This window comes from Tachysurus vachellii, chromosome 4 (assembly GCF_030014155.1).
Source record: "Tachysurus vachellii isolate PV-2020 chromosome 4, HZAU_Pvac_v1, whole genome shotgun sequence".
Lineage (NCBI taxonomy): Eukaryota > Metazoa > Chordata > Actinopteri > Siluriformes > Bagridae > Tachysurus > Tachysurus vachellii.
In genome coordinates, this window is record NC_083463.1 from 10813975 (window position 1) to 10944241 (window position 130267).

Here is a 130267-nt window from a genome sequence, read left to right on the forward strand (position 1 = left end):
GCGCGCGCGCGCATAAAACGGCTGGAGGAGTTGGATTTCTGAAAGTAATCGGTAATATCTTCATTGCAAAACTTCGAGATCAGTAAATCACGACTCGACTCAAAGTTCGCATTTAGATGAACTCAGATGTCTGTGCTTCAAACATGCGCTTCAAGAAATTTAGAAATACAGAATGTATTGAAGAAGCTGGAGCAACTACTTAGGAGTGACTATTATAATAATAATAATAATAATAATAATAATAATAATAATAATAATAATAATAATAATAATTATTATTATTATTATTATTATTATTTATTATTGTTGTTGTTATTATAATTATTATAAGTAGTAGTAAAAATGCGTGTCTATGTGTGTTCTTACACGGTGCACATAAAAAGGGGTCTCTGTATTTACTCCTAACTCTTAATTATTTAGTTTATGCAACTTGAAGCAGTTATTTGGGGTTATCTTCAAAAAATGTTCAATGATTTTTCATGTGATTCTAGTCTCACAGGTAATATAACAACTACTACAAGAAGTCCAAAAATAAACAATAAATTAAACTCAAACTAAACATGTTTGTTTTTGTTGCATAAATAAAATGTCTGAATTAGTGAACTGTGCGCGTTATCGTACCCGGATGCCCTGCGGTTACCAGCGCGCGCTTGAGTCTAATCAACGTAGAGCACATTGCGCTTTGATTTCCTGCACCCGACATTTCCAAATCCACAATCTAAAACCTATCTTCAAGGCCCACGATTAGAGCTTGAGATTAAATGTCTCAGATTTGGACTTCAGTTTACTGTTGTCCGTGAAGCGCTGATAAAGCTGTGAGCTGCGCAAAGATATCGTTAGTTAATTGTCGGCGCAATGTTTTGCGACAAGCAAATGAGGCCTGTAACCATCAGGGTGTTTTAATCTCAATAAACTCTGGGTCTCTTTGCGTGTTCCTGTGGGGGTTTGTATAACTTAAATGCCTAATGCAGTCTAAATTTATTATTATTATTATTATTATTATTATTATTATTATTATTATTATTTATTTATTTATTTATTTATTTTTCTGTTTTAGCATTTTACATAAATGTCACTGTGCAAAATACAATGCTACCGCGTGCACAACTTCCTAAGCATAGTGTGAACTTGTGCTTTGTTTAGATGAACAGTACTGTGATCAGTCACGTTACCAATGATGTGCTTTTTCCTTTTTATGCTAATCTACCAAAATAAATAAATTGTGGGATCAATAAATCAGAGTTTGTGCGTATAACAAACCTAATGGCATGAGACACAATATATGAAAGACTATGCTACAATGATAAATTGTGTGAGTCTTCAGAGAAAGCAAAGACCACAGAGGTTGATGGGGAAGGGGGTCTTCACCCTTTCAATGGCACGAGCCGGCGTGCTGCAGGTGAGAGAGCGCGTGCGCATCAGCTGGCTACCTGAGGTCTGCTTTGCGGGCTCAATGCGGGGTTCTGTTCCTCCAGACAGGAAGATGTAGGGGGATGAAGGGGGGATTCACGACAGCAGATCACCGGCGTCCTGAGTCTGGACTAAAGGAGAACAAGGAGTCTCTGTTCCACCTGCACGTGCTCGCAGAAAAAGCAGGCGTGCAACTCGAGAGGGCGGTGCAGTGCAAGTGTAGCCGTGTGGTGTGCACCAGCAACACAAAGCTTTTGCTGATTTTATTTTTTTTTTTATATAAAAAATCAGATCAAACCAGGGAGTAAAATACCAGACTATATCTACGCTTGGAATTTTATTGCACGTGTCGACGTTTTGTTTTGGTTTCTATACCGTTATAGAAAGACAGTACGTGAAAGCTAGGATACTTGATCATAATAATCATATTTGGTCTATATAATGAACTGACGTGGCAAAATATATAAAACATGCCGAAAAAACACGAAACTAAATCATTACATCTCCAGATGCATTCTCAGATTGATAAAAAAAAAACTCTTTACTCAGCTGTTAATAATATTAAAGTGGAGATAGTAATTAAGTAATTAATTGATTTATTTAAATAAAGTAATTCAATCATTTAAAATCTATAGGTTGTCCCAAAAATCTCCATATATATATATTAAAACACTATATATGTTTTATGTTTTATTATTTTTTTCCACCTTATGTCCAAATATACTTTATTTCCATGTATGTATGTGGAGTCTTTTCTCCCAACTTTCTCCCAGCCATGTGGATGATTTCAATCCGTTTTTCTTATGCCAAATGCATTATTAAAGACAATCTGATCTAAGCATGACACGTGTGGAAAACATTTAGCTAAAAAGGTCATTTCAATCATTTCTCTTTAAATAGTGTTCATTTCCCTAAAAATAATTTAGGGGACACCCTTTAATTATACGTATTAAATCTATTTCTGCATGCAATATTTTTCGACTTAAGCTTCCGAGGTTCACAATACACACCTCTTTAGGTGAAAGATACTTTCACCTAAAAGTGATACTTTCACTTAAAGGTATCTTAAGTATGTAACTTAGTGAGCCAGCATTAATGTATTCAATGTTAGAGATTTAAGCACTTATGTACGTCGCTCTGGATAAGGGCGTCTGCCAAATGCTGTAAATGTAAATGTAAATGTAAGATACTAAATGTACAAAAGGTACACATTCGTGTTTGTCTGTTTGTCTGTCTGTCTGTCTGTCCTTTTACACAAACACAAGACTGATAGCACTGGACATCAGATCGACGTCTGTGCACAGATTAATCCACTTTTCTATAGAATTTTGATTTGAATAGACATAAGTGAACAAAGTGTGATGATGTATGAAACAGTATTGTATGTATTCAGTCTCTCAGCATTTCCTCTCCTCTCCTGCGGCTGCTTTAAGATCGAGTATCCCATTGATAAAGCTAGTGTAACATTTAATCCTGATTGCTCTGCTCCTAATTCCCTATGGGACCGAGTGCTCGTGTTCATTTATACAGCGGCGGATCGTTCCTTCCCCTCCTCCACATCGAAAAAAAACCCCCACAAAACCCCTCATGGTTGGCTTTCATTTAAAGCACCTGTCTGCTTGCAACACCTGGCAGACGAGGAAACGGGTTGCGCATGCGCAGGTCACTCTCAGGCTGTCTTATAGCAGCGAGCTGATTATCTACCTTCATGACTTCACAGTCTGCCTTTCAAACGGACTCATCACCGCTTGCGGATTTAATTTTTTTTTTTGCTAACTTTGTAGAAAACGCAGAGAGTGAAAAAGAGAAGAAAAAATGCCTCGATCTTTCTTGGTGAAGAGTAAAAAAGCTCATAGTTACCACCAGCCCAGGGGTTTAGAGGACAACTACAGCAGACTCGACACAACTTTAACTCCTATCTGTGCAGGTATTTTACTTCTAAATAGAATTGTTTTTAATAAAGAAATAAACTTGTATTATTATTATTATTATTATTATTATTATTATTATTTATGTATTTATGTATTTATTTATTTATTTATTTACTAATCAGTGATTAATGTGTATGATTTGGGTTATTATAAGCTGTTATGCGATGTATATTCATGAGAATAATAACAAGAATCAGTTGTAGTTTGAACAAAATCAGTATTTTTGTTGTTTATTTTTTATTTGATGTTTAAATTCTTTTGAGTTTTAAATGTTGTTTTCTAAAGCTTATAAAGACATATATGACCCTTGTGGTGTGGAGCAGATGTGATGCGGTTTCAGGGTTTTTTCCTCTCTAACTGAACCTGGATTATAATTTTCTCAGTAAGATCTTATCGAGATGCTTTGTTTAAAGGACAAATCTTTTAAAAAGAATAAATAAATAAATGTTCACCAACCATAGTGTGTGATATTGCAGACGGTAAGAGTGCAGAAGGAGAGGATGTGTGTGTGGATGGTGAAAGTGCAGAAGCGGCGGAAGTGTTAGCGCACGCAGACTGCGCCACTGGGCCCTCGCGCTCTCCGCTTAGCTGCAGCAGCAGTGTGTGTGATCGCGCTTCAGACTATGAGGACAGTTGGAGGCCTCCATCACCTTCTGCATCACCAGGTACAAACCTATGTGTGTTGTATTGTTATACTACTTTTAATTTATACTAATGTTATATTTATAATTTACTTTTAGGCTCTCTAGTAACACAGTAATAACACAGTATATATATATATATATATATATATATATATATATATATATATATATATATATATATATATATATATATATATATATATATATATATATATAAAATTGAACAATGTTTTAGACTCCTGGTATCTTAAGTATGTAACCTAGTGAACCAGAGTTAATGTAGAGATGATAGAGACTTAAGCACTTCTGTACATCGCTCTGGATAAGGCTGTCTGCCAAATAAATGTAAATGTACTAAAAAGACAATAAAATATAAGAAGTTTACTTCCAGATAAAAAGGATGCTGAACACTACCTTTCTAAGTTACCTTGTAATGTAAACCTCCACTTAAATCTATTTCTAATATGCATGGGAAATTAAATGTAACTGTCACAATGTAACAAAAGGGTAACCTTTGTAACAGACTCCAGAAGTGAGAAAAATACTGACTCATTTTTTTTCCTCGATAGACTCTGAAAAGTCATTTTCACCCAGTGTTGATGAAACCCAGCCTTTTGCGGTGCCCTTCGAGCCATGGAGCAGCAGTTATTCAGGCTCTGAGATGAGACAGCTGGTCCGACAGAACTTTAATCACCATCATCCTTCCTTAAGTTATTACGGAGAAAGAGTGATTGGACCTGCTCATTTTAGTGAAAGGGGATCCAGCACGAGCATTTATGGCAGTTATGAGTCGACTACAAACCTGTTTGAGCGCCCTGCTGCTGCCACTGGACTGTATGTAGACAGGGATATCCATAGACCTGAGATGAAAACGGACACAGCAGAGTTATGCACTCGCCTTATTTTGAATGGAGCCTTCAAGTGTATCAAATGCAGCAAGGTAAAAGCACACAACTTTACTGTTTACTTTGTAGTAACTTGTAGCAGTGTTTCCAAATTATTTGCTACATTCAAGCTTGTAGCCTGTATGAAGATCCCTAAAATCTTAACAAAAAGCTTAACAAAAAGCTGTGCATATGTATACTGTGTGTGCTGAGGGACCTCTCTGTTTCTGCACTTTAGGTGTTCTCCACTCCACATGGTTTAGAAGTACATGTCAGGAGGTCCCATAGTGGAACAAGACCCTTTGCTTGTGACATTTGTGGGAAAACCTTTGGACATGCAGTCAGCCTGGAACAGCACAGATCAGTTCATTCTCAGGTAACAGCTGATCAGTTCACCAAAATCTACTATGTTCAAAGATTTAACTAATAATGTTTTTTCCCTAATTATCTGTCATCTTGTTCTCTCATCTCAACAGGAGAGGAGTTTTGATTGTAAAATTTGTGGAAAAACTTTCAAAAGGTCCTCTACTCTGTCAACACACCTTCTCATCCACTCCGATACGAGGCCTTACCCGTGCCAGTACTGTGGCAAGAGGTTTCATCAGAAATCAGACATGAAGAAACACACGTTTATTCACACAGGTAGGTTTCTTATCAAAGAATGTTCATATAAAATAAAATATATTCAAATTAAATAGTTAATTGAGTTCACACACTGTTTTTGTAAACATAGTATAGCATAGAAAAATACACATGATCTTGCATTAAACAAAACTTGTACTGTAGTCTGATTGGAGCAGTGTAGTGGGCTGTAGATGCTTATTCATTATATCACTTCAGTTTTGTAATTAGACCATGAACTATATCGATATATTCTACTGGGATTGTTTTCCTGCTTGGCCATGAAGGCAACTTTTATAACTGATCCCACTGATCCCACTTATCTCACTGATTTTCTTGAAAGCCATGAATAAATTATTTACAAATGTAAGGTCCCTGCCATGACCCTGCTCCTAACTTTAATTTTAATACAAGTTATGTAAATTATTATGGCTTATAGGTCTTATTTCCAGACTATAATATAATCTGATATAATTAACTCTGATGTTTCAAATCAAGAGCTGATTTTGTTTTTTCTATTTTACAGGAGAGAAACCTCACAAATGTCAAGTATGCGGCAAAGCTTTCAGTCAGAGTTCAAATTTGATTACACACAGTCGAAAGCACACGGGTTTCAAACCTTTTGGCTGTGACTTGTGTGGAAAAGGTTTCCAGCGCAAAGTGGACTTGAGGAGGCACAAGGAGACGCAACATGGACTGAAATAAGGAGTGAATCAGATTTGAGATGTTCACTCAACATCTCTGGAGAGTCGGTTGCCTTTCTCGGTCCTGGAACAATGCTGCAACACGGCAAATTATCAGGGCTGAAGTAAAGTAGGTCTAATTTTCCATTAAAGGAATCTAGTGTAGCCTGCAATAGACATGACCACATTAGCAGGAGGTTATGTATCGCTTTTACAAGAACTCACCGATTTACAACAGTGTTGACTAAGCTACTATTAACCATATACAGAGCCTTGTGGCCATGCAGCCTATGTACACTCTCAGAAATAAAAGTACCAAATTGTAGTTTTACCTTGTGTCTGATGGCATTGTCAAGGATAAATCTTTCCTAACTTTAGTATTTTTTTGGTTTGTTTACCTGGGAAGATTTATGTGCCGTACGTTTTTAAAGTACATCAGTGATAGTTCCAAGTGTGCTCCATGAATAGTTATTATTATTATTATTATTATTATTATTATTATTATTTAACCAATTCACATTTCTAGGAGAATGTTGTATAATAAAGGTACAAGATGACATTGGATGACCATGTTGATGAGAAAGAAAAGTATAGTTGGTACCTGCATTTCTGAGAATGTAGGTGTTAATTTTTGTACAAGGCCATGGCCATAAGCTGACAGGGGATTCCCAAGCAAATGTTTATAGTGTGGGCTAAAGAGATTTCCATGATTTTAATGTTTCCAAAATGCTATTTGTGCTTTGTGTAGCCTAAATTGTGAGTCAGAAGTTGACCGGCAGGTCTGTCTGGATTCTGTAAAATGTACAGCAAAATCTCCAAAGTGGGAATTCAAATAACAATAACAATTTGAATGAATTCTGTGTAACACTATACAGAATTATTTCTTAACATGTTTGTGTCACGATTAGAAACCTGGTTTAACTGTTCAATACTGGACTTTTTGCTTTGGTATGAAAGCCCAGGTGCATGTCAGGAGCGCATTACCCAAAAAAGAACAAAATAAAAACCAATACTACAAAATGGCGGTGTTTCCGAAACACAAAATATTATCACCAAAACAATCCGGGAGGCAGTAAAGTGAGTAACGGCCGCGGGAAAGGACGCAGCTATCACAAGCAACATCAGCTGATCTGCAGGAAATCAGCGCCGCTCACAGTGACGCCATGCTGCTCCTCTGCTGGCAAAACACGCACTACAATAACCACGAGATTTAATCAAAACCCAGACTGTTTGTGTATTATATAAACCTTGACTGATTTGTTGACTTTACAAATATTTTCCACTCTTTCAACTCACCTACCCAGACGTGTTTGTGCTCTCCGTTTTTAATTATTATTATTATAAGTATAATTATTATTATTATTATTATTATTATTATTATTATTATTATTATTATTATTATTATTAATATTATTATTGTTATTATTATTATTAGCAGGTTGGACCCCACAAATCACCTGCATCATGTTAAGTACAACCTGTTAAACTTATTTAAATGTATGGCATTCTGATATATTTTGGTTTTTAACTAAAAACATTATTTATTTATAAAATACAATAATTGTTTGGCTGTATGAAAATGATTAAAATCAATACCTCCGATGAAAAGTGCTGTGATTTGTGATCATTATTCTCCCAAATATTTTTATACCGCTAACAACAGAAATGAAATGTTTAGACACGTGTTTTTTATCGTTCGTCGTATTTGAATCGTCAGATATGAATGCTGCTAATATTGATGTACTTTTTCTACGTAAATGAATAAGTTATCTGTTTAAAATTCAATCTGAACGATCAGATCAGCTAAACCTCGCATCACTGGTAATTAACTCGTCCAACACATACTGTACTAACATACGGTAAACACTTCATCAGCGTGGATCTGGGACTATTCCAGGCACACATAATACTACTACTATTACTATTATTATTATTATTATTATTATTATTATTATTATTAGTAGTAGTAGTAGTAGTAGTAGTAGTAGTATTAATAAGTATGCAGTCAGCAAAATAAAAATAGGCATATGGGGCACATATATTTAATAATGAAGAGTTTTCTTTTATAATAAAGAGGTTTTAGCACAACAAATTTACCAAATGTTTTAATTTATCCATAATGAGAGCATAAGGAATTAAAGATATTGGCTACACAGAAAGCAACACATTAAATTCAATTTGGTCTCCAAATCACATATGTGGGGGAAAAAATAGAGTTATTTCGGTTCTAAGTGTGAAAGAAACAAAAACCCTAAACGAAAAAGTAGGCAGTTGAGTGTCGGATTAAAACACGCTGCGTTTCTGCACGTCTCTGAGTTTCGATCCTATGCGTGTTAAAGTTTATGTGCTGTTCTAAAGCTACGTCCTGAACTGCGTCTCACTGTAGGCTACTAAATAGGCTTCCTACTGTTTCCACCTTATTTATTTATTCGGATTAGGATGGGTTAGGGTCATACCTCAGCTAGGAGAAAACACGTAGGTCATATATAATAAAACATGTTATGTATTTAACTGGTTTCTCCCTTAACTAGTTAAATTAAATATGGCTTTATGTTTTAAGTAACCCGGGTGTCAGAAATGGGGCTATGAAGTCTAAACGTTCCTTTATTGTTAAAAAAAAAAAACCCTACACAATTAGATCGTGTATTAAGACTTTTCATATCTACCCAATGTGCACTCGATGCGCTGGATCATCTCCTGCAGCAGACTAATGAATGCTCTGAAGGCAAGCAACAGATGTCTAGTGTAGGCTCTTTACTACATTGTTATGGGATGACAGTAATTAGGCCTCTTTGTTTACACCTAAAACACTCAAGAGTCCCACCGTGTCATCGAAAGCAAAGGCTCCATTTATTCAGGTTAAACACAGCAAAGGATCAATCAAAACGACACATTTCTAACTGGGTATTTTACATTTGGTTTTAAGGCAGTGGCAGTAAATTATTACAAGAATGTCATTGTTCCTTTTATTATTATTATTATTATTATTATTATTATTATTATTATTATTATTATTATTATTATGTTTACCTGCAGGGGCATTTAATGGCTCTATTTAAAAGCTAAGAAATGTTGATTATTAAGGAATTCACTCTATTTTTATAGAAATATTTTTTACCAGAAATGTGTAAACTAAAACCCGACCCTTGTTCTTTATGGCAAATAGCAGTGTTTACTGAAATAAGTGGGTTTCTGGAGACCATGATGCATAGAAATGTTTACCTTTAATATTTACTATTGAGTTCTTATAGTTTAATACTGGATTGTTCCTTCAATTGAATTTCAAAATTCAGGAATTAAAAAATCTATGGTTTAATTGAGTTTAATATGATTGAATCATGATGCTAACATTTGACTATTTTGAATAGGTTATGTATGGATAATTGTGTGCTTCCAGATTTGTGGTTACAGTTTATGGAAGGCACATACTGTATGTGTGTGTGATGGTCAGATGATCACATAATTTTGGCCATATATATATACAGTATATATATATAGCATGTTCTTTATATAATCTCTGTTGCATTCGGGAAGTCTAAAAAGACTACAAGATATTAAGAAGACGAAATCTTAAGAAGATTTCGTCTACATGATTTTAAATGGCAGTATTAATGACTTCAATATGAAAGAGGAACATCACTTCTATTACAGTAGCGGTGTTGAGAAGTAAGTCTAGTCCTAAATGTATGGTCTTGACATGGTTCATTAAGCACACTAACAGCTCCAATCCCGTTTCACTCAAAGGGCCCTTTTAGTCTGGTCAGATTGGTGATGGTTTTAAGACAGAGCCTCGAGGCATATCAAATATGAATAGAAAAAGGCCCTAATCAATAGGGTGACAAAGTAATCAAAACACTGCATTCACACACACACACACACACACACACACACACACACACACACACACACACGGCATGGGTGAAAGAGAGAGAGAGAGCACTTAGTTTATTAAGAGTTAACTCCATAAATAATGCCTTGTAATTCTATCACCTTTACGAAGCATAAACTTCCTGTTTTCTATGCTTCACATTTATTTATAATTAATATCACCAGCACAGCTCATTTTAAGCCTTTAAGAAAGCTGCACACCTTTTATATAGAGCAGACAATACAGTGCTCAATCAACAGACAACAAACAAATGCCAAAAACATATATTACCTGTGTGTCTAAACAATAGAGCAGTGTGTTATGCCAGCTTCATGCCTGAAGGGATGAACATTTGGTTGATGATGTGCGTGAGTGTCAAATCTGTGAAAGGGTAAAGATAACAGGGTTTGTGTTATGTGGGTGAGGGTTACAGGTAGAATATACTGCTGAACAAAAAAACCTTAATAATATGAGATTGATATATACTGTAGGTGTGACACTTCATAGGAATAATTTTTTTCTAGCTTGATTAATACGAGAGACAATGATTAATTGTTGCCAGCAGGGAGACACCAAACAGAGTCCTAGGACCTTCACTGGTTGTCCAGCAAAAGTTCCAGATAAACCCTAAATTAAGTCTACAAATAATTGTATTGGATGTTCTATTTTCCTGACCCAATCATGTAAACTAGTAGAGAATTACTGCATTTTGAATCCTGATAGCCTTGTTCATCATCCTCTGCCATTCATCAGCAGGCAAGTAGCGGTGAGATTCATGCTTTTGTTGTAGAGCTTTATTCATTATTTACCTGATCTGAAAAACAGCCTGCAAGACTACTGCACAGCTGTCATCATGCAGCGCAGCTCAGCCACAAATTATTCATGATATTTGGAAAGAAAAGAAGCACAAGTGGGAGAAAGAAAACAGGTGATGTGGTTAGTAAGGATAGGTTTGTGGGAATGACTCTCTGCACTGGATAACTCGCATGAACTTATAAGCATCATTTGGAACATATGGAGTGCTGGGACTTAGACACCCTATTTTTTATTATTATTTTATATTTAAAAATTAAAACCAAATATTGGCTGTTTGCAACTCTTTAATGTAAAAAAAAAAAAACTTGATTCATTTTGTTATTTTTAAATAATTTTAATTAACATGAATGATGAATCCAGATATAGACACACACTATATGACCAAAGGTTTTTGGACACCTGACCATCACTATCCATATATGTCATATGAGTCCCAGTTCATACTAAAGGAGTTTAGGTATTGAAGGTGGGATTGAGCTGTAGCAATGAGATCAGGGCTCTGCACAGGACACTAGAGTTCTTCTACTCCAGACTTGGTGCACTGTGTCTTCATGGAACTCACAGATTTGTGCTTCTTTGTTACAGGAAAGGAACTAAGATATATATTACTACTATTACTGCTAATAATAGTAATTCAGTAATCCCAGTTTGATATGCCACCTCAGCTCAGGCTCCATGGACTTTGAAAGATTATGCTAGCATGCTGCAGGACTGAGAGTAAGCATCACACACACACACACACTCACACACACACACACACACACACACACACACACACACACACACACACACACACACATTCTATGCAGTTTTGTTGTGCTCAAGACTTCCAAAGTCAAGTCCCTCTGCTCCCATCACATTCCCTGAAGTGAAGAGGCAGTTATATGTGAAAGGGTGGAGTGGAGGGATGATGAGGGGAGTGTGTGTTTGTGTGTGTGTGTATGCTTGTATGTGTAGGAAGTGGATACCGAATGATCCAGACCAGCGGAAGTGACCACAACAATAGGACGCTAGAACAGGCAGAACTGTCAAATGTGATCTGACATTTTCCTTCGTTTTCCATGGCTAATGGAAAGCTTTTCCATTAGCCACCTCAGCATGGTGCCAGCACAGAGTCCCACCTGCTGCTCAAACAGAGTCCAACAAGATCTAAAGAGATGTTTACCTGCTCCATTTAACATTACATATCACTGACTGATCAACTGTCACTGAGAAAAGATTGGACAAATTCTACTAAACTAATCAGCTCTGTATAGGTGAAGATTTATATATCACACAGCAACATGAACAGATCATTGGCTAACTGATCAAAAACATTTTGTATTTTTGTGACACTGCATTCTGTTAATTTTTGTTTTTTGCACTGCTCAGCTATTTTAAAGTTGGCAGGTGTAACTCCAGGATATGAAACAGTAACAAGAAATGTATTTCAGATAAATCACCCTTATTACGGAGAAAGCTATTGAAAATACTATATAAAGATAATATTTGGAGTTCATTTATTTGAGTCTGTGAGTAAATAAATGAGCTCCAAATTAGATCAGGTGATTTGAGTGAATAAACCAAACTGTAAAACCTACTGTTAAAGCAGATGTTAGTGAGTCAGTGAATAAAATCATGCAAAATACATCAATCTCTTGTCAGTACTTTTGTCTATATAATGTGTATATTTAGTTTGTAGTTATACTCACAAACTAAGAATAACTGCTAACTAGATAATTAAAATAACCAAATTATTCTTTCTGAATAAATAAAATTCTTTATTTATTATTTTTTTTAATAAAAACAATAAATGATTACATTATTATTTTAAATACGCCTCTTTCAATATCACACATACATCACTTTAGTTAGCATGTTGCTTAAGAGCACAAAAGATAAAGATTAAGATAAGATTAATTTAAGATAAAGACTCTGATAAATAAAACTCTTGCCATAGAGCCTTGGAAGGACAGGAGGCTCAGGAGCTATTACTAAAAGCTATAAACTCTAAAACACATTTATTCTGTAATACCAACCCTCACGCCTTCTCAAACCTGTCATATAAATCTACAGAATAGTGTGATGGAAACTCTGAAGTCTGGTGTAGTCAAGAGTTCCATGTGCATTAGCTGTTATAATCCTTGCTGTTAACACAAAAACACCTTTAGCAGCTCAGCATTGAAGCAGTGTTCCTCTCTTTTAGTCAGCTTAAATCTTGTCTCTTTAAAGATGATGTGATTTTCAAGTAGCAAAAAAAAAAAAAAAAAAAAAAATAGAGCTGCTCTGTGATAGTCATCGACTTAACCAGGGATGATGGAAGCTATGAATCTCTCTAAAAAATTCATAAGATCCATTACAGGCCATGCAAAGCCAAGCCAAGCATATGGTGGTAAAGAAAAATGACAAAAGATTTTTTCTTAGATATAATAAAAAATTTATGCTAAGACATTCAAGTAAAGTTGCTTTTGATGTTCTGATTTAATGAATGATTTGATGCTTGGATGTAGACTTGGTCAAGCCTGTAGTAATGTCTGTTCAGGGAACTGGAGAAGGTCATGTGTCTTTCTACTGATGAATCAAGCTGATTGTATGCTACTGTACCAGAACTGCTAAATATCACTTCTGACATTTCTGTGAGCCTCATAACCAAACACCTGCTATGCAGCAAAAAAAAGAAAAGAAAAAAAAAATCAATTTCACAAACACACTTCCACATTTTCTCTCCCACTCAGTCAGACATGCCTTGTTTATCTAACCTGAAACATAAGCTTGGTTTTGAGCGAGTCAGCTACATGAACAGCTGTGATGCTGTTATAGTGTTGTCGTTGTTCAATCTTATGATGGGCAGCGAGCTATGAACAGAACAACAGTGTTCATTAAGCACAGCCTATTGTATCTGAGAGCATGCTTTCACTGAATAACAGCCTATATATATATTCGCTTGTTTCCACATGTGATTATGTGAGTAAAATGTGATCACACATGAAGGAGCATTTCAGCACGTTGTCACTGAATTGCACATAAACACTGGTTCAAAACTATATAATTATATAATATATTATATAAATAAAACAAGGAATATTCATTCTGTGTAAAAATTTAACATTTAAAAATAAAAGAAATAATTCTGAGGATGTGAAATAATATGGAGAAATAAAAATGGGAAAATAACCACGTGTCGAAATCGTATTTTTATTTTCTAAGCTATAATAAACACCAGAAATATAAAGAAATGTCCAATCTCTTTAATCAGAACATGGCACAATAATACTCTTAGACTTAGAGCAGTGAAGCATAAGGAGAGGACACAGATATGGTCTGTAGGGGTTCTCTGATGGAGCTGAGACTCCACTCCTGTTTGAACTGAAACATTTATGATGCCAAGTAGAACCTGATCTGCTTGTGTCGTATCAAAGTTCTTCTAAGTGGCACACTACTCTGGTCAGTCAGAGACTCAACACAGATGTAAATACACAGATGTGACGGTAGAGAGATTTACAAACGAGCGCCATTAGGGTCAGTAGTAACATGTATTCTCATAGAAGCACTTTTCTTCTTATCTTTAAACCTGAAGCAATGGCCAGAGGTAAGACATATTATTAGACGTAGCTCTTGAGCAGGCACTCAAATGGAAAACGAGGGACCAGAGGGGAAGGAGGGAAGGGAGCCGGGGGGGCTAAAAGCCTCCATCACCTCAAGAAAAAGACACAGGAACCCCTCAATGTAGCATGTCTGGTTATCCAAATACCAGAGAATGAGTGGAGTGACAAAATCATTGTGACAGCCTGTTCACATGTAACATCCTAGCCTCTGTGGCCTTTGGGAGTTGCCTATAGAGATGGGGCTTCATTGCTGGGGGTAGCCCAGGCGCCGTTGTATTGATCACTAAAACACATACGGTGTCTCAATTCAAAATACAGGCTGTACTTGAAGCTTCCCACTCTGTATGTATTGATTGGGAACAAGTCAACACTAGTATTTACCATCAAAATACTGGTTGACTAAAGGTGATGCAGGCTTCAGCTGTAGTTGTGCTGGTGTGGAAGTATGGATCTGTTGTTTTTTCCTCCCTCTGGTCCCAACGTGTAACTAAAATGTAACATGCACAGGACAAAAGCCTACCTGGAAAACTGGCATTTAAAGTGCAAGTTCTTTTCAGTTCAGGTACAAAATATGTTCAAGGGAAAACATGCCTGTTGTCATTATTGACACAAAGCGACATCAGTGTGTAAACAGGGAAAGTTAGCATCATCAGAGAAGCCTATGCTTAAGTTGATTTTTCAGCTATGATTTTTAGATGAACAATATCACCAGCTTCATCCATGTAATAGGGTCAGAGAGAAACTGTACAAACAGCAATAAAAACACATCTCACATTTCACCTTATCCGTGCCTCTGAGCTGGCCAGAAATTTCTTGGTTTTTCCACAGCACCTCTTAGATTTCCATTAAGCTTGGAAAACTCAGAGATCAAAAAGACTGTTAACAATTTAATGTTATATAATGCAACAAAAATAATCTGACATTTGAAACTGACAATTTCAAAATAACAAATAAAAAAAAAAGACAATTACGGTGATATATGAATTAGATGACACCAAAAAGAAGTCTAATACACTGCTGCCTGAACAGTCCTAGTTGTCACACAAATTTGGTTTTATTTAACATTATGGCCTCGTCTTAACATTTAACACCTTATAAACTAGCACTTGATGCAGTACATTCTATTATTCTGTATTTTCTATATTGTGCTTCAACACTTAATTGTGTGCACAATTTATTGAGGTCACAAGATATTAATTCAAGGTCAAGTAGTAGGACTTCAGTTTGATTATGTGATAACTGGAGATCACATGTGATTTCAGACTGTAACACTGAACCTTTACCTGATTATTTTTCACATGATCACATATTAGTCACATTATCGTGTGAAATTTTTTCAGTTTTTCAAACTGACTCTTGTAACTTCAAACCTCTCTCATAAATTCTGTTGGGGTTGCAGAATAATTTATACTAGCTAGTGACTAACGTGTAGGAACATTCAGCTTCAACCATGTAATAGGATCAGATAAAAACTGTATAGTCATCACCAGAAACAAATCCAGCTCACATTTCTCCTTATCCTGTGATGCAGAAAAAAAAATGATAATGATGGACCCCTATTAAAGACGCTATTACAGAAACTCGTTTCACATAACATTAAGGATTTAAATGTTATCTACAAAGGGCCAGCGTGGCTTCAGGTTTTCATTTTAGGTAAACAGGAACCAAAACAAATTGTTGTTTGCAGACCAAAATCAATTAATTAAGCAACTGGAATTGAGTGTGGCTTCTGATTGGCCGCAGACTTTCCCTTTGCGGATAACATTAACACAACAGTACGGTATTTACAGTACTGTACAGTATTTTACTGTTCATGTCATAGCAAAACATTTTCATTTAACATTGGTTAGGATGATTTAGATGTTTATATTGAATTTCAAAAGGCTAAGAGCATCAGTCTAACAATGGGTAGGGTATGTGATGCTAACACAGATTCACAGGAGAGAGAGCATTAAAGAGACCACTGTTTTTTTTGACATGTTAACTGGGCACGGGGGTCAATTTTTGGTAAACAATTTCAATCCCTGACAAATTCTCTGAAGACCACGGTGCTCAGAAGGTAATAATCAGAAGGTATTAAAGGAAACTACGGTTCTGGCTTACTACATCTTTTTAAAATCTAATAGGATAAGATATACTTCATGATCATGAGTGACGAAATCAGGACAACCCCCGTGTTAATGAATATGTGCTGAATATCATACAGATGCCACAGTGTTCTGAGATCTAAGCCTGAAAGGTCAATGTGTGTGTCAGGTAATCAGGTTACGGAGGTGTTGTCTTGTTGCTGGTGCCTTTTAAAAAATACATGGTTATGTGATAGCAGTGACCTGATGCAGGTCTGCTACTTAACACATGCCTTTAGCAAAGCCCATACTGAACAATGAGCAGTTGGATTACTTGAAGAGTGTTTCATAATACACATGCATGGAAAAGGTATTTAATCTGTGTACTCACAAAACCACCCACGTTTAATAAGCACAGGTTCAGTGAATCTGCCCTGTAAAGTCTGTATATCCATTTTAAATGCATTTCCGCTGTGTCTCAAATAAACAATGAGGAAACAACAAGAGAAATGTCAAACATCTGACATCACCAGCCCTATAGATCTGTCAGCGTCGTCTAGCAGAGAGACACTTCTTTCCTAACTCCCAATAAACATCACTGTCTGCTGTCAAAACACTGAATCAGCAGTCTCCAATTAAGCAGGAGCAAATCTGAAGCAGACACGCGACAGGCGTGCTCTTCCATACACTCTATTTGCACTATGCCTTTTGTGTTTGGCCTTTCATCACACAGCAATAGACAGAGCAAACCATCGAACCAGCTGCAGGTTAAATCCTAGTGCTCAAACCTTGTCCTCATCCATTGAACTAAAATCAGGGTCTTCTATCCATACACTGAGCAGGAAGTCAAACACACGACCAATATCAGCTTTCATACATTGGAGAAATGTTGGATTAAGGCTTTGTGTAAAAAAGAACCCACAACCCATGCAATCACGGTTGCCTTTTTAATATTTTCATGGCATGACATGTTTAAATAACCACCGTCTGAGAGAACTATTGTGAGTCAGTGTGTTCTGTATGATCTATCATGCTAACATGTATTGAATACTGAATGTCAAAAAAGCAGACATAATCCAATCATTAATAATATATACACCCGTTGACCCCAGAGAGTTCAGTGAAATGATTAACATGATTTTTTGGGTTTTTGTGATTCCTCTCTAGAGCTTTCGAGAAACGTGTCCTGCTCGAGTGCATGTCAAATTGCTAATCTTGTATATTGTAATCCTATTAGCACACGCTCAGGCACTGTGCTTAATACAAGCTTTACAAAGAGATCTCTCCATGCTGCTGTCCTTTCATACACTTCAGTCTCAATATCATGGCTTGCTAGACTCTTTTGTGTATGTATCATTCCAAAAGAATCTCTGTGATCAAAGAGCAGAGAGGGATAGTGACTAATCCAGAGCTGATTGAGGCCATTTGTAGACGGCAGACTGTGGCAGGACGCTCAACCATGACAGCGAATCAAATGGAAGACGTCATTCAGAGATGGGTGAGTGAACAGCAAGTCATGTGACTGAAAGAGTATTTGTATTCCTTAGATGGATAAAAAACTGTTCAATTTAAAATTACATGGGGTTAGAATTACACTGGTCACACTTTACACTATGACAAGAAACTGGTAATTATTAGTAAATTAATAAGGGAGTAGTTAGTATGTAATACTGAATTTGACAGTAACCAGTATTTTTTGTAACATACCAAATTCAGATTTCAGTAGTAGTTGAATCCATAAGGCAACAATTACTCAGATGTTAATATTTAATGATATGTTCAAGTAATAGTTGGTGCATACTTTGTTTTACAAGTTGTAAATGTAAGACAGAAACATCTATTGTTTCAGTATTTACACAATCATCATTAGCATACAAAAATAGCAAAAATAGGTATGTAACTAGAAAGCCCTCTGTAATAATGTGGTGAAATAAATTCTTCTAGAAAAACTATTCTTATCTTTTTGATATTCAGACCACAAAGAGATATAATCAAAATTACCAGGTACTGTACATATACAAGAAAACCCTTTTTGATACAATGGAAGGAATTGTAGGACTGTCAAAAAATAAACATAACCGAGAAATGCAACTACATCGGCTAGTAAGTCTTATTTAATATAATGGAAATGGTGGTTGTAAAATTTTGTGTATATTGTACATGGTGTCTTTTCCGGGAAATTATTGCCCTATGGCACCAAGCACTATAAAGACCATCCAATGACTGCTACAATTATCACATAGAGGTTCAACTCAACCACTGAACACAAAACAAGTTCAGAAAACATTGTGATCTCATGTTGAATTATTTATTAAGTTGAATTAATTATTTGTTCAGTGTTGGCCCCCTTCCTGATTTTTTATTTTTTTTTTGCACGTTTGTCACACTTTAATGTTTTAGATCAAACAATTTTAAATATTAGTCAAAGATAACATAAGTAAACACAACACGCAGTTTTTAAATGAAGGCTTTTATTATTAAGGGAGAACAAAATCCAAACCTACATGGCCCTGTGTGAATAAGTGTTTGATTGCAGTTCTTGCTGCTAATTGTGGCCCAGCCAGTTATTAGGTTTAGGGGGCAAACACTTTTTCACACCACTGTATGTGAATCCTTGAGTAGAAACCTGCTCATTTACACGTAAGTTGATATGTACAAGAATATCCAGTACTATATATGGTATTTACATGAAAATTATTGTAATTACCCCATGCTTACATATTACTTAAAACAAATGTCCCTATGACATACTAGCTACTCGCTACATCATTTTATGTTATTACTAGCTAATCGCTATGCTTTTTATTATTAATTATCCCTTTACTTTCTGTACTGTAAAATAAAGTGCTATCACTAGATTTATTATTCCATCTCATAAACGGTATTAGGATTATAATGCACACATTCACTTTAGAGTTATAATGTACATTAATACAGTGTTAGGGTATACTATGACTACAAATTCAGAAAATACCGAGAAATGTGCATCGCTTTACGCAAAACGTTGTGCAAATTAAATTGTTTGAATAATAAGAATATTATTATTAATTGTGTTTCAGCGAAATACCCAGGGAAAAGATGTGAAAGCAGAAGATCATGAACTCTTTGTGAACGTTGGACAAATGTGCATTGCTCAGGGTGACAGTGCACAACTGCTGGATTTTATCAGCGAGGAAAAAAATCAGGTGAATGTGGAAGTATTTCTGCTCATTGCAATGCTGACATGCTTCTGCAAAAGTGTTGCTTAAAAAGATTTGTGATTATGTTCCACGTAGTGTTTCACTTGCAAATCATACATTTCATTTTCTATGCTTACAAACAACAGATTTTATAAATGCTCACCTTAACTGCCCCACATCTAATTGAGAAGAATGAAAAAGGAAACAATAAGGAAGCTTTCAATTTCAAATCCCATAGACATAAGCAGTTACTGCAACAGTCACAACTCTGCCATCATTCTGTCCCACAGAGGACCGTGAACCCCAGGAAGTAGCTGTTCCTACAAAACCATCACTTTTCCCTAATTCCTAACTGACTTGCCTGCTCACCCCTTGGGTGTAAAAATGTAGTTTGGAGGAAAAATCAGTCAGATTTCTCGCTCCACTAGTAGCCCTTAGAAGCAGTGCTCCATTAAGTGCTTCTGCTTCTCCTGTCCCTTTCACTATTTCCTTTCCTGCAGAGCCTCAGGAGCATGTGTGTTTTAAACCAGATCTTAAAAGTCCATTCAATAGATCAGGGTCTGTGTAGATTAGAAAATAAAATCAGTGTCAGATATTAAGGTATAATAATAACAACAGGAAACATGCTTTTTTCATGCATGTACAGTACAAAGGGAAGTGAAATGTAACATTTCTTCTTCAGAAAGCGAAAATCTCTGCACAAGGTGCATCAAACCGTTTCAACTTAGGTTCAGTAAGAAATAAAACACTTAACTCATGTGCTGTTAGAACTGCAAATGTTGTTGTGGTGCAGCATGACATTAAATGGAGTTTACTGTTACCAACCAAAGTGAAGTGTTTTATTTCTCTTTTACCTCAACATGTTTTAAAATGTTTTGTTTCTAGTTAGCATATTGTACGTTTAATTTCTTGGAACATCACTGAGAATGTCAAGTTGCTATTACTTATGTTGTAGCAATTATAAACATTTATTAGTCCTCACATGTTTCTTTCTTTTCTCTGTCTCTCTTCTAAGTTAAGAAGGCAAAAAAAATCTTGTCTTGTACATAAGAAACCAGAAGGCGTTAACTGCTTTGAAGACTTTCCTGTGGTGGAAAATTTGGTGACTGTTAAAACTGACAATGAAGACCCCTTCCATTAATGTTAACCATCTCCATACAGAAAGTTTCACCTTATGATGAGACATTTGTCTTTGTTAAATAACAAACTGACTATACTATACTATATATACTAATACTATAAAAACAATCATGTATTAGAACAAACATTACTCTTAATAATTAACTTATTTGAATCACAGCAGGCACTAGAGTGTAAGTTACAGATAAATTGACCGAATAGAAATAGAAAATCTGACCGAAAAGAGAGATCTGTGAGAGTTGTGAGAGCTGTGTTATAAAATGTCAAAAATATTTAGTTACATATCAGTTAAGTGGTTTATTTTTATTCAGGACATAGTGAAATCTATGGGTAGTGGTCTCATAGGGCCACTGATTAAGGATATGGTGAAGAAAGAGAGGGATTCTGTACACTGTCAGGCTGTGATCACACACATCATACAGGTAAGTATATAATCCATAAAATATATAATCAAACATGACTGAGTTAAAGAGAGTTTGAAAACAATGTTTGCCCTCTGTAGATTTGCAATGCAGACGAACTCCTGGATGTCTTGCTCAAGCAAGTGGAAGAAACTGATCCTGTTGTGATTGCAGACACCATCACTCTGCTCATGCAACAGATTCAACCAGGTAATCAAGCACCTGCTGTAGCTTGTTGTCAGCACTTACAGCTCAAATGAGACAATTGGAGCTGATAACTTTAGCAATAATTAAAAACATAACTGCATGCAGGTTTCCCAACACCACAGATTAATATAGTTGAACTATTAACACTTTGAACTATAAACACCTGTTATTCATAACTGTCTTACAATGACTAGCCAAAAGAGCATGAACTTGACCACTTCAAAACACGTACACAGGAAATTGTAGAATGTGTCTCCCCCTGCAGTCTCCAGAAGTAATTACAGTACTGATTTGTCTACTACCCCCCCATCCCACCCCCCCAATACACACAGTGCTGATGAGGCTTGGTGATTCAAAGCCTGCCTTGTTGAGCCTGGCCCTGGATGCTCTGCACAAACAGATCTCAAAGCTACCGGTACCATACACGCACAAACAGGAAGTGGAAGACGTGCACGGTCTCTGTCGCTGCTGCACTGCTCTGCTGACCTTTGTGCAGCCATTTGTGCAGGAAGTCAAAAGTCAAGAGGCAAAGAGTCCGATGGCAAGCACGTATCATTCGAGAATGAGGACTGTGCTTCACAAATTGTATGTTTATTCTATAACTTTGCAATTATTCAGAGTAGTATTAAAAACATCCATTATTACAGAGATTATAGAGAATGTGTTTGGCTACCTTGACCTTGCTTCTTTCTCTTATTTTGTTCACTTTGAATGACACGAGTTACTAGTATTCGTATTCAAAGTCTTAATTGTGTCCTTGTATGCATTTTGCTTGAAGCTGCATGGAAAGTCTAAGGGAACCACTCCTTGGAGCTCAACTTGATCGGGAGACTCACAAGTCTCACAATTCTCCCCTCTGGAACTTTGCCACAGAGATCATGGTGAGCTACACAAGCTTCCTTCCACATTAAAATAACGTAAATGTGCTTTCAACATTCTCATTTATGCTTCATTTTAGAGCACTCTATCAGCTATCCAGGAGCCTCTGCCCAATCTCCTGCTCTACTATCCCTTGAGAGGGAAGGAAGACAAGAGAGTTGTGCAAGATGACAGTCAGTTGCCTGAATCAAGGGCTTGCCTGGCCTACTTGCTCTTTGTCCAGCTTATTGCCATTGAGCTGTTTCCTGCTGTCTTCAGGTAGGATGCAATTATAAAGGTTTGCTTTTTGTCTTTTTTATTTTTGCCAAAAACTGTACCAAGTCTTTATCAAACTTGTTAACATAGGATGCAAATTGGCCTTCTGAGTTTTTAAAATAATTTAAAGCAATTTCATATAAAACAAAACAAAAGAGAAATACAAGTATATCCTGTGCTAGCTATTAGACAGTCATTTTCAAACCCCAGCAAAATTCTACCAAAATCAATGAACATATTTTCAGGCAGAATGGATAGGTATGACATATTGTCTAAAACTTTTTGAAACTCATATAACATATAATTTTCTCATATAACATTTCATTTCACAATTTTAGCCCAGTGTTTATCCTGCAGTGTAACATGGAGTACATCAACATTTTACTGCGCAGGTAATTTAACAACATTTTTTTTCTCTCTCTATAAGTAACAGTAGCCTGTCTTATATTACAATAAAATAACACCACTTTTTTTCACAGAAAAGATGAACCATGGATCTTGAAAGGTTTGGTAAGATGAGGTTATGCTCCAGCATGTCATGTGATAATGCCTGTAATCAGTGATCAGTGAGTTTATTATGCCTCTTACTGGGACTCTGTCTCTTTAGGACTTGTATGTTAAAAGCTTGGACAGAGTTCTGGACCACAGTCTTCCAGTAGGGTTGCTGGAGCAGAAGATGTTTCACACAGTTACACAAGTAAGACAATCACTAGACAGCCAGTCAATACACAAATGTTCTGAAGTGTTACACTGGGTTGTCAGGTACAAATACCATCTAGGAGCATTTTCCAAGTATACAATTACTGCTTCGGAAAACTGCTGATTTGATCATTCAGGTGGTGGACTATTCTTGGTATAGTTGTGTGAGCATATCAGGCAGAGCAGTACTGCTGGGGTTTTAAATGAAAAGTGTTAACTTGTAGATTTTTTTTTTCGATGCTCAATTAGAATAAATCAGACTCAGTTCTCATTTTCAGTGTAAATGCTTTATCTGGATACTTTTGCTTGATGAAAATGTTCCAACTTTGCACTACTGCTTAATAATGAACACAAAGCAGAGAACTATTCACTTTGAATTTCTCATCAGGAATAAATAAATGTGTATCTGATCTCATTTCTTCTCGTTACCACCAAAAAGTTGAATATTTTCTGATAACAGGAAATGCCAAAATGTGTATTCCTCTTATTCCACAGCAACTTGTCAACAAATACAATTCTGAACTTATTAATGAATTACATGTCTTTCATTTAATGTTATTAAACATACAAAATACACAATAGTTCATTCCGTATAACTTGCCAACTATAAACAGTTGTTCCTTCATCAGCTTCTCTTATTAAAAAGACATTAAAAAACCCAACAAGGACAACTACAATAACAACAATACAATTTCTCATGTTAACGAGAAACCTGAAGGTGTAAAGATCTGGTCTGAAAACTTTCCCATGGTGGAAAACTTACTGACGGTTACAAAGTGCTGACAGCCAAGATTCCTTCATTCTATAAATATTAGATTAAACCTCCCCTTACAGAAGCCTTCACTCTATCAACGATTAGACGTCTTTAAAAAAGGTCCTAACACACTAAATGTTGTGTTGCTGTATATTTTTGCTTGGTGGACTGTTTATAAACCCAACTCACTTTAAATAAGTAATTGTAATTATTAATATTTTTGCTTTTCATGATACAGAACCTAATTCACATCATGACCGACTGTCCTATCCAGCATTTGGTAAGTGTGGTGTAATCAATAGTTATTATATATTTCAATAAATGTATAATTGAAAACAATGAAATACAATTTTATGATAATTCCTCACCTTTTTCAGAGAGTAAAAGCTCTAGTGGTGTTTCAGCTTTTTATAGAGAAACTCAGTTGGGAAGCGAAGCATAAATTCTTCAGGTATCTCAGTGATACTTTCTCAATATATTGTATATTGTCATAGAGTAAGATAATATATAACAGATTTTATACGGCTGGTTAATAATGCACTTCATACACTAACAGGTGCATAATGAAAACCAGTCAGCACGCAGGAGTGGAAAGTGTCATTCTCACAAACATCAAAAATCAAGTGGAGAACTCAAGCAAGGTCAGATGCAGGTCATGTTCAATGATTCACATTACAAGCCACAATTGTAACTACAATTATCAAAGTGAAACTTGAAAAGTGAAACACTTTTTTGTACCTCTTTTGCACTGACACTTTAAATCTGGACTGTCACTTTAATTCTGGACTTGCACAGCACAGTGCCACTTTATACACTCTATACACACCATACTACACATAGACACTTTAAGGACAATCATTAAAAACCATACGCATTTATGTATATGTTTTTTTGTATATGCATATTTTTTTTCCACATGTATTTTTCATATTTTCATAATTTATAGTTTTTATATAGTTTATCATTTTTATTTATCTATCTCCTTTTGGTTTATTTATTTATTTTTAAATCCCTAATTGCATTCCTTTTATGCTTAAATACCAGACAGATGCAAAAAGCATTTCACTGCATGTCGTACCCGGTATGTATGTGTATGTGACTGAAATGTGAAAATTTGATTTGATTTGACTTTAATGCTTATTATTGTGGCTGCAAAAATATTTTAAATCTCAGATTTTATAATGGTCTGTGTTATCTGGTTAAAAATAATCATCATTTGAAACTCACGTCCACATGTTAGTGCATACACCAGAAAGTTAGTGCTGCTACTAAAGACATTAATACAGATTACAGATCACTGTTTTGTTTTAAAACAAAAACCAAATAATGCTAGATACATTGCATGACTTGGGTTCCTCTTACTCATATTATTTTTAACAGGAGAAAATGATATTGTTTCTGCTCTTTCTCTACCGAGATCTAACTTGTGTTTGTAGTCAGATGGACAGATGGGCAGCTGGTTTAAGGGGACATTACTGCTAGCGCTCCTGAGGAACACGCTGAGCTTACCTCAAGGCCCAGAGACGGACTTATTGCATGGGATGGACAGGTGGGCAGGTTACTGCTTGTGCCCTAAATACTTGTTTCATTCATTCCAAAAAATCAACTCTCACTACAATACATGTTTATTTTATGTGCATATAATCTGATGTGTGGAGACCTTTACGTTTTAAACCTCAGATTTGATATTTCACAAGATACACGAGATAATTGAATTCAGCCTCTGATTGATATGTGACAGACTTTGATCTGATTCAGTGGTAGACACCTGTAAAGTCGCCACTGATAATGATGTAGATAAGAATTATTTTAAGCATTAGAGCCTATGATAATAGATGCTAGCCTATTGAATTATTCAGAATTATTTTAAAATTCTGATTCCTCCCCCTTTTCAGTTATCTGTGCTGACCCTGGCCCCAACCATAAACTTTTTGCTCTATACTTACAAGTAAATCCGTGTGAACTGTTACAAAGTCATGAAATGAGTCATGTTCATGTCTAAAGAGGGCTGTGCAGGCAATAAAATGTCTGACATGTCCTAGTGGCTGTGTTATATCTTGTAATTAATCACTTTCACTGTTCCCTAACATGTGGGGTTTACAAAGAAGTTAGGTTATAATTAGGTTATAATTACTGAATAGATCTAATGTAAAATATCTGAGCTGATATGCTAATCTGTAAAAACGTAAGCCTAAATTGGAACACACAATCCATATATGCCACCTGCCTCTGCCTTGAGAAATGTTTTATTCAAATGATATCATTCAGCCTTGACAATTATTTATTGATGATTCTAGGAAAATACCCATGATCCTACAGCACACAGCATATGGCAGGCAGGTGGATGCTGTAGGGCAGATACTGTGTCCTTCATAAAAAAAAGACCAGAATGAGTGATTGACATAAACTGCTCTGGATGAGCAACATGTGAACTGAAACATGTGATTTAAAAATAATTTTTACTGAGCACTACAGGTTTGATATGTCATGCATTCTGAGGTTCTTTTCTGCTCACCATTGTCACACCATTCAATGAATAATCTAGAAACTGTTGTACATGATTTTCCCATGAAATCATCAAGTCACAGAGACTGTACTTTTCCACATTCTGATGTTTGATGTGAACATTAACTGAAGCTCTTTACGTGTATTTGCATTATAAGATGAGCAGATATGCAGGTGCTCCTATTAAAGTGACTGATGAGTATATATGTATATTTCCATCTTTTTATATTGTAGGGTCATGGTGTCTCTAAATCTTCTGAGATATCTTCTCATCAGAGAGAGAAGCAAATCTGTAAGTCTGTAAGTCTGTCTTTTAATGGAACAGATGAAGCTCTATGAATGGGATGCCCAATGTATTTGTTTTTTTTTTTTTCAGACAGGTATTTGGACAGAGCTTTGTGACATTGCTGAGAGCTACATAAAAATACTGCGTGTGTGTCTCACCATGTCAAAATCATACTATGGGTCAGAACTAAAGAGACTGCATGAGGACAAAAAGGTCATAGTAAGGGGTAAGTGGTTTTCATTTTTAACTGATGATAAATCATTTTAACTGTTGGCAAAAGAGCTTTGCATCTATTATTGTTGGCAATGTCATTTAAAAAAGCATATCCAGGTATTATTATTCTACTTTATTACTTTATATAAGAACATCTTAACATTTTTTATCTCTAGAACTGAAAGAGGCCTCAGGAAACAAATCAATTCAACGTATGATTGTGAAAAACAAAGCTCTAGCTGGAATGCCCTGTGAGGCACAGGAGAAGGTAAATCCTCTCTCTCCTCATATCCTTACTACAGTGAGTCAGTGAGTGTCAACATAAAAATGGACCTGTTTTGTCATTTCAGGTACTACAGTGTGCACTTGTTACATATGATCTGATGGAGAGTCTTGTCATCCGAATAGAGGAGATCCTAGACGAGAGAGTGTGATGTTGTCCAAGCCGTGTTTGCTTTTTCCTTTGCTGAGTTGACTTGTAATATTAAAAGCAGTATTAGGTGTGAGCAATAGGTACTGCATGTTAAATATGCATTAAACCTTCTAGAAAAAAAAATCTCTATTCAAGAATACGTTGTTTACTTAGACCGAGGAAAACACATATACATTGCAGAATACTGTCAGTGTGCTGTTCATAGAAAATCTTCGTAGATGCTGTAATAGAAAACATTCTGGAGGCAGCAGTTATTCTTAACTTTTAGGTAAGCTATTCAAAAAGCAGACTAGAACATAAAGGTGATTACTAACTGTTGTGTGTGTTGATGTAGAAGTGTGGCTGCATGACTAGTGTTTGTGTACTTTGTGCTTTTATATTTAAATATGACTCTGAACTCTGACTGTAAGACTGTAAAATGGAAATTAAAAGTGGAAATTAAATGACCTTAAAAACGTCCAATTTCTTTAAAGTTTCATGGCTGTGTTTGATGATCTGAGCTCGAGCTAAATGCATCCGCTCCTGCACTCTGTCCTTGTGTGGTCTACTGGTGGCCTGCAATATATAACTGCACTGTGACATTTAATAACCTTATAATAAAACTAGGTGATTGCATGAAAAATACATGTATAGTTGCAAAAAAAATTTTTTTAATCGCTCATAAAATGTGATAATAAAAACAAGCAATCTGCTTAAACTAATAATACAAAAAATAGATGTTTTGTAGTGTTACTGAACACAAGAGCATCAAATATCTCCACCAAATATTTGCTACAACTGCTGATCAAACCTGCACAACTCTAAATAGGAATGTTTATGCTGTTTCTCCCTAAGATGTTTCATCACTATTCATCACTGTATCTCTAGTCTTTGTATAAAACAGCCATATTCACCATACAAGTTGGTTTTATGCTCTGGCCATTTAAAAACACAAAATGTCTTCTTTTTCAACCAATCTGATGTTGATTTGTATAAATATGCATGTCGGCTTTATGACTTCATGTCACAGATGAACAGATTTGTGACCACCCTGACATTTTATGAGCAATCAATTCATTAATCCAGATAATTTTCTAAGGTTTGCAAACTTTTTTATGCAACTATATGTCTGTTTCACAAATCAAATAGAACACTGTACAAACATAATACTAAATTATCATAATTCTTAATTATATCAAACATCACACGGTATAATTAAAAGTATAATAAAGTGATAAAGGATGCAAGTAAATACGATTATATGTTCTGCTACTTACTTTAGCGATGGTCATCATTCCCTTGACAGTGTCCACATTACTATGGACAGGTAAGATTTTGAGGTTACTGCCAAAGAACCTGGTAGAGAAATCAAAATACAGCTTATGAGATGTAAGTTCAATATTTTTAACAACTCATTTATTCATGTTTAAAAAAAACTCAGCAGTGCATCAACCAAGTGGAGCACCAGATTTTTAAAGCACAGTTTTTTCTTTTTGTACCTGTTCTGCACTGCAGACACAATTTTCAATTCTCTTGCACCATACGCTGGCGCCTGGAGCAAAAGAAAGCTGTTTCTGTGGACCTGGAGGAATTTTTCAATCCTTTTAAAGAATTCTTCACACTCAGTTTCAGGAAACTCCTCACTTGTGATCAACAAGAATGCCACACCTGGACATGAGATTCAAATCACACTAATCTGAAGTAAAGGTACAGAAAAGCAGATATACCGGTTGTGATTTTAACCATTCCAAAAAAACAAAACAACAACAAATTAATAAAATACTCTTTACACATCCCTAGGGGTCTCAGACCCTCAAATTATTTTACCCTAAACAAATAATCTTTATGTCTGTTTACCAATTATAAGAAATTAGATATTTTACTGAACTGAGAAAAGAGTATAAAATTGTTGGGGAATTTCTCTGTGATGATTGCACACACATACACATTTACGGCATTTGGCATACGGCCTTAACCAGAGCAATGTACAAAAGTGCTGTCAAGTCTCTATCAAAGAATACATTAACACTCGTTCGCTAGGTTACAGACTTAGGATACCATCAACTTAAAACTGTTCAGTTTTTTTTAATATACACATAACAAAAAGGAAAAAAGAGCTAGTTCAAGTGTTTCAGGAAGAGGTAGGTCTTCAACTGTCATTTAAAGATGTGACCAGTGACTCAGCTTTTTGGACATCTAAGATGTTCATTCCACCGCTGCGATGCCAAAATAGGTGGTGGGACTGAGTGGTAGATGGTGGGACTGAGTGGTAGATGGTGGGACTGAGTGGTAGATTGTGGGACTGAGTGGTAGATGGTGGGACCGAGGGGTAGATGGTGGGACTGAGGGGTAGATGGTGGGACTGAGCTGTAAATGGTGGGACTGAGTGGTAGATGGTGGGACTGAGTGGTAGATGGTGGGACTGAGCTGTAGATGGTGGGACTGAGTGGTAGATGGTGGGACTGAGCTGTAGATGGTGGGACTGAGGGATAGATGGTGGGACTGAGCTGTAGATGGTGGGATTGAGTGGTAGATGGTGGGACTGAGTGGTAGATGGTGGGACTGAGTGGTAGATGGTGGGACTGAGCTGTAGATGGTGGGACTGAGGGATAGATGGTGGGACTGAGTGGTAGATGGTGGGACTGAGCTGTAGATGGTGGGACTGAGGGATAGATGGTGGGACTGAGTGGTAGATGGTGGGACTGAGTGGTAGATGGTGGGACTGAGGGGTAGATGGTGGGACTGAGGGGTAGATCTGACTGAGCGAGGTGCAGTGTAAGGAGTGATAAGTTCTCTAAGAGAGAGCTGGTCCATTTTTGTAGGCTTTGTAGGCAAGTATCAGTGTTTTGAATATGACATATGCAACTTCCGGAAGTCAGTGATGGAGCACAGCAGTGAGGTGTGTGTGAGAACTTAGGCAGGTTGAAAACAATTCATGCAGCTACATTTTGGATCATTTGCAAAGGACGAATTCTGTTCAAAGGTATAGTTGCAGTAGTCAGTCTTGAGATGACAAGAGACTGAACAAGTACATGTGCAGCCTGTGTGGACAATAATGGCCAAATCCTTCTGATATTGTAGATAAAACGCGACATGAGCGTTTCACATTTGCAACATGCGAGGACACACATTACAGAAGGGTAGGATAGACATCCGGCTGGAAAAACATTTAGTAGAGATGATTCGGTATGGGGGGGCACGGTGGCTTAGTGGTTAGCACGTTCGCCTCACACCTCCAGGGTTGGGGGTTCGATTCCCGCCTCCGCCTTGTGTGTGTGGAGTTTGCATGTTCTCCCTGTGCCTCGGGGGTTTCCTCCGGGTACTCCCCTGGTCTAAAGACATGCATGGTAGGTTGATTGGCATCTCTGGAAAATTGTCCGTAGTGTGTGATTGCGTGAGTGAATGAGAGTGTGTGCCCTGCGATGGGTTGGCACTCCGTCCAGGGTGTATCCTGCCTTGATGCCTGATGACGCCTGAGATAGGCACAGGCTCCCCGTGACCCGAGGTAGTTCGGATAAGCGGTAGAAAATGAGTGAGTGAGAGATTCGGTATGGTGATTGTACAGTAAGTGTAAAACACTGCCACTCGTCTAACTTACAGGTCAGTACTGTAGGTCTCAAGTCTGGTTTATTTAGTCAAATTATATCCCTGTTTCAAGCCTAAGCTCGGGGCTGTATTGTGTATTACACAGTCACCCTGTATCTAAATGGGATCCCTTCATTATTCTCAAAAAACATGAGTGACTTTAGGTGCAATGACTCTTTAAAAGGTGTGAATGTGCCTGGTGTATTGGGGTGAGTTGGAGTGTATTGGGGTGAGTAAGGTGTATTAGGGTGTATTAGGGTGTATTGGGGTGAGTATTAGGGTGTATTGGGGTGTATTTGGGTGAGTTGGGGTGAGTTTAATTTTACCTGAGAGAGGAAAGACAAGTGTACCGGGTTCAATACTGTCTGAATAACGAAGTAGATGTTCTTGTGCTAAAAGCAGCACTGTAATTTCCTTATTCTGTCAAGACAACAAAAATAATTAAGGTTAAGTGTAACGTTAATCTTAAATAGAGGCTAAACTCTAGAAGACTAGCTAACTAGTTAGCTAAAAGCTAAAGAAAAAGGTTCAAGCTATTCACCTGAAGGGACGTGCTGACAATAACAGTTGTTTTCCACGAAGTATTCGTGTTGTTATTTGCCATTTAAACCGATAAAAGCACCTGGAGATAAGACGATATTTCACAAACTAATCCCTGCTAATATTCAGGATACAGTGGCATCTAAAGTTGATGAAAAATCAGTAATATTTTCGTCGCAGATAAAACATTACAATGCAAACAGGTTTAACAGTGGAGAAAACTCCTGAGTAATAAATCCACCAAGGGTTAAATCACATTTAATAAACCATTTGACATCTAACATCCAGAAGGAGAGTAAATCTGAGACGATATGAACGCTTTCGATGATCAGGCTGTGTTTCTTGTAAACACGGCACAATGGCGCCATCTGTCGGTGAACGAAAAACTCACTCAACATTTCGCACTCTGATCGTGTGATTTCTTTATTATTTAATTATTTCCCAAACACGCTATATATGCCCTAACATCGTGTTAACAACATTACATTTTATAATTTCACTACAATAAATCAATACGAAGTGTAGTGTTTCCTACTTCACAAAAACAGTTTTTCAGCATTCAGCGTGAGACTCACGCAATTGACCCGATTCTCACGCTCTCACGCCACACCCCCATATTCTCACGCAGACTCGTGCAGCAGTGAGGGAAAAAAATCGCGCCGCATGATCTCGCAAAGCAACGCGCAGAGAGACCAGACAGACAGTGTAGTGAGTTTTTTGTGACAATTGTGAGGGAAATACACAATTTATTCCCATAAACTGTGTAGTCAGCCGTTCTCCCTCCCATCTGCACCGTGTGAATTGTGAACGCAGGCAGGTCAGTGAGTTACAGAGCGCTCCGTGTCTCCATCCAGTTTAGACTAGTAACTAATAGGCCTATGCTGTTATATAGTTTATATAGAGTTAAATTAGCATTAGCATAGTTGTTTTGTTTTGCAGCACTGAGCAGTTATTTTACGTAACTTTATCATAAAAAACAGTACAAAAGCATTTCCAGATGACAAATATCTGGACATGCCTAGTAGTTAATGTTAATTATTGTTTTCTAAGAACAGAATGTCAAGTCAACGACATCCCATATTAAAATGATTTTATTTATATCAATAACAACTCATCCATCATGTCCAGATATTTGACTGGTGGTGGTGTCAGTATGGATAAATCTGATTTTTCTGATATAGGATGTTATCTAAAGTGTCAGGCTTCAAGCGGGAGCTGCATCCCAATTAATGATTAAGGCTGCAAAATCAGCCACCAGCACTTACAATAGCGCACATGTTAATCTGTGAACATGTTAATCACATGTTAATCCTCACTCTCACTCATTTTCTACCGCTTATCCGAACTACCTCGGGTCACGGGGAGCCTGTGCCTATCTCAGGCGTCATCGGGCATCAAGGCAGGATACACACTGGACGGAGTGCCAACCCATCGCAGGGCACACACACACACACACACTCTCATTCACTCGCACAATCGGGACAATTTTCCAGAGATGCCAATCAACCTACCATGCATGTCTTTGGACCGGGGGAGGAAACCGGAGTACACGGAGGAAACCCCCGAGGCACGGGGAGAACATGCAAACTCCACACACACAAGGTGGGAATCGAACCCCGACCCTGGAGGTGTGAGGCGAACGTGCTAACCACTAAGCCACCGTGCCCCCCCACATGTTAATCCTATTTCTGTAAAATGTTTGTGAAAATTAAATGTAATGTAAATCTCCCAAGAAATTCTGTACATATACCAAATACTTTGACAATCAATATATACTTAATACACTTCTGCTAATGTAAGGATTTTATGTTTGTATTGTTTTTCCACACCAAGCCACGCCCATTCACAAGCCCCTCCCCGTAACCAAAGCCCCGCCCCCAAAACATCACTCTAAAAGCTGAACTCAAAAGTTGGCAGCCCTACTATAAGTATAGTATTGTGTTGTATAAAATGTTTTGAGTAAATCAGATTTATGAAATAAATATAACTCGTTGTTTTACGACGTAAAAAAAACAACAACAGAGGGAAACGACCTTAAATGTATATTACTACTAATCCTATTACTACTAATGTTGTTACCGGAAGTGACGTTTCTCCCTAGTTACTGCGAGTCCTCCGGTATCCCACAATGCCTTGCTTCCTTCTCTGACCTTTCAGCGATTTCCGCTGCCTGCTAAAGTCGGTTGTGTGTTGTATGGTGGGACCGATGGCCGCGTCAAAGCCCATCGAACCTGTGAGCGGGTCCGGGCTGCCCCGGTGGCAGCTGGCGCTGCTGGTCGGGACTCCTGTCGTGCTCGGGGTCGGAGCCGCTTATCTGTGGAGCCGCAGCCGGAGCCGCGGTCAGAAACAGCCGCCTAGTGAACGCAATGAGGAGAGGAAAACTCCCGAAGGCAGCGAACAGGACAACATGGTAACCACTTCCTAGCTCATACATACATACATACATACATACAAACGTGTACTGTGAACTCTGTGCCTGCTTGTATCCTTATATTTGACTTATATAGCTGTGACAAACCCATCGTGTCTTAGCTCACCTAAACTATTAAAGGTCGCGTCCCAAATCGTCGCCTTACTTATATGTAGTGCACTACGTAGGCTGTAGAAGTTCTATTCAGGCAGTTCAGTGCACGTGTACAGGGAGCTGTCCAGGTATTTGAGACCCGCCCAGAGGCACTAGGCCAGACACCCCCCTCAGGCGTCGCTGCTGTGTGCTGCTAAATGCTTTATTATTTCTTTCAACACTCGCTCACTTTGGTGTCGTTTTGGTACTCATTTTGTTTTATAACGTCTATATATTTCACCACAGAAGCCTTCAGGACGTTATGTCTGTAGCTTTAGAATGACAAATGGGACTTTAAGTAGGTTAGCTTGCTAGCTAGCTAGCTAATGAATACAAAGTGAAAGTGACACTCCGGAAAAGACATTCTGTGACATTTGGACATTCTGTGACATTTGGACATTCTGTGACATTTGGACATTCTGTGACATTTTCCCCCACTTCAACTCTTTTTATAGTTTGAAAGTTAGTGTAATGCAGGTGATTTTATTCATGTCCGAGAAGCGGATAAGACACCATGGTGGGTCCTGGATATATTCTATATGTACTGATTTCAAATACATTTCCACACAAGTGCATTACACAGGTTTTAAACTAACTAGATTTGTAAAGTTTGTCACGACAAACTTTGATGTTGGCTTTGACAAAGCAAGTATTCGCAAAGGCCGGTGTTTTTTGGAGGCGGGTGGACTTAAGGATCAGTGTTACGTTTGGAGGCAAGTGGACAGAAAGCTAGGGTGCCAAAACATTTGGAGTGGAGACGAGCATGTGACGTCATCCGACTCCCATGTGACGTCATCCGAATACTCATATTTTCACGTGAAGTCATCAGAATACCCGTGAGGAAGTTCCCCTCATTGTTCTGAGTGTTTTGATATGTCACATGTCCATGTTGTAAAAAATTTTTTGATTTTGCATATTTTGGGGGACAGGGCTGCAAGACAACCGAAAGGACAGTCGGTACACCAATTTAAACACAGAGTTTGGTGTAGATAGTTTGAAAGCTTGCCGAGTTATAAACCTCCAAAGTTTATAATGGGAGTCTATGGGAAAAAAGGCCAATTTGAGACCCGGTACTGGAAGTACCAGTACTCGGATCGCTTAGAAAAGTAATAGCAACAAACTTCAGATCAGGATCTACAACATATCCGAATAATGTGGTCTGAAAGCCCTAGGAGGAGTTACTCTTGATAAATTTTTGTCTAAGCTTAAATAGGAAAACAGAATTTTGGCTTCTACAAAGCCAACATAATTACTGAGGTATACAGTGGACTGTTTATCCAAAAGTCAGGCTTTGGCATCGAGTGATTAATAAAAAAAAACATAAAAGTGAAATGAGCTGCATGTCATGAGCCTTTGTGCCCCAGATATTAGAAGCTGCTCGTCCTTCTCCAATAAAGCCATGTCTGCATTCAAAATATCAAGCCATAAACTTTCTTTGTCTAATCAGGGAATGAAGCCTGGCGTGTAACTTGGAGCAAAATGAAACATCCACACAATAAATAAAATACAGCTATATGTGGGGTAGCTATTGAGTAGACAATAGTATGGATAGTAAATTAGACTGTTATAATAGAAACATTTATAGGTGTTAAAAAGTATGAAGCTTATATTTATGACTAATATTTGCATATAAGAGAGATGTACGTTTAGACAACAGTACCCAGATTCTCCATGGATTATTCTACAGATATACAAACATAACCTAGGATATGTGCTCTGAGTCTGCATTTATATAGAGATAATACAGAATATACGGTGCAGGCAAAAAACAAAAAACCTCCATGACCTAATAGTGTAATGCAGAGTTGAGCAGGGTCATGGTTTTGGAGAAGAAGCTGGTCCTGGTGGGAATACTCCTATATGTGTTTGGGATAGGAGGAGTCTCTGATGATGACAGTGATGTGTGTTCCAGGGCTCTCAAGTGTCACGCATTGATCGTGACAGTCACTCATTTGGGTCTTTTGTCATGCTCTCCCACCACACATTGTATTTGTCACGCAGAAAAATTGACTATTTATCATATATTTAATATGCCGCAGCGCATAGAACCAAGCAGGAACCGGGCAGGAACCAAGCGCGTCTCCCCTGGAGTTCATAGTCGAGCCTGCCACTTATCAGCCAATCATAAAAAGAGGCTACAAAATAGCCAATCAGAAAATAACACTATTGTATCTGGGTAAGATTTAACGCAGCAACCAATGAAAAAAAGCAAATCCTGGAATTGTTCAGCATCATCCTCGTTCACCCACAGAGAAAACCACTGGAGCTGCAAGCATCACTTTGAGCACAGAGTAAGTCATGATCTGGTTTTAATGTTACAACAAATTCAAAACTTGTTTGACACAAACAATGACATTTTGACTGCTGAATGTTTCCCAGATAATCAGCATCAGTTTTTCATGAGTGTCTGTAACTTAGTGAACAGTTTTACAGCCTGTTCACTGACAGCACCTGCTCAGAACAAGTAGTCAAGGCCAGTGCTTCTCAAACTGGGGGCCCTGACATGGTGCCAGGGGGCCCCGGTTTACTAACAACACCTGCTCAGAACAAGCGGCCTTGGTTTTAGTGCTTCCACATTGTAATGCTGATGCCGAGAGGGTAATTTCAATGGTCGGTTTGAACAAAACCTCAACACGAAACAGCTTGTCTCTGGACGGAACATTTTCCTCAATCATGACCCTAAAAATGGCTGGACTTGAGCTGAACTGTTGGGAGCCAATGGGAGTGGAGATGTCACTCTTGCCTGTCTTCAAAACTTGGTGAAGATGTTCAATCTTCTTTGGTGATTAGTAGCTGATATGTTGCACTGTTTTCACCACATTTTATACTGCTTTCCTTTCAGACGCTGTGGAGCTGCTGTATCGCACCGTCACAGAATCAATCATGATAGTCATTTTCGATAGTTGTCCGATACACATTTTTACAAAATGAATTATTTTCCAGGCTTGGAGCTAAGACATGGCTATACATCAAAAACATTACATCTAACATTTTAATTATATAGAACATATCAATATAACATAACATCATTTACAATGTGAATGATTTGGTACATTCTTTAAGAGCTAATCGGCTGCTTCTCACATTACTGATGTTTGCTAACAATAACACATTTCACGCATATTATTATATAGCAGAGAAAGGTACAAAAAAGTTCCACATTTGAGCAGTTGGGACAAAATAAGCAGTTTTTGTCCTTGTACCATGGAAAGGTTCAAGGTTATCCTCTATATAGTATTGCCTCTCTCTGTCTGTTTATTACCAAGACATGTAATCGTTCTAGAAATATGTTATAGTTGTTTTAAATATTCAGTTACACAGACATTTTACTGAGGTGATACGGAAATCCTATCAGGAATCAGTGTGTTACATTGTACGTTGTAGCACGAGAGCGGACAAGCTCCAGCACAAGTGTTTCTTGCTCTCTAAAGGTAAATGTTTAATCTCATGTTACTCAGTGGTCCAAGGTGTAGTAGCACTTTAGTCTCTAATCATTGATCATAATGTAAATAAGTAGTGAACTATTCTGCATAATTTGATTTTCTTAGTTTTTTTTTTTTTTTGGCATTTTTGAGCATTTAAAGAAGTTACTAGATGTTACAGTCCAGAACTTGCTAGAAAGATCCTGCTGTATAATCTCAGGGTGTGAGATCTCTCAGTTGGAGCTGAAGGTCAGTTTGTGTAATTCTGCTTTGTCTCTCTCAGAATATCCAAATATACACACGAGTGAAGTTGTTTTCAAACGACACAATATACGATGCACTATATACTGTACCATCTATTGTATGGATTTTAGAAGGCTAGTATTGTCTCAGATGGAACATTTAAGGTGTTTTTTTTGTTTATTTTTTTTGCTGCAATGCCACTAGCTGTAGCAGAATATGCTGAATTTCCAAATGACTAAGATTTCTTGTTTATTGGAGTGTTCATGGCAGCCTTGGGATTTTTTTCTCCTTCAGCGTCAGCACCCGGTAGCTCAACCCTTCTTCCACTACATGGATATAAACATAAATAGCTTTGAGTGCATGAAGTGTAAATCGTCCAACATACCACACTTTTTCCACATGATTAAGTGCATTATCTGGGTACTTTAAGTGTATTTTTTGTTGCAGTTTTCAATGTGAACACAAAAATTATTGCACCAATAGTTGAGGAACTTTAAAAATGCTAGCTAACATAACAGCTCCTTAAATTCATTAATTTTAGTGTAAGACAAACAAACAGTATATGTCGGGTAGTACTTCCTTAGTGTGCAAAAATAAAAAGATGATGGTTGTTTAATAAACTATGATGGTCCATTTTTGCATCACATCCACAGATGATATTTGAGTCTAGTTAACATCTGTTCTCTCTTGATATGTTTAATTGAACGTGTTGTGCTAGAAGAGAGGCATGCAACAGTATCACACTGAATTTGCTCTACTTTGTCAATATTTCTACATCCTAGCGGATCGTGTCTCGGATGAAATGTACCTTGCAGCAGGTGGTGGTGTTCAGATCGAGTAGCTCGCTCTATAGTGTTGTTAGTGTTGTGCTGCATCACATGTTTATGAAGCATATTGAGTTTAATCAAACTGTATGGCTGCCTTGTATAAGAATTTGGTTCTCCTGCTAATCTCCCACACCAGCTCCAGCTCTGCTATCTTTGTGAACCACTCTGAGCTTGGAAATGTTTTGATGTGATATCACTGCATGTTCAGCTTCATATTGTAATGTTACCTCATGTTCATGCAGAAGAGTTTGTCTGAATGGGATTTTACTGAGACAGCCTGTCTGTTCCAGAGGAAGAAAGCTTAAGTGGTGATGGAGTGGATTTAACTCCTCTCCCCTTACTATTATAACTGGTACCTAATAATTGCACTGGCAAAGTTTATCCGATGATTTTCTCAAGATTTATTTAAATCACACAATCACATCACTCACTGTTAAGACCCTGTGTTAAGTCTAGGGGGTTCTTAGGATCAGCAACGGGCGATTACCAAGCTGGCTGTGGAAAGGATGGAAAAGGCTAATCGGTTCTGTACAACAATTAACCATAAATAACCAACAACAGTAATAACATAGGCGACCACAATACTTGTGTTGATTTTTGTTTACTTTGCTGTACAAGGTAAATGTGAAGCCAAAATCCTAACTAAGCTTCCCTAATGTATCTAGACAGAGAAGTATTCTAATTGCTCACTTCCCTCACACCACCAGTTTAACGACACACCAACCAACGAGTTGACACGACATTCACTCTTTTATTGTTGTGGACCTCTTCCGGGTGCTCTTCCGTACGTTCTTTTTAGTCAAATATTTAATAAGATTCAATAAACACTGACGTCTAAGGTTCTACAGCTAAATATCTGTAGTGACATGCACTGATATCACATCTGAATTTAATTTATTGAGGAAAGCAGAAATTGTGATGAGACATTGTTGTTAAGAATATATTGTTAAGAGGAAGCTTATATTTTTATCACATTATTGCACAGTGAAATGCTTTTCTTTGCATTCAACAGCTTTGGAAGCTGAGGTCAGAGTTCAGGGTCAACCGTGATGAAGCGATCCTGGAGCAGACAGGTTTAAGGGTCTTTCTCAGGGGCACAGCAGTGGCAGTTTGGTTTGAACTCTGACCTGCCAATCAAAAACCCAGAGCCTGGACCACTAGAGCTATCTTTGTGCTCATTGATTACAGTGTTGATGACACGGTGGTGGTCAGAGAACTATAGAGTGTTCAATGTCAAATTGGTAGAGCGTTTTATTTTTTGACCAATTTGATTTGGAGGTTTTTATTTTCTAAGCACTAAGATTATAATATTCAGTATCTGTATTGAATTGTAGGGATGCATCAATCTCACGCTTTCTCTATTATATCTGTTATGTAACGTGATGGTGTAAATATCATGATTTGAAATACAAATGAATGGTAATGGTATTATTACAGTCTAATTATGCACTTATCACAATTATTAATTATCATTTTCTTCTTGTTCTTGTTGTTCTTCTTTTTATTATTATTATTATTATTATTATTATTATTAAACGTGGAATGCATGTTTTGACTTGTGTAGAGCCCTCTGGATAAGGCACAGGTTGCTAAGAACAGGGGCAACAAGTATTTCAAGGCTGGTAAGTACGATCAGGCCATCAAGTGCTACACTGACGCAATCAGCCTGTGCCCCAAAGAACAGAAGACTGACCTGTCCACCTTCTACCAGAATAGAGCTGCAGCATACGAGCAGCAGGTTTGTTGAAGTTGCCCAAGCCTGTACACTACAGCTGTTGAAATAACAAATGGCTCCTAAGTATTTTTCAGCACTGACTAAATGTTTGTGATTGCAGGTGAAATGGACTGAAGTGGTGGAAGACTGTTCTCAGGCTGTCGAAATGAATCCACGCTACGTAAAAGCTCTCTTTAGGCGCGCCAGAGCCCTGGAAAAACTAGACAACAAAAAGGAGTGTCTGGAAGGTGGGAGTAAATAATTGTCGGGTGAATAATTGTTGTAAATTGTAACAGGTGTAACACAAATCAGGACACAATTCAGTCAGCTTTACCCGCTAAGATCTGCCACCCTGTTCTTCCAGATGTGACAGCCGTATGTATACTCGAGGCCTTCCAGAACCAGCAAAGCATGCTACTGGCAGACAGAGTGCTGAAACAGCTGGGAAAAGAGAAAGCCAAAGAAAAATACAAGGTGAGAGGATTCACAAGAGTGCAGCTTTGAGTTTACCTTAGTGTCAACGTCTGTAGTTTAGCTTTCATGATTTATTCTGGTGCTAACTTTCGAAAGACACCTGAAAAGTACGCGATATCAGTTAAAACAGCTGTCTGGGCGATTAGAATAGATATTACATTTGCCCGGGCTTCAGGGAGTTTTCTTGTTAGCAATGTCAGTTCCTCCACACTTTGTTTTCTAAACCCTTATTGATCATTCACTCTTTGACTGAATATCTAGAACCGGGAGCCTCTAATGCCATCACCCCAGTTTATCAAGTCCTACTTCAGCTCCTTCACTGATGACATCATATCGCAACCCCTTCAGAAAGGGGAGAAGAAAGACGAGGACAAGGATAAGGAGGGTGAAGCTTCTGAGGTCACGGAGAGGTCAGAATTCATGTACTACAGAGTGTTTGTCAAATCAATAGAGCGTTTTATTTCTTGTTCCTACCGGTTTGATTTGCAGGTTCTGTTCAGGTTCATGATGTAAACATCATGAATTTAAGGGGGTGTGAAAAATGAGACTGATTATATTTATTACTACAAAAAATCATAGCTTTTAGTTATTTAAATCTGAGTCATCTTGGCAATATTTAAAGATGATGGTGCACTGTAGCAGAAAATATCTTTTATTATTGCATATTAAAGTACAATATGGTGGAATTATTGATTTTGCTTGTCGTAGCTTGCTAGGAAGCTGGGCAAAACAATTGTTTGTGTTTAGTCAGTCAGACTAGTTAACTACTTGTCCTTCAAAGGGCCAAACTGTTATGGTAGTCATTAGAAATGCCATTTCTCCTTTTTCAGTACCATTCCTAATTTTTGACTGGTATCTCATTGACCTGCTCCTCACAGTAGTCATGATGTTTTGGACAGCTTCTGTTGCCAAGTTATCCTAAACATCAAAGGTATGATGGAGGTATGATGGATTTATCGTGTTCGATGTTCCTGTGTAAGCATGATCTTTGTCAAGATAATCAACACCACATGCTTGTTCAAAATGTAAAGGTGGGAAAATCCAACTGGATACCAGTCCAACTTTTTCAGACCCAACTTGACCTGTTTAGCATCACTAAACATTATGTAATGTAAAATTGTAGCAGTGTTGAATCCAAACACCACTAATAATTCAGAATCAAAATCAGAGAGGTTTCTTGCACATACAAGGACTTTGTTTGTGTCGTACGCTTCAAGTACACAGAGAGAAGAAGATGAGAATCCAAAAAAATACACATGTAAAACAGCTGTGCTATAGATGATAGAATGAGATCCAGGGAGGTACTAGGATGGGGTGGTAAATAAATGTAAGGTTATTGTACATTGTTATTGCATAATGGGGAACATTTAACTGTTCTTGAGGTAGAATGCCTGGGGGGAAAAGCTGTTCTTGTGTCTGGTTGTGCTGGTATTTGGGGCTCTGTAGCGCCGGCCAGATGGTAAAAGTTCAAAAAACGGAGGACTTGGATGTGAAGGATCCAGAGTGATTTTTTCTGAGCGTTTGTCCTCACACTGGATATATACAGTTCTTAAAGCGTGGGCAGAGGAGCACTAATAAACCTTTTGACAGAGGGGTCATTAGAGGTGTAGTCATTGGGGTACAAACTGGAGAGTGAAGCACTGTGGCTGCCATGTGCGCCGCCATTAGAAGAAAGTAATTCAGTGTTCTTTGCCAGGATTTTTGCAATTGGTACTAAAAACAGTATTGAATATTTTCTGTTCATGCAGTTCAAACTATCTGAAGGCCAAGCAGTACATGGAAGAGGAGAACTATGATAAAATCATCAGTGAGTGCACTAAGGAGATTGAATCAAAGGGCCGACACACTGCTGAAGCTCTGCTGCTAAGGGCCACATTCTACCTGCTCATCGGCAATGCCACAGCCGCCCAGCCCGACCTGGACCAAGTCATCAACATGCAGGATGCCAATGTCAAGGTACTGCAAGCATGTTCTGCTTTTGTACTCACATGTGTCTGTATTAAATGTTTACTGAAGGTGGTGATCTGAGATTTTTTTCTTTTTTTTTCTTTTCAGTTGCGAGCAAACGCTCTGATAAAACGTGGCAGCATGTACATGCAGCAGCAGCAGCCACAGCTGTCCACAGAAGACTTCAACATGGCAGCTGAAATAGATAGTCGGAATGCTGACGTCTATCACCATAGGGGACAGGTATAGTTTTTTTTATATATCTGACATCATTTCCTGTACTTACCTGGCTGTGGGTTTTTTTTGTTTGTTTGTTTTGAGAACCTTGTATTTTGCATTATAACATTGCACTTTCTTGTACCGTTTAAAAAAAAAATAACTTTGTCCCTTCATCTTATAAACATTTTTTGAATTTCATATTGTTTATGTTCAGTTTAATGGTTTGTTTAACTTGTTCTTTTTTTGACAGAATTTAGCAGGATTAGGCCAATTATAATATTTAAGAAGAGACTGACAGAAAAGACTTTTCTGGCTCATTTGAGCTGTGATTTAGTTAACAGTGCTTCCACAGATTGAATGTAATGTATGAAATTTTCCTCACCTGTCATCTCTCAGCTGAAGATCCTGCTGGACCAGGTTGAGGAAGCAGTGGCAGATTTTGATGAGTGTATTCTGCTCAGACCTGACTCTGCCCTGGCTCAGGCACAGAAGTGCTTTGCTCTGGTGAGTAGCAGTAGGGGGCGCTCATGGGCATTCACATCTTTTGACTGCTGACTATAGTACCAAGGTAGAATTTAACTGATACTGAAGTCATGGTTTATAAGCTGCAATCAGGTAGATTTGTTGTTAATGAGAGGTATTTATAGTAAAATTTTCATGGTATGATAATTACCATTTAAAAATACATGTGTGTGAGAGATATGAAAGATGTTTGTCTAGTTATTATTTTTGAAAAGTAAACTCAAATGTTATCCAAATTATTTAATGACCTTGTTCTTATAAGCTGAAAGAGCACGAGTGCACAGCAGTGTGCAATGCTACTTAAGTCAAAACTAGATGGTTGTTTTGAACAGTCAGCAATACAGTGTTTTGTGTATTTGATAGCTGTCCGGAGGTAGCAGTGTATAGGCTTTACATCAGTATCAGATTACAGCACTGCATGGAAAAATGTTGATTTTTCAAACTACTGATTTTTGAATTCAGTATTCTGAAGAAGTAAATGGCAAGATAGCCATCAGAGCATACACCCTGATTGTGATGCTTGAAATGTAGTGAATTAGATGCGTCACGACATGTATAGGAATGATGAAATGCTGTTTTATCTGTTCAGTTATTAGCTTTTCTGTCTGTAAATAGAATAATCTCTTCTGTCTCCATGCTTTAGTATAGACAGGCATACACAGGAAACAGCCAGTCTCAAGTACAGACAGCCATGGAAGGCTTTGAGGGCGTCATCAGAAGGTTCCCAAAGTGTGCAGAAGGCTATGCCCTGTATGCTCAGGTGAGGTCTTTACTATTCTATTCAGCACCAAAATGAACTAGCAAATCACTGTGTACTTACTCACTTTTTTAAAATTTTTTCTTTCTCTCGCTTGGGGTAGGCACTGACCGACCAGCAGCAGTTCGGGAAGGCAGATCAGATGTATGACAAATGTATTGAACTGGAGCCTGATAATGCCACAACCTATGTCCATAAAGGGTTCGTGTTCAGCCATATGACTTAATTACGGCTTGCTTGGTTTATGCATGAGCATTTATTTCATTTTTACAACCCTGTGCTTTCACTCTGTGCAACAATTAAACAGCTATTATGTAATGCAAACTCAAAAACTAAAGCAGTTATTGTGAGTCTTAGGAAGAGACAAACAAGATGTCTTAATGAAGCTATATTACATAATATACATATGATTTTTAAAGGTGTTGTAGTATTCAAGCATGATCAGGAAGGAAATGTGGCTCTTTATTTCTCTCTGTATGTTTCCATTTATGAAATAATTAATTTTACAGATTTAATTGTTCCATATACAAAAAACCTGAATAATTGACATTAGAAGTGAGTTTCAAGTGAGCAGCCTTTCTTTTCTTATAAAAGGAAACATGTCTGTACTTGATTGTATTAATCGGGTGTGTGCTACAAGATACAGTGTATTGAGATTGAGCAATGATTGAGTGTGTGTGTGTGTGTGTGCACGCACGTGCAATCAGGCTGCTGCAGCTCCAGTGGAAGCAGGATCTGGACATGAGCTTAGATCTGATTAGCAAAGCCATTGAGATTGACAACAAATGTGACTTTGCCTATGAAACTATGGGAACCATCGAAGTCCAGAGGTTTGTTCTTTAAGATCTATTCACATCTTTAATTAGTTTTATCTTTCTCTAAAGACTGCTATATCATGTTTCATTGTTAATAAAATCTCTGCCTGTTAATCTTGTGGAACAGACTAAAATCAGTATTTTTTTTCTTTTTTTTTCTTTTACAGAGGCAACTTGGACAAGGCCATAGATATGTTCAACAAGGCCATTAACCTCGCCAAGTCTGAGATGGAGATGGCCCATCTGTATTCACTCTGTGACGCTGCCTATGCACAGACAGAGGTGGCCAGGAAGTACGGGCTCAAACCCCCAACATTGTAACTCTCCACCACCAATCCCAACGTCTACTGCTGAGCCTGAGTACACATCTTATATCCACGAACATTTGAGTTGTTTTATTTTTGTGTAAGGTGTTCATTCATTATTACAAGAGAGATGGGCAGAGTCTGCTCTGGAGTCATGCAATTATGTTTACCTCATAGTAAACATTAAGGTGATTGAATGGTGAAGAGGAGTCCAAGCGGGAGTGAGCCGAGGGAGAAAAAAAGACGGGGCAAATGTGAAACGAGTTCTCAACTGCTTGGAATTTGGTGGTGAAATCTAATACCACCCTTCATAAAGCATGCACACAACATTGCACTTTGTGTCACTTGTTATGTGTCCTTATGAAATCACTAAATAATCTCAAGTATCCTAATATCAAGCTATGTAAAAAACAATAGTATTAGTAATTTCAGACAAATTTCCCTAAAAGGCTTAGTGCTGTGTTTTTTTTTTTAATCGAGTCACTAATTCATATTGTCATTGCGTGCACACTGTTGGAGAAAGTCAGTGTTTCTGAGCTTATTGCTTGTTGATAATTCTGATAAATTGTTCCAATGTTCTTGAGCATTTGGCCATTGTCACATTAAAGGACTCGATATGCATAACTGTTTTATGAGACGTGCAGAAAGTTTTTCAGTTAACTTTTCCAGTCATGTGTAACATCTGTCACTTGGTGTGTCACCACTGTTATTGACACAATGAATTTCTATAACATGGGGAAGAATTTGGGTAATAATTAACTTTTTTCCATAAACATCCTGATTTCTTTTCCTTTTTTAAAACTAGGGAATTGCTTTTTTTCTTTTTATATTCTGTACAGCATGAGTGTAATTTCTCTATTAATAAATATCATGAAGGCTCTCTCGCAGTAATAATGCCGTCCAGTAAGTTGGGTTGTTGAAAAGAGTGTCAGAAGATCAGCTTGTTTGCGTAGATTTGATGTACATGTTGTTTCATGCAAGGAGGAAAAAAGCATCAACCAAAACTGGTATTTTTCCACTAAATCGCTCCAACCAGTTGAAGAGTCTCTAACCTAATCTGTGCACTAAAATATTAAATTCAGTAATTTGTCCATTTATTTAGATGCAACAGTGTCTAAGAACATGTACATTCCCCACTTTGCAACATCCAGTTTTCTTTTCATTGCAAAATAAATTCCTGCTCTCTGGTCATCTGGAATATTTTTTTTTCACTGTTCACAGAAAGTAATTACTGTCTTGATGGTTTCAGTGTGTGTTGTCAGAAATTATGTCCTCAGATGATGCTAAATGTTGTAGCATCTCAAGGGCTTTCATACATTTCTTCAGACCTGTAACAATCTGCATTTTAGAAATAGTGTTTAGTATTTAATTTCCAACTTACTGCATTTTATAGTTGTAACATGTTCGTGTTAAGGAGTAACCGAGGTACAAGCTACTATGATACTAGTTTTAAATTAAGAGGTTTACATTTAAAGCAATTATGTACTAATTAAGCATAGAAGGTCAGATCCTTACAAACAACAACTCCGTAAAAATTCTACCGCAGGAATTATCGCTGTCAGTTTATTTATGTAACTGATGAGGTTGTTTAATATCAAGGGCCTTATATTCCACATTCTGCCAAAGAAAAACCCCATGATAATCATCTCTCTGCTGTGCATATTTAAATGTTGCTAAAGTTTTAGAGGGTGGGGAGTCAAATGCTGTATGGTGGTAGTTAATTTTCTGGTCTCAGGATGGGATTTGGGGGGGGAATTGGAAATACAAAGTTCATAAGTACACGTTTACATTAAGAAGAGGGAACATGAAAGATACCTCTGCATGTATGTCTTAGCAGCTTTGCCTGTGTTGTTGAGTTTGCTTTATATATTGAGTTTAAGCTTAAACTAACATTAAACTGCCATGCAAGCCAAAAGTTAAGACAAATAATTCCTCACATGACTGCTGCATGTTTGCAAATCATTTTGATGACTTGGTTTTAACCGTTCCTGCTTTAAATGAACATGTTGCATTAAGGTCCTGCTCCCAATGTGTGAAGCCCTGAATGAAAAATGTACTTCTGTACGCAAGCCGTGCCCCTCGAGGTGACATTTCTCAGTTGAAAACAGATAAAGATGTTAAAGAAAACATGTTAAAGAAATGGTAATGTTGATACGTGTAATCCTAATGTAACATAAACAATAAAGAAATACTGAAATTGTGGATTGTGTTTCTACTGTAAGATGTTGGTATAGTTTAGATGGAAGTATCATTATGCACTATTATCTGATTTGGATTGTACATGTTCGGGTCATGTCCATGTAGGTTTTCAAAGGTTCTTCAGTTTCCATCTCTCAAAGACATGCAAGTAGGAGGATTGTCTGTGTTGAATGTACTTGTGTTTGATTCCCTGAATCTTTCATAGAAAGATTTTCTAGAAACTGTGCTTTACTTTACTTAATATTGACCCCATTTACCTTAATTACACAAATGACACTGCAGTTACTCCATAATATTCCATTCATACCTATTAAGATTACAGTCCAGATAACAGATCAAAGTTAAATCACTGTTTAATATAAAATATCCCAGATACATTTATATGTGTACATTATGTGGAAAACGTGCTTTCATTAAACGAGCATATTTCACTGCGCCATTTTAGTATTATAGTTAATTTTTTTTGTTGTTACTGGCAGAAAACAAAAAAAAAAAGCCACGAGTGTGAAAACATCACACTACGCCTGTGGTTATTACGACACCACTGTGCTACTTTTCGGCTCTGTGTGACGTGGACGTCACCACAGCAATGGCGGACGCTGTAGAGGAAGTGCTCCAAAGCAGCTGGTAAGCGAGCGACATCTCGTCTATTACGTTTTAGTTTAATAAAAAATATATATGTATGGCGGTCATTTATTTGTCTTAAAACCAGTCGGTACCTTACGCAGAACTGAACGTGTGAAAAAAAAGAGTAGCTGTTTTGTGCTAAAGTGCTAGCCTGGCTTTTTTTTTGAGTAGTATCCCAAACGGCTCCTTACTAGAAATCTAGTGCACTAGAAAGTGTACAAGCTAGCATTAAGTCACACTCGAGTAGTGCACGAAGATAGGGAGCATTGAGTGATTTGGTGTTAAGCCATTGTATTGTTAAGCCGCTTCAGTCTGACATACATTTCTCACTAAAACGGCTTTGTTTTTAACGCGTCGGTTTTTTTTAACAATAGTCACTTTTACTGCTAGACGTCATAATAACACTAAAACTAGTCGAATATTGTGATGAATTTAGATATCCGTCGTGCTGTCTGTTACTATTTAAAGTGATCGATAAACGTTTGTTTTTGTTTTTAATTTCACTTATAGCTGTGTGTCTCCCAGTGCAAAATGTTAACACAAAGCTTGTAGTGCTTGTAATAGTTAAATTTGATTTAATAATTTGAAGGGTTGTGGGTTTTTTAAACAGATGCTAAATATTTCCGGGTGCCACCACTGATTGTGTGTGAATATAAACTGTGGCATCAGAACAGGATGAGGTTGGAAATGAGAAATACAACCAGTCGAAGGTCTTGTTTCTTATCTCTCAATGATTACAGTTTTGTGTTTTACTTTCTAGCTTTTTTGTTAATTGGGAAACGTGTGATCTATTGACCTTAAGCGCTGAAAATGGGATGTGGTAGATGGGTTAAGGTATTGGATTACTGATCAGAAGGTCATGGGTTCGAATCCCAGGTCCATTAAGCTGCCACTGCTGGGCTCCCTGATCAAGGCCCCTTAATCACCCTCAGTTCTATAAATTGAAATAAAAATGTAACTCACTCTGGATAAGAGTGTCTACTAAATGCGTAAATGAAAACGTTGCTTAATATCATTTGTCAGTTATTCAACAAAAATATCTATATATGAACGAAAGGCCCGATGGTGAACGATAAAATGTCTTCATCAGCACTTGCTCCAGAAATAAAACACTATTTTGTATTTTTTTTTTTTTTTTTTTACAAAAATATCCCAATTCTCTGAGCCAGTTCTACAATGCATGATGAATATAGATACAGGTACACAACAATGAAATGCAGTTTGGCATCTACCAAAAGTGCAAAGAGTAGCAACTGTGCAAAGAGACAAGTGCACATCCAGAGGGACTTAAATTTATTTCATTTATCCGTCTGAGCAGATGAGGGTTAAAGGCCTTGCTCTAGGGTCCGACAGTGGTAGCTTAGCAGTTTCAACTCACAACCTTAACTAGAGGTCTACTGTTTATTCAGAGAGTGAAATTTTGGAACCATTCAAATTTTGGAACCATTTATTTAAGTTTTCAGTTATCTCTTCTCTTTTCACTGATGGAGACTTGAGCAAAACTGTTCATCAATATCAATTTTTTGCAGAACAAAGCCATCTTTATGGTTTCTAAGTGGTATCGTCCACAGTAAGCTCGCATCTCTTTAGGTTGTCTGTGTGAAGCCATCCTCAGCAGAAGTGTGTGGCTTCCAAGTGATGAGACCTTCAGCTAGAAGTAGAGCATCAGATATATCGTGTTTCAAATCATCATGATCAGATAATCATCCTGTTTCACTATGCCCTTGCAGGCTTAATACCGAGTAGGTTACACATTTTGGTATTGGTAGTGATGAGTAGCACATTTATGCTTATACATTCATGATAGTGATGGACAAGAATTTACAAGCATGATTTATGTCATCACTTAACGTTATATAACATATAATAAAAATGGACAATAAAAAGTGCCACGTTAGATCCGATCCTTACCCAGAGACTCATGATCGGATCTAATGTGGCACTTTTTCACAATCAATCCAGTGAATTATATATTACATAATGTTAAGTGACGACATAAATCATGCTTGTAAATTCTTGTCCATCACCATCATGCATAACTTCTCATAACTATTGAGAAAAGCTACAAAGCTCCGGCAAACTTTCATTCCACTCAGTCAGGAGCCACACCTGTGAAAGAATGAATAAGTCACTTCATTGCCGTGTTTTTTTCTGCTAATTGTAAGTATAAGATCAGTGCGTAGCTGAGATCTGAGCGTTGGCATTTTTGTTGGCCAAACTGTGGGAAGTGCTGATCTCTGCACCGAAGTGTCTCGTTTTCCTTTTCCTGTTCTGCTGAATACAAGCCCAGGAGCTCTTTGTTGTACATTGTCAACAGTCAAGAAGAGGCTGTCTGTATACATTATTGTCATATTATGTTTTATTTGTAGCTGGGAGTTTTTTATAAGGTGCAGATGTGCAGCCAGGTAATTTTCCAGACAGTAATATCATTCATACATTGGAATGATTTTTAGGACGGTTTAGCACGATGGCTCACTGATCTTGTGTCTAATTTGTTCTAAGGCTTGTGTAAAAGAAAGTTGTTCCTTTATCATCTAATTTCTGTCTCTTTATAGCTGGAAGTTTGACTGTCTAAAAAAAAATCGTTAAAGGTTGGAATGTTGTCAAGTGACGTGCTGAACGACAGCGTTACCATCTAAAGAACAGACAATTTCTGTTTCACTTGTACTGTTTTTCAACACCACACATCATCTTTTTTTTTTGTAATTAAGATGGATTGTAAGCTTTTGAGCATATCTTTCTTGACAAAATGACACGTTCCAGGGATTGGTTAATAGTTCTCCTTTGTACACACCTCAGCAGAAAACCTCTTCATCATCCTGAAACATAGAATAGAAGATACCTTTCCAAAACCAGCCTCCAGTTGGTTTGGTTTAAAGCTTATTTATTCTTTAGAGTCAGACCCACAAAAAAATTACCTCTTCTGAAAAGCCTGAATGTTCGATCTGAATCGTTCAATTCGAGTTTAGACCTGACTGAGCTTTATTTTTTGTGAGTTAACCCAGTACATATCCTGCATAGTTGCTGTCCCTAGTCTTTTCACTTCGGAATAAACAATAAAAGCTCATTTAGAACTCTATATCTTTCAACTCTACGGTTTCATTTCCTTTTTTCACATGACAGCAACCTACCAGGGAGTGTGAAAGCTAGCGTGTGTTTAGATATGTAAAGCCAGCTACTAAACCTTTTTTAATTGCTTCTTATCCTAAGTCACAGGACTAAGTTCTCTCTTACATGACATCACACGTTATATTACTGCATTATAAAGTTTTTTTTAAAAAAGGACATAAACCTGGACTGACAGTTGCCGCTTGACTCCTTGGGTGAATGTAGGGTCACGATATCTTCTGAAATTCCTATAGATATGGTCTTTGAGGACAACAACCTCCTAATCGAGACACAATTGTCAGACTGTATATGACTGTAGAAAGGAAATGGTTCATCACACCCTTCAGTGTCACCTGAATGAGGACGATGTTCCCTTTTCTCGTGTCTGGTTTCTCACGAGGTTTCTTCCTCTTCCATCTAAGGGTGTTTTCCTTGCCTCAGTCGCCTCAGGCTTGTTCATTGGGGATAAATACAAACACATTTAAATTGTCTAATATTAATCTTGAACTTTTGTATAATAATCTTTGTATAATACAAAACTTTATGCAATATGTTTAACTATGTCCATTGTTAAAAGAGCTATACAAATAAATTTGAATTGAATTGAATATAGACACCAGTGGGATCAGACAGACTCTATGGTAGGTGTCATCAGTTAGATTGGACCTTAGGCCACATTATGTTTCCTTACTCGTCTCATACCCTCTCATCCAGTGAATAATAATGTTCATTACCATATATTAATAAAATATTGTTTTTGATAAGGAGGTTCAAACATTACTGCTTTAGACCTTCACTCATATGCTACACAATGCATTGTGTACATAATAAAGCCAACATTTTGCAGACGTTGTTAAAGCTGTGCTCATGGACCTTCTTTAAACTTTAGCCAAAAGGTTGGAAGCAGACAACTATGAAAGATGTCACTGTATATTGTAGTCTTACCAAGAGGCCAAAACATGCTCCAACATGACCGTGCAAAGCAAGTTCCATGAAGACTTTTGCCAAGTTTGGTGCGGAAGAGCTCAAGTGTTCTACACTGAGCCCTGACCTCAACCGTAACAAACACCTCTGAGATGAACTAAAACACTGACTGCACTCCAGACCTCCTCACCTGCCATCAGTGCCTGAGTTCAGTAACGCTCTTGTAGCTGAATGAACACAAATCCCCAAAGCCCCACTCCAACATCTAGTGAAAAGACTTCTGAGAAGATTGGAGTTTAATATAGTAGCAAAATAGGACAACATGTGGAATGGGATCATCAGTGTGGTGCATACAAGGCTGTGATGGTCAGGTGTTAGGGTATGCTTTTTAATATTTAGTCATATGCATTGGGTTAAATTTATTTTACACTGGTTCCACCATCTCTCAGGGTAAGGGAGGTAACACAACCTTAGACACTTTTTCATTGTAACTTTGAACAATGATTTCAACTCATGGTATCTTAAGTATGTAACCTAGTGAGCCAGCATTAATGTACCCAATGATAGAGATTTAAGCACTTATGTACTGTACGTCACTCTGGATAAGGGTGTCTGCCAAATGCTGTAAATGTAAAAAAAGCCGATGGAGAATTCCACCTTACCTTTCACTTCTCTTTGTGTGTTTAACGATTGGCCTTTCCGCATTCATCCTGTTTAGGCTAGTAGTTAATGACACGTATATTTTCTCCTGTTCACCCACATACATCTACAGTTCAAGAGACTTATCATCTGTATGTAGTTCTGTATATTAGTTCATCTTCATGACCAGACAGTGTTCAGTGCCTTACCTTCTATTTTATTTATTTTCTATCTTCCAAAAAAAACATCTGATGCCCAAATTGTGCCCTTTATTGGATAATATCAGTCAGATACTGTAGACTTGTACCTAAGAATTTCAATGCTTAAAAATTGTGTACAATTGTAGAAGGGAATTGATTTATTATCCTACTGTCTGGTGTCACTATTAAAAAGGATGACTTCCTCTCAGAGAGTTTTTCTTGCACATTGATTAAAGCGCTATACAACTAACTAATATGGAATCGTATCACAGCTGGAGTCACAGAGAGAAACACAGTAAGGAGGCTTTTTGAAAACGGCGCATCTGAGTCTTCTTTCCTCAGGAAACTATTTGTTTTACATGTTTGCCTGACTACACTTACTGGCGAGGCTCATCTGGCTGTTTAAATTGACTTATTAAAGGCATAAAGCTGCTCAGATGCAATTGGCCACAATCCATTATAGGAGTATTTTTGAACATCCCATTCCAGATTTTGTTCATCCCTGAGTTTTAGTGAGTCAGGAGGTAATGGAGCACTATTCGTGTACAAAACTTGATTTCTTCTGCTCTAACTTTGACAAATCATGCCTTATGTATTACTGAGTTCCAGTGAAATGAAATTGTAAAGCAACAAAATACAAAGATATTCTATACAACTGTGTGTTTTCAACTTTGGAGCAACAATTATGAGACAGTTAGCTGTTCTATTTGAACCATTGTGGCAGCTTTTGTGTGAATAAATTGTTTTTTTTTTATATTCTAAAACATCCATTAATAGTTCACACGCATGCTTCGTCCTGTCTGGATTCACAGCACACACTCGACCAGATCACTGTGCCGTCACTGTGTACTCACACTTGTGCTCTTCAGACACGAGAAGAAACACAGATACCAAAGCAACCTTTGTGCGTGTCTGCTGTGCTCTAGCTTTGAATCTAGGTAAAAAAGGCTGACTTTCCACTGTTGCTCCATCAGCCCCGATTGGCATGCAACAACGTCTCTGCCGTCAGAAATCCATGATAGCATCTATTTTGCCATCTTTCATCCACGCTATGATGGTGGAACCAGTTTGTGGACTGTAAGTGATGGGCATTGTTTTCACAACAGAAGGAGAGAGTTTGTATGTTTGTGTATGACATAGAGCCAGAAGGTGTGTGGGAAGGCGGCGCTTTGTTCGCAGAGTTGTGTTTATCTCAGCGGCTATTTTGCAGATGGCAAATCATTTTCAACCCTGAGGCTATCCGCTTGTGTACATCTTATTTTGTTATATGTATTATTTATTTGTATACTATTTGTCTTTTGTAAGGTTCTGAGAAGAAATCATACTAGAGAAATTGAATATGAAAGAGTGATTTCTAAATATCACCCTGCTTTTGTTTTATTTTTTTGGGCTTCTCGATACTCACAGTGGCACTAAATTACAGGATTGGAGAAGGACCACTAGACTATCAGTGATTTTTTTTTTTTTACACAACTACCCACTAGCTTATATGCATGTGTGTATTCAGTAAATCCACTAGCTTATATGCATGTGTGTATTCAGTAAATCCACTGCTTATATGCATGTGTATTCTTGCTCTGCCTAAAATCCTAATGATTTATTTACATCTTACGTTTTCTGTTTCACTTTTCTGCCGAATTTTTATACTTATTGGATTTGTTACGTTATAGAAAATATTTTTTTGTTTTGCTTTGGCATATTCTAGGTTGTGCCACTCATTCTGATGTGGCCAAATGGGTATTTTTTTTTCTTTTTCATTCCATACTAAATGAAACTGATTGAATGGCGAGTCAGTCAGTGTTGATTTATTAACCTGGAGAATCATGACCCAAATGCAGACTTTACATCGCTAACTGAATCTGGTTAATCTCTTTATTCGCTGCTCCGCATTAGACCTCGTGTTCTTGTGTCATGCAGACGTTCACAGCGCTTGCATACACAAAGACAGAAGCCATGCTCATCCTGTCTGACTTTTCTAAGATTTGCTTTTTTGTCCGTAACCGCTAGCCTTTTGTAAGCCGCTGGCGTCTTTCCCACACGTCGCTTTTTGTCTCAGCCATTTTTAGACTATTTTCCTAAGGCTGTTCTGATGATTAATTGCATTCACATTTGCACATCAGACATTTTTGGTCTGTACACATTAAGTAACCCACATTTTTCACACACTTTGATTGAGGGCTGTTTTCTTGTGGGGTTTGCATGAGTCCTGGTTTGATCTTTTAGCTTGAGTAGGTCTCTGATCTCAAGCTGTTCAGGTGCAATTTATACACCACTAACCTCAGTCACTGCCACTGAAGAGCAACCATCAGAATCAGAAAGAGCTTTATTGCCAAGTATGCTTGTACGTACAAGGAATTTGTTTTAGTGTTCCAGTACAAAGAGCTCCAATAATCCTTTCAGAAGTCCGAATCGTTCTCTGTTGTCCTCCGATGTCCGATTTTGTTGCTGGGGAAAAGAAAAAAAAAAAAAAAACAGACTCAAGCAACCTCTTTCTCCCTATCTGTAACAACACCGCAAGGTAGAGAGTGTGTCTTTCAGTCTGTCTGACCGTGTGTGACTGTCTGTATTTGTGCCAGTGACCATGTGAGAGAAAACCTTCTTGGTACAGAGTGGTAGAATAAGTGCCTACCCAATTCTAGCTAGTCTCACAAATCAGATTTCTAGCATTTGCACATGACTGACTCAAATAGGTGAATAACCGCAGACATTTTCCTGGGCCTTATCATCAAAATTCATTTACATTTGTTTTTTTTTCGTTAAATAATATAGACTTGGAGACTCTGAAACAACAAAACTCCTTAGTTATCTTTAAAGATGAGATTGTGTAAAAATATTTTTGTGAGTAGTGACTATAATGTTTTAAACTGTTGTGGAAATGACATTATTTACATTTGCACTATTTAATGTAGAGTGTCACCAAAATGAGGATGGGTTCCCTTCTGAGTCTGGTTCCACTCAAGGTTTCTTCCTCATGTCCTCTCAGGGAGTTTTTCCTTGCCGCCGTCGCCACCGGCTTGCTCATTAGGGATAGGATTAGATGTATAGTATCATAAATTTTAAGTTCATTCATTCATTCATTTCCTACCGCTTATCCGAACTACCTCGGGTCACGGGGAGCCTGTGCCTATTTCAGGCGTCATCGGGGCATCAAGGCAGGATACACTCTGGACGGAGTGCCAACCCATCGCAGGGCACACACACACACTCTCATTCACTCACTAGGGACAATTTTCCAGAGATGCCAAATCAACCTACCATGCATGTCTTTGGACCGGGGGAGGAAACCGGAGTACCCGGAGGAAACCCCCGAGGCACGGGGAGAACATGCAAACTCCACACACACAAGGCGGAGGCGGGAATCGAACCCCCAACCCTGGAGGAGTGAGGCAAACGTGCTAACCACTAAGCCACCGTGCCCCCCTACAATGGGAAATTGTTTAGTCTAATTGTTTATTCTTTGGTCTGTCAAAAAAAAAAAAAAACACGTTTTGACATGAAGCTTTCCTTTCTTTGTGTGTCAGAGTGTGTCAGAGCCTTTAAGAGCCTGAAACATGTGGCTAGAAACGTACTAAAATGTCCTCGTGAATGTACAGGTATTAAGGTCTATGATGTCAGCTTCTTAGGATTGCAAGTGATGTCTGTCTGCTATTTATTTGACTGCTCATTAGGATATTCTTCACAGAAATACGTAAAAGTATAAAATACCTTTTAACTGCATATGTGTGAATGTAATTACTCACTTTTTCAGTTGACAAACCGTTTTATCAAATGGTATTGTGGGGTTGGTGAAACTTACTCAGTTTATTTCAACTGTTTGTTTACTTACAGTGTGGTTTAAAGGGTTGGTGATACGAGAAATATACCATAGCATGATACTTAAAGTAATTTCTCTGATACAGGATATTTATCACAATTGAACGTTAAACAAAACAGGAACACTGTGGAAAACCTAATCTGGTGGATTTTTCTTTTTAAATGTTTAAACATTATTAAACATCTGTAGAGAATGTAACTTTTACAATTTATGAGCAACATAACAGAAATGATCGACGTAGGCGTAATTCTGAAGCGCTAGTATGAACGTTTCCTTCATCCTGTTAACCTGATTGAGCTGTCTAATATTTGTTTATTGAGATGATCTTATGAATATCACTAGTTATTATTAAAAAAAAATACTTTAGCACTGATACACATAAACTTTTTCTAATATTGTGTGTATGTTGCAGGGATGAGGACCTAGCTGAGGCTCGTGACTCTGTAGGTGGAGATCTAGATGCTGAGAAGGATGGCGTCATTCAAGTCCAAAACCTGCCACCTGCTCAGAGAGCAAAGCTTTGGATGGTCTGTCTATATCTGTCTGTCTGTCTGTCTGTCTGTCTGTCTGTATCTGTCTGTATCTGTCTGTATGTATCTGTCTGTCTGTATGTGTCTGTATGTATCTGTCTGTCTATATCTGCCTATCTATTTGTCCATATCTATCTGTCTATATTTATCTGTCTGTCTATCTGTGTATCTGTCTGTATCTGTCAGTCTGTGTCTGTGTGCATGCTTGTATGTGTGAGCACACACCTGTGTAAGTGTCTCTGTATGTGTGTATCTGTATGCTGCACTGATCTTATGAACTGCTAATGGCGTGTCTGGTCCCAGTATTGCCAGCTATTACAGACAGCTTGTGTAAAAGAAATCAAATGTATGAGTAATGTATATGAGCATAGTGAGAGCATGAGCAGGTGAACACCGTGTGCAAAATCTCTGTGAGAGATCTTAACAGCAGCTCCAGCTGCTCCCCAAAGGACACTGAGAGCTGGCTTATTGATCCCATGCTCATTAGTGAAACCTGAGATGGTCACTGTGGGCAGAGAAGAGATGTACTGGGATCAGCAGGCTCCTTCTAATGCAGCTTGCCACATTTCTCTTTTTCTTCTCCTGTCACTTTATCCTGTCCTCCCTCTTTGCCCTCCAGATTGATGCCATAGGATTTTGCTTTCCCTGTGTTTTAGATTGCTCTAAATGTGGCGGGTAAAGGAGACAGTTTGTCCTCATGGGACGGGGCTTTGGATTTACCAGAACAGACACTCATACACAACCGAAGCCAGCGGCTCATTGGTGAATAACAGCTATCACTTCATCTTTATATCTTACTGTTGTGATTTGTTCATGAATTACAATTCATGCTGACTGACACACACGTATCATATTTCCTCTCAGGATATATTTGTTTTTGATTTAAATTTGTGACATTTAAATATCAGTGTGTAATTAATCCACATTTATATAGCAAGTACTGTATTAATCATCTGTATCTAGACTGAGTGTTTTTACTGTTGTGTTTAAGTAGCTTCATCTGTTAAATTAAAAAGGAAATTGAAAGCATTTTAGAATAATTTGTGAATTATTTGTTTGAATTCCTACACATGTGATTGTTAGTTCTTTTTTAGCACAGATTTACTTGCACACAATCCTAAAATGTATTTAGGATTATTTTAGCATTTTCTATGCTGTAATATACGACAGTTATTTGGAGGTTAGAGCTTTGTAAGTAAAATAATACCAGAATGGAAATAAGAGTCAGTGTTTAAAGCCTTCATCCATGCAACACTGCATCTGGCTGACCTAGAAAAACAAAAATTCCAAAAATAGCAAGTCCCAGGTTTAAAATGACATTGATACACATATACACACACTTACCTGCACACAAAAGGCAGTAAAGGACCATTGTGTCTGTTTTGTTTGGTGTCTCAAAGAATTTCCATGCATGAGATCTTGACCCGTGACCTTTGTGTGTTTAGATCAGCTGGGGCTTCCTGCAGAGGACGGCCGGGACCTGGTGGGGGATGTGGAGGCGGTGATCACTTTCTATTGTAAGTCACGAAATGTGACGTTCACAGCTGACCTCTGCTGGCCCAACCTGCTCAAACCCCTGCTGGGCCTCCAGTTAGCCCGCAGCGACCTGTACAACTGCTTCTACGCCATCATGAATAAGTACATTCCCAGGTATGTGTGGTGCTAGGATTTTAGGTTAAACCCATGCAAGCTTTTCACTTTCAGTTGGCAAAATCTGTCATGCGAATCTACTTAGCTTTGTCAGAAAGGCAAACTAGCGTTCAGGTATATCTATGACGACAGCCTTGCTCCATTTACACTTGCCTTATCAAGTGCACTTCTCTGTAGGGAATGTGTGCCGAAGGGACGACCATTCCACCTGTACAGACTACTGCTGCAGTACCACGAGCCTGAACTCTGCTCATTCCTCGATACCAAAAAGATCACACCGGACTCGTACGCTATAAACTGGGTCAGTATATTCATTTACTCACATTTGCTCAATTTTTCAATAAAAAATTGTAATATGTAAATTGTTGTATGAAGCATATTGACCTCCAAGTTCCAAGTGTTTGTCTCTGTGTCTCTACAGCTGGGCAGTCTGTTCTCTAGCCACTGTAGTCCTGAGGTCACTCAGGCCTTGTGGCACATCTACTTCCAGCAGGCTGACCCCTTCCTCGTCTTCTTTTTTATGCTTGTCATTCTTGTCAATGCCAAGTACGTGTCCCTTCACTCCAAAGTTTTTTATTTTGTGTTTATTTCAATCCATTATATGGATTCTGTGTCATTGTGTAAATATTTTTTTGTTTCCCTTTTTTATCTAGAGACATGATTGTTTCCCAAGAAGGAGACAGTAAAGAGGAGCTAATAAGTGAGTTGATGGTCTAATAATATTCACTTTATGACCATGCTTTAATGTTTGATCAATAGCTGCGTCCCAAATGGCGTACAATACACTGTGCACTTATACTATGCACTGTGTACTCTAGCGTCCCTTGGAGTTTTGTCTCAAATGGAACACTAGTGTTTTATTTATTCCCAGATGATGGCAGATGATGTCAAACACATGTTGAGTACACGAACATTAATTATTCAATATTTTCAGCTGAATATGTGCATTATCTTTGCACATTATACAGTTCCTTGTGGTCTTTTTGACTATTTCTTGTCCTATATTCCTATCTCTATACTTAACTCAGTGTAGATTTAGGTTTTCATTTCAGTTTAGATGATACAACTCGTATATCTTAAAAATGAGCTCAGCCTGGTTCACGCCTCAGCTGTGCCCTTGCAATGTCAGGGGAAAGTGAGGAATAGCCAGCAGTGTTTTCATGGCCTGAGAGGCATGGCTTGCCCGTTACTAATGGCATTGTATGCAGCAATTAGGACATGAAGTTCAGGTACCAAACAGTTAGGGATTGATCATGTCTTTTGCCCAATTCCATCAGGGTTTGGCAAACATCCTGCTGTGAATTATAGAAGAGATCAGTTTGAAATAGACTTTTAAAGGTTATGAAAATAGTTCCACTGCATCGATAGTGCATAAAGTTTGTTTAGCAACACAGTCATGATGAAGATAGTAGTAAACAAGTAATCCTAATGTGGTCCAGAATGAAAAGAAGTAGAAATAAATCATTTCTGTTCTCTTATACAAGATATATATACAGTTGAGGCCAAAATTATTAGCCCCCTTATGAAATTAGACAAAACTCTTGATTTCTCCATGGAAATGACCATTAACAACAAGTGTTTTATAGTGTGTTTGTTTCCAAAATAACAAAGACAAAATCTCCACTAAGTTTGATTAGGATATTTAATTGAAATAGTGAGTTGAAACAAGAAAGGGCAAAAATGAAACGTCCAAAATTATTAGCCCCCGGTCATTAATAGTCAATAGTGAACCCTTTCTGAGCCACAACTGACAACAACCTCTTAGAGTAGTTCTTTACTAGGTTGGCACAGGTTTCCTGAGGGATTTTAGCCCATTCTTCCATTGCAAATTGCTCCAGCTGGTCCAAATTACGTGGTTTCCGAGCATGGACATTCACTTTGAGCACTCGCCACAGATTCTCAATAGGATTGAGGTCTGGGCTCTGTGCGGGCCACTCCAGGACCTTTGTTTTGGTATCCTTCAGGAACTGTTGGACCAATTTCGATGTATGCTTTGGGTCATTGTCTTGTTGGAAGACCCAGCGACGACCTAAGGCTAGACTACGAGCAGATTTCTGCATATTATCCCTCAAAATGTCAACATAATTTTCTTTTTTCATGATGCCATGCACCCGAACAAGGCTCCCTGTGCCTGAAGCTGCAAAACAGCCCCACAGCATGATGCTCCCACCACCATGTTTAACTGTGGGAACTGTGTTCTTAGGGTTGAAGGCCTCACCCTTTCTTCGCCAAACATAAGCAACATCCATGTGCCCAAACAGTTCCAGTTTAGTCTCATCAGACCAAAGCACAGACTCCCAAAACTCATCTTTACCTTTCAAATGTTCACGGGCAAACCTCAGTCTAGCTGTGATGTGCCGCTGTTTGAGTAAAGGGGTTCTTCTGGGACGATGGCCCTGAAGCCCACCATGATGAAGAGCCCTCACAACTGTGTTCCTTGAAACATCAACTCCAGAAGAGGCCAGGTCAGCAACAATCATCTTGGCAGATGTCTGGGGCATCTTGCTGATATCTCTGACTATTTTCCTCTCCAGGGTTCTTGAAATCTTGCGCTTACGACCACGCCCAGGTTTGTTTCTTACAGAATTTGTCTCCTTGTACTTGGCAATGATGCAACGTACGGCGGTTCTAGACACTGTGAAAAGCTTGGAAATGGCAGTATAGCCTTCCCCCTTATCATGAGCCTCCACTATCTTCTTTCTGAGCTCAAGACTGATTTCCTTTGTCTTTGGCATGGTGAGTAAAAGTAGTCTCTCCCAATAATGTGTTCAAGTGCCCTGTTCCTTGGAGTCCTTTAATGCTGATTGAATGCCCAGGTGTTGTTAGGAAGCCAATTGACTGCACAGGTGTGGTTTGAAAGCTGATTGATTAATTAGGTGTGTTTTGAAAGCTGATTGATTAATTGGGTGTGTTTTGAAAGCAAATATTCACAAGGGGCTAATATTTTTGACCACCCCATTTTCACTATATTTGATTATAAAGCAAGCCTAAAAATGTATTTTATATTCCAAAATGTACCAAAAGCTACTAAATAGCACTGGCGAATGTTTGATTATATCAAGTTTTATCAATGCTGCAAACATTGGAAAGATCTTTAGGAAAATGTTCCAAAATTCCTGGGGGGCTAATAATTTTGGCCTCAACTGTATATATAAGGTTTGTTTTTTTCAAAACTATATCAATAGAATATCATGTTTATAAATATTTCTGCTCTTATAATGATTATCAGATGCACTGTACTAATTAAAAACGTATAGTGCTTTATTGTCTGCTTTATTGTATGTTTTGAACTGCATATCCATCTGTGTGTTCAGAAATGTTGGAACAGTCACCTGCCCTATTGGAGGCCGAGGACATCGAGGATTTGTTTTCACTGGCACAGTATTACCAAAGCAAGACACCCGTCTCTCTCCGAAAGGTCAGTTACACACAACATTAGCAGAATTATGGCCCGACTGCACTTCTATTTCATAGATTTTAAACAAATTCATCTTGTAGAGAACTTTTTAGCATATTAATTTCAGTGTACAAAAACAGAGCACTACAAAAAGACTCAAGCAGCTACTTGGGCACAATACAGTAAAAGAAAGGACATCAATTTACATGTATGTCTGTGTGCAGGAGAACCAGAACCTGTTTGGGAGCAGTCTGGTGGCTCTGAAGGAGGAGGACATGGACCTCAGTCAGGCGCTATGTCTCCCTGTCTCTGTACCTGAGATCCTACAGGCCAATCAGCTCCAGTCTGTGAGTAGATCAGATTTGGGCTTTCTTTAACACTCTTATTCCAGTGTGTGTGAGACATCTTGCTGCAGTAAGCCTCAACGCTTTCCTCTCTTGTCCGTCTGAGTGTAGGATGCAGTAAGTGTGTGTTTGTGTTTGTGCCCTCAGGAGGGAGTGCGCTTTTTTGTAGTGGACTGTCGACCAGCAGAGCAGTACAACGCTGGACACTTGTCCACCGCCTTTCACTTGGATTCTGATCTGGTAACATGATCTTCTAGATTCATCTTCGTAGTTTTTCTCTTCTCTTGTCCTTTTTCTTCCTGCTTCACACCTTCCTACCTTTTTTTCTTTTTCTCAGTCTTTTTTTCTTTCTTCTCACTGTTGTCCTTCTCTTACTACGTCTTCACATTTTCATTGTTTATCATATAATTTGGATTTGTCTTGTCATCTCCTTTTATTTCCACTGTCCCGGCTTCTCCTCCTCCTATCTTTTATCTTTCTACTTTCTCTTTTTTTTTTCTCTTCTCCTCTTTCGTCTTCTTGTCGGTCATCTTCTTGATGTCGATGTAGATGTCTTCTTCTTCCTTCTTTCTTGTTTTTCTTATTCCTTCCTTCATCTTCATCATCTTCTTCTTCTTCCTTTTTTCTTCTTCTTCCTTTTTTCTTCTTCTTCTTCTTCTTTCTCTTTTCTTTTCCTTCCTTCCTTCCTTCTTCTTCTTCCTTCCTTCTTATTACTTTCTTCTTCTTCTTCTTCCTCTTCTTCTTCTTCTTTCTTTCTTTTTCTTCTTTTTCCTCTTCTTCTTCTTCTTCTTCTTTCTTTCTTTTTCTTCTTCTTTCTTTCTTTTTCTTCTTCTTTCTTTCTTCTTTTTTTTCTTCTTCTTCTTTCTCTTTTCTTATCCTTCCTTCGTTCCTTCCTTCCTTCCTTCCTTCCTTCCTTCCTTCCTTCTTCTTATTACTTTCTTCTTCTTCTTCTTCTTCTTCTTCCTTTCTTTCTTTCTTTCTTTCTTTCTTTCTCTTTCTTCTTCTTCTTCTTCCTTTCTGTCTTTCTTTCTTTTTCTTTCTTTCTTTCTTCTTCATTCGTTCTTCTTCTTCATTCTTTCTTCTTCTCCTTTATAAGGCTATATACTTTGCCCCAGCTGCACTATCGTACCTCACATCATTTCCCTGCCTTCCTCAGATGTTGCACAATCCATCAGAATTCGCTCTGTCAGTGAAGTCTCTGCTGGAGACACAAAAGCAGTCTCTGGAGACGGGTTCAGTGGCCAGCGGTGAGCATCTGTGCTTTATGGGCAGCGGCCGAGAAGAAGAAGACATGTACATGAACATGGTGCTCGCTCACTTCCTGCAGGTCTGTCGCAAATGTGAAGAATGAGAATTAGTGTAGTGTGTAGTGTAGGTTAAAGAATATTGCTCATAATACACACCTTACACACACTAACAGTTTTTGTACTATTTTCTATACCAGTATGTTCTCAGTAGTGTTCCTCTTGTACTGTAGAAATTTACCAGCAGTTACATTACATTACGCTGAAGTTTAACAGTGATTACGAAGAGCTCCTTCAGTGTTGTGGTCATTTACTGCTTTAAAAAAATGGAAAAAAGGAATAAAAAAAATAATTACTTTTTACTTTGGTAGAAAAACCAGGAGTATGTCAGCATCGCTAAAGGTGGATTCATGGGTAAGTGGATGCAGCGCGTCATCACTCAGACTTTTAGTTGCAGTGTGTAAATGGAGATCTTTTAGTTTGTGTGCACTGATGAGGGCTTTTTGGTGTGTGTGTGTGTGTGTGTGTGCTCTTTTTGTGTGTTCAGCACTGCAGCAGCACCTGGCAGACATTAATGTGGAAGGGCCAGACAACGTGTATGTCCACTGGATAGTCAGCACTTCAGGATCCCACAGCAGCCTCAGCTCAGCAGATGTGAGTTTAGTGTGTGTGCATGAGTAAAAAAAAAAAGAAAGCGAGAGAGAGTGCAGACTTGTGCGTTTTCTGTTTTGTTCTCATGGGTACAATCTGCAGGCTGTTGTGTCTTCTGCTTGAGTAATTTAATGAGCATAAGTACCCAAAAATCTTTCTGTCAGTCTTCTAATTTGAGAAGGGAAAAAAAAAAAAAATCACAAAATAAGTGTTTTGCTGCCATCTTGTGGATCTAATAATAATGTCAGCTACTTTGCTTTCTTTCTCTACATCGATTGCTACAGCATAACTGTTTAAATGCAACCTGTCTTTCAAACAGGGGGAGCTGAACAGCACAGGCGTCAAATCTCTCGTCAACAAAATGACCTTTGCACTCAAATCTAAATCAGTTAATGTGAAAGAGAAGGTGATCAGCTTCATTGAAAACACCTCAACTCCAGTGGACAGGTGAGAAATCACAGCGCCTTAAAGTAGCCCTGAACATGTCATTCTAAACTGTTAACATCATGTCTGTTGTTATTTTATGTATTATAATATTTCATATATTTTAATTGATGGGGGTTATATTTTAATTGACAGGGGAAGGTTTTAATAAATCTGTATAAATCCCTGAATCTATAAATGTACACAAGAAAGACCTAAAGACTTCATTCGTACCAGAGCCTTGTCCTCAACCCGAGGACACTAACGCCCGAGCTCACTAATGTTTTTGTTACTGAATGAACACACAGCTCCACAAGCACGCTCCAAAATCGAAAGCAATGTCTTCTGAGAAGAGTGGAACAGGATTATTATAACAGGAAAAAGAGACAAAATCTGTTATGGGGTGCTCATAAAGCACACATGAGCATGATGGTCAGACTTTCACTTACTTTTGTCAGTATAGTGTATGTACATGGATAGATATATTTTACTCCAAAGGTTTGTATCCTCTATGGTTTCTGTGTGGAAAATGTATCTCCTGGTCTCCTGTCAACTATACAGTCTACCTCCTAATTGGCTTGTGTGAAATCTTACATACACACTGGCTATTTGTGAGTAAGATTAAAGACCGTTGCTCTAGAGACTTAAAGACAACGTATGATAGTAATGTTAGCAAGAATGACTAAAGATTGCTAAATCAATGCGGCGAATGTTCGATCTAAATTGTGGGCATTCCAGTTATTTGTTAAAAAACATGTTCTGTGCCATGCTTTTGTCTTCTTTCATTCTTTCTTTCTAACTAAAAGAAGACAGTAAATGAAATTTATTTTTCTTATTCATTTTATGTAATGTAATCATAACTGTTTAGCAAGCCAAGAGTTTAATAAACTGATTTCAAATCATGTTCCTGTATGAATCAGTAATCATCTGTGCTGTTAATGCGTAATTATCTCTGTTAATTCACTTCCTCTTCACTCGTACCTCTGTTATTCCACACTAGATTGTCTTTCACTCTGCCCTGGCCCGAGAAGGGGATACCCGATCGGTAAGAGCCTGTTCCTGTCTGTCTGCCATCATGAGTGCCCCAATGCCCTCGAACATGCCCATGCAGGGTGGCACTGCCCTGCCTTACATACTTCTGAGGGGCAAAGGGCAAAGTTCAAGCCTTGCTTACTTGCGCATGCACTGTAGCAGACTAACACTCATCTTCATCCATTAATGTAGATTTCTTCTCTAGCAGTAGTCATTTTTATGTTTTTGTCCAGGTCTGGTTTATGATAGTGGACTTTATTCTTCCTACACTGTGCAGTGCTGTTTACTTGCGTCTGTAGTTGCTCTCCTGTTGTTTGACCTCTTTCTACCTGGAGGCGTTTCTTCCCAAGGTTTCCTACATTTTCCTCCTCTCTTATATGGAGATTTTCCTTGTTTTGTGAAGTAGATGTTAAAGATTGCACACGTTTTTGTTTACCAGGACGCAGGCTGAAGCATCACCATGTCAGTGTGGCTCTTTTGTCTGTCTGTGTGTGTTTAATGCAAGAGGCTCCTACAGTGTGTCCCATTCACAGTGTTTTCAGGCATTCTTCATCTCTGACAATGTCACTGACCGGATGATGACCAGAGCTGTGGGGTGCTCATGTGTTTTAACCCTTTTGGGACAGAGTGAGCATTTTTAGCTGCGATCTGTTAAAACAGACGTGTTCTGTCCTGTCTGTCTCCTGCACGCTTTGGTTATCATCTCAGATATTGCTGCTTTGTTTTTGGTTTTTTTTTAATCCTGCCTCTTCCAACTAACATTACTTATCTTTTTACAATCCTAGATAAGGTTTTGTGCTGCTGCCATTTGGAAATGGGTGCAACCGCTAAATTTTATGATGTGCTTTTAATTTGTTCCTCCAGGGTGTGTGCTTGTGTTTGTGTACACATTTGGTTTAATCATCTTGGTTTTTACCACAGGCATGTGAGCAGTAGTGACAGAGTGGGTAAACCCTACAGGGGCGTGAAACCCGTCTTCAGCATCGGCGATGAGGAGGAATACGACACAGGTGGGTGTTGTGCAAGGAGATGAAGAAGGAAGCATCTGTTAAGATGTTAGTCCGTGAGCCATGATCCTCCTGTCTTCCTCATCTTCATTGTCCTCTTTGCCAATTTTCAGATGAGATTGACAGCTCTTCAATATCGGATGATGACCGCAAAGAGATAGTGAACGTACAGACATGGATTAACAAGCCAGATGTGAAGCATCACATCCCATGTAATGAGGTGAAAGAGACTGGACACATGTTCCCCAGGTGAGACCTTTCTCAGAATGAGATCTTCTGCCTAAAGATCCTGGAGCTTTGTCTCACAGCTCCATGGTCCCACTTCACTCCTGATCTTGGGTTATTGTTCTACCAGTTTCCTTTATCTTCAAAAAAAAACAGGCCAGTAGGTGGATTAGTGGCTCTAAATTGCTTCTGGGTGTAAATATGTGTGTCCTCTAGTACCATCCAGGGTGTATTTCCGCCTCACAATCACAATTGTTACCGAAGAATCAAAATCATATGGCACAATTCCACTCTTACTTCTGTTGAAAAAATTCAGATGACAAAGTAGAAATTTACGTTCAGTTTTACATTGGCTTCAGTCATTGAACACACCCTTTTAGTCTTTAGTTAATAAACACAGATGTAATGATATCTGATAAATGTGACAGCAGAAGTGTGTACTCCCATTTAGAAATGATCAAATCAAAAAGGTTGTTGTTTTTTGAACTACCAAGACTCTCCCAGCAAGGGTGCCAATAATTTGAAACACACCAGTATATGTGACACTTAGTGGTCATATTGGCTGTAAGCGTTTTGTTTGGTCTTTCTCAGCCACCTGCTGATCACAGCGACACACATGTACTGCCTGAGGGAGATCGCCTCGCGGAAAGGATTCGCCTACATCCAGTCCAGACAGGCTTTAAGCTCTGTGGTGAAGATCACCTCGAAAAAGAAACATCCGGAGCTGATCACCTTCAAGTTTGGCAACAACAACTCTGCAGGAGTGGAAATTATGGCTGTTGAACGGTATTTACACAAACAGTTCATGATGAAATAAGTTGTTGTGGAGTAGAAAATTAATTTACAGACCACTTTTTTGTGTCATTAACGTAGCGTATAAGGTGTACTCTGATGGCACTTGTCTCGTCAGACAGTGTGGTGCAGCATGACATTTATTAATAAATGTCTTGTTAATGTTGCTGTGGTTCAGCACTGTAATGTTTGTCGAACTGAAGCTTTAGCTACAGTCTGTAGCCTTAATAAAAGGGCTGATGTTGGTGCAGCTTTTCATTCCAATCACACGTAATCATCTGTGGCTTTCAGTAGACTTGTGTGTAGCTTCTGCTTGATTGCAATGAAACCCACAGCAGCTCTTTGGGGGTAAGATTGGATATCCCTGGTGTATATCGTGGCTATGGTCATTTTACGCTTGCATGAGTGCTTTGCTAGTAGTAAAAATCCTTTCTGTCTTATATCCAGCCTGTAAGTGCTGCACAGGTGCCCGTGTCTATGATTTAGCTGTTTACATGTATGAGTTTTCTCTTGCTACAGTTAAAAAAAAAAAAAAAGGAGGCACCTGAAACCCAAACACAAGCTAAATTCATCTAATGGTGAAAGTAATTCAGTGAAGGTTGAAAGGACACAGGATTTGAAACCCACCATTTGTATTCTGGCTTTTATCTGGGTGAATGTTCACCAGTGAAAAAAATGTCTTGTGAGCCAGTAGAAAGCAACAGAGTAGGACTGGACTGTAGTGTTTATGGTTGGTTGAATAAAAAATTATGTTGCCTATTATTAATGAGCACAAATACTGTTTGGTGCACATCTGTATAAAATGTCTTATGAACAATGATGGTTTTATGGTTATATAAAATAAGATAGTAGGGAGATTGTAGTCAGTAGACACTACGATCCTTGTCCGATCGGACCTCATCACGTTACGCTACATTAAGAGCAAAAGCGTTAAGTCGAGCCAGTCACAGACCCTCCACTGAGAGAGATATCTGGATAAGAATATGAGAGATGCACAGGTCAGATAGAAGTAAGTTTATAGTGTGTTGGGACACAGTAATTGTGTGGATTTGCATGTTTTGACTGGGTTTTTGCCAAATGAGTTTAGGTGCAGTCTAAAAATCCTTTACAATGACATTCGTATGCTGTTTTATTCACGACGTACATCACCACTAAAAAGTGCACTCTCTCATGTGAAGTATGTAGAAGTATCTGTTCATTTTTAACACATTCTGTACTTTCTGATCTGCAGGTATTTGATCCCGAATGCTGGTGATGCCACTAAAGCCATCAAGCAGCAGATCATGAAGGTTCTGGATGCTTTGGAGAGCTCATAGATTCTCTGTTGCTCTGAGGCTTCCCTCCGGCTGTATGCAGCGAGACTGCCATGACTAACACAAGTCAGCACAACCGTGCAGAAGGAGAAAAATAGTCTATCTTTCTTACATCCCATCTCTCTCTCTCTCTCTCTCTCTCTCTCTCTCTCTCTCTCTCTCTCTCTCTCTAAATGGTCTCCTGGGACAGTACTGACATTCAGTATTGCCAATTACATCGATGGGAGACACTCAAGACTTCAACATAAGCCGTCGTTCTGTTTAGCCTTTGGCATTTTTTTTCTTGTTCCTGTCAAGAAAATCTAACCCTTTAGGTGTAAATTTGGACTTGTCGCCTCAGTCTGGATGTCTGTCAAGCCTTAATCCTGTCGCTAATCCGCTGTTTTTTTTAATGCAAGGAACTCGAAGGCAGAGCCTGTGGTGAGATAAAGGACTCAACCTTGAAACGCTCAGTTTTTCATTTGTCTTGTTTAATTTATTTTCCTAATTCATTCGCTCTGCAGTAAACTTTCAACAACTTCTATCCATATTTATCAGAGCAGTATTTATGCCTGTGAGTTAAGAGCGCTGAATCGATGCCGCATTTATATTTTGAAACTGTTGTGGAACATAGCGGAGCACAAAAGTGATGCACAGGTGATGGATACCATCATGCAACCTGTAACACATGCAACCTTCAGTGCCCAAGTATTGCTTAAATTACAGATCTCATAAATATAATTAACTCATATGTGAGTCGTTCCTTATGGTCTGTGCTCGCAGCCTTAAAGCAGAAGTAAAAGATAAGAGAAGCAGTCTGTGGGAAAGTGATATTTGTATATAATGTAAAACTGTACCTAATGGCCGGCTTTCGAAAAATGTATTTCTGAACAGACGCTGATGCCACTAATAAGAGCAGCCTTGCTGAGGATCATGTTTTGTAATGAAAGTATTTAACGTTAAAGTCATGGTTTGAGGCAACTGGGATGATGAACGATACATCACAACTCCTAACCAGAGTTTTGAGTATAAACACGCAGTTCTGTTTATGAACTAAATTTCTAGAACAGATGAGGAGAGTTCACATTGCTGTTATATTCATTAACCATTTGCTTTACAAACAAATCTCAGCACTTCACCCTGTACACATGTTCTGTTGAAACTTCATTATTGTTCTTTGTAAAATCTTTTGTTTTAATAAATTTACGAGTAGCCTACACATTTGTTTGCTGTTACTTGTAAATGTTACATCACAGGTAATGTACTCAAGTAAAATCTGTGACAAACATCATCAACATCAACAACAACCGTATAGTAATGATCTTTTATTTTTTTTGGTTTATACTGTATCAAAATAAGCACCATATTTACAAAATGTATAATTGTAAAAAAAAAAAATATATCTGTACAATGTTATTAAAATACTGGAAAGGTCACGTGAGTGACTGGGTTTAAATTTGTCCAAGTATTAAAACTCATCTCCCAGTATTATATCAAGTAGTTTGACAGTATAGAAACAGACAAATGTTACCAGTTAAAACAAATTATCACCAGGCTGAAACAGAGTTACAGCAAACCGATTAACAAACAGTATAATACTAGAATTCTTGGAGTTCTTTACAATCCAAAAAGACACCGGGTATAAAAATAAAAAGCCCCCAAAATATTATTTCTTCTCTGCCGAGAATGAATGCTAACAGCTCAAAATAGTATTTCTTAAGTGCTGTGTCTCAAGAAATGTTAATCGATAAACCAAACACGGCAAAGCACCGCTTACCCTAAAGCTACAGTAGCCTGCATCAAACTAGGGGCTTGAAATGACAAGCAGACCGAAATACACCCAAAAAACACTAGCCGTTAAGTGCATTGAATTTGCATGCTTTTAAGTGAAATCAAACACTTGGTAAAAGCTGTACAAATTGTGTTTGCGGCATGCAGGAGTTACAGTATGTTTTGAAAGCTGTTGTGTGTGTGTGTGTGTGTGTGTGTGCGCGCGCGCCTGCCGTTCACTCTCCCTCCTCCTTGATGCGCTGCTGCTTGTTGCGGCGCGAGTCCAGGTCGAAGGAAAAGTCGGTCCAGTCGTCCCGCGGTGGGAAAGAAATGGTCTGGCGCAGGGTGAAGCGCACGGCATCGATCACACGCTCACCACGTGCCTCCGTGGAGCCCACACTCACTGAGGATGCCCCGCTGGACGAGCGCAGGATGTGTGCAGGGGGCGAGAACTCCATGCTCTGCCGGTGTTCCATAATCCCCTTCCAGATCAGGTGCTGGAACTCGGTAGGGATCTTCAACCTGGACAGGTCCTGCGGATGCAGTGACTCATGAACAAACAGGAATACAAAGGGACCACAACGGCACATACCCTCACTCTCCACCTTCTCATTAGTGCCTGTGTGCAGTTATCCAGTCAGCCAATCATGTGTCAGCAGCACATTGAATAAAATCATTTAAATACAGGCCAAAAACTTTTTTTGTTAGCATTTTTGTCTTTAGGTGGAGACTGAATCACATCTTTAAATGCAATTTCATTGCTTTTCTTATTTTGCAGGTAAACAGATTTATAGAATAGAGAAACACCTTTACAATTCAGTACAGTAACCTGGTTCTCACATGTTTTTATATACTCTCAAAACTCAAACTTTTGAGACCAGTGTAGAGCATTATATTTATAATCTATTATCTAAAATATATATATATATAAACAATAATAATAATATAATTATGTATGTACTATCAATAATATAATTTCTTATTTGGAGAATGATTTGAGTTCTTAGATGGTCTTAATAATACAATTGCAAAGTAATACAGTTTTAGAAACTGAGATGGGATAAAACTACACTCAGGAAAAAACTTTCAGCCTTAAGGGTTCAGAAGGTAAAAGGGGGTCAAGTTGTTGTCTCGCTGGTGAAACCCCACAGCAGGCTGTTTCCCCTCAAGCTTCCAAGAGGTTCCTGATTTTAGGTTTTGTCTTAGTTTATAACATGGAATTGAATAACAGGCCAATTAGCTCTGAAAAAAACAAAGGAACTGGATACAGAAAAAAAAAGCACAAGGTAACAAGCAGAGTCTCACCTCCAGGTTGTAGTTCTCAATCTGGTAGATGCTGGTAAGGCCCTGGGCTGTAAAGTAATCCAGACAGGAAGAGCAGCCCAACCGTAACAGGAAACTGAAATAATGGTGGAGTTCCAAGTAAAAATGATGTCAAACAGTTTTAACAGGATATAAATCATCATGACATTGTTATACTTGTTTCCCCAATCCAGTCCAAAATCCTGCAATCTCCATTTGTTTCAAAGTTCAGAGTTCAAAATTTTTAACTTGCCCTAAACAATACACTTAAACTCATCCTGAACTTATAAACCATATATTTGATTAAATGCTTTTAGTAGAGATGATGTAATTGCACTGACTGGCTACGGTGTGAAAATACTCATTATAGCCTTTTGCTACATTACTTTAGGAAATGGTGGAAAGCTAAAATGTCGTTGGAAAATTACAGCTGAGAGTGTTATTGTGGTAAAATCTGGATTTCTTGACCAGGGTGCAGAATTTTAAATTATGAGTAGAAAATTTAACTATGAACCACTATGAGTCAGTGTTTATTAAAGAAAACATTTAGATTTTTTGCTTGATTTTAAGGTGTTCATGATCCACTACTGACATCAATAACAATGCTATCACACACACCTCGGCATGATATTGTTGTTATACCAGATAGCCCAGATCTTGTTATTCACCAACTGCTGTATTCCACTCAACTACTCCAGGACAATTTAGTTTCTGAACTTCTTAGACCTTTCAGTTTCTATATTAATGATTGCCGTGTATTAGAATTAAAAAAAAATCTGCTTTTTATTTTTGTTTCAAACAAAGAGTTCGTCGGTGTTAAGAACTTCAACAGTGAAAAAACCCCACAGATCATCTGGACTGGATGTGGAAACACAGTTGTACTGCACTCTTAATGAAACTGAATAAACATGTACTTGGAAATGCTGCTGTCCACAGGATATGGCGGTGGGGGTGTGCAGTGAGAGGAGGGCACCATGGGTAACTGCGGCTGCAGGGCATGAGTGGGACTCAGTGAACTCATATCCGTGTTCATGGGAATGTGGGCGCTCATCATGGGAGACACTGTAGGAAAACAAACCCGAGAGGAAGACACTGTGAGACGCTTTTAATCTCGCACCAGCTGTGGTGTCATTGTCAAGGCTGTAAAAAAGAGTGTGTTTGATTTAAACGAGACCTGTGGCCCACTGGCAACAGAGGTGCTGATTAGGTAATAGTGGACAACTGAGCCTAGTTTCGTATATTATGACAAATACTGGCAGGAGCTGTGAGATCCAGGGATTAAGGAGATCTTTGTCCCACACAGATCCAGTTCACTAGTGAAAGGAAACTGGCTGTCAGAGAGACACTGATGCAGAGTGGTGCTCAGGAGCTGTCGTGTGCAGACAAGCTCAGGCTCGGAGGTGAACAAAAGCAGGAAGACTCCTGCTCCTTTTCACTGAAAACGTGGTTACCATACACTATAAACTCAAGGTATGCTAACTGAAAGCATCCTGAATGTATGTGCATTAAGAAAACAGCTATTACTTAAAACATAGTAAGAAATAAACTGTATTCAAATATAATGGTCTTCAGGGCTGAATCATTTGTTCTGAATATACACTATGTAAGCCAAAACTTTAAATCTGTCTGAAGCTGCTCTGTTATCTCCAGTCAGTTTGTCTTCTCCTCTCCAGACATATGACTCGAAATGACTTAATGACTGCTAGGTAGCAATGGTCAGTAATGTCTGTTGTTGTGAAAGCCTTACTGTCTGTGAGTCCTCCGGTCATGCTGGATGGGGTGAGCGTGTTGCGTTGTTGTGGGTTGATTAGCTGGCTGACTGATGGCAGTTTGTTCACCTTGCTGTGTGGAGGTGAGGCGGAACCAAACGATGGCTGAGGAGGCAGTGGGCTCCTGAAGCAGAGAGGAAGAGGAGGAGAGCATGGCCTGTCATTCTGAGTAGCACACAATTCCCAACACATTCAACACAGGATGCTCTCCAGAGACTTACAGTAGGATCATGGACAATACAAGACCACCAGTTGGCAAGTATAGAAAAAATGAAAGAGAAGACAGAAAAGTAACTAAATTCATGCTGTTATAACTGAATCCTGATTTCCTTTTATTCTAATCAGGTTTTATGTAGCAGGCTGAAAAGATGAATGTAATAATGTAGACTGCTTATCTTAACGTAAAAGATTCTGCACTAAATCCGAAAGCACTTTAATGTTCTGTGAAGCCCCAAGTGAATAAACACGCTTTCATTTAGTTCCATCATGACGGCAGAATGTCGGGTGGCTTACAGCAGTTCCGTGTCATCTTTACTGTAAGGTGAAATAAAAACTAAACCAGGAACGTGATCCCACATGCTAAATAAAATAAGGGTCACTGCCACAACAGCATGATGTTATGCTGATGTATGATTTCTGTAAATATATTCATGGCACAACAATATGATCATATATCTGCAAAGATCCTCCCTTATGTAATGAAATGATAGCTTTTTGAATGTGAGTATTTTATCCTGGAGTATTAAAATAGATTTTTTTCAGTATCTGTATTGTAAACAACATTTTATGTAGACGTCTATTATATATCCAAATGGCAGGAAAATGTCTCCAGTATTTTTAGAGGTTTTTAGAAGTAATTGTCAGTGTAATTGTCTTCCTTAGCTTTTCCACTTTTCCTTCTAAAGTCTAACATGCTTAAGATAGGTTTGCAGAAAGTGTAAAAGCTACATAAAGCTTCATGACACTTGAATTAAACCTCATCTCGAATGCTTGAATTAAACCTCATCAAAAAAAGTATCGAAACCAATATTTGTGATATAAGATTCATTCTTGTACTTATGTGGTCTTCATTTTTTTCTTAAAAAAAACTCATTAAGGATGAAAAAAAGGCTAATAATAAAAGAAAGAATGGAATAGAAAGTCAAAAGCAGAGGACATTTATTGAAGAACAACAGATAAAAGAGGCATTAATTATACATCTATCACCCCCCAACACACACTCGCACTCGCACACACACACACAAGCTAAATTGCATTTGTGAACTTTCTAGCATTTGTTTCTCATTCTCTCTGACTCAGACACAAATACATTTCTCTTAAGAAAATGTCCATATAATCCAGTGAAAACAACTGCCCTGCAGTGCACTTTATAAAACATGACCAGCATTATTAAAGTTATCAATAAAGTCCTTGCCCGAGAAACCCATAGACAATGAAATGAGCCCAGCTCCAATAATAAAAGAAAGACTGGTGCAAAAACAAGCCTGAAACAATATCAAGAACAACATGAGTCCCATAGGAAAAAAAAAAACGTGCTTGGTTCCTGGTTTAGACAGTCAGGATTATGAGAGCGAGAGAGAGAGAGACAGAGAGAGAGAGGCTGAGGTGATCGGCTGAGTGGCTGCTATTATTTCTGTGCAATGTAATTTCTGTGCAATACCAGCAGATATGTCCAACTAGTGCTGAGGAAATAGCCAGCTCAGTTAATAAGGACCCTTTAAAAATAACAGAAAAACACTGAACATAATGAAAATGTTCACAAGTGGCAAAACATAAAAATACGAGGCCTTTCATTTTAGTATTTCAATTAAACGTACACTTGTGTAGGAGTGCATCATGATCAGAATTATAAAATTTTTCACACAGTCTGATCAGTATGACTGAGACACAAGAGTCATTCCTAATCTGAACACTTGGAGGGGGAAAAAGCATGCAGTTCCAGCAAAAGGTCTTTAAGTAATTGCTTAAATATGACACAACATCTTCTGGGGGGAAGAAGAAAACAAAATCCAGCATGACTTTATGTTCTCTAAAGTAGCCACAGAGAAACACATGAAGAGGCAGAGGGTAGGAAGAAGAACTGAAGAACAGAGATGTGATGAATAATCTGGAGGAGGAGGAGGAGGAGGAAGAGGAATGTGTCTCCTGCTTTTAGGATGCACTGAAACGTCTCTTCTGCTCACCTAAAGGCTCCAGCAGCTCAGAGCGCAGACGGGCCCGAAGGAGACTGTACACACAGAGGGAGAGGAAAGGAAGGAGGAAAGAACTGAGACATAATACAGTGACAGAAGGATAAAGGGAAATGAAGGACGGTTTCTGAGAAAAGGCTGTGAATATAGCAGTCCCAGTGAGCACTGACTGATTAAAGTGTTTAACATTTAACATCAAATGTGGTCCAGATTATGTCTTAACCTTTGTATACAACCACAATTGTAGTATTTTCTATAATCCTTCACTTTGATCACATAAATGTTTTGAAATATTTCTAAATATTGCTTGTCGGAGTACAAAGAGAAAACAGGAAGATGCTGCTAGTAAAATAAAGTATATACACACTACAGCTGACTGTAATGCAGACTTCAGACTGTTTGTATTTATCATGTCCGTGTGTCCAGAAGAGAAGCAGATTTGACTCAGAGATTTGAAGAATAAAAAAGGGAGACTGCTCGAGATAACCTATTGAACCTCTCAATAGGGAAGAGAACTTCTTTATGCTAGCTTTATAAATTTGTATATATGTTTACATGTGGAAATATTCTAAGTTCTGTAGTATATATGTAACTAGAGATGGCAGACAATTTATGCTCTGAAAATACCAGATGTGCCTTATAAGGAAAATAAGTATATTGTATTTTTTTAGCTATTCTTTTTTGAGTAGGGACAAAAAATTTAGAAAGAAAGAAAGAAAGAAAGAAAGAAAGAAAGAAAGAAAGAAAGAAAGAAACTTTTGACTGGTACTTTATGCAATAGACACTTGCAGTGCTAATGGTGTCCACTGTGTGGCACTACTGCACAGCCATGGGAAAGTGCTTCCTAAACACGGGAAAGCAGAAAGACAAACAAGAGGAACCACTGAGTCAGATAGCAGCAAGTTTTATTATTTTATTTGAGATGGAAAAAAACAAAGGTTAGGCATACAAACAGGACAGATGAGAGGAAAGATCAACACTGTGGAAAGGATGAAAGCACGTAAAAAGAGAAGTGAGCCAATATCAATCTTTCAAAATCCATCAAAGCACTCAGGGGGAAAAAAAACAAGAAAAAAAAGAAAAAAATAACAACTAAGTCCTGTTACCAGCTATGTGTGGATTTTGGGGTAATCGTCCAACAGAGATAGCAGTCTTTGGGTAGAGGCCAATGTAAGCTCATATAAAAAGCTGTCTGACACTTTGGGCTCTGTTCTTTTCCTAAGAGAGGACAGTTGGGAAAATAATGGCTTCCTTCACCTACTCATTGTGTCCACAACAGAAGTCATAAAACAGGCTTTAATTTTTTTTTCAGCTGTGCCAAAATGGCCTCAAATAATGGTCCTGCCTTAGCACATTTTCTCACTCCACTTAGGGCCAGGATGAAATAACAGGCAGAAAAAAAGGAAAAAAAAAAAAAGCTAAATGGGGAGTGTACAGACGCTACATCATCTGTCAGTTTCTTAATGAGTGAAGCAAACAAAAGCAGTAATTATCACAGGGCGTCGAAGTGCATTATTCAGAGGTATAATTTTCAGCTGTCTCCCTAGCTTTTGTTTATTTTATTTTTTCGCTTTGCTCTGACTCTAACACCAGAATATTTGTGCCGTTGAGAAAATACGGACCAGCCAATTCCTTAAACTTGGATGATGACTTGGAAGGTAAACCTGGGTAAACCTGCCTGACTCTCCTGTAATTCTGTTATTCACTAATGCAGTTGATCAAACTTATCTGACTGCCAAACACTAACGCAGCACCATGTGAACAAGGCGCACCCCTTTGTTAGACTGCCTCAGATCTTTTTAGTGCTGAGTGAGAAGCTTTTTCGTGCTTCATAGAATAAAACCGTAATCGTGTAAATCCAACTCATGCAATCTCATCACAATGCAATCCTCATGCAATCTTGCCATTTTATGCAACACTTCCAGGTTCAAAACCTTAAAACACAAATGGAGCGTAACTGGGGCGGGTCTGCGGAGTACGTCTGTTCAAACGCATGTCACAGTGAACTCGTCTGAGAAAAGGATTAAATCCATGCAAAAAAAAAGTGCTAGTAAACATTCAGCTCAGAGTTAAACAACTAAACACTCCAAATAAGCAGCAGGGTGAACCTTGTTGGTACTGTGTGTGTGGCCTGAATGTGTATACTGGCTGCAGTCTCTAAACCCGCAAACATAAGGTCCAATACAGTCTTATTTAAAACGTTGAGAGCAGGACTGACCCCTCCTTTTTGCGAACATTGGCTAATCTCCCTGTGTGTGAGGTACTCACTGTTTCTGCAGAAGGCTCTGCTGCTGCTGCCTGTATGACTCTATGGTTTGTTGAGGGAGATACTGCATGAGCTCCAGAGACTCTTTGATTTTCACCAAAATCTCATAGATTTCACGGCCTTTAATCTGTTGGACAGAGATGGAGATAGACGGTTGGTACTGATGCCTTATTTCACTTCTTTTCTTTTCCGTTTCAGATTTTACCTGAAAATTTATAATATAGCAACATACTGATACTCACAGGCAAACAAAAAACTTCCTCATCAGTGGATCTTCTCTTCTTAATGGAGGATATCTGAATACTGTGAGTCTGGCGAAAAGCTGCAGGAGACAGAGATAGATAGATAGATAGATAGATAGATAGATAGATAGAGAGAGAGAGAGAGAGACAGAGAGAGATATGAAGTGACACTACACAGCTATAGCGAAGGTGTCACATGCAGTTGGTTAGGAAACAGACAACATGCAGTCTGCCACAAGCAGTGAATCCCAGTGAGCACTAAATGACCAGATGATCTCTGACCCATACATACAAATCCTATATTTACATACTTTGCATATAATCTAAATTGAATTTTTACTTCATTTCCCTCCCCACATAAAGTAAACAATTTCACTCTAGCCAAAATCTAGACATTTGACATACAATTGGGTCAAAAACATCTATTGCACCTCTTTTAATTGCTTTTGTGGTCACTGGGTATGTTAAAGTTTCAGACACAAGCACCATGCTGTGTGTGTGTGTGTGTGTGTGTGTGTGTGTGTGGGTCTTAGGGTCAAAGGCAAGACAAGTTTTTTGTTTTTCCTGTGAAAGCTTATTTTATATGCTATTAATATGCATAAATATTATAGCATTTCACTTATTTTTTCAATATGTATTCAGATTAATGGTTGGAATCACAATAACATGAAATGTTTGGAAACATAAAATGATGTACAAATTAATTTGTGTGTATTATTTTTATGATTTCTTTCCTTTTTTCTGTTTGTGTCTTTGACCCATAACTTGCTGCATGTCTTAGTCTATTTATAAGCACCAAATGAACATTATAGAGATATTATAATGGTCCAAAAAATGATGCACTTTTTGTTTTATAACTTTAGTTTTCAGGACTAACAATATTCCACAGCCACATGAAGGTCCATGCAAAACTCTGTAAAGACGGTGAACCTGTGCGTGTTTGTATGTGTGTGTATGTGTGTGTGTGTGTGTGTGTGTGTGTGTGTGTGCGTATACATGCAAAGCCCCATCACCAGCCCCAGCACTACTTACGGCGTTTCGTACCCTCAGAACTTTTTGTGCCATCACTGACGTGCTGCTTGCGGATGCTGTCCTCGTCTGCTTTGCGGTCGCGCCCTGGACATGCACAGATACGAGCCTCGAAACACCGCCGTCCCAAAACCTGACCACTGTGAGGACACACACAGATATTCAGTGTCTTAATCACGATGGCACACTGTCATATAAGACTCTCAGGGAAAGTCAAGGACTTACTCTCTGGTTTCCAGAGTGACGATGATGAGGATGGGGCGTCTATTCATTCCACCCACGCAGCTGGAGTTGCACATGAAATTGTAGAGGATGGTTGTGAACTCAGTTCCCACCTGTTGGAAAAAAATCATCCATAGATGTGAATATCATGCAAATAAAGTAGAGAAAAGTTAAGTAAACCACCTGGATGTTCATTTTTAATATACTTCGTGTCGTATGAGTCTCTGGTAGTTTGGATGTTGTGATGTGAGTTGGTGATTGACCTTTCATTTGAATTTCAATCTGAGAAACTAGAAATCTAGAACTAAGTGAGAAAAGGTGTGTAGTGACAAGGCAAATAGGTATGTGTTTTTGTGTGTAGGTGTGTGAAAGACTTACCTGCGGGGGTTCGTATGGCACCAGAACACTCTGGCGCCCGGTAATAGAGTCTTCCACATACTGGGCGTGGCTGTTGCCCTCCACTCTGATCAGATGACTGGGTGGTGCAATTTGGCCTGTAAAACAAAATGAAAAGAAGTCAGACTTTTTAAATTCATTCTATATTATATTTAAAATCATGAGCATGTTTTGGACCTATTGCAGGTTTGCTTACCGTCATTGAATTCTCGGCTGAGCTCGTGGTTGGGGCATCGTTTGACCACCTCGGTCACATGTTCAGCTTTTTTGTAGACAGGCATTGCCCGGATGACCGCTCCCTGAGGTGGGCTGGTCAGAACTTTGATCTGAATGGGACATGTTTTAGCGATCTGACAGTATAGCTTCTTGAGGTCTGTGGAGTACTGGAAAGAACAGAACAAAAAGGAGAAGCGTCAAAAGCCAGTATAAAGTCTTTTGTATCTCCTGTACCAAGACCAATGCAATAAAACTTTCAAAAGCAGAGAGGATGTGGCCACGGGCCCAGTAAAGTGAAACACCTGCATCATCGCGGCCTTTTACCTGAACAACAGCCATAAACCATTAAAAGAGGAGCAGCATCTGGCTACTTCTGCCTCTGGCCTTAAGCACTAGGGGTTCAAATATATGAAGCCTGGAATTTTGGCCACGTGAACAGAGAAAAAGAAGCTACTATTTCAAACTGTAGCAATGTATGATAGCTCATCTGTTCAGCATTTCCCAATAGGTCCCGGTGACGACAACCTGATGCTACTTGAAAGAACGTTGTATCACTAACCGCAAAAATCATTCTTGCATCACACAGCAAGACTGACTCACCCTTAGTGCCATAGACCAACAATACCACCAAGAGGCATGGGCTTACTCATATACACTGCATCACTGAAAACTACAGTACACACACATTCACACAGCTTGCAAAACATCCTGATCAATGATGCAGCAATGAGTAAGAAAAAAAATGACTAGACTGTAATGTAGTCACAACAGTAACTACAGTATGCAGAGCCTCACCAAGAGAATCCGAGGTAAGACGAGTAATTTGGTGGAAAACATTGACGTCTGAGTTAGAATCAGACTGACAGCAAACTGATTTATTCAGAAGAGTCAGGATAGATAGATGGAAGGTGGTTTATGAGAAGAAATCCAGTGACACAAATAAATTGGATGCAGTCAGTCAGTTTAGGGTAACAACATTGTGCAAGTCTGATCTAATCATTCGTTTGCTCATTGCTTGAGTAAATTTACTAAATCTCTAAATGTGCATCTTAACACCAAATGAAAATAAAGTGAACCCTACAGTGCTCAGGCTCATGGAAAAAAAATGCAATGAAAACATACTCTTAAGTTCATTTCTAAAGCTGTGGAAGGAAGGAGGGGTAAAGAAAAGCGAACATTGCCCCTGGGCTGATTGGAGGAACAATAGGACATTAAATTCCATTTCTATTAACTTTTGATTTGAGGTGTTCTAGTGAGAGGTGCCCATCCCAACACCTGCCTATTATCTCTGTGAGTATTACACAAGCTTGGCAAGGATATGCACACACACACACACACACAAATGCACTCGCGTGTATATACACACATATACACACACTTTTGCAAAAATCCCTGCCATTTCCCTTGGGCTTGTAATTAACGTCCCTGAAAGACTGAAAAGAAACAAAAGAAATTGGAAAAACAAAGTTACGAAAGGTGTGTCAGTCCACAAAAGGGTGTAAGACTAGACTATCAAGATTACTTTAGTTCTAAGACATAAGAATCTTTTATATAATCTGAATGATCAAACGGGGCGAGGCCTCAGTGTGAAGTTTGTGTAGATGTTAGCTATATGCCCCGGATTGGCCGCTTCAAACTGAAAACAAAATACTACACAAAACAAAGTCAAGATCTAACCAGCTCAGCTCTGGCCTACAAATTAGGCTTTCACCAGTGAAATCATGGAGGTGTTTAAGGTTTCAGTGAGGTCTGCTATTAAAAAAGAAAGATGAATAGCTGTAATTTTCCTGCTGTTCCCAACAATACACATTTTGAACATGTGACATTTTCAGAAATGAGAAAAGTGAGAAAAGATAACAATATTTATAATTTATATTAACAGGATGTATGTAACAAAATAACCATCGGAAAATGAGAAATACAAAAAGACTAAGATGAACTGCTGAAAAAAATATAATTAAAAGAAATCTTAAATGTCATTTCACAGCAAAGATGCTGTTCTGTCAACACAAAGCACAAGAAGTGGAAAAAACAAGCTTGACATTTTCCCTTCATACAACAACCCATCCCTACACACACACACACACACACACACACACAGCATCAGTAGGAACACCAATCCCAGCCCTGAAGCAACACATTTCAAACATAAAAATGTGTGCCGGCTGCTGTGTTTGCTCTAGGCCAAGCATGAGCTGCTGCTGAAAGAGGAAAACACACACACACACATACACACACACAAAGGGTGGAGTTGTACAGTGATCTGATTGATGGGAGTCGGAGGCTTTTTCACAGGGAGGGGCATTTTGGCGCTAACATGCAATTATCTCCCATTCACTGGCCACAATCTGAATTACACAGCTTGGGAATGTAGCACATACAAAAGCTGTAAGAATAACTCTTTGAACGGGGGCAAGGATTTGTTCCAGTGACACGGCCTACAATAGGAAGAGCTCAATAGCGGACTCCACTAAACTGCTGGTCTGACACAACAAGAGCGACAACACTTGAAGCTCGGTGTGTGGCATCTCTTTAACAGCCGAAAGCAAACACCTGGTCTTTCTGATCCAACAGTCTGCTGACGTTAACAAGAGTAAGGATCTGCTCTCCTTTATTTATTAGTACATCAATGGAAATTTAAAATCAAAGGAATAAAAACTGCCTAATGGCCTAAACAATAATCCCTTTCATATACATCACATATAGACAGTGATCATTACATTAGGCTCAAAGTTTAGAGAGACTGTACAGATCTGCACATACATATGCAGAAATACTCCTACATACTCGCACAAACCCCCTGCGTGTCAGGGCAGGTCTGCAGCTGCAGTGTTGGCGTTGAAGTGAAGAAGAGCTGCGCGTTCAGGCAGGATGGGGCGGCTAGGCCCAAAGCCCTGGCGCCTTCGGTCTTGTCCCCCCTCATAGCAGACATGTGCCATCACGCCCCAGGCCGCTCGCAAAACCGGCTTCATTGTACAAAAATGCAGAGCTGTCCCCCTTCCCCACACAGCAGGAAGGAAAAATATAGGGGAAAACACCTGTGATGGTGATTGTGATGGTGATAGTGACAAAACAGACTGGAAAAAAAACTCAACATGCATGGAAACCATGGATAAGGGAGGAATATGCGGAAGGCAGAAATATTGTTATGAATTTATCTATGTGTGAATTAAACACATTAAACCAAAATCCTTATAGATTCTAAATTTGAATTGAAGATTCTCTAAGCACATTTGTTTTGCACCGGATGAGACGTCTAAATGACGTACGAAAGAGGCAAAGTAGGCAGGACAGTTAGCCAAGGAGCCAGAGCGATAAAGTGTGTATGTAGAAAAGTAAAGCGACACATAATCTATATTATGGTATGCCTATGTTTTAGCACTTCATCAACAGTAAATCAGCCAATCAGGTGCATGGAAGCACTTAGTTACACTTAGTTAAAAAAACTGCAGGATATTTTAACACTTATGTTGAAACTCAAAGCTGGTCAGTTGGGTTTTTGAACACTCTACAATTTAATAGATGATGTTTTCTTTCCATCTCTACCTTGTTTACAGATGCAAACAGAACCCTCTGTGCTTTCTGTCACTCCTTAAATGCCTTTTCATTAAATTATATGCTTTCAGAATGCATTCTTTCCCTGAGAAATGTGTGACAACTTCATGTAATTATGCTGGATTTCCCCAGTTTCCTTGAATGGTCGCCCTGATGCACACCACCAAATTCTTTCCACTCACAAACCCCTTTTCATATCCTTTCTAGAGCTTTTCATCTGCATCTGTGTGCACATTCAAATACATACAAAAAACCCATGGCACAAAGGCTGGGCTTTAGCTTCTGAAAAGGTCAGGAATTTAAAAAGCTAGTGTCGGCTGCAGACGAAACGGTGTTTTGGTGTGAAACGATAGCTAGAGGAGATTGAGATCATGACTATATGATCTGAAACAAACATGGCTGTAAGGAAATGAACAGTGTTTCATTGAATTGATTCAGTAATTGTTGTTCTCTTCTTCTTTAAACGCTGTAGCATACACAAAATCTCTTAATATTCAGGAAACCCTCATGGTACGGTGTCTGTACTTCTTAGAAACATACATAGAAATAAGTCCCTTCATAAAAAATCTTTTCAACCAGAGCTCATCTGACATGAAAAAAAAAAACAAAAAAAAAAACAAGCACTCCCTCCTCTTCTTTCTTTTTTTTTCAGTAGGTTTTAGAACTTCATGCTGTGCAGTCAGACGAGTCCTGACAAGCTCCTTGACACAAACAAGCCTTGGCTCCATCTCATGAGGCATGGGACGGGCCTGCAGATGTTCCCGGACAAGCTGCATCTTGTCACCTTTTGCTGGAACACTCGCTTCTTTGAGAGCTCCCCCCACCACCACCACCACCCGCTTTTCCCTCCGCCCTCTCCCCTCCGCACTCTGCCGTTTCCTCCGGCACAGTACAGCATGAAGTCAGAGAACTTAATTCATGGAGCAGTGATTGGCCTCTCAGCACGATAGGGTTCAGTAAGGAGGCACAGAGTATTTACACAAGTATTATCAATCCATTCCTCTAATCCCCTGTCCTTTGCCTGAGACTACCCAGTATACCTGCAGTGGGGTCCAATGGGCTCACAGCATGCTAGTGTTAAAATGCGTTAAAACGCTAAAATGCAAACAAAGCTGATGGTTTGTCACACTTGTGATAAGTTGACAGTGGATTTCTAATGAAAGGCTCTATGCCCAAATCAAACAAATGATACATCAACACCTTAAAACAATAATTTCTCTGGAGTCCCGGCTCAGAAAGTGAGACTAATCAGTGGAGTCATCTTACAAAAGACAGCGCAAAAAAAAAAAAAAAAAAACAGGATTGCAAAAGCATTCCTGTAAGTGAGGTAGGCTGGATTCAATACCAGGAAATGCATGAGTGTGTTTTGTGTGTCACCGAAGCCTTACTTAGGAAGACGTATCTGGGATAAAGGTGTGTCTGCAAAAAGCAGGATTTATCTAGAAATCTGAGCCTTCTAATTTTGAAAGGTTGAAGCATCAAAAACAAAAAAATATATATTAGATGAATATATATTTGTGAATATTAAATTTTTTTTTAAATTAATTTCTATGACTGACATAACCCCCTCCCCCCCCTCTCACAATTTATTTTTAGATAAAAGTCCATGTTAAAATTAGAAGTGTGACTGTGACTGGTAAAATCTGTAAAATTTAAATTTTAACAAAGCATTTGTCTCTACACTCTCAGAGTATCTTGGCTACAACCCAGAGACAGTTGCCCGGTGCTCATGCATCCTAATCAATTCTCACCACTAGTACTGTACAATCGACAGGTACCTAGGGTTCTGTGATAGGATGAGCCTCAAACAAGACAATGGAGTGTATTTTTCTCACACCCATAAGCTTTCCACTGAACTCTGATGTCAGGTACCTGCTGTTTTTTGGTGGAGTAGGCCACATGAGCAAGGATGACATGGGCTGTTGTGGGAATCAGGCATATGTCACTATCCCACAGAGCCCTGCAGCCAATGAGCATGAAGGGACTGTCTGAGAAAAGTTCCTTCCCTCCACTTGTTTACTCAGAGGCATAAGACATTACCTTTTATCATCAGTGTAATGGAAACACAGGTTTTTCCAGACCATCTTGTGCCAAATGGCACATCATTCATGATGCTGAAAATCAATTCCCATAGAATCAGAAACTTGTTTAATGAATTAACCCCTTACGTTGAAACGGCTGGAAATTCTAGACCTGCATTGGTATTAAATAGCCAGCCAAAACAAACTGTCACAGCCACTACACTAGCTTTATTCTTTAGGTAGTCTTATCGCAGATGCAAACCTACAGATGCAAAGCTACAGAATAAATTTTCTATCGCCACCTGCCGGTGACATCGGATTTAACGGTAACGACTGTCCGCTGGGGTGCGCTGTCCCTTAAGATGACCGCCTTGTGGTCTCATATGGTTGGCTGTAATTTACTAAGCGACAGCTTATATGTTTACTGCCTACAAGGGACAGCCCCTAGAACCACTAGAACTTGACTAGCTGGTTTTGTCGCTTGTCAGTTTGAAGTGGCACAAATCTGAGCAAAACAAACATGACACTGACACATAAGTAGCTACTGTAATATTCACTGATGCATGTTATTGACGCCATGCAACGATAAAATAGCATTTACCTCTAAACAACTAGCATTTGGAGATAACGAACCAGCAGGAGGCACTCATGAGCACTGAGCGTTTCGACAAGATGTAATGACTTCGTCCATCCATCCATAATCCATGAAATACATTTAATAATTTCATACGTGTTCACAGGACCAAGATTTTTGTGAGTACTAAATATGAGTAAAAATGCGTACTAAATCATCTGGTAATTTGTAATCTCTGTTAGGGTATCCTTCCATTATTTCATCAACTACTGTATCTTCTTACTGTTAAGTTTATTGGATCAAATCTGAAGGTGAGTTGAATGAAGTCCTGAAATGTGACTTAGAATTGAATTGCATATATATTTTTGAGAGGAATCCGGATGCCTTTTAAGTGCTTTTAAGTGTAACACTTGAATTGAACCACTTGAATTGAATATGGTGGCACCTATATGCAATAAGTAATAAATAAATGACAGGATATTGAGGCTTGCAAACATTTTACAAAATGCCAACTGTCTTTATAAACACTTACAATAACTAATGATATGTTTTTGCATACTTTCACACATTTATATATTAGAGCTTACGTTGTACATGTCTCTATGTGTAATGTCTCAGAGTTAATCATAATAGGTGATTATTATGGTGATTATTATTGACTAAACTGATGTCCTCCTCCCCTGCGAAGTCTGTACCTCAGAGTCCTCCTAACCAGTAACACTATGATTATAAATAAATATTTAACTGATTATAGGTAGAATTTGAACCACAGAACCCTATGGGGCAGTAACAAAGCTGTAGTCAGGGCTAAGATTTAGTGTGGGAGAACACACCTCTCAGTAAGAGTAGGCCAGTTAAACCTCAAGGGCTTTTTCCTTTTGACAGGTGCAGTTTGGTAATTAAGACTTCCATATAGATCACAGAAGAGCCTAGAGCTGAGATCAGTCAAAGACTTCACACTGCTTCAAGAGAAATAATCTTCCTTCTAGCAGCATGTGAAAGGCCATAGCTGGTTCATTTATCTACAGTAAATGAATGCATCATTATAAATAGGAACAGACATAATGCCTTTTGTATAACAAATGAAAATTTACATTTTCTCCGAAATATCAGTCTCTGAGGCGTCTGAACCATGTCATAATCAGCCTGTATGAGTTCTTGGGAGTGGTAATAACTGGAGGGCACAATGTTGTAATTTTCAGTAGCAAAGAGCTTCTGTTGTATGTTTTAATGTAGGCATTTCTCGCTTATGACTTTTTCCACAGAAATATTTGGATTGCATTACAGTTATCTCTTATCTGAGTTAATTGGACCTCTGTAGGAAGAACTGAACTGACTCGGTCAAAGGTTTTTCATTTCATTCATATGACAATAAAATGAGTGTTGCTTCTGTTTCAGGTGAACTAATAAAGCCTGTGTTTGGATTTCTGTAAAGCTGCTAAATGTTAAAAGCACTACATACATAAAATTAAACTGAACTGATTAGAATAAACCTAGAGTTCCTGCGTCTTACCGTCCAGGTGGCTGACTTGGCTGTGCTGGACTGCTGGAAGGACACGTCAAAGGTGTGAGGACCAGCGTAGTCTGTGTTGGAGGGGATGGCGGGAGATGGAGACAGAGCCTCGAAGGTTGAACTAGGCTGGGCGTAGGGTGACGGTGCTGTCACATTGTTCTGAGCGTGCTCGTTGTAGGGGCTGGTGGAGGTGGAGCCGCCATTTTGATCCATTCCGTTGAAGGGCCCCAGAGTGGTGTACTGCGACTAGAGAAACGAAATATAAAAGGAAAGTCATCCAAAGAAACCCTTACATGCATAGACATGCTAGACCTTCAATAAAGTAAAACAGCATGTTATAAGAACAGAGGTGTTATAAGGGTGAATAGAGTCTGTTACCATTAACTTTGATGCTGGTACATCAGATATTGATGTGAAGAAGACCTAATTTGTAGTCACAGAAATATTGTGATGTTCTCTCCGGCCTTTGTCTTTTATTTATTAAATTTTTCTCTTCTGTAAGGTTTTGTGTACTTATGGTCTTAAAAATAAAACCAAACCAAAAATACAAAACTATAAAGGAAATGCATTTTCACTGATCAGATTCTGTACATAATTCAAATTCATGCTTAGATGAGCAAAAAACGGGCCAATGTTTGGTCTGACAGAACCACACACATCATAGAGAAAAGAAATCCACCAGACTGAAATGTGCTTTGTGTAGCCCCCCACTTCTATACGATTAAAAAAGTAAGTAAACATTTCAGTTGTACCTGCCACACTTACACCGTACCAGCTTGCAGACTACCACAACCAGTGAAGATATCTGGTTATTCAACATCTTATCTAATGTAAAAGCCCAGTGTGAATAATCAACCAAATAGAGTCCAAATCTAGGACTCCAACAATGGCATATAATATTTCATTTAGATGTCTGTGGATGTGAATGGAGATTATCCCTAGATGTGAATGGAGACTAATTGCAGCTCTAAATGGAGATTAAATGGATATTTCATAATATGATGGGCATTAAAGAAAGGGACAGTCGATGGGTGGACCCTACATTGCTCTATCTACATTGTTTGAGCAGAGGAATTAATATGACTGTCAAGTGAGAAGAAGGAAAATGTCCTGGAACTCAGCCAGCCTTTTCCTGCCCCAGTCCTCTGGTGGCCTAGTCAATTCCTTTCCCTTTATACATACCACATTCCTTTCTGAAGAAGCATGGCTGGGTGGCTATTCAAACTGTCATTAATCTCTACTAGAACATGCGTTCATTTCAGGACTGAGTCAGCTGTCCAAGCAATCACACACACACACACACACACACACACACACACACACACACACACACACACACACACACACACACACACACCAAACACTGCTAGTGGCCAAGGTGATGAGTTAGTTCACATTTATTCACAATTAATAAATAAAAAATTAAAATACAATTTGTTCACTTTGTTCACTTTTTTGTCCAACACAGTTCATTCCCATACACCTGAGTACACCTGGTTTACTCCTTTAACCTCTGCATACCTACAGCTAAGGGGAGTGATGCATTTCACCTGTGCAGATAGGGGTCAGTGTACGTGTGTGCCACGTAGAACCAATGAGACACATGTTTTAAAGACACCATCTGTGAAAACAATACACAAGCTCAGCAGGTATAGAAAAAAATGGCGCAATAGCAGAACACACACAAACTCGCTGCCTCGAGCTTCAACAGTACTACAGCTCTCAGACACAGTTACACAATGTAGCACTTACAACATAATGGACTCCTCTAGAGATGGAGGGGCCTAGCTGGGCATGCTGTCTGTGTGTTTGCGTGTGTGTGTGTGGGTGTGTGTGTGTGAAAGAAAGAGAAATCTTACCATGGATTAGGCTTTAATTTTAAAACAGACAATAACCTGTTCAATCTGCTACGGATCAGGAAGGGCCCTTATTGAATTTTTAATACAAGGTGTAACAAAGTGGTAAAAACTGATTTTACTGTCCTTATGAACAGCTACATTTCACGCTATGAACTCAGACACACAGAGGCAGCTCTGTGGAAGAAAAACATAACAGTGGAAGAACCAGCTCAAGCATTCAGTGTGTGTGTGTGTTGGGGGATATTTCCCATACACTTTAAGTCACTCTGACATCATGGGCTCTGGGTTTGTGGCATAGAAATACAGGTGCCAGAAGCCAAAACAAGGCAGGCATGAGAAAGAAATGAGAAGTTCATCAGAAGTTTGGAAAACAGAAATAAAGTTCAACAAATGCATGATGAACATGCTTGAAATTTAATGTATATGCCAGGAAGTTGTAGAGAACATACGAGCTCTGGATTGCTCGAAATATTAAATCAGTGAATACACAACAGTGAGAAAACCAAAACTCACAAAACAATTCATTAAACTGTTTGAGTGCACGCAATATAAGCAATTGTCATAAGACAAAGACATAGTGTGACAGAGAGCATGAGATTACACTGCCTTCAATCTTCTCTTTAATCAGTTATCCCCATAATATAACAGTCATCTAACAACTACTTTAACTGCTCTTAAAAATACCACTCTGTTTATAGCCTCCTCAGAGTGCAGGCCCATGAGATATCAGAACGCTAAAGAGAGGAGCTATAAATCAGACACCCATGATGGGGCTGGTATCCTTTAATAACGCTGGTACACAGGCCACATTTCTTTCACAGTGGACAGATGCTGGGGTAGGCGCATCAATTCAATGGCAAGCGCACAGAGCAATAGAGAAAAATAACTGACCTTCGGAATGATAGCTCTCAATGCCACCCTTGGAATCTCAATAATGCAATAGCACATTGCAAAGATTTTTGAAATGCAAACAGTCCCTTAACTAAAAGGTTACGATTGATTTCAAGCCAATTGCATAAGCTTTGGTTTTGGCAACTACCAGGATGAATTAATTACTGAATTTAAATTACTGATAAAAATCTTACATAGTAGGTTTTGGCTCATGTTCCTAGACAACCAAACTAAAATCTTTGTGTCATGCATCATTTACCACAGAGAATGGTATCAAATATTGACATTACCTCCACTCTGAGATTTTCAGTCAGTTACATAAGATATGTGTAATACATGTAAGAATACAAATACAGTATGACGTGTTTGTCTTCAGGGACCCAAACTGTGTTCAGGATATTTCAGTAAATGTAGAAGCTCTATGCATATTTGATTTTTACCTGATATACAGTTAAAATTTACATTGCATAATTATATAATAAGAAATATAATTATGCAAATATATTAAAAAAACTTTTTATGTTTATAAAAGTTAGGAAGAATAAGATTACCATTTTGCAATTTGAATAAATAAAACATGATAATAAATGTTTAACTCACATGTAGGCCAGACTACATCGCTAAGTATGGCTGGTTCCATTTTATCTCTCATGACATTATTATACCATTGAAATTACACTTTGTGCTTTATTTTGCAAAGAACACATGGGCACTACATTCCAACAGAACACAGTTAAAGAAGAAATCTAATCAGATTATCAGTCCTCACGGTTCTCATGGATAACTATCACCAAAAGGTAACTAGTTAGGTCCCAATTCCTGATAGCCACAAGCAATAAATCATATCAACGTCTTGCTAGGTTCAGATTTGTATAAGGTGATAGATAGGATTCCTTGTTGTCCAGAACTTTGAGACATTCTAAGCTCCAGAAAAGAGACACGAGTAGGGGGTGACCTGGCCTGGGGGGTAAAATAGCTGCTGTTCTGATGAGTGCTCCAGTGACCTGGGCAGTGTGTAGGTGCTGACAATCTAAGACATTCTTGAGAGATCTACAGGGGGAGAGTCCATTAAGCACTAAATTGAGGAGGGGTGGTGGAGTAAGGGGGGGTTGAGTAGGGTGTCTTCACTAGCTTCATGCCCAGTGGGCTAGGCAGAGCAGGCGATTGTATCTGTATCAAAACACTGTTAAAGCAATTAAGCCTTTCACGCTCGACACCCCTTCTCTGGGATACTATAGACACATTCTTTGAGGAGACTCTACCAAGCATTACATAAACTGGGGGTCTTTAACCAGATACCTTCCCCCTCCTTGAGATAAGAGAGACATGGGCATCACTCAAAGACTAGTCACTGCTCATTGCAAAACCTGAAGAAGCTCCTAACACAACCGATATACTTCAATGTATTTTGCCACCTTTATGCATCTGAAATAGTGTCTGAGTGGGAAAAAAAATCCTTCTACCTGCCATCTACCTCTATGTCTCCTCTTACAACCTTTTACACGGGTGACTCTGGAGGTCTAAAGACTACCATCATTAGAGAGGGAGAGAGGAGATGAGAGGGAAAAAGCATCTAAGAGCATTAATCAAAGCTGTGTGAACTGTGGATTGGTTACCTGAGCTTGGCTTTTAAAAACTCATAGGTAGTTGGGAGGATTGGAGTGTGTTTCTAACAGCACTCAGGTCAAACACCAGACTAACGGTGTTGTGTTGACAATAGCTTTGTACCAAAGATTGGTGACTCTAAAGTCGGCAGTCTCAACTACCACCTGCCAATAAAGAATGGAGGGGATTTTGGAGAACAAACACACAAATCCACACACCATCTTTAACACCGAGGGGGGATTTTAAAAAAGACTCAAATCCAAATCCTGTCTCCGAAAACACTGAAGTAAAAATGTCTGGCATAGTTTTATAGGTGAATGTGTCACTGTGATTTAAAAACTTTCAAATACTCACTTGGATAAATAGTAAAACACACATCCTGTAAAAAATCCAAAAATGATCAATATAAATGCAAGCACAGTATAAAAAGGTTTTGGATGCAAAAAATTTAATGATAATATTTTATATTAATGAAATATTTACTAAACTAGGTGTTGAAAATTTTTATGTAATTTTTATGTATTCCCCCACCAAAAACATCTACAAATCTAAATCAAAACTGTCGGAAGATGTTAAATGAATTAAAAAAAAATAGTACAAATCTCATTTCTAATTCGCTTAAAAATTGTATTTTTATAAAAATAAAGTTCCCATTGTTTTTAAAAAAATTATTTAGGAAGTTTTTTAGATGCATTTTAGAAGTTTACTTTAGTAGATTCATCTGGTAACTTGATCCTATGAAAGCTATTTACTGTGAATTAATGTATTTTTAAGATTAGGTAGAGATGGAATACACTACAATAATAAGTACAAATATAAACTCTACTAAATTTTTAGTAAAATGAAAACACAGCTGACCAAAAACCAAATACTTGTTTTTTCTGTAGTTTTTTAGTTATTTCAGCTATTGCTGTGAATGTTATGTTTAAGATGCCTTCACCATCTGTCTGTACGAATGCTTTGCTAAACTGTAGAGAATTATTCTATGCAAATACGTTCAGCAATCTTAAGCAAACTCGCATTATTTGCGGAATGCCTTGGATAGAGCTGCAATCCAACAGACATAACAACAGTTGAACAAACATATTTGTGTTTCCTTCAAACAGACACAACACAAACAATCAACAGCAGGCAACTGTTTGAAAAATGAAAACCTCATCACACACAACAAAGCATTTAGTAATCACCAAAGTAAGCATCGAAAAAAAACTATAATGTTTTTCATATAACCCGGCAGGTTTTTTTCCGACACCAAAATTTAAGCTATTCCCAACTACCTGTAAACAGATTTTACATGAATAACTAATAAAATTAGTGCAGTGTTTATAGTTAAGAAAAAAAAAGTGGGTCCAATTTTGCCAGTCGCTCCATGGGATCCTGCCTAAGAACCCAGAGTGAAGACCTGGAAGCTCCGTTCATAGACGTGGACTAGTAAGGGCCTTACCTCACTGTATGATGCTGGGTTGTTGGTCTCCAGGTACAACATGTTGGCGCTGAGATTGAGCAATGCAGCTGCTGTTTGCTCCACAGGCTCCAGGATTCTTACCCCTTATTCTTTATCTATTTCCCCCTAAAACAGTGGTGATAAGGACTACAGATGGGAATGGGACAGTCTTAAAATCTCTATAGGAATTCTATGGGATTGCCATATATACCTGGAACACCGGAGGGGAGGGCCTGAGGAGCTACCTGTCCACACCCTTTTTTGGGAAGGTGCTACCTGTCTTCTAGCCAACCTTTAAGAACAATTCTGCAATGTTCTCCAAAATATAGGAGAGTTTGCTGTCTGATCTCATTTCTACTAAAGACCATCTTGCTTGGTGCCAAATGGAACATTCTGAATAATGATGCTCTAGACAATTTGGACAGATAATCTTGAGATTTAACAAAATTTGGACACAGATTTGTGTGTTCCCTGTAAAACAAAAAATCTGTTGTAACTCACATCTCAAGTCATGGATTTAAATATTTATGGATAGTATAGAAAGCAACCACTAATTCTGTCCCCACTTCTCAAAACAGCAATTTAAAATGTGTCCAAAATTTGGTGGTATAAAACTTCTAATCATTTTCAAAGATTTATTATTTCAAATGACAGACAAAACACACAAGGACACAATTAATTTGTCTGCATTTTGCAAAACAGAACAGAGACATACAAATTTTGAGGACGCTATGCTTTAAGAATCGTAAGCTGGCCTTAGAACATGGAATTCAGTTCACCATGAAGGCTCGGACAACCTCGAGCAGTCTCAGTCTCGTTATCTGCATATGAATGGATGCCCTCCCACCCCAACATGCCCCTAGCATTGCCTCTATTAGTGTCACAAAGGACTGGCTGTAGACTGCTTGTATCTATCAAAGATGACTGGTGTAGATGTGTTTTGAACACATAAATGTTGGTTCAGGGCAGGGGAACTGACTCTCTCCTTTGTAACCGAATTAACATGCCAAAAGGACTGTGGTTAAAAAAATCAAGAAAAAAATGAGAGAGAGGGAAAGAGAAAGAGACAGAGAGACAGACACAGATCAAGACACAGACAGTCAGTCAGTCCTGTCTGATTATTAAACAGATCTTGAAAAACATTAGACTCTTATGGGTCCATATTTCATTTGGGTTTTTCTAGGTTTAGCTTTTATACTTTCTTGCATTTATTTCTGAATTAACTGCTGATTTAAATTTCTGTCCATTAGTTCGCCAATAATGTTATGGTAATTAAAAACATTAAACAATATCCAAAATAAATAATGATGCATTTATGTAATTCTAACTTGTTTTAACATCACGTCTCTCTATTTATCACAAAATAGTTATAATGAAGTGAGAAAAATGCACTTGAGTCTCCTAAATTATAGCTAATTTGTAAGTATTTTATTTTCTAAAATAGACCTTCTGATTAGTATTTGTATTAGATTCTAGTCATAATGCAGAACCATAGGTCTGACTATGATACATTGCTGGCTGGTCAGCAGACATAATTTTTAATTGAACAGCTATAAGTCTGACAGTTTTTTTTTATACTCCCTGTAGATTGATGCCTTACGATGATTTCTCAATATATGAAAATTTTATATTAACAGATCTCTATTGTACTAGTAATATTTCCAGGAGGGCAACATAATTTTGTATTATTTCTTATATAATATTATGCATTATTTCTTTCATTATAATAATATTATATCTAAATACTGGCTGTATTTTGTTTTGTATTTTAGTTTGTTTAAAAAAATCCAAGTTTTGGAAAAAGGGGTGCACTAAAGACATTTGGACACATTTAACTCATTCATAAAGTGTGGAAAGCATAGACTTGAGGCTCCAGCTCTGGGGTGGGAATACTATTAACTCAGGTCAGAAAAGGAGAAAACTAATGCCTTTAGGTCATGAGGCTTTAAAGTGCTGTCACCACAGTCAACCCCCTTCTCCTAGCTGTAACTACTACCGTCTCCAATCAGTGGCCCACACCCTGTCTTGCAATTGGGGGGCATTTAGCCTTAGGTCACCTGGTCCAAGTACAGCCCAAAGAGACAGCACTACTCCACTACAGCACTATTACATCCAGGGGTGGCAGTAGCTCTTATTCACAACCTTTTGATGAGGGCAATTACTGTAGGTTAGCTAAACAAACTTCTAATTAGGTTAAAACAACACTGGTGAATACAGAATAGTGTGCTCACTACTATGTCTTTGAAATCCCAGTAGCCTACCGCTTCTGAGATTTGGTGAGGGCGGAGGGTTTGGGTTATTGTTGCATGAAACTACTAAGGAAAACTTTCCAAATAAACCATCAAATAATTTTCCATTTATTAAATAAAAAATATGGCAGGCACCTAAAAAATTAATTTGGAAATGTTTGGCCTTAACAGTGTTTACAAAATTGATCATGAATAAAATAGAGACTGACCCTGTCTCTGGGGACCCTGTCTCTGGATATCTGACCCTGATAGCATCCCTATTAATAAGTTGTTTACAATATAGTTTGTAGAATGGTGAATTTGAAGTGAATTTCTTGCCCAGTGGCAATGTCTACATATATCCCATCACCACAATGAGTGGAAATGCATGTGTATCTGTTGAGATATACATCACCTGGCCTATTTTTAAATGTATTTTTAAAAATAGCAATGTGAGCTCTTCAGCACTAGTTCACTGTTGTCCAGACAGGTTAGTGGAATAGTGATCATTGCTGCATTTGTTAAATGGTACACCACATTCTGCAGTGGAGATATATTAGGTACAGAATGTCAACACACATTAGACAAAAACATTTGTCTGTAAATTAGGTGAGGTTTGTATGGCAATAATCATCAGCTCTGAGGAAAGAGAGGAAGTAGAGCAAACACCAGTCTTTTGGGGCTCTAGACAAAAGATGCACTTAACCGAATGTCTCTCTTTGGGGGCTGTTAGGGCTTAGAGCTTCTGAATTAGTGCAGTATCGTGTGTCAGGTGCTTGGTGTTTGGCAAAACACCTGTACAAGGAGCTGACAGCGACCATCACCTCTCTGTTGAGAGAGAGAAAAAACATAACAACAACAAAAAAGTTTTTTAAAAAGCTTTTTAAAATACCAATGGTGAGCCACCTAGGACTCAAAGGCTCAGCTTTGCTCTAGATTGATTTACCATTTTAAAATAAAACACTTATGTTGAACTAATAATGAAATTAATTTGTTCTAAAACAAAGACATAGAGGACAAAGTGAATAGTTTACTGCCTGTTGAGGGAAAGGATTTGCACTCCACTGTGTGCTAATAGGAATTTGCTATTTGATGAGGATGCTACTCCCTGACCTTTGATTGGAGCTACCAGAGGATCTATAAGCAACCCTTGCTGAATATAGTGGTACACTGTCTGCATAAGTTCCAGGATGCAGCCTTCAAGACTATAGACAGTACCAGCCCCTGAGAGGCTAGCAAATTAGCAAAAGCCATACAGTACATATATAAAAGATCTAGGAATAACTGATTAACAATGAACTATCAAATGCTTGTCTGATTGTGGGAGGAAAGTTAACATCAACCTTGACGATCAAACATTTATGATTCATTCCCTGAGGTCTTAAACAACCCCTGTCCACCCCTAACCAGATGAACAGTCACAGTCTGAAATATGTAAAACTCTATACTGCTCACTCAGGTAACATCCTGTGTCAGGGACTAACATTTTGAAAAATTAGTCTCTAACACCTTATTTGCCCATGCCAAAGTATCTAAATGTTTTAAGTCAGCCATCATGACCATCCTTCTTCTGATGTACAGTTTCAGTCCTGAAAAACTACCATCCAGTAGCATCCAATTATATCAATAAAGATACATTGAACATACATACATTGAAAAGCTGCTTATGATATACATAACGGACTCAATAAGCATACAGACTAAACCAGATACTATGTGAGCCCTAACTTACCTGGAAAACAAGGTCACCAATAATATGTAATATTCAATTATAATTGAATTGAAACTACTACACCTTAATCGGAATATATCCCCCTCAACAACTTCTTGACAAATAGGTCCCATTTCAATAGGATGTATAACTATCTGTACAGCCCTACAGTAATCAACACCCCTCAGGGCTTTACATTCTGCCAACTATTGTACAACACTGGACAAATGTCGGTTTGGCCAGACACCCAAGTAAAATTACAGTTGAGTTTGCAGATGATTTCACAGAGGTGGATCTCATGACCAAAATGAATGACACAGAATTACACAGCCTACAAAGGACAAGACAGCCATGGGACTGGTACGACGTCAACAGACCCTTCTTCCACATCAACATGACTCCTGGGATGGTGGTTGACTTGAAGAACGCATACACCACACTCACACGAATGTGGAATTGGTGAGCAGCTTAAAATTCCAGTTAGAATCCTTCCTTGTCCCAGAGCAGATCCTGCACTACTAAAAAGGTCAATCAACCCCCCTTCATTTTTAAGAGGCTAGAAAGACCTGGGCAAACCTCTTCCTTCTACAGAGATGCTGCATCAAACAGCAACTGAAACACTGAATCACTTCCACTAGTGAGAGCAAAGCAGCTTAGTACACACCAGCACCAGGATTCCCACTATGGGGGACTTTTATACAAACAAATGTCAGAAAAGGGCCAGGAGTAGCAAGAGTCCCATAGTGGGTAGGACTCACCCCACCCATTACCTATTTCTCCTACTCTCTTTGGGAACACCTACCAGAATTGTGAATAATATTTTTTTCCAGAAGCCGTATAGCTCACCAGCAAGATAACTGACAACTTAATGACCTTTTGATATCTGTATAAAACTGTAACACGACTTAGCAGTTCATACACAGCTAGGACTGCTCAGATTCTCTTCCTGTCATCTTAGTATGTTTTTCCTATCAACTGTCATGCTTGACTTGCTCATTATGCATCTAAATACAAAGACAAAGTCTTGTTTAAAGTGGCGTACAAATAAAAAGGAACTGAATTGAATTGTATATTGTTTGCACCACCTGGGCAAATGAACTTCACATACTTCAATATTTTTTCATGTATTCAATTCCTTTAAATCATTAACATCAATTTTTATCCTGACTTATTATCCTACAATATTGAGCCAGAATAAATACTGGTTCATTTTGTTTATACTTGTGTGATAAAGAATCTTGAATGGTGTTATAAAAGGATAATAAACTGTTAGTGAAGTCTAAAGGACCAGACACCTGTGGGCTCCTAAAAACAAAGGGTAGGATAAAAAGTCAACACCTGCACATAAAGATGTGGAATAACTTTACTACATTAGTTTCAGTACACATCTTTTCCCCCCTTTTTTTGCCCAATGCACAGACCAAATGATCAAATGATTGTAGAATCTCAATGGTTCTTAGGATAGTTTAAGGTTTTTTTTATCTTCATGCTTTACTGATCAACCAATTTTTAATAGACATAATTACACTTATGTAGAAGTTACCACAAAAGTTACGGTTACTGCAAACCACTGGCAAAAGACCTTCCAGTAAAATAATATGTACAAAAATGGGTGAACAAACAGTAATTTTGGAAGTGGTGGCAGCATGTAAGCAACACCGCTTTTTAATGCTCTGTAACCACCTCATGCTGAGTCAGGGTCTGGCAGAAAAAGCAGTTCAAAAGACCCAAAATAAAAGTCAGACACATTGTAGACTAAACAGTCAATACAATCCAAGTGAAAGACATTCCTATATTATGAAATGAACTAAATTCTTTTTTGGCTTGTCTGAATCCACACCCAATGTAAATTTTAGCAGGAGATATTCTCTCCAATCTGTCAACACCTAATTCAGGTACTGCCTTCTCATTGGATCACAGGGTGAGGCCGCTGTGTCTGGGCCCCTCCAGCACAAACATTACTGATGCACCAAAATCACTGACAGAATATTCTAGATACTTTCTTAAACTAGATAAAATGTCAGATAAACAGAAAAAAATATTATAAAAAAACACCCTTTAATACACAAATTCAGGGAAGAAAAACTAAAAAATTCCACAGGCTCCCTAAGGAAAAAATGTAATTAAGGAACTGAGCTTCTCCTTTTGCTGTTACCCTTAAACATCTCTTAACGTCCCTTATTCATTATCCAAACCTTGTCACTATCTCTCTTGGACAGTAAGTTTGTAATCCTCAGCTGATCTATAGCTCTGTCTTGTCATGAATTTATTTTTTATTTTTTGGAGTTCAATACAACACTTTCTCTGTCACCATTTTTGTCACATTCCTCCATGTTATTTGATGCCACGTTCTTGGCTCTCGTTTAGTCTCGATTCCACCTCCACCATCCCCCTCCTTCAGTGTGACAGAGGAGAAGGCCCAAAGCTCAAATCCGCATGGCGGCAGGTGCTGCTCTAAATAGTTGCCCTGCGGCTAGTGAAAAAGTACACACCTCCCAGAGGAAAAGGAATTTCAGATTTAAACATAAAACCCCTTCACAATACAAACAGCAATCCCTGAGGGTGCTAAGTCTAGCAGTCCGTACCTTTTAATGACTCATCAAGCAGTCACACCCCTTGAAAGTATCCCCATCAAAAAGCTGGCCAATGCCCACCACCCTCCTACCTCAAATAGACACACCTCAGAGTGCTCCATCCCACCACTGCTGTGGCACGTCTGGTAGCTCAGGCAGGGGTGGTAGCGTGCCATGCTCACTGCACCACACCCAATATTAAAGTAAGGAAGGTGGGGGCGGACACAGGGAGGCAGGGTGCAGGGTGGTGCTGTAAGTATGGGGGGCATTAATCACCAGTTTAAGAGAAAGCAGAGCCCTCCCCACACTCAGCACCCCAGGGTAGAGAATCACAGCGATTTGTGTGCCTCTCCTTTTTATCCTCCTCCTTTGCTTTACTGCTGGACAACAGCATTCCTGCACTGGGAGGAGACCCATCACCTCACTTCCCCAGCTTAGAGACCAAACTGCAGCTCTATCTACAACTCACACTCTCAGATGCCACACTTTCCACTGCACTTCTGGTGTGTATATGCTTTTACTTAGGCAGTTAATGATGTAACCAAGCAGGACAGTTAAATTCTCACACACCCAGTATTTAAGGAAAAGAACGTGAAAGTAAATATTTTTTAGTAAAAAGGACAGGGTGAAAAGCCTGGTGCTGAAATAAAAATGTTTGACTTACATCAAAGTAGAACATTTCTGATTGATAGTTTTCTTGCAGATCATTGCCATGTTCCCAGTGCATGAGTCCCGTATATGCACCGATTGTACCAACAATTCAGAAATCAGTTCATCTGTGTAACTGCACATCATCGGAAGCATAAATAGCAGCAGGGCGACTGCTCAGTTTAACACTAGAGACTTTCTATTGGTACACAGTTTTACATGCATTCAACCTAATTGCAAATCCAATCAGATAAGTGCTTCCTAACTTGACCTGGGGAACCCCACAACAAACAACAACCACAGATGTGCATGTGGGCAATAACGGTTTTCACTGGAGTTTACCACAAAATTTCCCCCAATGCCAAAGGATGCACCTCAATGGTCACACCAGACAAAACAAGTTTTACTTGCATAGTGCTAATAGGAGTTTTCTGGGGTTTTTGTGTCATCACATTTTTATTTAATTGACAGCAATTATGTTTTCAGCAAGGCAGCCTGTAAATTAATTTATGGATAATAATTATAACCTTAATTTCCATAAAGGAAAATATTGGAACATATAATGGCTATAATTGTTGGAAGAGGTCCTTGGCAATAGATCTTTATTATTTATATACATGCATTTGGTTGTTATCCAGTTCCCTCATGGGAGCATAATCTGTAAGTATTTCCACTGTACTAGCCTCTTTTTCACAATTTTAATAGTTTGAAAAAAAAATAATAAAAAAACAAGCCTGTATGACCTAAAGTATTTTTTTTAATCTATGGAAAATTGAAATAAATTTTATATAAGCAAATATTTACCACAATTACATTAAATCAGTAAAAAAATTAAAAACAAAAAAAAGTTTTTGGAATGAGTTGCGAAACATTTGGCATTATGAAGAATGTTATTGCGTTCAACTGAAATGGTTTCTTCACTTGAGGCATTTTTTTTAACCATTTAGAAAAAAGACTTTAGATGAATTACTAACATCTGAAATCAGAAATCACTTCCTGCATTGCAAAATATTTCTGCAATAGAAGTATTAATCCTGAGGACATGAAGATGATGCAATAACCAAGAAGAGCTTCTTAAAAAAGCTTCTTAAAAAAGCTAATTCTCCTAGTACTGTGAAGCAGGGTTATGTACACATTGTCAGTGCAGTTTACTGACTGAAGCAAATAAAATGAAAGAGAACACTAGAAGGATTGCTGCATTGAAAAACGGACAGCTGATAATGCTAGTAATGCTGAATAGGTAAGTGGGACACTCACTGCGAGGTGATCATCAGAGCCGTGCATGGTGATACAGTCCATGCTGATCTGAATGGTGTTGGATGGAGAGTTGACTGTTGCACTGTCTGAGAAGTTCAAGAGCTCAATGGGCTGAACGGTGTGGAACGCAGACCTGAGGAAGTAGAAAAAAAAAAAAAATACCCAAGGGGACCCTTTTAAAAGGTTCCAAAAATTTTTGTAGTCTTTCATATTGTTTTTTGCAGTGCCCATTCACATGTGTAAAAGAAGCTGTGCTGTGCAAATATACATACTGGTCCAGCATCTCCAGCAGCTGGTTAAAAACATCCGGCCCAAGCATGTCAGTTCCTTGTGAACTCGGACTCTGAGACATGGAGGCAAGGAAGGATCCCTCAGCCCATGACAGGCATGCTGCTGGTTCACGCAATCTGCTGAAACATATATGATACACAATACATATAAAATATTATCTAGTGCAAGAAACCCACATTCCTTGATTGGCCTATATCAGTCTGGTTTAAGCTAAATGTCTGCATTTATATATGTATACATGTAATAATATAATTATGACTCACAGTCATAAGAACTCTGTCATAAGAACTCTGGTCATTTTGTTTGCTGTGTGGTATTTATTGAATATTTAGCTGTTGTTAAATTTTTTTTTTCTTAAAAAAATATAGTATATCTGTTTAGTACAGTATGTGTCTGCATGAAAGTATCCATATTACCAAATCCATCCACATGTACATGAAGATGATATAACTACAATATCAGAATATTGTCTGTTGTTGAGAAAATGAATATAGAAATGCTCATGACCAAGGTTTCTACCTGATGACAGGCTAATAATGGAGTGAAAGAATGATAGAATAAGTGAGTAAGATTCAGTTGTCATGGAAAGTGAAAGATAAGTCTTATATTCAGATGGCATGTAAATTGGGTTGGACTCGTTAATAAAGAAAGTAAACATCGACCAGTGTGAAAGTAGAAGATTTCATGTAGTGAGCAGTGTCAAAAAACATGAAAAAATAAAAGACTAGATGCATTTCAGAGCTTAATTACAAAGACAACAAAGCTCACAGAGTACACTGTGTTTCAACTCAACACTGCAGTCAGAAGTCAACAAAATATAGTCATGGTCACCTGAAATGCTGGTTTGGACTTTAATAACAAAGCTTAAGGGCTACATAAAGGTGGAGTATAGGAATGAAGCAAGAAACTCCCACACAGACATTGATGCTCTCTAATTGCTTGTAAGTGTAAAGTGAAGCTTTTCAAAGGAAAAGATGACCATCAAATAAGTAAAACAGACAAATGAGTGTTTGAGGTGGTGCAATGTTAAGGATGACCAGCTTGACAGGAAACTGATACAGGCTGATAGTGCTGTTCAAATGCTTTCTGGTTTCAGTACTCAGTAAAAAACTGTCTACACTTGATGGGGTTATAAAGACTGGGGCTTCTAGGGAACAACCTATACTAAGGGCAGTTGCTGGGGCAGTTTAAAAATGTTAATGTAGATTTGCGGAGTTTTTATGAATTCTCTAGAATTTATAAAACTCCGTAAATCTACATTAGAGTCAAAGTCATTTGTAAATTAAGCTCTAAACCTTATAATATATACTATAAAAAGTGCTGCTCGTCACTCGTCACATCTTTTGAATTTTCCAGTGCAAGAAAAATTGCAAAACAATCGTTGAAATGATTGTTACTGATATTTATTCATTTATAACAGATGACAAAGTTAAAGATCAGATTTGAAATAACTGCATTTATACTTTTTTCAGACCTGTAAAATAAATCAGAGATTATTTGTGGTTCTGAATGAGAAAAGAAAGTATGACTGTCAGCACAGACACTGTGACCCTTCTTTCTCTGAAACGTAACACCAAGCAATGGCCTGAGGTCTTATTGTTCCTGTTGAAGAGCAGCGCATGCTGTGGGTCTGAGCAAAGCGGAATTCCCCCCAAAGTCTACATGACAGCAACACGACCTCTGTGATTTGCAGCATGCAGCATGTGTGCAGCTGGACTGGGCTTGGCAGTGTAGAGTGTTTGGTTATGTGTGTGTGTGTCTGGATGAAATAGTGAGTGTGTGTGTACAGTATGTGCCTGTCTGTGGCTGGGACTGGGGGTATCATGCTATAATGTGAGGCGGGCACTTGGGCGTAGAGCCGGAATTTCCCCACATTCTGTGAGCGAGTGATATTAATACGCTGCACGACGCAGACATACCTAATGAATATCTTCGAAGCAGGATGTGAGTTTACCACAGCCTAGAGATGAAACCCTACCACAGGTGGTTTAATACAGGAGTGTCAAACTCAGGAGGACAGTCAGATCCAAGTCTGATACTACTGGATTAAAACCAAAACTAATAAATGCCAAAAACACTTAAAAACACTTAACCTTTTAACCTTGTTGATAATAAATCTACACTATTCAAGGCTCTGACTGAATTTTATCTGAATACATATCCATATTTAAAAACCAAGAGAGTTAAGCATATGGAGCAGTGAGGATTTAATAATGAAATTGTGAACATTAGTATTCAGCCCATCAGCTAGATGTGTGTGCAGGGTGGAGATTGTTAAAAAAGTGTAAAAAAGTGTGTCAATCACACGTAATTCTAACAATCAGTGTCTTTTGTGTCACAAAAAAAAGATTGTATTGTAAGCCTTTTTAAAACAATATAAAGTACAGAAAAATTACATACTTTATCTTATGGAGGAGACATGAAGAATTTTTTTTAAATGATAAAATTATAAAATTTTAACATATAGATTTATGAGTTAACTTATAGGGAACTGTAAGTGTAGCAATTTAGTGTTTGGTCAATTTTCAAAAACTAAAGAGCAAAAATAGCATGAAGTCAGTACATATTTCGATTTCTAGACATATTTTTTTATCTGATGTCTTTATTAAGTTGTGTGCACAAGTGACTTTTGGCTCACAATATATTGAAAAATTATAATAACAAGAAGGGGGGCACGGTGGCTTAGTGGTTAGCACGTTCTCCTCACACCTCCAGGGTTGGGGGTTCGATTCCCGCCTCCGCCTTGTGTGTGTGGAGTTTGCATGCTCTCCCCGTGCCTCGGGGGTTTCCTCCGGGTACTCCGGTTTCCTCCCCCGGTCCAAAGACATGCATGGTAGGTTGATTGGCATCTCTGGGAAAATTGTCCGTAGTGTGTGATTGCGTGAGTGAATGAGAGAGTGTGTGTGCCTTGCGATGGGTTGGCACTCCGTCCAGAGTGTATCCTGTCTTGATGCCCGATGACGCCTGAGATAGGCACAGGCTCCCCGTGACCCGAGGTAGTTTGGATAAGTGGTAAAAAATGAGTGAGAGAGTGAGTGAGTAATAACAAGAGAGAAGCTTCCAAATAATAAGGGTGGAAGCCCTATTGTCAAACTGAACCAGATTTGCTGTGAACAATCTCATAATTACTACTAGGTTAATTCATGCAGCGATATACTAGATTCCTATTATTTATACATTTTAATGATTTCCATCTTCTTATTCATACATTCATACAAGTTCTGTTTCTATGTTGTAGATCTTATACAATACATATACACAGATGTCATAAACATTCCCACACAGTCGTTGTTGTTATAGGTACAGTATCAAAGAAGTCCATACCATGTATACAACCTGGACTTGGCAGGAGATATAAGGAACAAGAAAAACATGTTCAATTCCCCCTTTTAATACCTTGCCAAAAAGGAGTGGCACAAGCAGGAATTACTAAACTAACATTAATGCATTCATGGATTTTAAACCCATGTTAGTTTAATATGCAGTCCTGCCTGATTCTGAATGTCAGAAAAGCATACACATTAAGGGTTAGGCCTAAGACTGGAAATACAACAGAATTAACACTAAATCCTAAATGATGAAGGGGTGAAGACCGGTGGAGCAGCTTCAATAACACTCAAAATGCATCTTTCTTTGCTTAAAAGGTTCCCTCAGAGAACAGCTCAATGAGAAAAGCGTGGTCAATCCCCCTTTTATGTGCAGCCAAAGAGGTGTGGCACGGGGTGAATGCTTGAGCTGATTTAGACAGATATTGTTGTGCAGCCAGGTTTGTCACAAGAGAGAAACCATGTTTTACTCCCAATGTGTGGTCTAAGCCTACAGATAATGTCATTAGGTCTTGTGAGAAGTCACGTATGCCAAACACTGACAAGTCTATTGTCATAGTTTCAACATCCAGTTTTCAGTTGACTGTACAGACAACACACAGTGTGATGACTCTCCAGATCATATCAGAGCTGATGGTTATACAAAAAACTACCACTGCTTCTTTCTGTCCTACACATAAACATACACTGTATGGTCAATGGTTTGTATACACCTGGCTATTACACAAATATTTCAAATTTAGTCCAATGTTTGCTGTTGTAATTAGCTCAAATCGTCTTGGAAGGATTTCCACTAGATTTTGTAGGATATGTGGGATTTATGTTCATTCTGGCATAAATAAATGCATTAGTGAGATCTGGCACTGAAGTTGGGTGGAAGAGGTTTGAGTTCCAGTTCATCCCAAAGATGGTCAGTGGGATTCATGTCATGGCTCTGTGAGTTCTTCCATCCATTCTAGGGAAACTCTGTCTGCATAGAGTTCAATTTATATACATGGTACTGTCATGCTGGAGCAGATTTGGTTCCTCCTCCTCTGTGCCTTAGTTTCAGTAGTGATGGGAAAATATAATCCTACATCATACCCAGGCAGTTGGGTGCTTCCAAATTTGTGCCAGCAGCATGTGGAAGACCCACATATAGGTGTGATGGCCAGGTGTTAAGCAAAGTGTTTATATAATATGCAAAAAATGTTTCATTTATAATCCAAGAGCTAATGGGATCACTATCCATTCTACTGGCTCCTGAATCAGAACCGCACTCCATACCACAAAGCAAAATGATACTCATATACCACAGGATGTAATGGATATTAAATTGCATGGTGTCCATCTCTTACATTATATATTATTACACGTAATATTATCAACATTTTAGGCCAGTGAGGGCATGAGAAACATATATGTCCTCAGCAAGTGCAGACTCGCTGCTTTCTCAGGTCATGCATAGTGTGGAGCATGTTTCAGATTCACTGCTGGAGATATGACAGCTCAACTGAAAGACCACTGTCATGACATCATCATCAGCCCTGAATCTGGAGACACAGAGCTCTAATCAAACCTAATATGATTTATGCCCTGCAGCAAGGAGGAAGTGTTGGAGGACTGAGTTGACCCATGTTACCCCCTACAGCGCTGGGACGTCGCCAGAAACACAATCCAGTTGACATGGAGTGTTGGCCAAGAACGACATCATGGTTCCACAAAAAGGCACAGCACCCACACGTCAAAGCATTCAGGCCTTTTTCATCCATGTGTTGAAGCTGTGTGATTTACAAGAGCAGAAATGACAGAAGTTTATGGTCAGGTTATGTGCCATGGTGAGTGGTCCACAGATAGCTGTTTCAGTTATATTGGACAGGTCATGTAGACACATCAAAAGTTTTATCAGGTGCAAAAGCTCACAGACAGACCATATGGCCTTGCCCTGACTATATAAATCAATCAGAACCAACTCTTATCTGCTATTAAATTGAGTCTGCTATTTCTTATTTTGATTCAGTGACATGTATTCTAGTTTTGCTTGCAAATCACCACCCCATATTGCCTATCATCGTCGGCTTAGTCAATCTGTACCTGTCTTTCTAAGAAAGAGGATCAAAGTTTGTTTAAGGAATACTTTGAGAAAATCCACTCATAGCTATGTAAAACTTCACGCTTCAATTGCATTTGAATTGGGCTCCCACTTAAAAAAGGCCTGAAACCCTCCTTGGAGACAATAGTCGTCTCATCTCTATTTTTTCATTGCGGTTATTTTTTGCTCTGCTCCCAAGTGTGGTAGGTTTGATGTTTAGTGGATCTGGTGTGTGTGTGTGTGTGTGTAGGGGGGCTGTGGGCAGCCTGGTGTCTGGTTACTGAAGGACTTATGTATTCAGCCTAAGGGGGAAGGTGTGCTGCATCCACTTAAACGCAAACCGGGCCTCTCGCAGACGGAACAGGGTTAAAGGTGAGAGCTAAACAGGGCTGCCCATTGTCTCCTGGCAGGTTGGGCACATCCAGCGATGAAGATGCAATCAAAACAAACAGAGCCTGCGATCTGCAAGGGTGTAGGGGTCTTCTCCTGTGACTTCATTAATCAAAAGCCAAGCGGTGTTCAAAGAAAGCAGTCCCCTCCCTTCCTCATCCCTCAAACCAGAGGCTGCAGGACAGACATGAAGGCTCAAACAAAAGAAGAGCGGCCCTCCAGGTTTCTCCTCCTTTCTGTCGCGTGCTTTCATTGTGCCTTATTGTAGTGAAAAAGCCTGAGTGATTTCAAATAGTGACTTCCACTCACTCTGTAGGAGTGCTTTCTTCGTGATTTATGATGTTTATCCAAGTTTTTTCCCAAAGCAGCACTGACTATGGCAAAGCAATTAAACAGGGAAAGTCACTCTTCGATGAGACAAAAGTCATATTTTTCATGTGAGGTAAGAGCACATGCCTGTTATATTACAAATAATGATTTCTTAGCATAGCATTAACACAGAACAACCAGAAAAGGATCTTAGATACTTGTGATTCTCATATAAATATAAATCAAAATAAGTTTTGCATCCAGTGACTTATAATAATGTCTCTTTTCTACTTTTATTATATATATATATATATATATATATATATATATATATATATATATATATATATATATATATATATATATATATATTTGACAGCTTCTTTAGGCAACATAAATTGAAGAACAGGATGAGCGTGGTTTAATAATACGCTTTTATTTGGCATTATCTACACTGAATGCTTTTTATGCTCAAAATACGCTAAATGATTATTATAATTATGTGTAATTTGTAATTATGTTTATGACATTTTTTAAAAATAAGCAAAATTATTTGTTAATAAAATAAGCAGTGTATATTTTTAAGATTTGAAATGGCTAACATTTTTTTAAACACAAATACCTTTCCATTATAGTTATAATGGAATATAGTAGTATAGAATGTAGCATTGTAATGTATTAATAATTATCTCCTGATGAAAATTATTTTATAAATTTAAAAAAAAAAAAAAATCAGAATCTGAAGAAATTTGTTAAGCTCAACTTCATCTCTTGTCTGTTACTGGTCTCCTTTCATATGGAAGAGCTTAGGTCGAGTGATGACTAATGGTCTAGACTGTAAAACAGCACTGCAAGCTTATTTACACCTGTATCAGTGATGTTAGACTTCTCAGAGTCAGGGTTTTGATTGACATGTAGAATAACAGGATATGATGTTTAATCAAACTCCCATTCCCTTTATGGTATTACAAAAGATGAATTAATATTAATAAACCTCAAAACAACACATGATTTGTACAGACCAGAAATCACAGAGCTTTTTTCAGTCCTCCAAAAAAAACTATTCAAATTCAGCAATTAACCTTCTTCTGGTTTCTATTTGGGGTTTCAAAATCACCTGTTTTACATACATTTGTACTTAAAGTGAGTCCATAATAATTTTTAAACATGAACATCACCATCACAGGTGATATTATGGCCCCAGAGATTTTATGTTATTATAATATTATTTTGTGCCTCAGCTGCCTGAAGGCAATATGACCGGCAAACAGAACACAATGGTTAGCATGGATATAAGATGAGCAGTGATACAGTAGTACAGGCAGTTCAGCCCAGTTTAACTCTACAGCAGAGTGTAAATTGGTGTGTGAATAGTGAGGAGGTTCAAGGTTTCAAGTGTCTTGTTTGACTGCCCTGAACCCTGGACACTCCCATACACTTGCATTGTTACCATAAGAACATGTGTCTATAAATATCCGAGCCTGGCAGCAGCTGGACCTTTGGATTCAACTGTTTGCATCTCCAGACACGGTTACATAGTCTCAAGCTGAACAACCATAACTGCAAAGGTTTATAGAAATTGAACAAAATTTCAATAGTGTGATAGCAACGGTGTGATATTCCAGTGCAGGTGCATTTTTACACTCATGCAAAAACGAGTAAAATTTCATTTCAAACTAATTTGAACAATCATTCCCAACATGCACTACTTGTGTTACTATATGTAACCAGTACAATTAAACATGCAGTTTGATTCTGGGTCATGTGACATTTCCATAGTAATCTTGGTGACTCAGACTTATCACCTGGCCATGAATAGAAGATCATGTCTTACCGTTGAAAGGCGTGCTCGGGGCAGAACTGTACAGCCGCATAGGGAGACGTCATACTGCCACACTGTAGTCTTCTCTGAGCCTTTTAAAGCTATCGGTAAGTGGCACAAGCACATCGATCAAGGCGAATAAAGAGGTCAGATGTATGATAAATATTAGCAATGAATAAATAAATGAAACAAACAAAAAATCTATTAATCACAAGTAATATCAGACAGGGTAAAGTGCGGTTACGGTCAAGTGCACAGGAGTGAGTCAAGTGTGGAGGATGTTTTGATTTTGGTTATTCTTTCTACAGAGCCTAAGCTGATGGGGTGGGGCCAATGCCAGAGTGCTGACCAATCCCTGACAACAACTGCATGAGGACCCAGACTCCCTCAGTTGCTAGGATATTGATATTAAACAACAACCTCCCTCACGCCCTCTCCATTCCTGGTCCATGTCCCCATTGATGGCTGTCTAAGCACTATGCTGAAATGTTCATTCCAACTTCCCTTTGCTGCCTGAAATTTCCTTTTACAATCAGTAGAGCTGTCAGTCAGGCATTTGCAATTGCATCACTCTAGCTGCTAAATCATCACTCTGGATCGATCAGGTGAAAAATATGTCTTCTAAAATGGTCCTCTCTGTCTGTCAGGAAGGTGGCTTCCTGATCTGTCAATGAGACTAAAGCCTGAAGTAAAATGCTTGGCTATGGCTCTTTCCTCTTGCTGCTGACATACATTTAGATGTACACACCAAACTTCTATAGTGCTTTGTAGGAAAGAAACCTGACGATTTGTAATATGCAATTTCATGCTGTTGCTTATACCTCTTCAGGCACAGGCAATGTGGGATTTCTTAAATTGAAGCGTACACTTCTTTCTCTTTCAATGGTGCATCGATTCCAAAAAAGTGAGATCAAACTAGATCTCACTTGAGATTACTAAAGTTAACCCAGTCTTGCTGGAGTGGCCTGTGGCCAAGGGACTGTAAACATAGAGGCGTTTTTGCATTTTTAGGGGAATGAGCAGCAGATGAATCAGAGTGCTAAATTAAAGAACAGGGTCACACTGGTGTACAGATAATAAATAGATGCTGAGTATCCAGGGAACATGAGCCGTCACGCAGGACTTTTGTACTTTTTGGAAAGCGAGAGGTCTCTCTAGCGCCCTCTTCTCTCCTTGGCTTCACCATCTACAATGCACCTCTGAGACCTTGATGATGTCAGCATAGTTTGTCAACTTAATGAGATCAGGCTGCAGACTGGCTGCGTCTTTTTAATAGCCTATTTAGAGGGAAAGTGACGTAGAAAAAAATCCCCTACACAAGTAACCAACCAGCAGCGCTCTGCAAATGTCTGCTTTACCTCTTCCTTGCCACACATGCTACAGCAGCAGAGTTATTTTTAATCCAACCCTTATATCACCCACCCAATGAGCATGAACTGTATATTGCCCACACTTAGACAGATAGAGAGCACTACTAACATCTGCAAATTGTGCCAGTCCTGAACAAAGTCCAAATCAAAAGGCTCTGCTGAAGTGTAAGCTACATTAAGATTCATTAGTGAGTGGCACATTTCCATGATCACAGGAGATCATCCAGTCTGCTGCTAAACACTTAAATGTTACATGGCACTAGTAATTTGCCTGATGTCCTTAAAAAAATTATTAACTGTGAGATTAAACTATTAACTGTAATTTGTGAGTATTTGTGAATGTAAATACTAATACTCAGTTACATTCCAAAGAAAAAAAATACTTTTTAGTATACTAAAATGTTATTGTAAAATGTAACTATAGTTATTATAAATAATATAAAAACAATTCTCCTCTTTTTCTCTCCTCCAAGCCAGTGATTGTACACTACTCACTAGAATGGGCTCAGGTTAGCATCCAGTCATTTTAGATTAACATCCAACTCTACCAGTTTAGCATCCAGTCATTTTAGATTAACATCCAACTGTTCCAGTTTAGCATCCAGCCATTTCAGATTAATATCCAACTCTACCAGTTTATCGTCCAGTCTTTTCAGATTAACGTCCAAGGCAATTCATAAATGGTAAAATTAGTTAACACTATAGCTCTCTGTGGATCTCTGAGGATGCGTTCCCTGGCTCATGGTAACAAGGCATTAACTCCATTTGATTTCAATACATGATAATATTGCTAATATTAAATGTCTATACTTAACTGAGTTAACCTGTTTTCTTTGCTAATGCCATGCTAGGCTAGCATCGAAATTCAATTTCTCACATATGGTAAATATTGCAAAATACAGGGCTCTCAAGAGCCCTCACATACACACACACACACACACACACACACACACCCACACACACACACACACACACACACACACACACACACACACACACACACACACACACACACACACACACAAATACACACCAAAAAAAAAAAACAAACAAAAAAAACCTGGGGGTATTGTTGTGTTTGGTAAGGATCACTGAACACAATTTAACCAAATTTTTGTGTTGTTTATTGTAAGTGTCTGTTGCCTTATGTAATGGCTCCCATTTAAAACAGGGTCATGATTTAGGACAATGTCCCGTCCAGAGACAAGCTGTTTCGTGTTGAGGTTTTGTTCAAACCAACCATTGAAATTACTTGTTCTGAGCAGGTGTTGTTAGTAAACCGGGGCCCCCTGGCACCATCTCAGGGCCCCCAGTTTGAGAAGCACTGGCCTTGACTATTTGTTCTGAGCAGGTGCTGTCAGTGAACAGGCTGTAAAACTGTTCACTAAGTTACAGACACTCATGAAAAACTGATGCTGATTATCTGGGAAACATTCAGCAGTCAAAATGTCTGTGTCTCAAACAAGTCACTCTGTACTCAAAGTGATGCTTGCAGCTCCAGTGGTTTTCTCTGTGGGTGAGCGAGGATGATGCTGAACAATTCCAGGATTTGCTTTTTTCCATTGGTTGTTGCGATAAATCTTACCCAGATACAATAGTGTTATTTTCTGATTAGTCATTGTGTAGCCTCTTTTTATGATTGGCTGATAAGTGTCAGGCTCGACTATGAACTCCAGGGGAGAAGCGCTTGGTTCCTGCCCGGTTCCATAGAGACAGTGATGCGGACAGATACATTTTGGGTGCTGTGGCTTATTAAATATATGATAAATAGTCAGTTTTTCTGCGTCACAAATACAACGTGTGGCGGGAGAGCGTGACAAATATGATTGATACTTTAAAATTAAAACAAAAATCTAACCGTTTCATATTAGCAATAATAGTTACTTTTCACATAAAAACATGACATTAACTTTATTTCATTACTAAAATCATTCACTTAAAGTTTTAATACTTGAGTACATTAAAAACAAGAAAGATTTTTATTTTGTTTTGAGTAAATGTTTTGCCTGGATATTGCCAATTGAGTAAGATTCTGACAGTATCTATACATTCAATGGACTAGAATATTTTACTACTGTGCCCACTTGTCTTTTGTGTATTGTCTTTTGTGTGATGTCCTGTATTTTTTGTTTCTTTTTGTCTTGTCTCACACTGTTTGCACCAGGTTGCACAGATGCACTTTATGTATCTAGGAATAACTTACTTAAGTTAGCACTGTCTTTGTCTTATGTAGCACCATGGTCCTGGAGAAACTTTGTCTCATTTCACTGTGTACTGCGACGGCTATATATGGTTGAAATGACAAAAGCTTCTTGACTTTACTTGATTTGACACTTCCTGTTATTATAACTCCCACACATGAAGTCACGTCAGGTGATATCCTGTGTGAAAATGACATTTACGGTACCTAGCATAGACAAGACAGTTCTGCTCAGGGATGAGACACTGTGTGCCATAAAGCTAAGTTTACATAAGTTCTTTGAGAAATGCACAACCTGCACACTCAACTCTATTAACCACCACACCCAAGCCTTTAGTGAAGTTCATCACTTCTGGAAAGAAATGACTCAAATGCTGGTGACGATCCTGGTGCGTTCTGTTTAACTTTCTACTACTGTATCTCCCTCCGTGTGTGTCCTCCACAGTCCTTCACACTTAGACCGCTCAATAACAGAACACAGCTAACTTTATTGCTGTAACTCTCACCAAGAAAACAATAAAAGAAATCCAGAAATGAACTTAACAATTCACATTGTCTGAATTTTATCTCTGACCATTTATTATCTGAACATAACTCAGAATTATGTAAGAACCAATGTAAACTCGACTAGTCCCACCGTCTCTCAGGTTAAGACATAAACATACATCAAGACTCTTCTGTTCTGGCACCGAGGTGGTGGAATGAACTTCCCCTAGAAGAGCTGAATCATATTCAAATGATGGGTGGAGATCTACATCTTCCCGAAACACGTAAATTAGCACTTATTATACCTGCTTAAAAAAAAACAAACATAAAAAACAACCCTTAACAGAGGTTTAGATTGATGGTATTCTACGTCTGTAACCTAGTGAACCAGTGTTGATGCATCATTGATAGAGAACTCAAAGCACTTTTGTACATCGATCTGGATAAAGCCATCTGCCAAATGTAAACAATTAAATCAGCCATTACCAATAACACCTACAAATACAAATTCATTAGAAGACATCGGTGTATATTTAAACACTCGCACAGAGCATGCAACACACACCTAGATGAAGAAGACATCAACACATTGGCTCAATATTTACCTTACACATGAAGGCCAGATCCACCTCACCTTGACCTTACATTTTTCTTTCCATGACAACTGTTTTTAAAAATATTAAAGGAATATTAAAGAATGGTAAATTCAAAGTTTGTTTCCAAACTAGGTTGGAGCTCGCAGCATGGCAGCCATACTCAGTGCCATCTTGGAACCATCAAATTCATTTAAAATGGTGACATTTTGTCACTTACTCATTACCGGAATCAAAGAAGGCATCAGAAAGAAATGCTTGAAGGAAATATAAAGCAAAGAAAAGTGTGCAAGGGAAGTTCTAACATGAAAACACAGTGAAACTGAAGAGGAAAAAGAAAAAAGAAAAACTTGGGAGGTCAAGCTAAATGTACATGTGGTTAATTTCCAGCAAGATTTCTGGGGAAATAAGAAAGTTAGTAATTAATGACTTGATATGATGTCAAACCTGTTGAAGCCAAAGTATGCAAGGAAAGAGCGAGAAAAACAATGTCACTTTTTACATTTTCTCCCTTTCCCTCCTGCCTTATTTTTGTTAGATGTGTGAATCAACCAGCAGATTAAATTGATAGCAAGCTCAATTTGACCGTGGCTTGTTGGTTGTTGGTGACAGACAGGTGGGTTTGCAGAAACACATGATCTCCTAGGAGACATAAGAGTCTCTAGAGTTTACACAGAATGGTGAAGAAAAAGAAAAACATCCAGTAAGCAGCAGTTGGCCGTAGTGGAGATATCTTGTGGATGAAAAAGGTTCAAAGGAGAATGGCCAGACTTGTGTGAGCTGTCATGAAGGCTACAGTAACTCAAACAACCACTAGTTACAACTGTGGTGAGCAGAAAACCATCTCATGTTGAATCTTTGGGCTCATCAGCTCACACTAGGTTTCCTTTCGGATCGACAAGAATGAGAATCTGAAGCTATAGCAAGCACGGATTCACTGAAACTATTATTTTATCTGAGAATGCACATAGCACATAAGTGTGAGAGCACATCAGTACTGTGCAAGATCCTCTAGTCTACCTTCTTTTTTTGACTCTTAGAAGTGTCTGTATTGTTCTCCAAAAGGGGTTGTATACGGACATTCCCATTGGTGCTTTTAATGACAAGGCTACTAAGAAACGACTGCAGCTAGTACATGTCCATCTAACATCAACCTGCTATTTTCCTGGAGTAGATGGACGGTTAATCCCGAGGTCAAGCATATGTTTGGTGCATTCCAGTATATTGACAGGCAGCTGTCTTCTTATGAAATAAGAACTGAGACGCTAAGTGCATTTGTAAATGCATAACAAAATGCTTCAACCTGCTTCACCGATGACCTTGGGAGCTTGTGCAGCACTGTCAGGACTAATTTCTGTCTTTCCTTTGTGTTAAATCTTGTTTAGCCCATATGATCTAAAGCGACCATTTTTAGAAACAGCAGTCAGGTTGCACGCCTGTATGGTTCGGACCATACACGTCCTTCTTGCACAAGGACACGCTACCTACATGCTCCTGATGCGACCTAGGATTGATTACGGCTGATATTCCTAATGACACATGAAACCATTACGTCACTACACTGTTAATTGCTTTTAATATCCAGGCATAGCATGTCAATCACCACTGTCCTATTACTTCACATCAGATGCATGTCCTCGTTTCGCACATTAACAGTTACGTCAGTCTTTGCCTCGTCCAGGCCCGCATCTCTAATGCGCTTATTATCCCCTGCCTGGGGTTTAACACACAGCACCATAACTCTGTGCCATGGTGCTAAACCCACATTAATCTGTAACTGTATAGGTCTGGGTTATGTAGGCCTAGAGCATGGCACATGCGCTTTACACACATCATCTTCCTTAATTTGTCTTTATGCACCTATTAGATTCCTTCAATTACGTTCAGCCAAAAAAGCAGTTGTCGGATAGAAGCAGCTGGCCAAGAAGGAGGGTCTTGGGTTTTGGCCTGCCTCGCAACACACGGGTCAAACATACAAATATGATACACACACATGGAAAGGCTTGCATGAGTATATGTTGTGAGTAATGAAGGGGATGTCCAATGAGTCATAAGGTCCAGTGTATTGTACAGAACTTCAAGGTTGATCATTTATAAACCGTAGTATTAGCTGAAACCTCCAAATCAACCGAGCCTTGTTCACAGGATAATACGGAAACAGGAAATTACTTTTAAACACAAAACAAAGACACTTTTAAAATTTAATAATTTTTAAAATGCTAGCTAATTGACATCAACACATTGAAATCACAAAACACATTTATTCGTTCCAAAATATAGAGGGAAATTAACCGAAAGAAAAAGGAGTTCTTTATATTTACACATTTAACAGTTTTATTGTTATAACAGTAGACATTTTTTGTAGTCATTGCATCTAATGAAAAGACCAGGCTTGTGTGTCTCACTGCAACTTGTCAGTAGTGCGCATCACATCTTGGCTGTTACACTCGAACTAGATCGCTACATCGATTTCATGCACATACTGTAAGGGCACTGAACACTGCATCCCATAGATAAGTGCTAGCAAAATTGTAGAGATCATCAGTACCGCACGCATGAATATTGTATCATGTGTTGCTCTTAGCTATAAACAACGTCATGAAAAAATACTTGTTTTTATTTGGAGCAGCTGCTCTGTGCAATTTCAGTGTGCGTGAAAAACAAAAACTTGGTACACATTATAAAAAATAGTTGGATACAATGCCCTGTGATTGCATCCACATATAGGCAGCCCCACATGGGGTTGTGAGAATCTATACATTACACAGTATTGCAATTTTAAGAGCTGCAATGCTGTAATCTAAAATCATTCTGTCATAACCAGCATGAACTTTGTTGTGCCACAGTTGCTCCTCTGTAGTACCAGACTAAATGGGCTAGACTTCAATTCTCATGCAGTAATGAGCCATGTGAGCCCATAACCATGTCACCACGTCACTGGTTGCCCTTCTTTTGACCAATTTTATTTGGTTGGGTACTGCTCAGTGCATTCTGGGTACACCTCACAAGACTGGCTCAAGCAGATAAGGCTCTGGATCTCTTGATTGGAGGATCAGGGTTCAAGCCCCATCACTGCCAAGCTGCCACTTTTGGGCACTTAACCATCTCTGCTCAATGGCACTATATCAAATCTGACCCTTTGCTCTGACAGACTTCCAAAGTTAGGATATGTTAAGAAAGAATTTCACTGTGCTTATATGTGACAAACGTATATGTGACAAATTCAAGGCTTCTATTCTATTTTTTCTGCTTCAAACACATCGACATTGAGAACTGAACTTTCACCTAATAATTCACACCACTTGAAAGGAGCCATTGTAATGAGACAACCAATGTTGTTCACTTCACCTGTCAGTGATTTTAATGATAAGACATTATTGTAAATCATAACTTTTACTGTCACATCAAAAAGAGTATGACCTTAAACCTGACAAATAATAATTTATTGAAATTGTCAATTTTGCATACAAACAAGCCCGAATGTGAACCCGAATGCAGATTTGTGATTAGTAGTAAAACATTAGAAGGTGTGTCCCTCCTTTGACACATTGCCACTTAGCGGTTGGCTGAACGTGGGACTGTGACATATTAGTCTAATTAAACAATGCAGAACCAAAGTTTAATGTTTTCCCATGTCGTGATTCAAACTTTTCTCTCTTCACTTTTGTCACAGTGACTTCTACACCTGACATCAATTCATGGGAAAATTTCACATCACCTGCGGCAACCAATAAACAGGCAGAATGCCAGAGCGTGAATTATCCTGAAGGACAACTTTTGGTGGGAATGAGATTTGTTTATATGTTTTTTTCTTGCTTTGTGGCATTCATCGGCAGATTACCTGTTTTTTTTGTTATTTGTTTTTTCCTTGCTGTCTGCTAATTCACATTACTTAGATTTAGTCATAGCTGTTAGTCCATTGACTAAACCGGTTTGTATTTGTTACAAATTGCTGAGCCATCGAAAGGTGGAGTCAAAAACAGTCATTCTTTTTGTAAACTGTCAAAACAGTAAGGTAAATATCTTTTGTCTGATTAGACTATAATACACAGAATACATACAGTATATGACATCACAGATGTCTTAGAGATACAGTAGCACTACATTTTGCAGGTTATTATTTTATTACTGAGCTATATATATATATATGTGTGTGTGTGTGTGTGTGTGTGTGTGTGTGTGTGTGTGTGTATAAATAAAAAATATGTTTACAAATAAGCAGATATGCATTTAGCAAAAATTTACAGTATCTTTTTTTTTTATTATTTAAATCCGGTTCCTCCTTTTTTGAACAACTTTTTGAGTAACAGGAAAATAAATATAAAATGAATGCTGCCGTTCTAACTTAAGCCTAGGTTACTTCATGAATAATTTTACAGCCATATCAGAAAAAAAAATGTGTTGCATCATATCTGAGGCTTCCACTTCCAAATAAAGCCTAACAGCCACAAACTATCAGCAACTGAGATCCAGTTTTAACTTTGTTTTCGCTTTGGTTGTCTGATTGCACTGTAAATCTTGGCAGCACATCGCTGTTTGTGGTTCTTTTGTTTGCTTGAATTAGCAGAAGTGAAGATTCTGTATGTGCTGTGAAGCTAATCTCACTTTATCCTCTATTGTTTAAAATTAATGCTGCCCTTAATGCTAACATTAATCATTCAACAGGTTGAAGGCTCATTTGCATAAGTATATATATATATATGTAAAAGTGTGTGCATGACAAATAAAAAAGAATCATGTACAGCAGTCAAACAGCGTGAGGAGTGCAAGTGAGTGCACTCAGTGGGGTGTGTACAGTACAGAGTGTGAAAAGACACCTAGTTTAACAGCTCTCATACACATCTGAGCAGGTGTCCCAAGCTCAGCACTTCTATAGCGTAACCTTATCTCGGATATTCAAACTTTCAGAAAAATAGCCCATGATGTAAAACGTAAGGCCTGGTGTTTAGCAACCAGGAGAGCTGTGTCCAGGCAACGGAGTGACAAGTGTGATTGGTCTGAACCCTCGACCTGTGTACTGGATGTGTGTGTAGCACATTATGATGCTTGGTGGCATCCAGCGACATTTTATCCTGCGCGTATGAAGCAGCACCCATCTGTGGGTAATCTAAGAGAGGCCTGGAGGTGCCCTTTGTCACTGGATAGCTCTTAAAAATAAAACATGGTGAGATGATATGAAGGGACGCTGGAATCCGTGCAAGTATTTTTCAGAGGGCTTGAAAGACCAATTTAATAACAGATTGTTGTGGTAACTTGTCAAAGCAATAAACTATACATTTAAAGCATTCTAAAAAGCATCTGTCTGTGAACACGTACCAAATGTCTGAAGGTCAAACTGAGTTTTGAGAGCTGATGCTGTCAGGTTCTGGTGTAATTTCAGTTATCGTTTAATTCTCTGTGAACCATTCAATGTACAATCCATACATTTCTAAATGTTTGACCTAATGGAATGTGTCCGCAGGAACTCACAGGCTGCTGGCAGCAGAGATGTGGAATTACTTTACAGGTGCTCATGTTGCAATGTTAAATTTCCAACATGAGTCATGCTAAGAAAACAGGACGCAGAGTTGTCAACAGTAACTTGGTTTCCACTGGTTCTGAATAGACACAAGCTGCAGCAGTAGGATTTAGATTGATTAACTTAAATGGAGACCAGAGTCATGCTATTTGCATTTTTAATCAGTTAAGGAATCACAAAGCAGTTACAGTAAATGAAGTTATCAAGGAAAGTGTGTGTGTGTGTGTGTGTGTTTGTGTGTATGTACAGTACTGTAAGGAGGTTAGCGTGACTTATTGAGTGTGTTTCCACTGAAACAGAACAAGTTGTGAAAGCTATTCATTCTTTTCCACTTTCAGTGAATTCTCCTTGCAGGGGATCATCGCCTGACTAAAAACATTCTTGCGTAGCTGCTCCTTCATGCAGAACTGGAGTGGGCTCAGTGCTGAGCAAAGCCGGATTGGTTTTCAGATGGAGGTGCTCAGGCTGAACAGATATGTGCATTTAACTGAACTGACGCCGACTCCCAAACGGGACACGATGAACACAGTTCAAGGTAATAAACACGTCATCTGCTCAATTTACTTTGGGCTCAGTATCATGGCCTGTCACACCTGGTAAACACTTCTCTACCATTTCTGCAGGTTTGGTATAATGAAGCACCAAATTTATAGTGGAGGGAAAAAAATGTTAAAATATTTCTATCAATTTTTCACTCTGGTTTGTGGGTGTGAGTGCGAGTCAGTGTTTGTGTGCTGGTGTATGTTTAAGACTGTCTGGGGGTTTAAGGATGACGAGATGCAGAACAAATCTGATGAAGGCTTTAAGAGCTGTGGATTCTCCCAGACCTCTCTCACAATGTATAGATCACTGCTATATGCCTTTAGGGCTGATTGCACACAAGACAACAGCAGTTGAGGAGGAATTAATCCAGCTAGCCTAGAGTGTGCTCGGCAACTAGATAACTATGGAGCTAGAACATTAACAATCTGCTAGATACACTGCAGATAAAAACACTATCAATGGAAATGGAAAAAACCTTCACACATTCTGCATGTAGTGTTGCAACATCATTATTTTCCCATGCAGACTAAAAGCTTTCCAGCATGCCCCGATCCAAAACTGCTCACTTGTTGAAAAATGTCTTCCACCATATCAAACCGTTCTGCTCTAAACTGTTATCTGATTCTACAGATTTGTCGTGCAAAAAAGAAATAATATATGTAAAAAAATAAAAACACACGCAAACACCTTGGTTTTTGAAGTTGGCTGTAGCAACAACACATACCTCCAAAACAAAACCAAACAGAAGTCAGCTTCAGATGGGATAATAATACACTTTTGAAATATTCACTAATCTTGGCATTTGCAAACTGATTGGGTTTTAAACTACTGTACAACTAAAAATCAGACTACAACTTTACACACAGTTAACGATCTTTACAAAGAACCAGAGAAGCAGCTATTATTACAGAATGGTGAGAAAAGCTACTTTATTACTTTATTGCATAATAATTAACGATTAATTTATGCTTATAAATAAGACTGGATTTACACTTGAGGAACAGAATAAACAGACACTTCTTTTTTTTTTTTGCTATTAACTTTTCATTTTTATTTTTATATAAGCCATGTCATCAGTTAGCTTATCAAATGCTTCCTTTTCTGATGAGCTGCCTTTATCTAAATAATTTACATAAAGTCATGTGATTGGCCATTTTATAGAGTTTTTAATTCAATGAATATACTGATTTTTTCCGTTAAAATGATCTTATAGTTCCACTGGTTGAGGATATCTGCTTCATATGAAGTAGCTGATATGTGTCCTGTGTAACTTGGTGGCTATTGTGTGAATCTGACAGGAGCAAGAGGGTGATGAAAGTTGGGCAGACAGGAGTTGACCCCTTGTGTCATCACGTCGCTGCCCCCAACGCTGCTCCGAGTCGCACAATCAACAGGCTTGCTGCCATTGTGCCGCTCGCTATGGGGAAAACAAGCCATCAATCAAGCGTTCATCAAGCCTTGTTTTGCTTATCAGAATCATTCATCACACATGTGTGAGAACCACTGGACTGGACTCCTCATGCTCCTGGGCAAAGAAATATAAACTACAAACATCCAAGCGTTAACGTTGTGTTAATGTTGTTCAGGGGTAGTTTAAATTTGGCACTTATTTTTAAACTATTCTGTATCTGAGATGAGATTATGCATTTTAAAAGTTTGTCTCTTTTGGTTTGGATTTTTTTGGAAAGTTTGATCTTATTTTAAGTAAGAAGGAAATGTAGGTCTCCTTGTATGAAAGTTCACCTTGTATAAAGTAAGCCTATTTTGTGTGCAGTTTCATTTCCTGTATTGTGTCATTAAACCAGGACTCCATTTTCCGGTCTGATCACTAACTCGTGATTGTCATGTCTTTTTATGTTTTTGGCCTTAGAGTGTAGTGTTGTGAGCAGCATGTAGGCTTGTGCCATTAGCTTATTCAGGACTTTTTGTAGGAGGGGTTGAGTGTACGCACTCCTGTGACCATGTCCTTTGGACAAACTCCGGTCCTGTATTCCCTCTATACACCACCAGGTGGCAAATCACTAGGTGAGATTAATAATAGCAAGACCACAGGAATCCCCCGACTTACAGATGTGATTCTACTTAACAGAGGCACCTCAAGCTCTTTTCACCACCCAGGTTATTAATGCCAATTATGAGATGAGTGTCTCACACTTGCTGGCAAAGTTTCAATCCTGCACAACCAGCCTCTCCCTCTCTGTGCTGAAAAAATATTTACCATGCGTCTCAAGTGCCCAGAGAGGCAACGGGGGGAATGCTAGCATGTTTATTGTAAACCATAAGCTCACAGCTGTCAAATCTCTTTACAGACTGTGAGGATACATGCCAGCAATATTGAGGAAGACATATTTGTGTGATAAGAGTTGCTGGGGACACAGTGGCAAGTTATCCCAATGGAAGGGAGGGAAAAGGGAGAGAACACAGGAGGAGGCTGAGAATGTGTTGGGTTGCTGGGGTCAGGACTCAAAGATGGTGAATGTGTACAAAGCAAAGACATACATGTGTTACACTGGGTAGATGAGGCTTGCAGGGAAAGAGGGAGAGAGAGTGCTGTGTGAGGATTGTTTTAAGCAACAACCCATCAAAATCTTGCCCTGCTTCAAGAGGTCAAGTAGGGAGAAGCTTGAGGGCAGAAGTAGATGAGGACGAGGGTGTCAGGAGGCAGCAGTGTGCATTCTATGAACTCACACTCTCGTCTGACCTCGCTCATAAACTCTCCCACTTGTCAGGAGAGGATTTAGTCCATAAAGCTCCAGGCCTGAAACGGACAGGAATGGCCAACGCTCCTGTTCAGAGGGCGCTCAACGCCTAACACCTCTCTTTACTTTTATTAGCTTTGGTTAGAGGCAGAAATTTATTACTGCTTTCTCAAGTCAGGAGGCTTGTTAGTGTGAAACCAAGTTTGAGCAGTGGCAAGAAATCAAAGAGATGAAGTTTTATTACCTGTTCTGAAAGGGCAAACAGAACATTCTTGAATGGTGAGCTTCACCATACAAATTCATATTACTGTCAGGAATAATGGGTGAAGTGAAAGAGAATAACTGCTTGTTTAAATACTTGAGGGCAGAGACCGTGTTTGGCTGAGAAGCAGTTTTGCTGACTAAACAGAAAGTGCACTGGGGCTGATTGAGTTACATTGCTTCTGCAGAAAGGCATGCATTGCCCCCTGTTGGCAAACAATCACATGTATGAAGAACCAATTACACAGTACTTTACACACGACACACGACACACATATACGGCACTGTGTGGCAAATGGACTCTATTTTTATTACACAGTACATCTGCAAAAATGATTGAGATCACTGAAGAATGTGTTTCTATTGCAGTTTGCTTATTAACTACAGAATGTAGAGAACTCCAAGCAGCATGGCATGCAGGGGTTGTTTCGTGGGGCATTTTCAAGGCTTGGATTACATAGCAGGCTAAAAAGTTTAAGATTGTTGGGAGTAACGGCAGGGACAGAGTGAGTGTGAACTCACCTCCGGGGCTCAAGGAGGGCCCCTTAGAAGCATCTGCTCTTTCTGCCACTAATGATAAGCTCCCCACACACCCGCCTGTCATCGGGCTTTAGGTCCCTCTCCCCTGCAGCTTCTGCAGCCTAGCTGCATTTCATTGTTTTTTTTTTATTGAACCCCATTGAACTATATCAGAAGTGACAATAGTAAATATGCTATATATTGTATGCCAATATTATCTACTGATACTCAAATATACAAATATATTTATAAAATCTACAGGATATGTTTCACTTTTGTATCTTAACCACAAATAAACGTTCTCAATGCTTTTTATTAATTACCTTTGCATTCAATATGTAATGACTACAAATTATAAAATGACCATGTAAACACTCAACTTGATTAACAGGCTATTCAGCTGTCATTCAATGTTCATCTCCTTTTATAAACTATTTATTTATTTAATTATTACATTTACATTAAAGACTCATTTTCTGACTATTTACCAGCTTCGTCGTCATCTCTATATTATATCACTTAGTAGTAACCAGTTTTAATATTAACCTGAGGTAACATTAGGCTATAGCAAGCCCTGCCCTGCTCACCTCCACATTTGTAACCTAATCTATTTGTGAATCACTAACACTTTAATACAAAATAATTCTCAGTTTATGATGGGAAATGTGAAAATTTTCAGTCTCTTACGACATTTACAAAAGCCTCAGTATTGTCTCTTCACATCTCTATTCTTGCTAACATCTGTGCTGAAATCATAACTTACTAATTCAGTGGCTTGTACTATTGACCATATTTCTATGGGGTCATTTATAATCATTCAAAAAACTTTTGTCCTTGGTCATTTGTACCGTGTGTAAGCACTCTTCTCTGTTTTGATGATGGTGTGATAGCCGGTATCTGATTACAAGCTGAACCGATCAAGTTTATGTTTGTTTCACTATGGCACACAGCTATAAAAAACACTGCTCAATGCCTCCCGATCAGTGTGTGAGGAAATTACACACAGCTAACAAGGATTTAGGAGAGCCTAATATTATATATATATATATATATATATATATATATATATATATATATATATATATATATATATATATATATATATATAGTAAGTGAAATATATTTTCTTAATGTTGAGGTCTCAAAATGTGTTCTAGGCAGAAAGACCTACTTTTGCTCAAAACCCTGATTATTTATATATATATTTATTTGGCTGTTTTCCTGAATTGCCATGGTGAAATCTGAAATGTTTTCCCAGACCACCAAACATACACAAAGATAAATATATTATTATGGGTCCATGTCAGCAGATTTGGTTGGAATCACACAAATTAGAGAGGATCTAGTGTTGCTATCTACATGAGAAAATCAGTGCTGAACACCCTTATTTATGTTGTCATTGTAGATGAGGTTGATTTCTGCAGAACACAGCCATCCAAATGGCAAAGCCTACCTAGCCTAAAGAAGATCTTTATCTAATGTAGGTGTTGTTTTCTCCTGTCCCTCTTTTCCACGTTTTCCTCCCCCACCTGAGCTGACAGGTGTAACAAGCAGCCATGATTCATGTAATCAGTTATCTCCTGTTCCTTGTATGAATTACAGGAGGATTTCGGGAAAATGCATGTCGAAATGGTTTCATATTGCCAGCTGCTGTGCTGTTCTGCTGTAATTCATCCTTAACTAAATAAACTATACACAAATAAAAGACATTCCTGTAGCTATTTGATGGGCTCAGAATAATCACTAGGCTGGCAATCCTGTGACTCTTAGCAAAGTTTTTTTTAATGCAAGTCAACAGTGAAGCCATTCTAATAGTTGAGCTGCTGGCACACATTAGCTTGTTGCTTTTATGCTTCATTTGTAAAAACCCAAGTGAGCTAAGAACTGGTCATGTCCGCTCTATTGTCCGTGCCTATAACACATCTTTTTACTTCAGTATGGCATTGGATGGGGCCAAACGGACCCTCTAATAATGTGGAAAATGCCTGGTATGTTTTTGATATCAATCAAAATATCTCACTAGTGAAGAAACGAAGTGGCTGAGCCTAGCATTTCATGGTGATGACGTCCGACAGGGATGGCATCCTCACATTTTTGCCATAGCTATTGTTTTCCGAGTGTAGAAATCCAGGGCGTGTTCCTCTCTGCATTCTGCATAGCTGGGAAGACTGGCAAACTTGAGCCTTTTCCAAGAGTCCCATTCCTCACAAAGTTCAACACACTGCTCCAGACACAACACGGACAGCTGGGGCAGAAACAGCAGACAAGGGCGTAAATAAAAACAAATATTGCTATCAATGTGCTACTTACATACAGCTGTATGAATGACAGATGGAAAGAGTAGAAATGGAAAAAGGAGAAGTGGACAGCGGGGATCGTAAATGTCACTAGACTAGCCTAGTAACCTGCATTCCACCAACAGGTGCCTCATGTTTACTGAATAAACAAGTTACACTATAGTAGTCAAGTGACCTGAGGACAAGTGTATCTGCCAGCTGCTTCCTCTTCCCTTTCTACCTTCAGTATATTCCTGGTATTAGAAACAAAACATTTTTTGCTTGAGAATATGATGAATAGTTTTATTCAAACTATTTTAAATCTTATCTGATAAAAGTGGACTGCTGTGAGAGGTGTGATTTGGAGCCTGGCCTGATTAACCTGCAGCCTCCTTTCCAGCATTTCAACAGCGCCTGTATCGAGTGCTCCTAGAGTGCTGTCTGAGCTGTAGGCCTCGTGCCATGTAAGCCTGGCAAGTCTGTCTAGTGTTACTTGCTTCAGGCATGTTGTGCAGCTCTGGTGTTAGTTGGGTCATTCAGGGTCATGGGCGCTTGGAAAGTTTTTCAAAGCCCCTCCACCCAGCTCTCACTTTGCCAGTTAAATTCCACTCCGGGGCAACGAGGAACCTCATTTCACATCACAACAAACTCCAAAAGCACCTGTCTACAGACATGCCATTTCCCCTTCCACTAAAGCTTAACCTGTGTGAAGACATGAAGACAAGGAGTTGCCCGTGAGGTACAGACCTGACAAACATGACCTGTATGATTGGCACCGATTTTAAAAAGGATTTGATGGACAGGAAATACAGAACATTAAAGAGTAGAAAATATTTTAGCAAACTTTACATTTATTGTAGCACATACAATATACAATTCAATATGTTCAGGAATCCCATACTATTCAGCACATATAATTTTAAAGGATAGAATTATACTGTACAAGTTTTCTTATTTAGCACCATAAATATAACACAGATATGTTCATATTAAAACTTACTTTAGTTTACACATTTATATCTATTCTCATTTATACAGTATGACTAAAGTTAAAACCTCTCTCTCTCTCTCTCTCTCTCTCTCTCTCTCTCTCTCTCTCTCTCTATATATATATATATATATATATATATATATATATATATATATATATATATATATATATATATATATATATATATATATGTATATATATATATATATATATATATATATATATATATATATATATATATATATATATATATATATATATATATATACATATATATATGTATATATATATATATATATATATATATATATATATATATATATATATATATATATATAAATTCCTCTATATATAATTTATATGAAATCTTTATTTAAAACACCTTGGTATACAGTCACTGAGCACTACTGGAACTATTGCTCTCAAAACAGCCTTAATTCTTTATGGCATGGATTCCAGAAGATGCTGGAAACGTTTCTTGGAAATTCTGGCACATGTTGAAGTAGTTGCATCATGCAGTTCCTGCAGATTTTTCATGTGCACTGTAAAGTTCTGAATCTCTCGTTCCATCACATCTCAAAGGTGTTCCATTGGATTCAGATCTGGTGACTGGGAAGGCCACTGAATAACATTGATCTCATTGTCATTTTCATATAGCCAGTTTGACACCACAATTTTTTTTTTTATCATGCTAGAAGTGACCACTTAAAGAAGGTGAAATGTGGCCATAAAGGTAGCCACATGGGGCAGCAACAATTCTCAGTTCCCTAGGCTGTGGCATTCAAGCAATTGATTGATATTAACAGGCTCAAAGTGAGCCATTGAAACATTTCCCACACCATTACACTACCTCCACCAGCCTGGACTGTAGACACTAGGCAGATTGGGCCCATGGATTGTTCTTGGTGTTGTGTCTCAGCTAAAATCAAGATTCATCAGACAAGTCAACAGTTTTCTAAGCTTCAGCTGTCTAGTTTTGGTGAGCCCGTGCCTACTGCAGCTTTCTGCCATGGTCAAATTCACTAAAATCCCATTTCTCCTATTCTGAATATACTGGCTGTCTCTGTAGGATTTATTATGAAATTGTACAAGACATTTGTCCTATATTTATTTATTTTTCTATAGTTTATATGTATTAAAAAATATTTGGTCATGTGAAAAAAAATATTTTTTTTCATTAAGGTCTCAGTTTAAGTTAATTAAACTAGAACACAAGACAGTTTCTGCTGTGTGGCTGACCAGTTAATCCATTACCCCTACAAAAGAATCCAGAAAAGTGAAGAGAGCAAAAGATAGAGAGACAAATAAAGAGATAGAGAAAGAGAGACAAATAGAGAGAGAGAGAGAGAGAGAGAGAGAGAGAGAGAGTCAGATGATGACCTCTGATGGCTTTTTGGTTTAAATAGTTGGCTGTGGGTTCGGTTAAGGAGCCTGTGTGCTGTATTCTGTTGCCTCAGGCAGTGTTTACCTTATCAGGATGGAATGTAAGGAAAATTTCTCTAAGGATGATTCATTATGCAGCTCTTCCATACTGGCCATAAAATAACATCACATTTTTAACATGGTTATTATTGCAGATGCTTATTCTTCCTACGCCATAACTCTTTGCATAATCATTGATCAATCACATTGTTCATAAAAAATGTTAAATGACTAAGTACCATCGCCTGGAGCAAACTGAGATCATCCCAGTTCCAAATTCAGAATTTAGAAGATAACTATATTAATTTTAAACGAGTAGACCATCGGGCCTGAATACATTTAAATGATGTGGTCCATGTCTATATTATGTGGCACATGAAAAGAGACTTTCTTCTGAAATATAGACAACAGATATTTCCTGTTCATCAGCCA

General features: G+C 38.3%; 6 protein-coding genes across 14 annotated transcripts; 4 read left to right on the forward strand and 2 right to left on the reverse strand.

Annotated features, from left to right (window-relative positions):
- Window positions 1-3026: 3026 nt before the first annotated feature.
- gfi1ab (growth factor independent 1A transcription repressor b) lies at window positions 3027-7767 on the forward strand. Its single transcript, XM_060867705.1, has 6 exons — window positions 3027-3337; window positions 3818-4006; window positions 4555-4925; window positions 5108-5245; window positions 5346-5511; window positions 6017-7767. Exons 1-6 carry the CDS (start codon window positions 3226-3228, stop codon window positions 6193-6195), a joined length of 1155 nt encoding a protein of 384 aa, XP_060723688.1. The 5' UTR covers window positions 3027-3225; the 3' UTR covers window positions 6196-7767.
- A 2590-nt stretch (window positions 7768-10357) lies between these two features.
- Window positions 10358-31832, reverse strand: LOC132844359 (protein SPO16 homolog). 2 transcript variants are annotated; one of them, XM_060867709.1, is made up of 6 exons: window positions 31564-31832; window positions 31349-31442; window positions 28937-29105; window positions 28715-28793; window positions 27906-28013; window positions 10358-10422 (listed from the first exon to the last, which is right to left on the reverse strand). In XM_060867709.1, the coding sequence occupies exons 1-6, from the start codon at window positions 31624-31626 to the stop codon at window positions 10417-10419; spliced, it is 519 nt and encodes a 172-aa protein (XP_060723692.1). In that variant the 5' UTR covers window positions 31627-31832; the 3' UTR covers window positions 10358-10416. The 2 variants fall into 2 exon arrangements, with proteins under 2 accessions (XP_060723692.1, XP_060723691.1); XM_060867708.1 differs by lacking the exon at window positions 10358-10422 and having other exon boundaries at window positions 27767-28013.
- On the forward strand, window positions 17967-27508 carry glmnb (glomulin, FKBP associated protein b). Its single transcript, XM_060867707.1, has 18 exons — window positions 17967-18005; window positions 19567-19692; window positions 21138-21248; window positions 21329-21437; window positions 21767-22019; window positions 22213-22315; window positions 22393-22571; window positions 22907-22960; window positions 23048-23078; window positions 23176-23265; window positions 24260-24301; window positions 24399-24472; window positions 24578-24662; window positions 25458-25570; window positions 26761-26818; window positions 26903-27038; window positions 27202-27293; window positions 27376-27508. Exons 1-18 carry the CDS (start codon window positions 17967-17969, stop codon window positions 27457-27459), a joined length of 1779 nt encoding a protein of 592 aa, XP_060723690.1. The 3' UTR covers window positions 27460-27508.
- Window positions 31833-33692: 1860 nt separating the features above from the next.
- tomm70a (translocase of outer mitochondrial membrane 70 homolog A (S. cerevisiae)) lies at window positions 33693-46561 on the forward strand. Its single transcript, XM_060867706.1, has 12 exons — window positions 33693-33972; window positions 40182-40355; window positions 40453-40579; window positions 40696-40805; window positions 41067-41215; window positions 42554-42761; window positions 42861-42995; window positions 43368-43475; window positions 44137-44253; window positions 44354-44451; window positions 44958-45080; window positions 45233-46561. Exons 1-12 carry the CDS (start codon window positions 33757-33759, stop codon window positions 45384-45386), a joined length of 1719 nt encoding a protein of 572 aa, XP_060723689.1. The 5' UTR covers window positions 33693-33756; the 3' UTR covers window positions 45387-46561.
- Window positions 46562-48105: 1544 nt separating this feature from the next.
- On the forward strand, window positions 48106-70687 carry tbc1d23 (TBC1 domain family, member 23). Of its 2 annotated transcripts, XM_060867710.1 has the most exons (19): window positions 48106-48196; window positions 57294-57408; window positions 58068-58173; window positions 58857-59061; window positions 59239-59362; window positions 59483-59607; window positions 59715-59761; window positions 62376-62479; window positions 62683-62805; window positions 62950-63042; window positions 63959-64129; window positions 64418-64460; window positions 64594-64700; window positions 65017-65144; window positions 66121-66165; window positions 67074-67162; window positions 67273-67408; window positions 67976-68170; window positions 69408-70687. In XM_060867710.1, exons 1-19 carry the CDS (start codon window positions 48159-48161, stop codon window positions 69490-69492), a joined length of 2079 nt encoding a protein of 692 aa, XP_060723693.1. In that variant the 5' UTR covers window positions 48106-48158; the 3' UTR covers window positions 69493-70687. The 2 variants fall into 2 exon arrangements, with proteins under 2 accessions (XP_060723693.1, XP_060723694.1); XM_060867711.1 differs by lacking the exon at window positions 66121-66165.
- A 91-nt stretch (window positions 70688-70778) lies between these two features.
- tp63 (tumor protein p63) lies at window positions 70779-111062 on the reverse strand. Of its 7 annotated transcripts, none has more exons than XM_060867717.1 (14): window positions 110970-111062; window positions 103021-103158; window positions 102749-102881; window positions 88533-88778; window positions 80850-81036; window positions 80636-80751; window positions 80261-80370; window positions 80039-80175; window positions 79007-79086; window positions 78767-78891; window positions 74288-74433; window positions 73455-73602; window positions 72544-72637; window positions 70779-71760 (listed from the first exon to the last, which is right to left on the reverse strand). In XM_060867717.1, the coding sequence occupies exons 1-14, from the start codon at window positions 111020-111022 to the stop codon at window positions 71611-71613; spliced, it is 1863 nt and encodes a 620-aa protein (XP_060723700.1). In that variant the 5' UTR covers window positions 111023-111062; the 3' UTR covers window positions 70779-71610. The 7 variants fall into 7 exon arrangements, with proteins under 7 accessions (XP_060723700.1, XP_060723695.1, XP_060723698.1 ...); XM_060867712.1 differs by having other exon boundaries at window positions 70779-71771; window positions 110970-111060; XM_060867715.1 differs by having other exon boundaries at window positions 70779-71771; window positions 80051-80175; window positions 110970-111058.
- Window positions 111063-130267: the final 19205 nt, after the last annotated feature.

Bases quoted from the DNA above. Each gene is read 5' to 3' on its own strand.
- tbc1d23 (XM_060867710.1), top strand. From the start codon at position 48,159: ATGGCGGACGCTGTAGAGGAAGTGCTCCAAAGCAGCTG. The intron at 57,409-58,067 runs GTCTGTCTATAT...CCTGTGTTTTAG, and splicing joins AGAGAGCAAAGCTTTGGATG to ATTGCTCTAAATGTGGCGGG. The intron at 59,762-62,375 runs GTGAGTTGATGG...CTGTGTGTTCAG, and splicing joins CAGTAAAGAGGAGCTAATAA to AAATGTTGGAACAGTCACCT.
- tp63 (XM_060867712.1), bottom strand. From the start codon at position 111,022: ATGACGTCTCCCTATGCGGCTGTACAGTTCTGCCCCGAGCACGCCTTT. The intron at 81,037-88,532 runs GTAAGACGCAGG...TGTTCTTTCCAG, and splicing joins CCAAGTCAGCCACCTGGACG to TACTCCACAGACCTCAAGAA. The intron at 72,638-73,454 runs GTACATGTTTAT...CCATTATTTCAG, and splicing joins GTGGACAGCAGCATTTCCAA to TTTCCTGTTACGGTTGGGCT.
- LOC132844359 (XM_060867708.1), bottom strand. From the start codon at position 31,626: ATGGCAAATAACAACACGAATACTTCGTGGAAAACAACTGTTATTGTC. The intron at 31,443-31,563 runs GTGAATAGCTTG...TTGTCTTGACAG, and splicing joins TTGTCAGCACGTCCCTTCAG to AATAAGGAAATTACAGTGCT. The intron at 28,794-28,936 runs GTACAAAAAGAA...TTTCTCTACCAG, and splicing joins GTGTCTGCAGTGCAGAACAG to GTTCTTTGGCAGTAACCTCA.
- glmnb (XM_060867707.1), top strand. From the start codon at position 17,967: ATGACAGCGAATCAAATGGAAGACGTCATTCAGAGATGG. The intron at 22,020-22,212 runs GTATGTTTATTC...TTTTGCTTGAAG, and splicing joins AGGACTGTGCTTCACAAATT to CTGCATGGAAAGTCTAAGGG. The intron at 24,302-24,398 runs GTAAGTGTGGTG...CACCTTTTTCAG, and splicing joins ACTGTCCTATCCAGCATTTG to AGAGTAAAAGCTCTAGTGGT.
- gfi1ab (XM_060867705.1), top strand. From the start codon at position 3,226: ATGCCTCGATCTTTCTTGGTGAAGAGTAAAAAAGCTCATAGTTACCAC. The intron at 3,338-3,817 runs GTATTTTACTTC...GTGATATTGCAG, and splicing joins TTTAACTCCTATCTGTGCAG to ACGGTAAGAGTGCAGAAGGA. The intron at 4,007-4,554 runs GTACAAACCTAT...TTTCCTCGATAG, and splicing joins ATCACCTTCTGCATCACCAG to ACTCTGAAAAGTCATTTTCA.
- tomm70a (XM_060867706.1), top strand. From the start codon at position 33,757: ATGGTGGGACCGATGGCCGCGTCAAAGCCCATCGAACCTGTGAGCGGG. The intron at 41,216-42,553 runs GTCAGAATTCAT...CTGTTCATGCAG, and splicing joins GCTTCTGAGGTCACGGAGAG to TTCAAACTATCTGAAGGCCA. The intron at 45,081-45,232 runs GTTTGTTCTTTA...TTTCTTTTACAG, and splicing joins GGAACCATCGAAGTCCAGAG to AGGCAACTTGGACAAGGCCA.